At 32.2% G+C, this 106,414-nt stretch overlaps 8 protein-coding genes across 9 annotated transcripts; 4 read left to right on the forward strand and 4 right to left on the reverse strand.

The window, feature by feature from the left end:
* Window positions 1-1,399: 1,399 nt before the first annotated feature.
* Window positions 1,400-12,467, reverse strand: Pcd (pterin-4a-carbinolamine dehydratase). Its single transcript, XM_080171695.1, has 6 exons — window positions 12,428-12,467; window positions 7,721-7,847; window positions 7,050-7,116; window positions 6,713-6,797; window positions 2,356-2,416; window positions 1,400-1,928 (listed from the first exon to the last, which is right to left on the reverse strand). Exons 1-6 carry the CDS (start codon window positions 12,457-12,459, stop codon window positions 1,836-1,838), a joined length of 465 nt encoding a protein of 154 aa, XP_080027821.1. The 5' UTR covers window positions 12,460-12,467; the 3' UTR covers window positions 1,400-1,835.
* Window positions 12,468-12,500: 33 nt separating this feature from the next.
* On the reverse strand, window positions 12,501-35,480 carry LOC145328115 (transmembrane protein 198). Its single transcript, XM_080171693.1, has 11 exons — window positions 35,284-35,480; window positions 34,290-34,430; window positions 33,554-33,616; window positions 33,072-33,110; window positions 32,758-32,885; window positions 32,154-32,228; window positions 31,697-31,771; window positions 31,183-31,249; window positions 30,279-30,340; window positions 29,780-29,854; window positions 12,501-16,356 (listed from the first exon to the last, which is right to left on the reverse strand). Exons 1-11 carry the CDS (start codon window positions 35,459-35,461, stop codon window positions 16,291-16,293), a joined length of 969 nt encoding a protein of 322 aa, XP_080027819.1. The 5' UTR covers window positions 35,462-35,480; the 3' UTR covers window positions 12,501-16,290.
* LOC145328112 (uncharacterized) lies at window positions 16,377-21,023 on the forward strand. Its single transcript, XM_080171689.1, has 4 exons — window positions 16,377-17,355; window positions 17,546-17,717; window positions 17,953-18,192; window positions 19,468-21,023. Exons 1-4 carry the CDS (start codon window positions 17,341-17,343, stop codon window positions 20,901-20,903), a joined length of 1,863 nt encoding a protein of 620 aa, XP_080027815.1. The 5' UTR covers window positions 16,377-17,340; the 3' UTR covers window positions 20,904-21,023.
* On the forward strand, window positions 21,277-24,087 carry LOC145328116 (uncharacterized). The gene is made up of 8 exons (XM_080171694.1): window positions 21,277-21,669; window positions 21,858-21,923; window positions 22,436-22,598; window positions 22,837-22,957; window positions 23,052-23,151; window positions 23,354-23,430; window positions 23,665-23,780; window positions 23,974-24,087. The coding sequence occupies exons 1-8, from the start codon at window positions 21,496-21,498 to the stop codon at window positions 24,054-24,056; spliced, it is 900 nt and encodes a 299-aa protein (XP_080027820.1). The 5' UTR covers window positions 21,277-21,495; the 3' UTR covers window positions 24,057-24,087.
* On the forward strand, window positions 24,057-28,429 carry LOC145328113 (uncharacterized). The gene is made up of 10 exons (XM_080171690.1): window positions 24,057-24,354; window positions 24,569-25,142; window positions 25,261-25,354; window positions 25,434-25,600; window positions 26,657-26,817; window positions 26,939-27,047; window positions 27,164-27,296; window positions 27,411-27,510; window positions 27,604-27,680; window positions 28,264-28,429. Exons 1-10 carry the CDS (start codon window positions 24,204-24,206, stop codon window positions 28,288-28,290), a joined length of 1,593 nt encoding a protein of 530 aa, XP_080027816.1. The 5' UTR covers window positions 24,057-24,203; the 3' UTR covers window positions 28,291-28,429.
* A 94-nt stretch (window positions 35,481-35,574) lies between the features above and the next one.
* Window positions 35,575-41,429, reverse strand: LOC145328114 (fructose-bisphosphate aldolase-like). The gene is made up of 5 exons (XM_080171692.1): window positions 41,333-41,429; window positions 38,623-38,755; window positions 37,592-37,773; window positions 36,867-36,971; window positions 35,575-36,540 (listed from the first exon to the last, which is right to left on the reverse strand). The coding sequence occupies exons 1-5, from the start codon at window positions 41,405-41,407 to the stop codon at window positions 35,944-35,946; spliced, it is 1,092 nt and encodes a 363-aa protein (XP_080027818.1). The 5' UTR covers window positions 41,408-41,429; the 3' UTR covers window positions 35,575-35,943.
* Window positions 41,430-50,452: 9,023 nt separating this feature from the next.
* Window positions 50,453-76,871, forward strand: LOC145328118 (T-complex protein 11-like protein 1). 2 transcript variants are annotated; one of them, XR_013882339.1, is made up of 20 exons: window positions 50,453-50,586; window positions 55,308-55,439; window positions 55,819-56,010; window positions 56,373-56,436; window positions 57,314-57,379; window positions 57,804-57,901; window positions 58,363-58,434; window positions 58,915-58,986; window positions 59,219-59,312; window positions 59,922-60,008; window positions 60,311-60,369; window positions 60,696-60,800; window positions 61,308-61,397; window positions 63,952-64,032; window positions 73,100-73,228; window positions 73,569-73,622; window positions 74,260-74,343; window positions 74,660-74,767; window positions 75,076-75,333; window positions 75,479-76,871. XR_013882339.1 is itself a non-coding variant. In XM_080171696.1 (19 exons), exons 1-19 carry the CDS (start codon window positions 50,515-50,517, stop codon window positions 75,220-75,222), a joined length of 1,806 nt encoding a protein of 601 aa, XP_080027822.1. In that variant the 5' UTR covers window positions 50,453-50,514; the 3' UTR covers window positions 75,223-76,871. The 2 variants fall into 2 exon arrangements, 1 of the variants encoding a protein (XP_080027822.1); XM_080171696.1 differs by having other exon boundaries at window positions 75,076-76,871.
* Window positions 76,872-93,615: 16,744 nt separating this feature from the next.
* Window positions 93,616-94,912, reverse strand: LOC145327712 (uncharacterized). Its single transcript, XM_080171268.1, has one exon. The coding sequence runs from the start codon at window positions 94,792-94,794 to the stop codon at window positions 93,997-93,999; it is 798 nt and encodes a 265-aa protein (XP_080027394.1). The 5' UTR covers window positions 94,795-94,912; the 3' UTR covers window positions 93,616-93,996.
* Window positions 94,913-106,414: the final 11,502 nt, after the last annotated feature.

Here is a 106,414-nt window from a genome sequence, read left to right on the forward strand (position 1 = left end):
AGTAAAAAGCTTTAAGTGTCCCTCCCCCAAAGAAAATAGCAAAAACCATCACAGGACTATTAGGTATATTCCATGAAGAGTAGAGCACAATAGGTTCAGTGGTTACTGAGATATTAAGCTTCTGATATACAGACGGACAAGCAGACAGACAGACATCACTCTACTTTGCATTATAGATAATATACTATTTTTGTAATACTTTTTGTACAAATACAAACAAATATACAAATACTTTTATACTTATATTTGATTCTTATTCTTTAAAAACTGAAGATACCAAAAAATAAGACTTCTTAATCCTACACTGTGCACCATATGATATCTTGGAAAATTTACCCAAGTATATAAAGAATTTGAAAAAAATTATCGTAAAATCTATTAAAGGGGTAGTAGCATGAAATGCATTTAAACTTGAATTTAGTCAACTACATATCTCTTTCTGTTCAATAGTTTAACTATATCTATAGGACATATATTTCAAATCCATAAATTTAAACTGTAAGTTCTAATAACATATATGCATAATTTACATACATATTTTTGTTCTATGAAAATTGAAGATATTATTGAATTTATTTAAATAATACACCTATTGTTTTTGCAAAAATTTTCGTACAAAACATACAAATTACTTTTCTGCTAATATTTGATTCTTATTATTTTTAAAAAAACGTAAAACGTACAAAAATACAAATTTCAAAATACGTTACGTACACATATCAAAATAACGTCCAGAACGTACACAGATTCGATGCGTAACGTACAAAACGTACAAAACGTACACTCTGGCCAGTCTGTAGGTTGTACATGGAATACATTTATTGGTCACTTCGTTCATTCAGTAAGAGGGTAGGGGAAGGGGTAAAGGGAGTGGATGGGGGGGGGAGTGTATCGTTACATTAGCCCACTGCAATTTTCACTTTATTAGAAAACATGAAAATGTGGTATAAGATCCAAGTAATAATACATTCATTAAATTTGCTGTCAATAAATTATGAATATTGTGTAAAATGATTTGAAATCTAGATAGTTTGAACAGTAATTATTTCTTTGGTCATATTCCTCATAGCGTGACCGCACCATATAAACCCCCCCCCCCCCTATATATTTTGGAAATTAAGCAAAAAAGATGAAATATCAGAGATAAGACAATTGCTGATAAAATAATGTAATCCCCAATGATGATACACATAATTACCCCTTCTGTAGATTAAAATTACTGGTTAAAACGTTTGAACACTCAACTTAATGAAGAAACCAATTGAAATTCACTAAAGTCCTCAAAGTTGTTTAGTCAACGAATAAGAAAACGTTATTATAAAACTTTGGGGACTAGTGTAATAAGAAGCCCTTTGTCCTTTTTCTGTGAAATATATTGTCAAATTCAATAAGGAAAATTTTTATTTACTTATATCTTTATTCAAAATTTTACCAATCACAAATGTAAGTAGGAAAGATCTATCATATAAAATTACAAAATGTATTTTTAAGATTATGTAAATACTGATAAATACCTATATGAGTTTAATATATACATTGTTTTTAGAAAACTTTACTTATATAAGTTCTAAAAGTAGTTAATTATCGCATCGTATTATAGACAGCTTTCAAATGATATTACAAAAAAATTATAAGATTTTTATTTAAATGTTCGTGGAAAACTGTCTGTAATACGATGCTATACACATGATTTTTCCGTAAGGCTAAAAAACGGGTTTAATCCATCGGATAATATTCGGTTACAAAGCCATACTGAAATCGAAATTAATTGTAATATTGTTAGTCTTCTTATCAATACAGAGTTACTCTATAATGAGTGAGGACATTGTGCATATTTAAAATTTGGAAACAGATTCAATGAAGTTGGCCAGCTTGACATCTTTGGTACTGAGACCCCCGCAGTCATGGGTGGCCAGAGTTATCTGCACCTGAAAATAGATATTGCATCGTATTATAGATAACTTTCACGGATAGGCCGAAGGCCCCGGCTACAAAAACTGGTATTAATTTTACAACTTTAATTTCATTATTCGTAGAAAATAGTCTTAAATACGATGTGATACATGACTTTTCAATATGGCTGTCTAATCTAGCGGATATTAATTGGTCTCAAAACCACTCTATGATTCACTTTGCCTGTTCGTCCGTAACGCTACAGAGGAAATGTGATTTTCTCGGCTGCTATTTGAGAAAGACAGCTAAAATTTTTGGTGTGGTGATGATTAACTGTATCAATGAGCATCTAGGATTTAATTTACTTGGTCCGTCAGTCTGTCGATCAAGCTTTAAAAGATACAAATATTGATATTTTCATCAAGTTTTCGTGGATTTTTAAAATGAATTCTATTGTCTTACCTTATTATAGACATTAAACCATTCAGGGTGATGATTCATCTGTTCAGCTTTTAAAGCTATCCTGAAAAGCATTCAAAATGATATGACTAAAAAGGCTAATTATGTCCAAAAGAAGTGTTGCATTTCATATATATACAGTAAAGTATCAACAGAAAGAACTATGCCATCTGCAGACACTTAAAATTTTAAAATTTATCAGAAACCTCATTAATTCGCCTAAAAAATTGTGCAAGAAGGTGCTTAACATCTTTTGATCTTGTTAGTTGATATTCCCCCCCCCCCCCCTAAGTAAAGATAGGTATTTTCAATAAATCACTGAATACAACGGGTTGAAAATTTTATTTATTCCAAACACTAGATACAACAAGCAATAATTAACCCTTTACCCTATTATCTCTTCCCCTCCTACTGGATGAACGAACTGACCAATAAATGAGGTTCATTATATCAACCTAAATTAACGACAAATTTTACCCTACAAATTTATATATGTATTTTAAATATATTACCTTACCATTCTCATTTTACAGTGATTGACGGACTGTCGTACTTACAGACATATCTTAGTTATGGAGTAGCAATTGATATAGGATATACAGACTGGCCAGTCAATTTTGAAAATAAAAAACGTACATAACGTACACAAAAAAATACGTTACGTACATAAAAAAAAAAAACGTACAAAAAACGTACATAATAAAAACACATAATGTATATTTTCTTCTAGTTATCTATATTAATACATTAATATCTATATGTTGTGTACTAAAGGTATGTTTAGTGAGATGTTAAGTAAATAAACAATAGGTACACTCTTATTATAATTTTAATAATAAAAGTTAGTATAATACAGAATTTAAGGTGTAACACTTACTACTACCCTAACAAACTTAAACTGATTTTCTAAATCATTTTTGAATTATAATAAAATTTATAGATTATCTAATATTTCCATCTGAAAAAAATAACAAATGAATTTTCAAACATGTTATTACAAAAACAAGTGTAGCTAAACGATTTTGTCCAAAGTAATGTACTAAAATTTTCTGACAAGAAGTGATAAGCTCTAGTTAGAATTTTAAGAAAGATCGAAAAATTAACGAAAATTAAATAAATAATATCATATTACAGAACTTTGATGAGATTACACAAGGATGTTATTACAAAAAACAGTATAGCAAAAAGATTTTTCCAAAGTAATTTACTAAAATTTTCATTCTAATGTCCTCTTCGTCATCTGACATGTTTAGGTAGAGGTTAAAGGGAGTGTGAACGTAAATATTTCTCATCTGATTATCAAATCTTAACATTTTCTAAGCACATTTCATTACACTGATCAACCAAAAACGTCCTATTAACAAAAATATCCAGGAATAATGCCTTGATTTTATGGTATTTTGGGAGGGAAAAAGGAAAAAAACAGGGAAAATCTGAACGTTTTTGTTTCTTATACTGTTTGTAGGGATATTTAACTTCTCATATATAGTTGAAACAATTTACTTACTGTTAAGGATTTATTTTATGATATAAAATTGCCAATAAGTTTTTTTATAACGTAGTAATTAGGTAATAAAGACCTAATTTAAATTTGTATTATTGACAAAAAAATACCTCACTGTCTACAAAGGGTTGAATCTCATAGGTTATTTAAAATAATATTATCCTCTTTTATTGTGTTGGACAATAAATAACCCACTTTGGAGAATTAGTTTACACTTTTATCAGACTGTTTATAAAGAAATATTGCGTCTTCATTATTCACAAAGAAGTTGTATCAACTTTTTTGCTTTTTATTTAAGATAGCTAGCCGGTCCTTTCAGTAAGTAGTAGATGTAAAATTTTTCATAGAATTCAGATATGCAATCGGTTTTTTTGTAGACCTCTTATTTTTTAAGTAATTTAAGTTTTTTTTAAAAATAATTAAGTCGGTTTTAAGGTACTAAAACGCAACAAAATAAAAGAAGAAAATAGCCAGTATAAACAAAAATAGTAAGATCTTTAATTTGACACCTTACTTTTAAAATTCTGTTGAGTAATTATTGAAAAAATCTATTTTTTTAACCTCGGTTTAATAAAAACTTTAGACCTAAATATTTTCTCAAACAGACATAAAAAACATGGGTTCATATATACCTTTAGAATCAGAAAAATATTACGAATCTATTCTAAGCAAAATTGAAAAAGTTTTATAAAACTATAATAAAAAAAATAAGTTTATTTTAAGAATCATAATTTTCGGCTTTAAAGGGTTAGCTTGAACCAAACCTGAACAAAACCTAAACAAAAGACAATGCAATGTAGCAGATATTTTTTAAACACAAGAAACAATAATGTATTTTTAACTGCATTGTTTTGAAGTTTATAAACAGACTGATGCATATTTGTTCATAATTTTTCATTCTTTACATGTTCTTTAATATCACTATATTTATTGTAGTATCTATTGTATATATTGTATGAACGTTCTCCTTTTTTTCTGGCAATTCTATAGGTTAATTTTATAGATTAAGCTTCCCGATTCGTCAATTTTTGCGATTTGTGATTGGCTAGTTTAGTAGTTAAAATTCTTAAAATAACTTTTTTATTTTTTCTATTTTTTATTACAATTTTTTAAAACTTTTTCAATTTTGCTTACAATGGATTCATATTATTTTTCTCATTCTAATGGTATATATGAACCCATATTTTTTATGTCTGTATGAGAAAATATTTAGGTTTAATGTTTTGATTAAACCGAGGTTAAAAAAATAGATTTTTTCAACAATTACTCAACAGAATTTTAAAAGTAAGGTGTCAAATTAAAGATCTTACTATTTTTGTTTATACTGGCTATTTTCTTCTTTTATTTTGTTGCGTTTTAGTACCTTAAAACCGACTTAATTATTTTTAAAAAAAACTTAAATTACTTAAAAAATAAGAGGTCTACAAAAAAACCGATTGCATATCTGAATTCTATGAAAAATTTTACATCTACTACTTACTGAAAGGACCGGCTAGCTATCTTAAATAAAAAGCAAAAAAGTTGATACAACTTCTTTGTAATTAAAGGTGGGCGAGAGATGGGCCATCTAAAGTTAATTGGATACTAATAAAAAACCTGTTTCTAGTTTTGTTATTGTATTTGTTTTTCAATAAAAAAATATTGCTTATTTTATCAATTTCTAAGTAACTATACATTGGTTTAAAGCAAGGATTATGTTTAAAGTCAGCTTAACCATTAAGAAAAATCAAGAACTCTGTGAAAAAGTTTAATTTTAGCTATAATGGGAGATAAAAGCAATTTAATGCACATTTTATATAATACGGAAAATTTCTTCCTTTCCCTGTACCTTATAAAAATCGTCGGAAAAAGCCGTTTTATAAGCAAACAAAAGCGCGTTTTGCTTTATCTGTGAGATATTATGAATGAGATAATGTTAAGATTTGATATTAAGATGAGAAAAATTTACGTTCACAGTCCCTTGAAAATTAAAGTCTGAAAATGCATCTCCAAGTTTCAAATCTAAATAAGAGTAAAAAATTAAATACATAGAGCGTGAAACTAAAAATAACCATTTTAAGATATATTTAAATAATACTTTGAAAATACACTCATTAATCTAAATGTTTAAAAAGAAGTAAGTTTTTTCTTCTGCCCATTAAGATCTCACTAACTACTTCATAGGTCAAAGTCTTCATTGTAGGAAAGCTTCAAATACACTGCAGCATGATGAGTTTTAAGGCCTTGAAATGGTTCAAAGCTGTTTTTTCTGATATCTTTTCCTGAACTGAACACCGTATGATATCTCGGAATATTTACCTAGGAATATAAAGAATTTTGAAAAGAAATAATGTAAAATCCATAAATTTAAACTATAAGTTATAGTAACATATGTATATGCATAATTTACCTACATATTTTTGTTCTATGAAAATTTAAGATAATATTGAATTTATTTAATATAATACACCTATAGTTTTTGTTAAAATTTTCGTACAAAACATACAAATTACTTTTCTGCTAATATTTGATTTTTATTATTTTTAAAAAAACATAAAACGTACAAAAATACAAATTTCAAAATACGTTACGTACACATATCAAAATAACGTCCAGAACGTACACAGATTCGATGCGTAACGTACAAAACGTACACTCTGGCCAGTCTGGATATACGTGGATATATTGACAGGGGGAAAATTGTCGTCAATTTAGCTTGCTAATAAGGACCGAATTTAGAATTCAGTTCGTTCTTCCAGTAGGAGGTGGATGGTGGGTATCGTTATTTTAGCTAGCTGCAAGAATCATCGTAAGAAAGTACATGAATATCTGGTGCAACATCCAAGTTTTAATATATCGATTGGAGACAAAACCTACCTTGACATAAATCCCCAGGACTCGGAGAAATCTTTGAAGAGGAATTCTTTATAAATTGCATCTCTATCATCAACCATACTCCAACCTAGAAGTAGTCAGGAATTAGTCAGGGATTTTAAGGGATAAGACAATGAAATATAAAATAATCTAAATCCCCAAAATGATGATGAAAAATATCCTTTGTATATTAAAATGGTTGAAAAATTTTGCCACAACTAGTTTGATCTAATGAACCCAGAGTTTTTAAGGCAACTAAAGAGAGAACAACTAAACTTTGTATACATTCCAATGTTCCCTCCCTCCCTGGTATGCTATTTTAAGCGTTTATTATGCATACCTTTATCCATGAGAGGGGTAAGAAGTTCACTTCTCTCTGTAGAGCTTAATTTTACAACTGCCATCTTCTAAAATAAATATTATTATTATCCAGGTGGGATATTTTGCAGGGAAACCAAATTGATTGTACAATACATCCCCAATGATGATACACAAAATAAACCCTTCTGTTAATTAAAATTAGTGGTTGAAACGTTTAAACACTCAACATAAAAAAACAACCAATCTAAATTCACTTAAGTCCCCAAAGTTGTTAGTCCATGGAACAATAAAACGTTATTATAAAACTTTGTTAACAAATAGTAACATATTACCTACACAAGATTATTTTTATTAGACAAAGTCAGTTGAATCAATAAATAATCATTGAACTTGTATGGAAATCTGGGGGCTATTAGAAAGCTATATTGTACAGGAGAACCATATCAGTTCAGTTAAGATTCTTTAAAACATACAGACAGTTAGACACACACACACAAGATATCCTGTTACCATATCGGTTCGGTGGTTAGCGAGATCTATTTAGATCATTAGGACACACAGACATACATACACAACACACACACACACACACAGACATACATACACAACACACACACACACACACACACACAACACAACACACACACAGAGATAGCCTGATACTTTTACATAAGTAAAATAAAGACTCACTTTAGCTCTGTACCAACTACTTGTTGCTACTAATCTTTTAGTTATTTCCGCTGGCGGATAATTGTGCAGAATTAATGTTGTTGGAGGCTGTATTGATATTAGAGGCCGTCCTCGTACGAGTAATAATCTTAACATATACATATAAGTATTAAATTGGTTATTTCATAGGAATAGCAGCGGTTACGCCCCTAGATTAAGTCTAGTATTCACTTTTAATTGATTTTTTTACAAAGAAAATGTTTAAAATACAGAGGGGACGATGAACTGTTTATTACACAAGTCCCCAAACGTTTTCTTATTCGTTGCCTTAATAACTTTGGGGACTAAGTGAATTTTGATTGTTTTTTTTAAAATTGAGTGTTGAAATGTTTAAACCAATAATTGTAATCTGCAGAAGAGGTAATTTTGTGTATCATCATTGAAGATATAGACCAATTTCTAATTCCTGATAAAATATCTCTTTCGGAAGGTGCATTTTTCTTGTAAGGATAAAGGTATCCTCTCCCAATATTATGATAAAGTAGGTTCAATGTAAAGAAGAACCATATCAGTGAAATGATTATCTAGATCTTAAGCTACACACAGACAGACAGTCTCCTGGTACTTTTATATAAGGATAATAATAAGGAAATATTTTTTTCTGTAAAGATCGAATGAACGATTAATTGATCTTTTAACGTTTTCAAGCCATCAAAGCAATGAAAAATGGTTAGTTTGTATACAGATGTCCAATCTAGGGATCTAAAGAGATAAGACAATGGCCGATAAATTGGTGTACATCCCCATTAATTATACACAAAATAACCTCTTTTCTGTATATTACAAGGGGGGGGGGGAAGTTCTGACACATTTGCGTAAACCTGGTGTATAGGCTTTATCTTTGGACTGAGAGGATAGGTTATTAGGGATAAAATCATTCTTATATGATGAACTTCCCCCAGATTTAAGATTTTTTGGATAGGCCTCCAGGTTCCGGAGCTCCAGGCCTCCAGGTGGTCTCTCTACAGGTAGAAATGAAAAAAAAAATTTTTTTTAAGAGTTAGATGTCAGCTTGTGAGACAAAATATGTATGTTTTATCTTCAAATATGTGAATAACAATCAAAAAGAAGCATATTTTGTTTTATAAGTTAACCTGTAACTCTTCAAAAAAAAATTTTATTTTTAATTTTTACCTGTACAGAGACCACCTGGCGGCCTGGAGCTCCGGAACCTGGTGGCCTATCCAAAAAATCTTAAATCTGGGGGAAGTTCATCATATAAGAATGATTTTATCCCTAATAACCTATCCTCTCAGTCCAAAGATAAAGCCTATACACCAGGTTTACGCAAATGTGTCAGAACTTCCCCCCCCCCCTTAGTGGTTAATAAAAATTCAGTAGAAGTCCCCAAAGATGTTTTTTTTATGTAACACAATTCTTGCAGAATGGGCTGTTTAATACGATGGTCAACAACGTTTTCTTATTCGTTGGCTTAACAACTTTGAGGACTTTGTTGGATCCATAAGATGAGTGTTAAAATCACTAATTTTATATACAGTAGGGGTAATTTTGTGCATCATCATTACAGATGTACATCAATTTATCGACCATTGTCTTATCCCTTTAGATCTCTACAACTCTTGAGTCTTGATTGATGTACGTCTGACTGTACATCATCAAAAAGTATGACTTATTGAGGGCATTCGTCACGTCGCTGTTCGCGACGTTCCTTTGAATCGACATGTGATGAAATAAATTTTAATTTCCGAATGAGGTTTTACATTTACTTTGTTGTTAGGCTTAGTTTAGAAATAATGATAATCTAAATTTTCTCACACTTTCGTAAAATTAATCTCACAAAAAGGCCGAAATTTGGAGGAAATGTTTGATCTTATAAAATCTTCTTTTCTTATATAAAACAAAAAATATTACATAAATTGTGCCCCTGACAACCGTAATCTTCTTATAATTGATTAATTCTCAAAAACAATGAATACAAAACATAATTTTTAAAGTTTTTATAAAACGTCAGACTTTTACAAAAAGCTTAATTTGTCTGACCTTGGTACCACTCTGATGTTTGTATAGTCTGACGTTTGTCCAGTCTGACGTTTGTCTCTCTGACGTTTGTCGCTCTGACGTTTGTCGCTCTGACGTTTGTCGCTCTGACGTTTGTCTCTCTGACGTTTGTCGCTCTGACGTTTGTCCTAGTACCATGACGTTTGTCTCTCTGACGTTTGTCCTAGTACCATATTTAATAGTAGTAAATATTGAGATAGGATCAGGATACCGTGTACACATTCGGAAACTAAAATTCTGTTCATCTGTACACAGTTTCCCAATTATTTGGTGCTGCACATGTACCACATGTACTAGATTTTTTTAATTACCTCTTGGGGAAAAGAAATGCTTCCTTTTAAAAATTTTTCTTAAAAAGATAAATTGAACTACCTTAAGCACTAAAAGTCGGTCTAAAACTGAAACACCTTTAAATGTAAATTAAGGTTGTGTTACGAAAATAAAAAAGTTATTTATCGTGTCGTATTACAACTTTCCGCGGATATCAAAATGAAAAATTATAAGATTAAAACTAGTTTTGTTGCTCTTGAGGTACCAAAGGAAGGCATTAATTTTTAAATTTTTATTTCTTTTTTTGTTGTCAATTCATATAAAGGGGGGGGGCGAAAGTGACACTTTTTGAAACCAAAAATAAAAGTCAACAAAGGAACTTAACTAAAAAAAGAGTTACAGGTCTGAGATTTTGCATGGGAGTTGCTTTATAGGGGTACAATATGGAACTGTGAAGAAACGGCGGCGCAACCGCCGAAAACCGCCGAAATTTTGTTTGCCTTTTCTCGGCGGTTTTCGGCGGTTGCGCCGCCGTTTCTTCACAGTTCCATATTGCACCCCTATAAAGCAACTGCCATGCAAAATCTCTGTTTCGGTATGTTTTTCTTGTATTCCCTGGCAAGTTCGAACCCATTAATCCCTGTTTCCTTACACCAAATTTCCTAGAGAATGAGTGTGTTACGCGGCATTCCTAACTATCTCCGCGCGGCGCGTGGCTTGTAAACGGACAAAAGAAACGCGCACTTTTCCTTTGATTAGTCCCACATGAGGAGCTAAGTGAATAAAAATAATGTATTGCTTTAATATACATGTGCTCTGATGTGTGGAATATCTCAAATAAGCCTTCCTGCTTAGTTTGACATCATATGTGGTAAGAATTTATCTTTCATTCTTGAAATTAAGTGTAAAATGGTATGATTTTATGAAGAAATTTTAAAACATTAATTTTTCAATAAATAGACCATTTAACTGCTAACTTTTGACATACGAATATTTTCCTTAATTTTATTGATCATTTGAATCTAAAATTATCAATTTCTGATGCGATTTAATATGTTTCGTGCCAATTTAAAGTTTTTTAGAAATTTTATATTTTTAATTAAATTGAAATCACGCAACCTCGATCTTACAAAAATAATAAACCATTAATTTTATGTAATTAATTTTTATATTTTTGTTTTAGACTTACTGTTTTCATGGTAATAAATACACATTTGTAAACTTCACATGTTGCGTCATTCGGAGGGCTTGAGATTAAGATTTCGAGAACGGCTAGGATTGCGTTCCGAAACAATCTCAGACCTGTAACTCTTTTTTTAGTTGAGTTCCTTTGACTTTTAGTTTTGGTTTCAAAAAGTGTCACTTTCGCCCCCCCCCCCCCCTTTATATGCATTTTGTAAATACTGTTTAAACCCCATTAATTGTATTTAATCTAAAAAAAATATCATATGATTATGTATCACATCTCTTATGATTTCTGTTTGTGCCTCCTTTTAGAACATATCCAAAGAAGTCATAGAAAACAAGAATATCCAAACTTTATTTATTTTAATTTTTTTTTTTTGGGGGGGGGGAGGGGTTAAGGTACAAAATCTCAAAAGGGGGGGGGGAATAAATAAATTCTTTTTTCATTTGAAAACAACAAGGGCTTTTAACCATTGCGCAAGGCTTATGACTGAAGCTTCCAAATTTTTGTGCGATTTTTTTTCTATCTATTTATTATTGATAATTCGTAACACCACTATTGTTTAAATTATCTGGTTTGACGAGATCTACTTTACTTCAGGCTAATTTAGAGAAAATCTTGAATTTCTTCACACTTGGAATTTTAATACGCTATAGCGGCTGCGCCTCTCGTCTTACATGGACTTCAGGATTATAAGGAAGGGGGAGGGGGGAATGTCTCTTTAAATGAATATATTCTTACTTGTATCTTAAACAAGACTTTCATGAGTGAAACTCGCAGCGAAGCTTTTCTATAATCAGGGTCGGTTCGTTCGTAACGGTAAGCTTTTAAGCTTATTGTAGAAATGTTAGAATTGTCCATTCAATGGACAATTCTAACATGTCTACAATATCCATTCATTTCCAACTTTGCATGATGATCACTTTAAGAGTTAGGTACAATTTAGGAAGCGCAGCAGCAACTCTAAACTTGTTACCAAAATGTCTGAACCTCCATTTAAAACATGCTGATTTTGAAATGATAATTCTTAGGATAAAGTGCAAAATTATGAGCGAAACAACCATTTTATACAAGTTTGTTAAGACTTACAAATTAATCTTTTTAAGTTCGTTTGTCCTTCATTCTGATTTTAGAGCTTCACTTTTATGGACGTTGACATCATTGTTTGAATGATTAACAATGATCGCACCTACCTTAATGGCAATGATCTTATATTTGTCAACATTTTAATAATTTTCTGAAATTAATGAAATAAAGAAAAACAAATTCAAAATGAAGCTTTTATTAAAGAACTTATATTGTAATAATACAACATATAATACAAATAAAAAGCTTATAATCAAGATATACTTTATTCATTTTATGACTATTACTAAAATGTAATTTTTTATGTTTTGACTTTATAGAATATACAGTATTTTTGTGTATAATGGGCAGTTTTTGGGCTAATGTGACTTTATTGTCAGGGATGTAAAGGGATAAGACAATGGCTGATTAATTGATGTGCAACCCCAATGTTGATACACAAAATTACCTCTCTGGAGATTACAATTAGTGGTCGAAATGTTCCGATACTTAACTTAATCAACCAACAAAATAATTTCCCAAAAACCTCCAAAATTTGTAGGCAAAACGAATAAGAAAACGTTAATTTAAAACTTCTGGGTCTAGTGTAATAAACAGTCCATTGTCCCCTCTCCCCTGCTTTATTTTACAACTTTTTTGGTACATATCGAAAGGGTACAAATACCCAATATATTTTTACAAAAAAAATGGGATATAAAAAACTTTTAAAGGAAGTATAAAGCTAGTATACAAAAATGTACAAATAATGAAAGATTTAGGGATAATGAATAATTCTGATTGGATATAGTCCCTTTGGTGGCAACGCACCTTAAGGGGCGATTCTTCGTATTTTTATTAGTAGCTTTTCTCCTATTTCTAGCCTCTCCGGGGGGATATAACCCTGCGAGGCCAATTGCCTAACCCTGTGTGACAATCACCTAACCCAATATAACCCATAAAAAGCCATTTTAAAAATACGACGAATTGAGCCTTAAGGGGTGTTGCCACGAAAGGGACTATTCCCTTTTGATTTTTCCAGTTCACGGTAAAATGTTTCCAATAACAATATTTTAAAGGCTGCAAGCTTCAATGAAAAAAACCGTACCAAAGTATTTTTTACGCATTTATGTGCGCTACGAAATAAACGTGCATTATTGAGTAATGACTATTCCAGATAATTTGTTGGCCTTCTTTTGTCGGTTAAAATTTTGTGCTAGAATAATATACAATTTACAACTTATTTTTGCAGAGAATTTGAACATATCCAGAAACATTTTACAGTGAACTGCAACTAGATTCAATATTAATAATTTTAAAGTTTTCATGATTTTTTATGGACTAGAAATTTATTTTTAATTGAAAGTTTTTTATCATGATTTTAGGAATTAATATAAACATTTTAGGTTCTTGTTGATTTTAGGCAGTGACAAAAAATTGCTCTTGATATTTATTTTGGTAAATCACATATAATAGGTTTAGGTATACTTATTTTCCAGTATGGCCATATTGAAAAATCATGTATTGTATCGTATTACAGACAATTTTCTACGAATAATAAAAAAATTATAGTTTTAAGCCTAGGCCTTCGAACCCTTGGGCACAACAAAATAGGAATTAATCTTATAATTTACAATTTTACTATCCACTGAAAGCTGTCTATAATACAATGCGATAAATAACTATACAATTTAAAATGTACATTGTACAGATTGGTATAACTGGGCAATTCAATGAAATTTCTTTAAAAATTGTGCCTTTTAAAATATTATTTGAGAATGGTTATTAATTTGAGCATAATAAAAGCTAAAAATTCATAAAAATAAATCTAATAGGAATTAGGAATATTTTAAAAAGAAAATAAATGTGACAAAAATTGGTCCTAAATCTCAAGGCTCGACAGACATGTATAAGTCGTCAAGTAGACAAGGGGAAAAAAGATATTTATTTCACTGAAATTTCGTATATTTTGTATTAGTTGCTAATGCATAGCTGTCGAGCCGTACTAAAAATCCTTTTAGATTATATGACAATCATATTGATATACCCTGAAAAGCAAATACTTTATATATAAAAAGATAGGACACGTCAAGTTCATAGAGATATTTATCCTAACGAGAAACGATATTGCCTCAACAATTTTATATCTGAAAAGCAATTTTCTGCATAAACTATACATATTTTTTTATCCATATTGTTAAATTGAAGTTTAAAGGCTAGTTTTCTCTTCAAGTGTTTTCGCAATCCTTTTCCAGTATGGCTTTGAAACCGATTAATATCAGCTGGATTGGAACCGGTCATCAGCCATACTACAATTATGTATAGCATCGCATTATAGACAATTTTCCACAAATATCAAAAAAGAAATTAGCTTCGTTGGCCGGGTCCTTCGACCACTAGAGACTAACAAAATTATCTTACATTTATATTTTTTCATCTTGATATCCGCGGAAAGCTGTTTATTACAATGCGATAAAAAACTTTAAACTTGTCCTACAATCTTTATGTTATAATAGTTCACCAAACAATAACTATACAAAACACATACAACAAAAAACTTTTTTAAATACATTTTTTAATCGCGTTTTTTTTTACATATATCATAGTAATATTCTCATTTAAAAAGTAATGAGCTTAAAAAAATAATAAAAAACTTAAATAAATGACAAATAAAATTTGATTCTAATATCTAACAAAACATTACATGCAATGAGATCCAATGGGAGTATTTTACTAGAATTCGGTTTTTGGATCATGAAAAGAAAACGAAGTAGCGGGTTTCGTCGTATTTTCGCTGTAGTTTTTGATCGGTAAATGTTAATGATTGCTCCGCAGGGTTCAAGCTAGAAAAATGGAAAAGCTACTGTGAAAATAAGACGAAAGCTGCTACTTCGTTTTCTTTCCATGATCCCCGTTTTTATTCTAAAGGAATGGTTCCAAAAGTGAAATTATCTAACATTTTATTGAAATAAAAGGACTCTTATAGATGTTTTCTTTTTAGAAATATTGATTTAATTAAATTAAATATAACTATTGATATGACTTTTTATAAAAATTCTTACAATAATAGGTATTAACTTATTTAATATTTATATAGTATTTAATTTTATTTGATGACTTTTTGTAGTTTATAGACTTTGGGCTTTATGACTAATGAGTTTATCAAATAAAATAAGGGTTATTTCTTTTGAAAGATATTTTACAAAATATGATCAAAATTATATTCTTTAAAACTAAATAAAACTATATAGCGGATTTTTCAAATAACTTAAATTGTTATAAGAAAAGAAAGAATATTCGAAATATAGTTTTTTTTATAATGTTGTAAAACTTTTTCATTTATGGCATCGTATTACAGAGACAATTTTCCACGAATATTAAAATAAAAATAATGAGCACGATCCTTCGGCCCCTCGGAAATAACAAAACTAGTTTTAATGTAATAATTTTCCATTTTAATAAGCACAGAAAGCGGTCTATAATACGAAAGATAAATAACTAGGTATTAGTTATATGTATATAGAAATGATCATTTTTTGATATAATTTTGAATATTTTTTTAGTGATGATTTGATTATTTGTAGGAAGTATCGTCTAATCGTTGAACATATTTACTTGAGATGGGCCGATTTACCTGATTTGTCAAATTATTCATTTGCTTCATTCAAGAAAACTATCCTAACATAAAAGGATGTTTATGTGTGTGTTTGTCTGTACCGAAGGATCTCGCTAACCGCTGAACTGATAAGATTCTCCTTTACAACTTAGCTTACATTAAGTCATCGGAAGGTTTAAAAGAATTTAAAACCTTCATAAGAGAATTCGTCCCTAGAAAAAATTACTCCCTTTTTTACCATTTCTTTTACAAACTAAATATGAAAGTGGAGAGGGTTGATCCACCCCTCTATGACCTAAAAATTCCATGAACAATGTAAAGCTCAATTAAAATCGGTTAGGTGTTTATTGAAATCTTAAAGAATAAACACATAAAAACTTAACTACTTAAATAAGCAAATGAAATATTTTCCTGTGAGATTACGTCACCATGGCACATTCGTACCTTAAATTAAACAAAATAAAAGGGGATTATCCACGAACAAGAGCACGTGATTCTAAGTACCTTCCAGCATTGATCCCAAGTATTTTCTTTCAGAATATAATAGGTCACCATTAATCATTAATATATTGACAAAAAAATTTAGGTTTCACCATGTTTTTTTTAGGTTTTTTAATTGATTTTGAAAACTTATATTAATGTGATATATGTGGTAAATCTTTTATTCAAAAACTTGACTTGTACAGACGCATACTTAGACTATGCTTTGAGTATAAATGACTTTCAATTTATATTAGTTTATAATATATATGTTTTACTTTTATGTACAAGAAATTGATATTAGTAACATATACTTTACTTATTGTATTTAGGTATTTGGTTGTATTTGCACATATAATTTATTTTCTTGTATTTATGTTGGTATTATATTATGAAACTTGTGTGTTATTATCTTCACACAAATATTGTGGTCTCAATTATTTAGTAATGGGCTGAAAATGGCATAAAATCTCAACTGTTTACATCAAACAATCCATATTTATCTTGATTACTTATTTCAGGTTTAACCTTAGAATATTAATAATACTTTGTATAGGCTTGACTCCGGACAATTTTGGTGCCAAAAAAGAAGCTTACTTAATAAGGATTTGTATATGAGGAATAGGATTATCCTAGTATAAAAGTAACAGGATCTAAGGAACAGGATTAACCTTAAATAAAAATAACAGGAACTCTGTGTGTGTGTGTCTGTACTGAATCTTTCTAACCACTGAACCGATATGGTTCTGCTGTACAATGTAGTTTCTCATAAGTACTGGAGATGGTTTACAACTATTTTGGGGGTAAGTACCAACTCCCCCAAGATAAAAAGCCCTTAGAATTACCATCCTCCCTCACCCACAAAAAAAAATAGTTTCTTTAAACAAAAATAATTACCTACTACATTAATTCTTTTCCAATTTATTTCAGAATGTGGGATGAATCAAAATGAGTAAAGACAAGGTATGAATATGCAGTGGGGTGATTCAAGCTAGCTAAGTTTGAAAAAAATCTTTAAATTATAAAATAAATGTCCATGTCATATTCCTCATGCGTTAGAAAATAGCATGAATCATTCTATTGTTTGATACCTTTTTTGTACTTTGTAACGCTTATGTGACAATATTAATTTCATTTTATTTTATTCATCTAGGCACAGAAGTTGGTCGGAAGAGAAAGGGCAAAGCAAGGAAGATTTGCCAAAGTACTGCCATATGTTGTTGGTCATTGTGAAGATTGTGGCAAGAGTTTTCGAGCTAGCTCTCAAGAGTCTTTAAATAAAAACTTGTTGCGTCACAGAAGAATTCATTGCCAACCTATAAAAGGTAATTAATAAGCTTTTTGTTAACTTTGGTGCTTTCACACAAAGTACCCTCTCAAGGAGCAATGATACCCATCCCCCTTATATTTAGAATAAATTGAGAATAATGGTGGGAGAAGTTTTCTTTTTTTTATTACTTTTGTTCAGGGTAAGTTTAATTAGAGTTTTTATTGGCTACTGTGTAGCACTAGTAAGGCATAGTAAAAAACAATTTAATTTTAAAAATTTGTTTAATTTAGATGCAGCGGAGATAATCTACAGTAATGTTGACAGTTCAGAAAACAGCAATTTTCATGATAGTGGCTTCCTTTCTTCGACACCATTATCTCCACATGAACATCAAACAAGGGCTCGGCAAAGAACAAATGGATTTACTGATAACACTACGTATCTAACATTGCCATCAGTTGAAGATCAGAATGCAATAAGTGATGCAATTAAGATTTTGCCATTTGAAAATAAAGTTGTGCTGTTGCAAGGTAAGAAAAGTTTAACATATATTAAGACCGTAAACTTGTGTTGTATGTGATAACTTTTTTCGTGTGAAAGTTACTGAATGGATCACCTCTTCGATATTAATACAATTAAAGTCCTGTGATTTATTGTTGGGATACCTTATTCTATTGTGTTACCTTTAGAAAGTATCATATTTAGATTAATTAAACATGCGTAGACCATTCTCTTGTGATGCATGTGTGAATTTTTTTTCTTAAAGTAGTTACTTGATAAATCACAAGTTTAATAATAATATCACTAAAATCCAATTTAAAAAAAAAGTATTTGTTAAATATTTATCCATTATGTTAATTGTAGATAGTATCATATTATGATATTTTTATGTATATTTCAAGTTTATTTCTTTGGAATGTTAATTAATGAATCACATTTTCGTTTATTTTATACTAAAAGTCTATTTTCGTAGGTAAACCTTTTTCATTTTTTCTAGAATTATGACATACATTTCAATAAAATGGTCTACACTTAATAACAAAAAAATATGAAACTCTTTACAGTATCGCAATTAATATAGATTATCATACTTATGTCAATGATACCTAGTATTTTTCAACAAATAAATTATTGAATAAAAAATTATCACATGAATCACAAGAGAATGGTCTACTCGAGTAACACAAGAAAAATGTTTTCAACATACTTCATTAGAAAATGAACTTGACATATTATTGTCATTATAAATGCGATTCAACCAGAAAAAGAAATATCACGTACATCACAAGAAAATTTTTTAGACTCTATGGATATTTATTTACAGGAAAAGGACTTAAATGAAAGTATTATTCCACCTGTGATTCATCAAGTAACTATTTGAAGATGAAAAAATTATCACATGCATCACAAGAGAAAGGTCTTGACTTAATAAATAAATGTTATTCTCTATTAGTAACACAATAAATACAGGTGTTTTACCAATATGATACTTTCTAAAGGTAACACATAGATTAATATATCAAGCGTACACCTTTCTCTTGTAATGTGTATTATAATTATCTTTCTTTGAAAAGTTGCATAATGAATCACATTTTTAATAATACCATATGTAAAGTATATTTTCTTCGAAAGTATTTCTTTGATATAACAAGGTTAGATCCTTCTCTTGTGATGTATGTCATAATTTATATCCTTGGAATGTTACTTGACAAATCACATTTCCAATAGCAATATTATATTTAGAGCCCTTTTTCTTATATAGTATGTGTTAAATTATTTGATTTACTTATTTTCTTTTATTTCAGTTCTTAATTTGGCAATTCCTGGAATCTATCCACCATTCTTGCTGAAGGCAAGTAAACATTTTTCAAATGATATGAAAAAATGTGGAGTAAAGGCAGCAGAGTTTTTCAGTAAAATCAATGAGAGACAAATCAAAGTACCATTACACTTCATTATACATGATGCTAATAAGAATTTTATTTTATCGCATACAACTAACATTGAATATTACTGTTTAAACCAATACCAGAAAGAAATTAATGAAACGTATATTGTTGTAAAGAAATTAAATCCTGATTCAAATGAAGTAAGAGAATTGTCTGTATCTGGAGATGATATTATCGAAAGCATTATTGAAACAGTACACAATGACATGAATATCAGCAATACCAATATTGAATGCAGCAACAGCAATTTTGGTATGAACTGTAACAGTGAAAGTAATGAAAGCAGAGAAGGTGACATTAGCAGTGAGGATGAATCTGATGATGGTGATGATGGATTGGACGTAAGAAGAGATGACAATTTTTGTAATGAAAGAGAAAGTTACAATGCTAGTAATGAAAGAGAAAGTAACAATGTTAGTTTTGAAAGAAGAGAAAGTAGAAATGATGTTAATGAAAGAAGAGAAAGTGTCAGTTGTAGTAATGACAGCAATCTGAATGAAGATGATAGCGAAAGCCTTGAAAGTAACAATGTTAGTTTTGAAAGAAGAGAAAGTAGAAATTATGTTAATGAAAGAAGAGAAAGTAGAAATGATGTTAATGAAAGAAGAGAAAGTAGAAATGATGTTAATGAAAGAAGAGAAAGTGTCAGTGATAGTAATGACAGCAATCTGAATGAAGATGATAGTGAAAGCCTTGAAAGTGATTTGGATACAACAAGTAGTGATGATGATAATGTAGATGAAAATGATGATGATGATGATGATGATGATGATGATGATGATGATGATGATGATGATGATAATGATAATAATGATGATGATGATGATGATAATGGTGGTGGTGTTGTACAAACACGATTAACTCAACATGAAAATCGAATAATAAACAAATACCTGCTACCAGAAATTTACACTGACAAGGAAACAAGAATTCAAACTGGAATGAATAAGGAAACTTTCCAAAAGTTTTGTAAAAAAAGAAAGAAAAGATGTATTAAGCGATGTAGATTATCATACACATCACAAATTCTTATGTACATACAAAGATTTCGCAAAGCTAAACCATACTATGATTTATCAGTAGACTTTTGTTTGGGTTACCAAAGTTGTTTCAATGTTATCGAAAATTTAACTTTCAATGAAGTGAAAAATGCCAACAATATTCCTTTCTTCATACATACTGAAAACTTAAATGATGCAGTAGACAAAACACTGGAGCAACTTTCTAAAGAATGTCCACCCCTAATGAAAAACCTGGCAAAAGAATTTGTGGATCCACTAAAAAAGAATTGACAAATGGTTTTTGCCTGCATTGATGCAACTTACTTGTATTTTTCAAGATCATCGAATCCCATGCTGCAAAAAATCACTTATTGCAAATATAAGGCAGGAATATAAAAGAATTTTGCATTGTTTTTTTAACTTTTTAATCATTAAGAAAAATATTTTTTTATTTATTAACTAATTCTGATGCAATGCTAAAGATCTTTCATTTTCTACTTATAGGGCCAGAATGTAGTGAAAGTAACTGCAATAACAACAGTCACAGGAATGATATTTTATGTATACGATAGGATTGACAAAAAAGTAAAATGTATAAATTCATTTTAAAGCATAAAAATTTTCACTAACTTAATTTATGTTGTCTAGCAATATGTTGACTTTGTTTTTATTTATCTCCCAACAAATGAAACGTACATTCCACAATTTTTATGGATGTATAGTTTTAGTGTAGGTCTTAGGTCTCCCTCCTACCCCCTCTTATGTAAAGTAAATATAGTCCATTGTATAATAATTTTAAAATATTCTTCATTTAACAGGGAAATTCATAGCAATACTCCCACTATCCTCATCAATTTCGCCTAAAAGTGGAGATTCAAACCTTATGTCATCACTGATTACCTCAGAGAATGCTGACGAGAATGCTGACAAGAGTGATGAAGAAAGTGACGAGTCTGAAGAAATTGCAAAAATTAACCTGAAGAAACTTCTCTCCGGAAATGACAAACATTTCGTTGGCTTAATTGCAGATGCAGGATATGATCAAAAGGATCCATGGGTAAGTTTTTTTATTCTCCAGAGATGGGACAATGGATAAACCAATATACCTCACGATTTTTTTAAGCATAGGTAATTACCATGTATGTAGCTTTAATTAATTTGTTGAAAAGTTTTGTCTGTTAAACGTTTAAAAGTTTTCATCAAGAGTACATTAAGGTATTTTTTTTATCTAAACTAATTATTTAGGATGAAAATATGATTATGTTATCATCAGTTTGTCAAGAAGTTGGAGCTGTGTTTATGTCAACAAAAGTAAGTTATTTATGCTATTTCTATCAAAGTGCCTAGTCGAGCATATTCATATATTCATAAGTTTTGTCCATTTCAACTTAAAATTCTCTATGTGCTTAATGATTCTTGTACTAATGATACTAATGCCTATTGATTATGAAATGATATTAATTAATGATGTTATTATGCTCTAATAATTGGAATAATAATTGATAGGATTTATTTTTTGCTTGTTTTTTTTCTAGCAAAGCATATTTTTCTGTGTAATGATTCCATTGTCTTGTGATATATGCGGTAATACTTTGCATGGTGTAATTTCATTTCCCATCCTTTGTTCGTAAAATGTTGAGTCAAAAAAGAGTTAATATTGGTAAGAATCATGTGTGAATGTATCCCCCTAAGCTTCATTTCATTTGAATCATGGAAAGTCATTCTCATGTGATTTATGCATGCAGTGTAGTGTCAATCCAGTACTTGTGTTAATGTGTCTGGGCCATAATTCCTTCTTTTAACCGTTTTTTACTCTTTTTAAGGCTGGAAATAGAATACTGAGGAGGGATAATATCAGCCATAAGATTTCAGTAATTGATGCAGATGATCTTGATGAAGAGGAAAAAGAATATTGCATTACGCGATACAATACAATTGTAAAGTTAGTGAGACTTTGCCGACATGGTAATGAACAAGGCCATGGAGGTAAATAATATTTTTATCAGATGTTCAAAGCTCAAATCTTTTTATGATAATTCACTGTTTTACTATGATGTGTCAAACTCTCATCTTACTAAATTACTTACCTACATGTATAAATAAAATGATTTTGTTATCTTAAACTTGAATTTATTATTTTTAATGATATTATATTTTATTTAAAAACTTTTGTAAAATTTTTTAAATATAAACTTTTCATTACTTAAGAATGGATCTCATTTAGGATTGAAAGGAATATTTAAGCATCTCAGAAGATATAAAATTCCCATCCAATCGCTTACACCTATTCGGAAAGAAACCCTAGAAAAATATGGAATACCAGTAACTTTTACAGGTACACCAAGGTATGTAAAAGTATTTTTCAAATTACCTTTTTTCATCGCCAAATTAAACCAATATTACAGAAAGATTATAATTAATAGTTAATTTATTTCTCAGGATATTCTTTGAGGTTATTGCAATTATCAATATATATAATGGAATTCACCCTGGATTTTCAATTATGTACTTGAACGAAGACCAACAAACAAGATTAAGTGTAAGATTTTAGAATTATTATCTGTAATACAAAGTACAACGATGTCTCACTTAATCACGATAAATGCTAAACCAAAAAAATATTTACTTGTGGGTTGAACATCCCCTCAAAAAAGAAAGAATGTGAGAACTCTTAAATGAACTGTAAGTGAAAGAAAATTATCGGTCTTTAGTTTATATGTATAATATATATATTTTTTAAGGAAAAGTTGTTGAAGAGAATAAATGTGGAGTCTCCTTTTGATCATGACTTAGGATGGAATGGTGAAGTTCGCTCAAGGTATTCTTTATCATATTATGAGAAGGGATCTTAAGGGATAAGACAATGGATGTAAAATGTATATAATCAACATTAGAATACCCAAAAATTATCCCTTCTGTATATTAAAATTATTTTTGGAAAATATTTTCGTAATCTTATTTTCAGACATTGATAAAGGCCATTTTCTTGTGATATATGTAGTAAATCTTTTAGGTTACCTGTAGATTGGAAATAACTTTTTTTTAATCTTAGGCGTAAATTGCAATGGGAAAAGATTAGCCTTCAGGACCTTCCACAAGCTTATTTTCTCGGAGTTCCTCAAATTGATAGAAATAATATTCACCCGAGAATATATGATCTCTTCATAGGTTATTGGATTGTAAATAATTACTTAATTGAAAATGGGATAGTCTTCAGAAAAATAAAAACAGAAGTCATTGATATTACAATAACTAACTTATTTTCAAAGTGAAAATAAACAATATGTTTAATATTTATTTACTAAAATTCTATTATTGGTTCCAGATTTTTTTATTATAACTTTAACAATCCAATTTGAAGGTCCAGACATACTGAAACGAGCCATTAAACTTTATTCTTATGAGATACGTCTCCAGAACAAAGCAGAAAATTTTCCTAATTAGGCTGCTTATAATGAACACCTTCAAACGGCTGAGCTGAAAAAAGATTTATTCTTCAAAGATTTTGCTGACCCTCCTGATAATTGGAACTCCGAACTGTTTGGAACATTCAAACCAGTGCGAATTATAAAAACTATTGTCCCTCCCTCAATGAAGTCGGCCGAGGGAACAAGTAAACCCAATTATCGCACAGCATATATTGCTGTGTCAAATGAAGTATCTGACCGGCTTCAACTTGATGGAGAACTAGGCAAGATCAATGATTGGGGGTGTACGTGCAGCTATAAAGCTGGCAGTTTAGGTAATCTTGTTTTATTGAAGTCAATATACTTAATAATATTTTTTATTTTAAACAGTCTAAAGGTATTTTTAATTTTTTATTACCAATAATATTTCCACAAAAGCATCACAATTATAAAAAATTGTAAGCTTTTGGGTGAGTTGTCACTGTTTTATTTTAATAGACTTTTTATAAATACAAAATACATATCTTTTAACGTAGCATTTAATTTAAGGAGTCTGCAGTCACATAGCATTGCTATTGTTAATTTTGACCTGCATTGATTATACAAGAGAGAAGATAGCTGCTGATCCAAGACTATTATCCCACCATCCAAATGGTCATATTCCTCCATACACACTATTTTCAAACACAAAAGAAAGAGAAGAGAGTTATTCAATGCCAAACATTGGTCCTAAAAGACGCATATACGATTTTAGGTATCCAGCATCTGATATTTCTACTGAAGAACCATCTGATAATTTTACTGATGAAGAAAGTTTACCATCAAATACCCCTGTGGAAGGCAACATGTCGATTGAAGATGAAACTATTCTTGAAAATGTATTAAGTCCAACCAGTACAATTTATAGTTATACCACAACCAGTGATGAAAGTGATGAAGATGAACGATTAAATACATTGAGAAACATTCAAGATAACATAAATACTCCTTCTCTTGATACTTCCATCGAAATTGAAAGGATAGAAAGAAGCAGTCCAAAAACTCCTGCAAATGACTCAGCTACAACTGTATATAGAATGAAAACACTTGCTAGTCCAAGAGTACTAAAACTTTTGAAGAACAGGTACATTAAAAAGTTTTTTATTCCACTCATAAAAGTATTGAAGTAGTGAGAAGATAAAAAAATGTTGTACAAACTGTAAATTTATTAGGTTTTTAATTTATATGAAAATTATGTTTAGGAAAATTTTAACACAATCCAACTGCACAATCAACCTCTTCCCGACACCATCACAGGACCCATCACCTTTTCAAAAAGCGGGAATGTTGAATGAGGTAAAGCTCTAACTGAGATTATTTTCTTTTTTGGTTTTTATTACATACCTACCTAATTATTAAATCAAACTTATCTTAGACTTTGACATTATGTCCATTGGAGACCCTACTAAATCAATTTCATCATATGGGGATGAAAACTTTCCTTCCAAATGTTGGCTTTGCCAATCACATCACTGAAGTTTTATTACTCTACCTCAAAAATATGCCATCCTCAGAGCCGTTCTCTGTGTTACTTTTAGCCAAGTAAGTGAGATATATTATAAATGCTTATTATTTTTTTTATGTTTATAAATTAATATAAAACTTGAAAACTTTTTAGTCTATTATAAGCATGTTTATTTTTCAGCTATGTTAATATTTATTTGCTGAATGTTCTTTTACTTCTCTTCTTCTGATAATATTATTGTTTTTTTGAGTATGATGTCATTCTGGTGTGATTTATGTGGTCAAAGATTATGAAATCTTTCATCCTATCCTTTACTCCAGTAGAATTTGTGAGTTACTGTTGTGTCCAATGATGTGTGAGTAGTTTTGAATGTTCCCAAAAGATTCATAAAGCTTGTGTGACCGGAGATCATTCTCTTGTGATATATGTTGAAAATCTGTCACATGTATGTGTTTCTTATCTGCACATAAACAGTCTTTAAAGCTCATCCCAGTAGTTCACTCTTGAACGGGTGGTGTGCTATTTCAGTGTTGGTTCTAAGCATAAATAGATCATGTATCGCATGTATGTGTTTATATGCACACAAAAAGATTATTTGGCTCTAAGGTATTCTGCTATCATGGTCTTGAAAATTAAGGTCTTATTTTGGAAGCCATGATTTTAACCTTATATTAATGCAATTTAAGTGTTTTTGAGTATGAGGTCATTCTCGTATGATTTTTGTGGTCTAAGATTATGAAATCTTTAATCCTATCCTTTACTCCAGTAGAATTTGTGAGTTACTGTTGTGTGTCCAATGATGTGTGAGTAGTTTTGAATGTTCCCCAAAGATTCATGAAGCTTGTGTGACTGGAGACCATTCTCTTGTGATATATGTTGAAAATCTGTCACATGTATGTGTTTCTTATCTGCACATAAACAGTCTTTAAAGCTCTTCCCAGTAGTTCACTCTTGAACGGGTGGTGTGCTATTTCAGTGTTGGTTATAAGAATAAATAGATCAGGGTCAATGGGGTTAATTTTGAACATTAAAGTCTCAGTACTGATTTCTTTGAACTAGATCTTGTCAGCCTGCCGAGACAATTATACTTTCATCTTCATCTTTTTAATATTTTAAGCTAATATACTGTTTAGGTGCATTATTGAATTCCAAGAATCAGACTTATCTATTGAGCATCAAAGTGATGTGACTGAATGGCTGTATGTCTTATTAAGAGGAATGGTACAATTTAGAAGAAACACATTCACAGAATGTTTTGTAGAGACATCTTGCAATTCTTGTGGAGTTAAACTAAGTAAGTAACTTTCATATTATAACATCCTTATAATTTCTCTGTTAAATCACAATGTTTTTCTCTCAGCATAATAATCTTAAATTCTTTCATAGTGTTATTTTGACGGACGTGTATGTTTTAGATGAGTTTGGCCAGGGCGTAGTCCACCCCAAAATTATTTTCTTAGAACTTGGTGATGAAGTGTTGAATATTGGTGAAAGTATTACCGAGTACTTGCATCAAAACTTAAGGTAATTAACCATGGATTTTCATAGAACAAGTAAATACATAAGACAACTTTTTTGCAGAAGCATTAACTTTTCGTTTATCTGTATAATTTATCAATTGCAGCTATTTATTTTTTCAGATCTCGGTGTTACCTGTGTAACAGGATTACTCCAGGCAGAATAGTGCACAAGATTGGAGCCTTTACTTTAATTGCAATTCCACGGACACACCACAGTGGAAAGAAACTGCTCAATGAACTGGCAAATATGGAGGTTATATTTTAGAATTTCTCTATTTAAGTAAAAAATTTTCTATGTCCTTGGCAATATATATCTTTTTTATTTTAATTTTTCTTGGCACTAAAATGATTTTCATTTTCTTAACAGGATGAGAACTTGAGGTTTATAGGTGATTTGGTAGGGGCAATCTGCCACAAAGGGCCTCACCATGACAATGGGCATTATGTGTCATACGTTAAGGCAGAAGGTAATATTTTGTTATATAACTTTTTAACATATAGTCAAGTTAATTAGGTTGTATTTTTAACAATAAATATTGTGTAATTTCTCTGAATTTTAGGATGGCACAGACAAGATTTTCTAGCGAATACTTGTGAAAGGACAGAAAAAATAGACCAATTAAATGATCAAATTCAGGTTATCTTTTTATTATCAATTTGAAATAGAAATATCATATTATGAATTATCAATCTATTACTAAGTACAGTTATAAGGGGGGGGGGGGCCAAAGTGACACTTATTGAAACCAAAACTAAAAGTCAAAGGAACTCAACTAAAAAAAGAGTTACAGGTCTGAGATTTTGCATGGCAGTTGCTTTATAGGGGTACAATATGGAACTGTGAAGAAACGGCGGCGCAACCGCCAAAACCGCCGAGAAAAGGCAAAAAAAATTTCGGCGGGAAACAGCAGTTTTCGGCGGTTGCGCCGCCGTTTCTTCACAGTTCCATATTGTACCCCTATAAAGCAACTGCCATGCAAAATCTCAGACCTGTAACTCTTTTTTTAGTTGAGTTCCTTTGTTGACTTTTAGTTTTGGTTTCAAAAAGTGTCACTTTCGCCCCCCCCCCCCTTTGAATGTTGCACGAATGCTTCATTTTAAGTTTAAGGCAGCAAAAAGACTAGGTATATTTTATTTTAGCGCGTACTATACTGTTTTTATTTCAAATTAAAAAAATAAATAGGTATTGACAAATACTTTTAACATTATTTTAATTACAGTTGTTAATATACAAGAAAATTTCTTGAGGCTTAGAGTCATGAAGAATGAGATGTTCATCATAAGCAGCCAAATAAGACAATTAAATATTTTCTATTGTTGTTTTGTAGATTTTTGTTAAGTTTATATTTCATTAATTTTTTGAAAATAAGATAAATATTGAGGTTATTCTGTTTACTTAATTTCATATAATATTTGTAATCTCAAAAACATATCATTTACTCGTCTAGAATTCCTGTACTTTTGGTTAACAGAAAAATGGACAACAGTTTGAAAATGTTCATGGGCAAGCTAAAGGCTAAGTATTTATTAACATAAATGGATTGATGTAAACGTCGGATGTTTTCTTAGAATTTTATAAAATTATATAATCTTTAAGCCGGTAAGTAAACATTAAATACTGTATTTAGTCTGTCAAATACAATTTTGTAAAGTTAGTTAGTTTTATTTATTTGTGTGTATGGTGGGTGTCGAATTTTATGGTTAGTGTGTTTCTTGTAAAAGTTTATCGTTTCAGACAAAACACGAAATATGGTTTTAAAATGGTAGTGTCTAAACAATTTTGTATAGTATGGAAGTTTCATATATTGTATTTCATTTGTGGTGTAGGTCTAATCGTATGGTTCAAGTGTGTTTTTTTAGTATATGACTTATTGTTTCAGATAGAGACGTAAAATGGTTTTAAAATGATATCATTAAATATTCATTTTTACTCGCACGATGTAAATCACGGACCCATTTTTTCCTTAATTTTGCGATTAACAAATAATGCGAATTAAGGGGAATTCTGTTTTTTTTTTTTATTCATGTGATATATGTAGCTAATTCTTTTTAAAAAATGGATATTTGATGATACATATGCGAATACTCGTGTTATATATGTTGTAAATGAAGCAACATTAGTGTTAATTTAAACATACATATGAGAAATAATTAATGTACTTTTGACTTTTTTTAATTTTTAGCATTTGACAACATGGACAATTAAAGACACCTCGAACTCAACAAAATGTTTGAGTGAATTTTTAAAAAAAATAAAGGACATTTTTTAACTTTTCTTCAAATTGAAGTGGTTAAACCTCAATTTTTTCGTCAATATATTCATCATTAATGGTGACCTATTATATTCTGAAAGAAAATACTTAGGATCGACACTGGAAGGTACTTAGAATCACGTGCTCTCGTTCGTGGATAATCCCCTTTTAAGTTATTTTTTAATGGCATAGCATTGAGAAAATATGCTTACAACTTTTCCGCCAATTGAAAATACGATTTTTGCCTTTCTTCTGTGCATTTAGTTGTTATACCAGAATTGACACACAAAAAGAGAAAAAAAAACGACAAAAAAATCGCTGTAAAACCGAAATATTACTTATGCATATTTATGAGGTTATGTGTAAATTAAAATCCTTATCATTTAGAACCAAATATAGACAAGCATTAAAAAAGTAAACAAACTCTTGTAGTTTAGCGTTGCTACTTAAAACATTTATAATTTTAGAGAACTTAAAATAATACCTGATATAGATATCTGTATTTGCTTTGTTTTCTCTCCTCCTTAGATTCATTTAGCTCAGTTTTAGTATATTTTACCTACATAAAAATCATTTATCGTCATTTAATGATGGATATGTCAAGCGCGTGACATTCATAGTAAGAGTATATAGAATGCTCTTTCTGACCAAAAAATGCATTGTACATTTATGGACTGGAAAATGACCGACAAGAAAAAAAACAGTCCAGCTTATACTTGATAAAATTCATGAGTGTTTAAAATTTGTCTATTACGATATTTAGAATGACTGGAAAGTGAAACACAGGGTCGTTTTTTACGAGATGCACATTAGCTCTTGTTTTAAAGATTTTTTTGTACTTGACGTGTAAGCTTTTTGTGTGGGGAATGGAAGAAAGCAAGGGGGGAGGGGATAAAAAATCACCCACATTTTTTTGGTTGGGGGATGTCTATTTTAAGAAGTTTTTTTAGGTTCTTAAGGATTTTTATGTTGGAAACTCTTACCTGGGGCAAACTTTCTTGGTGGTGTCTACCCCGCCCCGTGCAACAACTTTGTATTAGGAATCCTAGAAAATAAATAGTTAGTGATGCCTTTGGAACCAGGGAGTAAGGGAGGGGACAATGAGCAATTAATTCAATTTAGAGTTCTAACTCAATATCTTCAAAACCAGATATATCTGGAAAATTCCAAAAATTTAGATATTGCAATCTTTATTAGATTTGTATAATAAGAAAATATTAAACACGGATAGAAAAGTATTTAACATTAGGTTATCCTGTCTTATTTATATTGATTATAATGGATAGTTACAGAAGTATCACAGTAGAATTTCTGGTTTATCCGACCCATTCTCAGAAGAAAACTATGTTGTTTAAAATTCAAAATAAACTTGTTTTGAATTTTTTTCTTCAAATTGTCTGCTAGTATTTGTATTGGTTAGTTCTGTAAGAGTCGTCTGCTTTGGAATAGTTGTTTTAGCGGCATTCTTTGCGATTGTACCCAAACTCTTTGAAATTTGGCAAAATAATAAAAGTTGCATGTGGTATGGTACCAAAAGTCCAAGACTGCTAGAAATATGAATTTTAGATCCATTGTCCCCTCCCTTCCTTGTAACGGTTTATATCTGACAATGTCTGTCTGGGATCTAAAGCGTTAAGACCATGACCAATAAATTGATGTATATCCCCAATGATAATACACAATATTATCCCCTTTTGTAGATTACAATTAGTGGTTGAAACTTTTGATCACTCAACTTAATGAGCCAGAACCAATCAAATTCAATAAAAAAAACAAAGTTGTTAAACCAACGAATAAAAAAACTTTAATATAAAACTTTGGGGACTATGATAATAAACAGCCCATTGTCCCCTTTCTCTCTGGATGTTTGTAATGAAATATATTTACCTAGAATAAATAAAAGAGGGAAAATGCTGAAGACCAGCCAAGAAATCCAACACTGGGGCAAACTCTCCTGAAAAGAATAACATTTTATTTATAAAATAAAGAAAACGAAAAATATGTATATAAAACACAATAGGTAATTTTTTGTAGAATATTACCCTCTATTCTGACCAATAGTATATAATAAACAAACTATCAAGAAAAGATACACCTCCTTCCCCTGTTCTTAATTCATTACTATTAGCTCACAAAATACAAGCGACTACAACTCCCCAAACCCCAGTCCTTCAATCTTATGTACTGGGACCCTTTTATAGAAAAGATAAACTTTTAAATACTGTTTGTATCAGATAGTTATATATCGAATTTTTAAATTGAAGTTTTTCTATTTTGATATTTGAGGAAAATTATCTGTAGTAATACGATACTATATATGATTTTTCAGTATTAACGGTTCTAATCCAGTGTATATTAATCGGTTTCGAAGCCATACTTGAAAATATTTTTTTTTTCTTACCAGTGAGTTGACATCTTTCTCTATCAGTCTGTCCACCTTGACGTGGTCCCATATCCATTGCAGGATTTCTGACTCCTATAAAATAAACAAGGATCACAACATCCATATTCCATAATTAGTAAAGCACAAAATCATGTAATGGACAGACGGACAAAGTGAGTTATAGAACAGATTTTCAGTTGTCATAACAAAGAAAAGAAAGAAAAGAGAATATTATATGCAAAAACTCAAAGAAAATCATGAAACCTTTAATATATAAGATTTATGTCTTTTGAAGCATGGCCGATATATAGACGTACTAAACAATGCATAGATTAGATGCGCATGTGTCATATGAATCTTCACTAAACTTTTAGCTGTCTACCTTCAAAAGCAGTCAAGAAAATCACGGAAAATTATTCTTAAGCGTCAAGTCTGTCCGAGTTCAAACTAGACATGTTGAAATGTAAATATTTACCTGTAAAAAGAAATCTACAGCTACCATGACAATACAAGCTCCATACAAACTTGATCCAAATATTGTTAAGGATTTCTAAAACAAAAATAATACTTAGCATTTGTAAATATTACCTTTTCCTGTATGGCATCAAAACCGATTAATATCCGCTTGTTCTTAATTAGCCATGCTGAAAAATCACGTATAGCATCATATTACAGACAATTTACACGATTATTAAAATAAAAATCTTAAAATTTGGTTTTGTTGGCCCGGCCCTTCAACTCCTCTCGGGGCTAATACAACATGCTTTAATGTTAAAATTTTTCATTTTTATATCCGCGGAAAACTGTCTATATTACGATACGATAATAACTATTATTGTTTCAGTAGCAAAGCTACTTTATAATTCGAAATGTCCCTTCGTTAACCAGAAAAGGGTCATTGGAAGACTTTGATTTTTATTTGGTTTTAAAAACTAGGTACCAACCTAGTATAGCTGTGTCCAAAATTTTTCTTCAATAATTGTAATCAACAGAAGGGGTTATTATGTTTATCATACTAAGGAGTATATACAGGTTAATCTATCAACTATTATCTTATCCCCTTATCTCCCTGACTATACCTGGAAGTAAAGGTTGAGAAGTGCCATGACTAGGCCAGACACAAGTAATATACCCAGGGTGGCCCAGGCACTCGGGGGAACATAGTACAGCTCCATCCCGCACAGGCCTATCAGTCCTCCAAGTAGTCCTACAATTATCACAAGAATTAGTCCATGTGGAAATTTTGGTATTTGTAAAGTAACCAGGATGACAACATCCATAAATAAGAAGATTAACAACTCAGAAATGGATAAAAATTCTGTACCAATCTAACCAACAATTACTTTAATACAGGTTTATTATAACAATAATTCCAAACAAAAATTTTTTTTACCTGTATGGAATCCGAGCATGAACAAACCAACATATTGAACTGAAAATAAATACAAATATCAAAATCAAAAATACACAAAATGCCAGGGGTGTATATTTTATTCATTCTATCCCCCCTCCCACATAACTTTTTTGCACCAAGGATGGGGGGAAAATGGAAGAAATGTTTTCAGTTTTCTTATTTTTTTACATTCAACCCCCAACCCCCCACAAACATACATTTTTTATTCCCCCCCCCCCCCCCATTTAGCACTGTCAATCATACAGAATATACACCCCTGTAAAATGGTTTATTGAATTAATATCCAATTTTACTCAGAATTTATTTAGACTATTCTACCAAAGTACCTACCTACCTATTTAATTTAATATTTAATCAAAAAAAACTTTGAATTATACCTACCTAAATACTTAAACAAAACATTTTGAATATTTTACAATAGGTAAATATTAAAATTAATATCTAAATAATAAAATACTAACCTAACATAGTTATTAAACCAAAGAGTATTCCAGCAGATACGGCAATGCTTGCGTTAGCATACTCTACAAAATAGAACTTTCTTAATAGAGTAGGTATTTGGTTGTTGGTTTGTCCTTATTTCAGGAAATATCTTTAAAAACAGAATGTATTGTTGAAAAAGTGTACCTATTATTAGTTTTAGGAATTGCCTAAAAAAGGATATAACAATGCTTTCAAAAAGCCTAGCAAGCATAACCCCCCCTCCCCCACACTCCGATTTCTGAAAGATATTGAAAATAATGAAATAGCTTATCCCCTAAGATTGCCTTAGCCTTATAACAATAACATATATTGTTATTTGGTAATTTGATGAAATTTCATGTTTAAAAAATTAAACAGTAGGTATCTGTTGAGTTAAGATAAATAAATTATAGAAATTAAATTTAACTAAATCGACCAAATGAACAAAATATTATCAGGACAAAATACAGACAACTATGCCAGCTTAGCTTAGGGCTCTAATGGGATAAGACACTAGTCGATATAGATTGATGTACATCCTAAATGATAATACAAAAAATTACCCCTTCTGTAGATTACAATTAGTGGTTGAAAGGTTTGGACACTCAACTTAATTCACTTAAAGTCCCCATAGCTGTTAACTCGACGAATAAGAAAACGTTATTATTAAAATTTTGGGACTAGTGTAATAAACAGCCCAACGTCCCCTCCCTCCCAAAGTACCAAGATCCATACCTGGTAGCACGTTTTCTTCTGCACAGATGAGATAGACCACGATAGAACCAAATATAAATCCATACAGGAACATGATCATCTTGAAACATCTGTACCCAAGAAACGTGCACACAATACCAAACAGAAAGTACAGGCTACAAACTGAAATTATAACATAAATAATCAATATACCTAAAAATTATTTAATAAGAACATAAGATGCAAAAAAGTTTTTAAAAATATTTTACAGATAGACGTAAGTAGTTGTTGTATAAGTATACTTTAGGCTCTTTCTACATACGTATTATACCTACATGTAGGGTTGGCAATCCGGATCCGGAATCCGCCAAATTTTGGGGCCAATTTTGGAATCCGAATCCGGAATCCGTTTTTTAATAGCGGATTCCGGATTCTTAATTGGTAGGCTAAAATTAGCGCCTTGAGTTTTTTTTTTATTGCTTTCACTACCTACATGTTAAAGGAATTTCATGAAATGTTTAAATCGGTATGACAATTGTAATCAAAGTATTGACATATTTCTTGCTATAAAAGAACTTTTAGCTGTCTAAGAGGTTTGTAGTTAAAAAGGTACAAAACCCCGTTTTTTACGAGAACAATATACACCTAAATCCACATTCACTTTCTATCTACCTTTTCCTATTCCGAAAAAATGTTTTTATCTATGTCATGGCACTGTGCGTATATGTAACATAAATACGTAGGTATATTATTTTGCTTAGGTATGCAAAAATTTTCGTCTATATACATTGACAAACTAGGACAAACAATTTTCTCTTAAAGCGCAGCTATGAAAATTATAGAAAATGCATAGACGTCCAGGGGAGAAGGGCAGTAAAGGGGTGTTAACCCTCCGCAAACTTTAAAACACATAACTTTAACGCCAGAAAAATATAAAAATGTTAACATGTGACAAAGTAGGGGTTATTATACTCTCTGATTAACTTGATATGATCCTCACAGTAGTCCACAACTCATAATATATAAAACTATTAACCTGTGACATAGTAGGGGTTATCATATTCCCTAATCAACTTGATATGATCTTCACAATAGTCCACAAACTCATAATCTGTCTGATTCTCCAAGCCACTGCTGGTATTCGAACTAGAACCATCCATTCCGTCGTCGGACAGAGTGAAATTCTCGTCGAGTGTGTAGTTGCTACTCGTCATTATGACGTCCTTGTTTTATTTAACAAAACAGGACAATTAATTATATATTTACAAAAGTACAAAAAATACGATATTTTTAGCACTACATCAGTTTTGAGCTACATTTTGTGCAATCTGAAATTTTGCAAAAATTAGCATTTCATTTTTTTTCTTCTTTTCTATTTCTATCAGAAAATTTATGTTGCAAATCTAGAAATATTAATAAATATCTGTATTTATTCAAAAATCAAAATTTTTTCAATCACAGAACTAATTGTTGTAATAATAAGTTAATTGCATTTGTTTTTTTGATTCGTTACATAAAACCAGTTACATTAACAAGTACTACAAGCGACTAAGCAGCTAAATTTTAAAAATGGCCTTTGTACAATCAGCTGAAGGAAGCTCATTTTGTCAGAAATTTGGGTTTGTTGATAATCTTTTAAAAATATTTTTGTAGGTACGGCCGTTGTTTTGATGAAACACTTCTACAAATTCACCCTTTACTTGGCCCAGCTATCACCAAGAACATTTTCACCATTGAGATTCTTGAAGGAGACGTGAGCTCTCTTGATCATGGACTCCTCGGCAGCCCTGATCCAAACCCTGGGGTCATAATACTTCTTATTAGGCTTGTCTTCACCGTCGGGGTTACCCACCTGTCCCTGCAGGTATCCCTCGTTCTTCTTGTAGAAATTCTTGATGCCCTCCCAGTAGGCCCACTGGGTGTCGGTGTCGATATTCATCTTGATGACGCCATTCTCAACCGCTTCGCGGATTTCCGCCTCTGTGCTGCCGCTGCCGCCGTGCATGACAAGGAAGGCGGGCTTGTCGCCCGACTTTGTCTTCTCCTGGATGTACTTCTGGTGGTTGCCCAGCAGGTGGGGGGACAGCACAACGTTACCGGCCTTATACACTCCGTGGACATTGCCAAAAGCGGCAGCAATTGAGAACATGGGCCCGATTGCGGACAGGGCTTTGTACACCTTGTACACCTGTTCTGATGTGGTGTACAGTTCCTCAGCCTTGACTGCAGAGTTGTCCACACCATCCTCCTCGCCACCAGTGATACCAATCTCCATCTCAAGCCAAAGGTTCACCTGAAGAGTAAACATTAAATGTTAATTTTAAATCATCTCTTTTTATTTATAAACCAACTGATGATTTTTTTGAAATAAAAAATGAAACACTGTGTAATGTGTATTTATCTTATATAAACTCAGGTGTTTATCACTCTAAGTAAATATCTTATATGAAAATTAGCGGCTACTTATTCGTAGGGGTAGGGAAGAGAAGAAACATAGCCAAAAGCATCCCAGAACCTATTTGATTATTCCATAAAATGGAGAACCCAACTTCATACTACTTTATTAGATACAAGAATGGAATGGAATGGACATACTACAATAAAACGAAAATTACCTACCTTGGTCATACGCTGGAAATATTTGACACAGGTAGAGATATTCTCCTCATCATATTCCTCGGACAGATCCAACATGTGGGAGGAGAACAGGGGCTCACCATTGGCCTACTCGTCACAGACATCAGGATTAGTAAAAAAAATATAAGTGTTTTCCTTTTCACAGACATCTATTTGTGTCCATGCGACATATAAACATTCAATTCGGAAATAAATAATACCTACATTTTTCAATTCATAAGTAGCTAAACAAAAAATATCAAAATAAATCACATAACAAACACAGAAAAATCAAGTAAGCATATATTAGAGGCTCTAAAATTGGAGGAATAGTCTTTCAAATTTCATTATAACCATTTACCTTTATCCACAAATAAACAATCCGTAATACATTTGGAAATTGTGTTCTATTCTTAAAATCAATTCTAAATATTTTTGAAATATTCAATAAGTAGCTACTTATACTGTAAAACCTAAAAAAATAAGTTTTCATACTTTAACTTTTACCGATTTCTTATTTTTTCCCCCAGTGTGACTTCCAAACTAATTAATATCCGCTGGATTATAACCGGTTTTGAACCATACAGAAAAATCATATAGGTAGAGTATCGTATTACAGACAATTTTTCAGTCCCCTCGGGGCTAACAAAACTGGTTTATTCACATGAATATCTATAATGCGATGCGATAAATAACTAAGACACATTTAATAATCCTGCGAGTCCTGCCTTGAAGTATTCTTCATCAGCCTCGAGCATACCGTCGAACCATGGGAGCAGCTTCTTGGCACAGTGGTCAGAGTGAAGGACGACAGGCACATTGTAATGCTTGGCCATCAGACGGACATGCTGGGCGCCGGCAATAGAGCCCAGGATGGCAGCCTTCTCATTTGTGTTCTTGATGCCCTTGCCTGCAAAAATACTAATGTCAGATATAAAAAAAATGGAGTTTTATAATTTGCTTAATCTTATTCGTTACCTAAAAAACTTTAGGTACTTTTACTGAATTAGTTAGTTCAAAACTATCCAAACGCTTCAATCAATAATTTTTATCTTCAGAGCATAATCTTGTTTAAGATAATTGGGTATGTATATCATTCCATCGTCCATTGTCTTATCCCTTTAGATCCTTGGTCCAAAAATGAGTAATATATACCTAAGTAACTAAAAAACTCTAAGAACTGCTGTCATGTCAGAAATATAGCATACAATACATTATCAGATAAACAATGGTTATAAAATTAAAGGTTAGTTGTCTGATGGCGTTTCTATAATATTTGTCTAGGGATGTCTTTGGAATTAGCTGCCTGTCTCATTTTATCTACATTTAGTTTTTCTATCTACCAGGGAGGGAGGGGACATTGAGCTGTTTATTTCCAGCTCATACCAATAACGAAATTAATTCGGAAGAAAATCACGAAACCTATACGTGTTTTTCAGCTGTCGTTGGGGGGCAACACATCGTAAAATTGACGACCTCTCCATTTGCCCCCGAAATATTATTTTAGATTTATTTTGCTTGTTGGTTATACCTTATTCCTGGTTTATTTCACTAGTACCCAAAGTCTTACACTTACGTTTTCTTTTTCGTTGGCTAAAAACCTTAATGACTTTTATTGAATTTTGATTAGTTTGTTCATTTAGTTGAGTGTCCAAACGTTTTAACTACCAATTGCAATCTACATAAGGGATAATTTTGTGTTTTATCATTGGGGATATCGGCCATTGTCTTATCCCTTAAGATCTCTGCTTATCCATACCTGCAAGGAAGGCAGCACCGCCATTGGAGAACTGGATAATGACGGGTGAGTTGATGTCGCGTGCGGCCTGGAGCACGGCGTTAATGGTGGAGGTAGATGTGCAGTTGAACGCGGGCAGGGCAACTTTGTTGTCCTTGTTACATACAATAATAATAGAATAGAATTTTTAAAAGATATTTAATAAGTTTTTCTACCCCAATTGCAATGGATATAGAATGGTTAGATATATTGACAGGGGATAAAATGAACATTAATTTAGCTTCCTAATATGGATTACATTTATTGGTCAGTTCGTCCATCCAGAAGGAGGAAAGGGGATGGGATAGGGGGTGGACGGGGGGTATCTTTATTTTAGAGTATCGCCTTATAAGAGTACACGAAAATCTGGTGCAACATCCAGTTACAATATTTCAAATCTAGGTAGAAAGCACTTGGAATTGATGTTGTAATCCAAGTAAAATGTAAGTCTATCAGTAATATAAAAGAAAATATAGCTAATAAATTGGAGCGAAAAAAAACCTATTGGTAGTCTAATCTGTTATTTATTAAGCACTAAAAAGGCAATATTTAATTACGGCAATTATTTTTTATTTTGAGGGGAGTAAAAGTAGAGGTTTCCAAACATAGGCGTCCAAGGGGGGGGGGGGGGGTAATGGGCCATTTGGCACCCCCAAAATTTTTTGAACAATACCCCCCCCCAAAAAAAAATTACCCCTACCTTGGGGGTGCCGTAGGCACCCCCAACGATTTTGGGGGGGGGGGGTAATTACCCCCCACAAAATAAATGTTCTTTAAAAAAAAATTTTTGGGGGGGTATTTACCCCCCCCAAATTGAATGTTCTTAAAAAAAAAATTTTACTGAAAATTTTTTTTTGGGGGGGGGGATCTATGATGTAATTGTAAAGCACTGAAGATTCCATAAAATAGATACCTAACTAAATTAAATATTTCATTAAATAATGAAAAAGAATTTCTATAGGCGATTTCTTTTGGGAGGATGTCAGGGTGTCTCAAAACTAGTTATAAAACTTACCAGGACCTATAAGACGCTTCACTTTAAAGTATAATCATATTGGTTCATATTATCAAAATACCAAAATCAGATTCCGTAGGAATCGCATATGACCTATTCTTAGGATTTTTTATATCCATTCTCAAAAATAAAAATCAGATTCCGTAGGAATCGAAACCAACCATTACACCTTGTTCACTTAAGTACACGATATGATTATTATTAGGGTATTCTTGTCCTTTTTTGGACTTTTCTTTGGTTTTTTTTTGGATTTTTTGGATTGGACCAAGTGTTATCGCGAAATTTGCCGTTATCCTGTAATTATTGGTGTGGAGATGTCCTTAAAACCCGGACAAAACTCCACTCTATAATGAAAATAATTTGATATAAAGGAAACTGTCTATTTGGAGCTGAAAAGGGATCTCAACGGGAATAGCGACTCCTTATGGAGGTTTTGGTTCCTTAATTGTTCCGAATTCACGCTTGGAGAAGTTGCAACTGATAGTAGGAGGATGTCTGAAATACACAGCAAGATATTGTTTCATTGTTAAGATTATTATTTATTTGCACATATAACATTGTATCGGCTTGGCAAGCGTCAAAGTACACCAGTGGCTCCACAACCCTTAAAGGGTTATGCCAACTATCTGGTACAATGTTGCATGGAATTTTTATTGTAAAATATTGTCTCCATTCAATTTAAACTGGCCTGGTAACTAGGTGGAGATGAAGTTCGGCCAATTCCATGCTAGGTACTTAATAATTGTTATTATGTATATTATTATCTAACCTGCACCAAACACAACAAACCAGATGAATCAAACAAATCAAGCATAGTAACATAATTTATAATATATATCTAATAAAATATGTTGTACCTTTGAGGAAAATAAATCTTATCTTATCTTAAATCTTATCTTGGTTAGTGAGTTAATTATTGTATTTTTATGTTCTAAAGAATGAGATACTACTATATATTTGAATAGTAGTGGCGCCCTTAGCATCTAAGAACTCGTGTTTTCTAAAGGGTAAAAAGGGAGGAGAAAAATAGCCTAAAACCACTCAAAGGATTGACCTATAATAGTGTGGAACCATCATGGGATCTATGTGAAGCTTTCCTAAAAAGGAGAACTCAGTATTAAAAGTAATGAAATCTGAAGCTATAGTCAAATAAACCTTACTTACTACTTTATGTTATAGGATAGTACTTATTAACTTAATAGATTAGGTAGGTGCTTTTTTTAATTTTTACATAATTAAATTACCCCCCCCAAAAATTTTACCCCCGGGGTAAATTAGTTTGGGGGGGTAATTACCCCAACAGATTTGGGGGGAGTATTTACCCCCCCCCCCCCCCCAACAGACTTTAGGGGGGGTAATTACCCCCCCCAATCAAATTTTACCCCCGGGGTAAAAATTTTGGGGGGGGTAAAAAAAAATTTCGACGTGCTTCGCGCGCCATTTTACCCCCCCCAAACACGAATTACCCCCCCCCCCCTAAAATTTTTTACCCCCCCCCAAAAAAAAGCTTGGACGCCCCTGTTTCCAAAGATTTAAAGGGATAATCTAATGTATCTTATAAAATTTTGAGGGTGGTATTATGAGGGGTTTCAAATTTTGAGGGGGGGGGGGGGGGGGTAAACACCCCTTCACCCCCATATTAAACGTTTAACTTATTCTATTTAAATTATTGTCTGCCTTGCAGTAGTTCATAAGCTTCAAGAGATTTTCTCCGGTGACAACACCAGCAGGCACGATTCCTTGCAGACCCATATTTTAAAATCTGAAAGTAAAAGATTTTATACCTTGATCGTGATTAGCCTAAGTTAAAGTAGTCTGCTTGCTGTCGGGTTTAAACCGCATAATATTAGTGACCCTTTACATGGTAGGTACTTAATGCTGCTATTAAAAGAGTCAAATGCCTTGTTTTTTTTTATAATCTGTTGATTTTACATGTTGAGTCCGTAACCATTCGTCCTACTTAATGCTGCTATGTCTGGCACAGGACACCAACTGTAAAAGTTAAGGAATGTCTTAGCCTGCAAATAGGCGTAACTCATTACCATATAAAGTTAGGACTCTCTGGCAAAGATTGTGCAACCAAGGGTTGGTTGTCCATTGGATATTTCCTAATGTAATGAACTATGTATATTTTTTAAAATTTTATAGATTTTTTGAGAAAGGATAAGTATAATTCTGTATCGACAAAAATTTTAAACTTTTATTAAATCTTTGATTTCTCCATATATCATGCATAATATTCATTACTACAAAGTACATATTGCCTTTTTATGTGTTTAATAAGAAACATTAGTCATAATTAAATGGTAAAATTTAAATACCTCACCACCTTTCCCCTTTTTTATTATGCAAAATCACCCCCCCCCCTCATTCCTTACCTCCACTTGAGGAAAAAAATCATCTTTGTTTTTTAATAAACAGTATAAAACTTATGCTCATTAAAGCATCATGTCTTTTTATTTATAACCAACTGAAGATTGTTTTTTAACATGAAACACCGTGTATTGGACTTATCAAATAAAAATAACATGTTTAATTAAACTGTGTTGATCACTCTATGTTATAAGCTCTATTAAGTGATTAAATATCGAGCACTCTAGTTATTCTTGTGATCATTTATACACATTGCTCCTCATAATTTTGGGTAGAGCTCTCTTATCAACAAGAAACTTTTCAAACACAGTAACAACAATGGCCATGGACAGGATCATCCTTGATTATTCTTTAAAGAATATACCTGTTCCCTCAAGGTTTAAGTACGAGAAGGAAGTAGCTTTTAGACTGCAGAACTTTGCCAAAAATCTTTCTTTTAACCACTGGGCCAGATGCACAAACCAAACAAATATACATAAACCTTCTTTTGGCCTTAAATCAAACTGTGCTATTCCATTGTATAAGGAGGCCTTTGAATTAAAACCATTCAAAGAAGACCTTGTCAAGTTAATTTCAAACATAAAATATCGTCCACAAACAAATGAGTTTCAAAAACGCCTCAAAAATGACTGCAATATAATAAGAAACTCACCCGACATAATAGTTAGTGCAGACAAAACAGCTAATTTATACAAGATGAATTTAGCCCAGTATAAGAACCAACTTCTGGACAACATAACTAAGGATTACAAGAAAGTAAATATAAATGAGGTGAACAACACTAACTTAGAGGCAACAACTTTAGCCAATAAATTTGATGTGGCTAAAAAAGCTGAAATTCTTTCAGACACTTCAAGCTTTATTACAATCAAAGACCATAAAGAAGACTTTCCTGGTCGGATCAAATGCAGACTTATTAATCCTTCAAAAACTGAGATTGGAAAAATAAGCAAACACATCCTGGCAAAAGTCAATAAAGAAATTAAAGCCAAAACCGGTTCAAACCAATGGTCTAGCACAAAAGAGGCTCTAAATTGGTTTAAAGAACTAAACAACAAACAAAGCCTTACATTCTTTCAATTTGATATTGAATCATTTTATCCAAGTATTTCAAAAGAAACCCTTTTAAAAGCAATTAATTTTGCTAAACAACACACCTGTATCAACCAAGATGAAATAGATATCATCATGCATTCTAGACAAACATTCTTATTTTCTGATGGTGAAGCATGGGTTAAAAAGAAGGGCGAAAAATTTGATGTTGCTATGGGCAGTTATGATTCAGCAGAGGTTGCTGAACTTGTTGGCCTTTTCCTTCTCAATGGCCTAGAAAACTTCATACCCCAAAAATATATTGGTCTATACAGGGATGATGGACTAGCTGTGACAAATTTGAGTGGCCCAGGCGCCGAAAGTTTGAAGAAAAAAGTCACCCAACATTTTAAATCACTTGGTTTTCAAATAACCACAAACATATGCATCAAAGTTGTGAATTTTTTAGACACAACTTTAAACCTTAACAATGGAACACACAAACCATTCAGGAAAGAAACAAATCCTCCATGTTACATTAATACAAAGTCATGTCACCCTGCTAATGTAATCAAACAACTTCCCAATATGATAGAAAACAGAATTTCTGAGCTATCAAGTAATCAAACGATTTTTGAATCAGAGAGAGCCAAGTATGAAAAAGCTTTAAAAGCCTCAGGTTACAAGCATACTTTAACATACAAACAACAACAAAATCGAAACACTTTGCCAAAGAACAGAAAAAGGAAAGTAATTTGGTTCAATCCTCCATACAACTCTGCAGTAAAAACTAACATTGCTAAGGAGTTCTTAAAGCTAGTTGACAAACACTTCCCTAAAAACTCACCACTCCATAAATACTACAACAGAAACACATTGAAAGTTTCATATTCAACAATGGCTAACATGGGAAGTATAATCCAAAGCCATAACAAAAAACTACTGGGTGAATCAAACCTACCTACAGAAAAGGGTTGCAACTGTAGAAATCCACAAGATTGCCCCCTGGATGGAAAATGCCTTACAGAAAGTTTGGTGTATAAAGCCCTTGTCACAGATGAAACAAATCAAACTAAATACCAATATATAGGGCTGTCATCTGGACCTTTTAAAAACAGATACTACAAACACTTGCACTCATTTAGACACAACAACAATGGTACTAAGCTTTCTGACTGCATTTCAAAGCTTAAAGAACAGAACAAGCCACACAGCCTAAAATGGTCAATAAAAGCCCTTGCAACGACTTACAACCAAAACTTCAAGAAATGCCAATTATGCCTGACAGAATGCATTTCCATTGCCCATGCTTCAAAATCAACCACAACATCACTCAACATGAGAAATGAAGTCCTCAACCACTGCATACATCGGAAAAAGTACTTACTGGACCAAACTTAACCTTGTATGGCCATATTATAGCAATTTTTTTATATATATCATGCATAATATTCATTACTACAAAGTACATATTGCCTTTTTATGTGTTTAATAAGAAACATTAGTCATAATTAAATGGTAAAATTTAAATACCTCACCACCTTTCCCCTTTTTTATTATGCAAAATCACCCCCCCCCCTCATTCCTTACCTCCACTTGAGGAAAAAAATCATCTTTGTTTTTTAATAAACAGTATAAAACTTATGCTCATTAAAGCATCATGTCTTTTTATTTATAACCAACTGAAGATTGTTTTTTAACATGAAACACCGTGTATTGGACTTATCAAATAAAAATAACATGTTTAATTAAACTGTGTTGATCACTCTATGTAATTATTAATAAGATAAGAAACACTATCTTCAAAGTACCTCACCCTTTTCTTATCACTAACTGTTCTACAAAAATTCTGCAACAAATTCTACTCTTGTGACTTTCAGACTAATAGATATAGGATATAAGTGGATATATTGACATAGTGGAATTGGATATAGTTCGTTAATCGTTTATTTGAGGAGAGGGGATGGTAAGGCGTATCGTTATTTTGGCCCACTGCGAGTTTCGTTTCATAAGAGAACATGAAATTAAAAGTCTGGTGTAACATCCTATTAATAACATATCCATTGTTAAACTCTTTAGAAATGCCAAAACTCACGTCACCCGATGTTTTGTTTCACAGTTATATAAGAATTAGGAGAAAAATACAGACATTTTTAAAATGGCGAATTGTCTGGCGCCTATTTTATACAAATATCTTTTAAACATAATTAGATATGAATAGATATTTTACCTAAATAATTCATTAAATCATTGTAAAAAAATATGAAAGATCTAAACCAAGTTTTATCATGTATCAAAATAAACAAATGACTCATGCAACTACAAATTAAACAGGGGTCTTCAGATTATAATCTTTTTTTATGATTGAAAAGCCTTAGAAATATGCTTGGCTGATTTAATGCTATTTTCTTGACCACAGAAGCCTTCTCCTAATAGCTAGTGACGCAGCAGAAATAATATCACTAAAAGTACAAGATTAAATAACCCCATAAAGTCACGTTTTAAACTTGTGATTTTTGAGCAGATGATTTATTACTGAAAAATATATATATTCAAATATAATGAAAATATCACTTTTTAGCAGCCGAAAAATATCATTCTTCTCATGTAGCAATATTGATAATCGGACAGACAAACAAATTGTGGCTTCGCTACTAAAAATCAATTACAATTAAATATATATAACATTACAAATTAAACCGTTTTAACCCTTTTTTCTGCAAAAGGCTTTTGCATATAAAAACTTAAATAAATCAATTCAAGGACAAATCTATATAGAAGAAATTGTATTTTCAAGGCACTCTCTCACACACAGACAGTCAGACAGACAGACTATTATTTTAATAAGTTAAATTTCAATTTATAACAATGGGCTTTCTCTCCCACCCTCCACTCTTGTGAAGAAACTAAAATTAAATGGAGGAAGTGGGGGAAATATCCTTACAAGGGAAGGAAATAAAGGAGAAATCTTGCCAATTTCAAGGGTTAACATAAACTTTAAAACAAAATAAACAAAAAATATGAAGTATTCTGATCTAAAACTAGTTTTAAAACAATAAAGTGTAATGAAAATAATGACCTAATTTGTTTATATTTATCCCGGCCTTTGTTTTGGTTGATCAGCTGATTTCATAATTTTCCATTGAAAAAAACGACATTTAAAACAACCTTATATCTAATTATTTTTTTTCTTTGCCACTAGCCTCTAGAAAAGGGTTGAGTAGGTTAGAAATGGCCTAAAACCATCCCTAGAATTTATAAGGATTCCCTGAAAAGGATAAATAATTAATATCTGATTTTTTGAGATTATTAGCTACAGAAAAAATCCAACTCTTGAATTTAAAATTAAAGTACTACCAAATTGGCTTATAAATAGCCAAAACATAAGGATTATAAAGAATATAATTAACTTTAATTTTTAAGAGAAGAAAATCAACGCAGTGTCCTAACCCTGCGGGGCTATACCAACGCTCTTATCCATATAATATGGCTTTGGATTGATTCAACCTGGACTTTTCACCCCCAAAATTTGAAGTGAAAAAATATATATTCTATGCTATTTTTTATGATCAAGGAAGATTAAGTACAAATATTTTTTGTATTAGTTGAAAAAGTAGTTTATTTCATTGTCTTTTATAGGTAGAAAACTTACATAAAAGAAAGGGATATAATATCTAGAGAAAAAAGGTCTGCTCATATGATAACGCCATACAAACACACACACACACACACACACATTGAAAACATAAACAAACAGACAAAACAAAAACCTCGAAAATGACAAGCGAAGCCAAAATAACTTTCTATCAACATAAAGCGTTCTGTTTATTTCAGTTTTATTCTAATTTCATATCATAAAACAACCTTTTTGATGTATTCTAGCTTATTCGAAAAAAGCGACGTAAATAAACTAGGAAAAAGTGATAAAAAGTACTTCATGTTTTCTTAACACAAAGAACTAGTTTTTTTTCTTCCATTGTTGCAAAAAAGATTTGGGTAGGCCTTTTTTTCCCTGTTAAAAATGTTATTTAAAAATTATTTTTCAGTGCATATGCGCTACATTTTTAATAAAATTATCTTAAATTTTAATCATTTTAGTATTAAAATTGCTAAAATTTACAGGGTATATATTTTTCTCTCCTCTCTCTCGAAGCGTCTAGAAAGTTCCTACTTTGTTCAAGGACAGGGGGAAGTCTCCTGAACAAAATAACCATTATTATCAAGATTTATCTGAAAAACAACTAAGCTAAACGGGGATATATTAATGGTAGATGAAATTATATGTAATCAATCGTGTTCAAAGTGCATCTGTATTTTATCTATTTGCGCTGCTGTGGTTTAATATATGGATGAAAGGCTTCGAACCCCCCGATTAATATCCGCTGGATTAGAACCGGTTCTCAGTAATAGTGAAATGTGCAGCATCGTATTATTACAGACAATTTACCACGACTATTAAAATAATAATAAAATTACCAGTCTATCCGCGGAAAGCTAGCTGTCAATGATGCGATAAATAACTATTATTTCTTTGTTTAGATCATTTTATTTAAACAACTTCTGTTCTCTAAATTTTTTACCAATACTTTTCCATGATCAATGTTCGCTGTGTTTTGGCTTGGTTCAGAGAGTGTTAGCGAACTCTATGCCCCCTATTTCCCCTTTACAACCAACCACCCCACCCCCCTTGTCTTAACAACCACTATAGTGTACCATTCCCCTGAAGCTTAATACCCCCTTCCCATAGTTTCAAAACCCCGTTTTCATAAAATAAATTGACATCGGTTAGCAGCTTAGACACAAGTTAAGGGTGCTGTTAAGTGTTTCATAGACCAAACTGAAGTAAATTTAACTGATCATGATAACCGATGTGTGACGTCATAACATAAGTTAAAGCTAAACCAATGTTCACATCAGTTAAGACTTAACCGAAGGTGATAAAAACAGCTTAACCAAAGCCAGCTGTCGAAATTCGTACGGGGCATTTGTACTTCAGAAGAAAAAAATAAAAACAAATACGAAATGGGGTGGCTTTAATTTTGTAAATTAGCAAACAGCTACGATGATTTTGTAGATTTAAAAATAAAATTTTTTTAAGGAAGAAAATTTTTTTTCTCACATTACAAACCATACCATAACAAAGCTATCCAATAAATATAATTAATTCTAAGCAATAAAAATTACTTATTAAAAGACTGCGGTCGCGCCCAGCCCCCTGCCCCCACACAAAAAAAAATAAATTTTGAAAAATTCAGCATTTGCCTATTTTGAAGATCTTAATTGACAAGGGATTTTAAAAAAAATTTTTATCATACTAATATTATATGTATTTAACCTAAATTAAAAATTTCTTCTTTTTACTTTTTCTTCATTTTCTATGCTCTTTGCATCTTTTCATTACTTATACCATTAATAAAATAAACACCAAGATGTATTAGGTTTTTTTATAAGACGACATTTGTCACAAATAGGCCTTTTATGCTAAATTAAATGAATTTTAGTACGGCAACCCTGCCTTTCATCGGTTAACTGCGACAGCTTATAACCTATGTTAAAACTGACGCATTTTCCACATCAGTTTATTTATGAAACCATTGTAAAACTTTTGCGTACTTTATGATTGGTAACTGAACTGAGAACAGTAACCTAACCACACTTATTTTAGATCAGTTAGCTGCTTGTTTAAGAAAACGGGCTAAAGTTGCTTATTGCGTATTAGGCCAATATTTTTAACCTAAATTTTAAAGTAAATTACTTAATTTTAATACATGTAATTTTTGAAATAACAAAACTTGAAAAGACATGTATTTAAGTAAAAAATAGATGCTTATATTTTTTATTTTAAGATAAATTTGAGTTAAAAATTTCGGGTTGATATCGCTAAGCAGAGATGCTTGGTTTTGTCGTAATAAGCTTCATAGCAGTATAGTAGTGTTAGAACTATTACGAGTTAAACTTCAAGCTAGTGAAAGATAAGCGTTGTTTTATAGCAAGTCTTTATTTGCTTTTTAGTATTTTATGTTGTGTTTATAGTAAATATTTTATTATAAATGTTTAAAGTTATTTTTTATGAAACATTTGTATTAAACAAAACGTACAAATATTCGTTTTGCTATATAGAAATAAAATGTTTTTTTTTAAACAAAAGTACATCTTATTTTTATAATGATTTTGGTATAAATGTATTTTTATTAATTATTGCAAATGTTTGCTTCATTAAAGTATATAGGTATCTTTTGCTTATATTTCATTTTTTTTTATAGATAAAAAACGTAGTGGTTTATGGTTCAATAAATTGAATGGATATACTATTACATGGATGTTATATGATTATGTTCTCTTTTAAAGTGAAACTCGCAGCGGGCTAAAATAAAGATATCCTCGCCTTTAAGCTATCCCCTCCCCTCCCACTAGATGAACCAACGAACCAATAAATGAGTTCCATGTTAGCAAAATAAATTGGCTACATTTTTCCCCTGTCATAATATCCACGTATATTCTACAATTACACCCACTATAAATTGTGATATGTTCTGTTTTTATCTAGCTTTCTAATTTTACTAAGATCTAAGTCATGAAAACAATATCTATCTATATTTTTATTAAGATATCGATTACATTTCGGAAAACTATATTGATTATACAAAATGCTTAGATAACATTTTATGCTTTTATGTAAGTGTATTAATTTTAGGTATTGATTTAATAATGCTATTTTTGGCTTTACAAAGCTTTTTGTTTTGTACGTAAAAAGGGTCAAATTCAACCCTATTCCCACAAAGAACTTAAAATCTGTTTATTCTGTGACTTTTTAAGCATTAAATGTATTTTTAGATTCTTAAGAAGTGTAAGAGACGTACAAGAACTTAATTTGGCGGCGTTTTTGTTTTGAAATATTGAGGTTACCTATCAACTTATTTATAAAACACTTTTTTGTCCTCTATTTCAGTTTATTTCAAACCCTTTTCGTGTACAATGCCTTGATTAACCTTTTTAATAGCGCAACTATTTTATAAATAGAATATGTCCGTATGTTTCTTTCTAGGTAGTTTTTCTTGGCAGTGTATAATGTATACCTATACAATTAATTGTATTGATTATGAATACTTTTATCATTCTAATATCACTACATTTGACATTTTTTGTGTGCTTTATAATAAAAAAATTTTTACCTTTTTTTTATCTATTATTGTCTAATTTAACAATGGATTTAGGATTTGCGTGGAAAAATTGACATTTATATATATATAAATATATAACACATCATATATTGGTCAGTTTTTTTATCCAATGTGGGAGGGAATGGGGTAGATCGTTATTTTAGCCAGCTACACGTTTCACTTTATTAGAGTACATGTTAATCTGCTGTAAGATCCAGGTAATAGTAAATTCATTAATTTAACTGTTTTTGCAAAATGTTTCTTTTTTTCAGATAAATTTAGAACAAAGAAAAGATGAGGAAAGGATTTTTGTTGTCTCCTGCGCCTAAGAAGGAGACAAAGCCCGAAGAGAAACAAGATAAAAAGGTTGGAATTTTAATTTTTGGGAACTTTTTGTTCCTATTTGCTTTCGGTACTAATTTTTATTCACCTTTAAACAAGAGTAGATTGGTCTGTATTGAAAGATCTGAATTTATCATGGAGGGAGGGGACATTGGACTGTAAATTACACTTGTACCCAAAGTTTTATAACCGTGTTTTCTAATTCGTTATCTTAGGAACTTTATGTTCTTTTATTGAATTTTGATAGCTGGTTCAAAGCTAGTAGTTTCTAAACTTATAACCAATAATTTAATCTTTAGGGTAATTATTTAATCATCATTGGGGATTTAAATCAATTTACCATCCATTGTCTTATCCCTGATGATCTAACATAAAACGTAAAGTAGTAAAGGTGGTTAGTATGAAGCTTAAGATCTTTGAAGTGGCTGTTCCGAAATGGTTTAACTATTTAGGAAAGATTAACAATTTTATTGGAGTGGTTTTATGCTAATTTCGTGAACTCCCCTGGTTCGCCCCTCTAGGAGCAACTATTCAATAATTTTCAGACAATAATTTATCAAAGAAGAGGGGTTTAACATTAAATCTAACCTTCCAGTTAATGAACTTGGGAGAACACTATATTAAATAGCTGAACTCTTGAGATGATATTAATGGAATGGCCCCTTTAAATGTTTTAATGAATACCATATTAAATACGTCTCATATTGTCTTATGCGTATCATGAAAGTATAATTTTGAATAAATTAAAACTTATCCTGTCTTTGTTTCACAATTATAACGTAGTTCCACCCACAATTCAAATTGTTTAACCCTTCACCCACGAACAAAGGGAAAAGAAAATAGTCAAATTAATTTGTTGTAAATATTTGAAAATTATAACGCATTGTTTATTCAACAACAAAAGTGCCTAAAACCTCATCAACTTTATAATCAACTAGTTGCTTCGACCCTAGTCTCTTAGGGTAGGGCGGTAGAAGTTAGAGAAAAGGCCTTAAACCACCTCAAGACATCTATAAAATTTCCCTGAAGATAACAACTAACTCGGACAAGCATTTTCTAAGATCTTACACTCAAAATAAAATAAAAATCTTACTACTTTATATTATAGAACACGTTTTTTCCGGTATAGTTTCTGATTCCTTTACCACAACCTTATATCCACCCACTCATATATAGCAGACCAAAAGGTCCATAACTTAATACCATTAAAATAAGATTTATCTAATAACCATATGATTATTACTTTAATTTCATTTGTATTAGTTAAAAAGATTAGTTTTGGCTTTATGTATGTTAATATAATGCTGTAGTAGATATCAACAAATACATTCATAGCCCAAACGGCCATGTGTGAAACAAAACCAGGACATTGGGCTGTTAATTACACTAGTCCCCAAAGTTTTATGATAAAGTTTTCTTATTCGTTGGCTCAAGAACTTTGGGGAGTTTTAATGAATTTTGATTGTTAGGTAAATTAAGTTAAGTGAACAAACGTTTTAAAAAATCTATTTTTTTTTTTGGAGGGGGGGTGGATGAATTTTTCATTTTTTTTTTTGGGGGGGGGGGGGGGGTTGTGGGTGTCCCACCCCCAAGAGTAGAGCCCAATCGGTTCACTGGTTACTGAGATCTTAAGCTTCAGACAGACAGACATCGTACTACTTTGTATTATAGATTATGTTAGGGTCCCATTTTCGTTTTACGGTTACACAATTTTTCATGAAGAAGATTGCAAGAGAAAATTCTGAACCGTTTTCTTTCTTTCATGGTTTCTGAATATGTGTGTAGGTGTTTTGTATTGCCAAATTTATATTGTTGCTAGGCCTAACTAAGAGGAAAAAATCCACAATGTTAATTGCATAAAAACGGCGTTTTCTATTGCAAAAAAATCCATCAATTGCAAATTAATGTTTGAGTTATTGATCCATTTAGCTTTTAAGTAGGCAGTTATTTATTGGGTAGCTTTTTAAACCCGGATTATATCAAGCTTAATTTATTTATGGGGTGGATGGGGAGTATCGTTATATTAGCCCGCTGTGAGTTTTACTTTACTAGAGTACATAAAAATCTGGTGAAAGTCAAGTAAAAATAAATAGATTCTGAAAGGAAATGATTTGTACCTACTTGGTATATTTGAATGAAATAAAACAGATACACTTACAAAAAATAGAAATTGGATAGGGTAAATGAAAAGAATTTAACCTATAAATGTAAATAAATCGACATTTAAAGATAAAAAACACTGAGAAAAAAATAGATCGAAGAAGGCAGACAAAGATTTAAATTTATGGCAAAATAAACGTCTTAACTGGAATATTTTATATACGTTGTATTTAGTGTATTATGTAGATATATTTCCTAGCGTTTTTCCTCAAGTGCCTAGTCGAGCACAGAAACCCCCATCTTTTTGAAAATTGCTACATAATCCGAGGCGAAACTTTACTACTAGCAACCTATATCTACCATGTAAAGTTAATACACAACGACTATAGTGTGATGTTTATATCATAACAGCACAAAGATTAAAATCTTCTATTTTTTCCCAAGGATAACAAAGAAGCAAGTGTTTTATAGTTTGACTCTGAATATTGTCATATACCCTAATTTCCCAGGGAGGGAGGGTTATTACACTAGTCCCCAAAGTCTTACAATAACGTTTTCTCATTCGTTAGCTTCAAAACCTTGGTGACTATTATTGAATTTTGATTGGTTGGTCCAAACGTTTCAACTACTTCAGAAATGGGTAATTTTGTGTATCATCAAAGGGGATGTACATCAATTTATTGGCCATTGTCTTATCCCTGTAGATCTCTGGAATATTGTCATATGCTCTAATATCCTGTCATGAAATTCATAGCTTTAGCCAGAGATAAAGGTATAAATAAATTTCGCTCAAATTCACATAGTCGGTTTAAGTCTATTTTTTGTTTTGACTAATACAGATATCAAAAATCATAATGATATCCTTTATAAAAGTAACAGGATGTCTATGAGTTTTTCTACCTGTCTTGTTTGTACCGATGATATCGCTTGCCGCTGAACCGATATGGTTCTCCTTATCAATGAATATGTAGCTTTTCATATGTCCTGGTATTATTTTTAGGGAGGGTACTACCATAATCCCAAGAGAAATCTACCTTAGAAAAAAATAGCCCCCTCAATAAATATCTTTTTTAAAACTAAAATTAATAATGGCGAGGTCGAAGGGGCGTAAATAGAATATATAAAAAAAATCTTGTTTTGTTACCTATCAGAAAATTCTTTTATAAGATATCAAACCCACAGTCTTAAACAGAGCTATCTTACTCATTATAACTTAACCCTTACATAAGACAGGTGTCCCATACTAAGCTTTCCGAAGAGTTTACCTTACAAAACTATTTTTATTTATGTCTTTATGTAACTGAAAAAAATCTCTTTGTAAATCTGAATACAGGGCAATAAATTCACACAATGAAATATAAACAGCAAGAAGTGAAGGGACATTGGTCTGTTTATTACACGTGCACCAGTCCCCAATTTTAGCGTTTCGGAGCCGTTTGATTTTGGTGCGGCTCCAGCTCCGCGGAGCCGTATCTAAAAATACGGCTCCAGCTCCAGCTCCGGCTCCGACCTAAAATCAAGAAAAACTCGACATATTTTTTTCCCCATAAAAAAATATTTTTCATTGTTGACTTTTGAAGGTTTTAAAAGTTCAATTTTTGATAAAAATGGACTTGAAAAACTTAAAAAGGGCATTTGCACATGACATAACAGAGTTACCAAATTATAATTTGTAATAAAAAATCTCTTTATTTATCTATTCCGGAGCCGGAGCCGTTTTTAACGAAAATTACGGCTCCGGCTCCAGTAAAATATGGCGGCTCCACAGCTCCCGGCTCCGAAACACTGCCCAATTTGTTTACTTAATAATTTTGGGGACTTTTATTGAAGTTTAATTTGTTGATTCAAAAAGTGGAGTGTCTTAACGTTTAACCTTTCATTTTTAATCTACAGAATATCATCAATGGGGAATGGGATGTACATAAATTATAGGCAATTGTCTTATTCTTTTAGATCCCTGGCCCTTTTAGTCTTGAAAAACAACCCAATTTTTATTGTTTTGCTCAATTTTTTTCTTATTTGACGCGTGATGCTTTTTGTTTGTCATTGTCAAAATATTTTGTTTTTGTTGGAAGATTATTTTGTGAATGACATGGACGATAATATTGAGAAATACCAGGGATCTAAAGGGATACGACAATGGCTGATAGATTGATGTATATTCCCAAGGATGATTCACAAAAATACGTATCCCTTCTGTAAATTACAATTTGGACATACAACTTAATGAACAAACCAATCAAAAATTCAATTAAAGTCCTCAAAGTTATTACAAATAAGAAAATGTTGTTAAAAAAAAACTTTGAGGACTTGTGCAATAAGCAGAAAAATAGATTCTCCCTCCCTGAAGAAATATGTACATATCAACAAGATGATCTATAACTAGGGCATAGCCGTTTGGTGGAAGCATGAATAATGTAATTAATTGAATGATTTTACAATTCATTAGTATTCTTTTAAAAGAGATCAGAAAAATAGCCTAAAACCAATACCAAGACAATCAATTCAGACTAGCATTTTCCGAAATCTATAGCTTCAGACAAATTAATCATTACTAGGTAATTTACATTATGAGATTAACAAACCTTTTTTTTTGTTTATGTAGAAATCTTAAACGATTTAACTAAGTATTTTTTTGTATCTAGGAAAATTCATCAGAACCCGAAGTAACAAATAAAAAAGAGGTCCCAGTTGTCGACATCTCCAAGGGGGCCAGTCAAGAAGAAAAACAAAATTTACAGTCAGAAACAAAAACTCCTGGTGATGCTAGTAATAATACAGGAAATTATTGACATCAAGAATTAGTTAAAAGCTACATTCCTAGTTACCTAGGTATTTATTTATTGGAGGAATGTAGATGAATGGGTAGGTAACTAATATATGTTTTTTTGATTATTTGTTGAGGAAATTATTATACCTAATGATATTATGTTTTAATGGTAGTTCGGGAGGAGTTTGCACTTGAAAAATTAACCAAATCTACTAATTTGCAGTTTTGATTAAAATCTATTGAGTTATTTATCAAAATACATTATTCTGTTATAAAATAAAATTCAATAAATAGGTATCAAGTTTTGATCTACGCTAAAATTATGGGTAAAAGGTTCCATCTTTTTCGTCCTTTTACATATTCTTTCAAAATGTCAATTTTGAACCACAGAAGCTGTAAGTGATGCTTCCCTAGGTGCTATACCCAAAACTCCCGCCAAAACTGCTCCCGCATCCCCACCCAGGGGCTTTGTCAGCTATTCAATTCCCAACACCCCGCCAAGAACATCCCCGACACCCGATTCACCCACCAAAACAGCTGATCAAGGTCTTTCACCCAACAAGCCTAACAAGAAGAGAAGGAAAGATAATATAAATAAAAAATCAGCATGTTTTAAATGGACGTACGAACTTTCTCATAAGCATTATAGAGTTCCTACGCTTCCTAATCGTACCTAACTGTTAAAAGAATCATTTTCAAAGATTGAAATCGATTAGTCAATTCTAACATGTCTGAATTAACGAAAAGTGCTAACTGATACGGACGGACCCTAATTATAGAAAATATTCCGTCTTAAAATCATAGAAAAGCTTCGCTTTAAAAAAACTTACCTAGACTTCAAAGCTTTGAATATTTATGACATATATACCTATCTAAAAAAGTGTCTCTTTTATTATCTTGTAAAATCTGTTTTTATAAAATATTATCTTCGACATATAACAGACGTACTCGTTCCAGAAACCCCTCTCTTTCCCCTTCTCCTGGCCGTGGATTTGTTGTCCCAGGCAATTAAACTTATCAGTATTCCATATTTTTAAATGTTAAAAATATTTTTTATCTATACCTAATACAAAGTAGAACGATGTCTGTCTGTTTGTTTGTTTGTAGCGAAGGATCTCGCTAACCGCTATACCGATCGGGTTCTCATTTACAGGGTAGCTTCTCATATGTCCCGGGAAGGTTTATAACTATTTTCTTCGGGGGTGGGACACCCCCAACCCCCCCAAAAAATAAAAAAAAATTCACTCCCCCCAAAAATGTTTTTTTTCTTTTTAAAACTAAAATTAAGATAGTGGGGTCGACTACCCCCTCCCCAAAAAAAATATTCCCCCCCCCCCTCCCAAAGAAATTTTTTTTTAGATTTTTTCTTTAAAATCTAAATTACGAAAAATTTATTTGAAAAACCTCTTGGGGCACAGCCCCTAGAGGCTAGGGGCGAAGCCGCTAGTTTATTAATATAAAAGTAAGAGGATGTCTATATGTGTGTACGGAAGGATCTAGCTAACAGTTGAACCGATATGGTTTTATTTTGAATTGTAGTTTCTTATAGGTCCTGGGATTGTTTATAACCATTTTTTGGTAGGGTAACATTACCCTCCCAGGAGGAAGCGCCCCTAGTAAATACATACTTTTAATTTTTAAAATTAGGATTGGAAATTGGGAGAGCATCGACTTCCTTCCCTCCCGCACCCCAAGTACCAAAAGGCCTCTAGTGGCGTAGCCGATCGTTTAATGACTTATTAAATACAATGCAGTCTTCATATTTTAACATCTAGTTTACACTGTCTAAATGAACTAAATCAGCTATTTATTAAGGAGAGTAATTCACCTCCCTTAATCCCTGGCAGTTTGGAATACTGATAAAGTTCTTTTGGTCCACAGGTTTCACAGGACATGGTGGAGCTAACACCAAGATGACAGTGGCTGAACTTATGGATGCTTCAAAGGGTAAGGATAAAATCTATTTTTTTCTGCCAAAATACAAAATATCTCTAAAAAAAATAGTATTTCTTTCCTTTTTTGTACAATTTCTTGTTTTCAGAGTACCTATGTAAATAATGGACGAAGTAAAGGATTTTAATCAGTGGCGTTGTTTGTACTTTGTTTTACCCATACAATCAAACTAAAAAGAATTAAATACCGCAACAGTTTAAAGGAAAATTATTGTCATAAAAGTTCAAAGGATTTTTTTTGTATACAAGAAATGGCTAGGTTTTCTTTTAAATATCATTTTCTTTCTTCTTATTTTTAACTTCATGGGTTGGGCATTAGAGAGCCTAAAAATGACTGTTTTTAAAATATTTTATACCTAACGGTTTAATAATGTTGCATAATTAAATTGCTTTCAGCTAGTTTACTATTCTATGTTCAGGTATCACAAACATGGCTCTGGCACACGAGATTGCTGTAGACAAAGATTTCCAGCTGACCAAACTGGAGCCTTCTAACCCAATGGAGACCACTATAAAGGTTAGTTTTAGTTTTTTTTTTTTTTTGAGTTATTTTCAGAGATAGGACGATAATTTGATCTCCTCTTAAAATATTAAAGGAATTTATTAGCAACCTTCTCTTTCTCAATGCAAAAAATGTATAAGTATAGATGGAAAAATCAGATAACTTACTGGCCCTAGTGTAGGGGACCCTTTTCGTCTGCTAGCAAATTTCGTTTTTTTATTTTGTTGGGACTCTACTGTGCTTATATTTCCGACGCTATTAGCTGATTTTAAAGACCTAATTACCCCGTGGGTAGTGTTACATATAGCTCTTCTATTCTTCAATTTCAATGTAAAATTCCACTTTCCTCTCTTCTTCCCTTTAAAGAACAATAATATGCTCACCAGAAAAGCATAATTCTGCCGTCGCGCTTCATACCATGGTTATTAAGTTGTGCTACTAAAATAAACATTCAACTATATAATTTATGTCTTTAGGCCATGATGCAGAAGGCTTTCTGGGATTTGCTGAGTGATGAATTAGCTAAAGTGCCTCCTTGCTATAACCAGGTAAAGTTTTAGCTAGGCTTAGAACTTTCACTAAGGGTTAAGCACACTTGTGTTCCCTATAAGTAAAAATATAAAAAAAAATCATTTAAAAACCTATTAGGTACATTTAAATATTTATTTTAAAGAAAATCATTTAGAAACAAACATAAAACATTAAGACATAACATAAGTATATTAGATAGATAAACATGAAACATAAAGCAAGGAACAAATAAAAAGCATTGTATATTTTATTTTAATATTTATAAAATCAAAGCAAGAAAAAATACACTAGGTATTTTTGCAATATGACCATGACCAACAATAAAGGGTAGGTAATTCTAACCTAGAATAAAAATAATCAATAATGAATAAATAAATACAAGGGTAGTAAATACATCAATTTTTAATTATTCTTCTTTTCACTGAAAAAGAAACTTCGGTAAAAAATATGTAGGTATTAAATTTTTGAATGGGAATTTCAATATTGTATGTTTTTAGGCTTTGCAGCTTTTCTCAGAGGTCAAGACTCTTCTTATTTCAAACCTGCTGCCACAGCATGGAAAACTAAAGGTAAGGCATTTTTTGTTGAGTATGGACCTCATTTATTGGTCTGTTCGTTCATTAAGAAGGAGAAGATGGTGTGGGGTAAAGGGGTGGATGGGGGTATCGTTATTTTAGCCAGCTGCAAGTATTACTTTATCAGAGTACCTGGAAATCTGGTGCAACATCCAAGTAATAATATATCGATCGTTGTATTTCATCTTGAGAATAAAACATTAACATTATTTACTTTATTTAATAGGAACAAATTGAAGGAACTTTGGACTTGGTGCTGATTAAACAACAGATTGACGCGGGAACCCTGGAATTTGAAAAGTATGCTGGTTATGTTTTAGGTATGTGTTTTATTTTAAAACATGAATATCCATTGTCCTTGTAATAAATGTATAAGTATAGAAGAATAACCCAAACAACTAACTGGTCCAAGTGGTGGAGATATCTTTCGTCTGCTAGCAAATTGCCTTCTGTTCTTTTGTAGGAACTCGGCTGTGTTTATATTTCCGACACTATCAGCTGATTTCAAAACCCAAAAACCCAACAAAATCGGGACAGGGTCCCCGCCATATGGGCAGATTTATATATATCTCATGCCCCCTCTTACTTTAATATTCATGTTCCAATGTGATTATTTCGGCTTCTTTTCAAGATAGACGGCTAAGATTTGTGTAAATATAACAATGTGCATTCCGTATATTATTATATTATCATTTAATTGGTCCGTCGGTCTGTTAGCCTTCTACAGAAAACATATAAATACACATTACACATATCTTTAAATCACTTTGTACATATTTATTTTTACAATCCATATTTTTTTTCTAACTTCGCTAGTTGTGGATGTTGTCATCCTTGTTTTTGATTTGTCAATATCATAGACCAAAATAATATTTATTAGGTACATTATAAATCTTTATGGCTTTTAGTAAAGAAGTTATATATTTCAGGTGTTATGGGAAGTCTGTGTGCCCCTGCCAGGGATGAAAAAATTGCAGAATTGAAAGCCACAACAAAAATTGTTCCACTGTTTAAAGGTAAAGAATTGTGCTTATCTCTGTATAACGTAACAGGATGTATGTTTGTATGTGTGTAGCAAAGGATCTCGCTAACCGCTAAACCGATATGGTTCACCTTTAAAAGGAAGGTTTATATTTAGTTTAGGGGAGGGTACCCCAACCCCTAAGAGAACTCCTCTCTTGCTTTCTCAAGTGCACCTAGAGGGAAAAAAATATGAGAAAGGGCTGAAACGTTAGGTAGACGGTAAGGTTACGTTAAAATTCAAAATTCAGGTACTGCTAATTAAATATTCTCTATGATAAGAAATATTTTTTTGCAGGAATTTTAGACACACTGGAGCTGATGAAAATTGACATGGCCAACTTCACAATTCAACAGGTAAGGTGGATACTGGATAGAATGCGCAGGAGATTGGACTGTAGGAAAAACCTGGCACCCAATATTTCTTATTAGTTTGCTGATAAAAACTTTAGGCACTTCTGTTGCATTATGGTGGTTCCAAACTAGATGTGTCTCAATTTTTTAATGAATAATTTTAACCAAAAGAGGAAAAATTTGCTTATCATCATTGGGTCTACCATATACTCAATGTAACCTAACCATAAAATAAAACACCAATTAATGAAATCTTTAAATCGCATTTCATGTAGATTTTCTACTAGTGAAGTTAACCACCAACGTCTGTATGTCCTTTTATATTTCAGGCCCGACCATTGATCGTATCCAAGGGAGTTGAGTATGAGAAGAAAAAGTTTCAAGAATTCTTGGACACTGTGGATGATGGTTTAATCTCTACCAGAGAATGGCTGGTAAGTGGTATTTTTCTACATTGCACTGGTGGTTGCGCCCCTATTAAAATAGCATAATACCGGCTATTTCTGGAAGAACGAACTCATTAAAAAATTAAATCCATGTTTGCCTGCTAAATTGACAAAAAAAATATCTCAAGTCAATATAAACACGTATAATGTATATCCTAAATCCATTGCTACTTTATACTCAAATGGTGGCGGTTGCTCCCCTCTCATCTAGTAACCCTGTCTAGGGATGCTAAGGCTTGAGTATTAGATTAAAACTTGAGCATTAAATTTGGGTGGGATTTTTTGAGTAAAGCTATTTCCAGTATGTATGGCTTCGAAACCAATTAATATCCGCTGGATTAGAACCAATTTTCAGTCATATACTGAAAAATCATGTTCTGTTAGCTCTGGCCTTCTAGTTTTAATCTTATAGTTTTTTTATTTTAATATCCGCGGAAAGCTGTATATAATACAATGCGATATTCTTTTGTAAAATCTTACCTTGTACGTTATTAGGTACGTCATGCCCCAACCCAAGAAGAAATTGATGACCCCAAATACAAGAAACTTTTGGGAGCCAGAGTTCTTAATGAAGCTTTTGTAGAGGTGAATATTTGCAGCGCAGCTAACCTTTAATTAACTAACAAATTCGTCAAGGAAATGAAGAAAGTGTTGAACCAATTGACAAAATAGATATTAACTAGGTCAGGTTGGGTTAAATTGGGTTCACAAAGTTACGTTTGTTATCTCAAAGCAGTGGTAAAGCTATCTCAAGGATTAGGTCCCCCCGCAGTTCGAGGCGTGTTTTTCAAGGGAACTTTTTTCCCAACATTACAAAGGCAGATTTTTCTACTTTAGAATATGAGGCAAATTAATTTTTACTTAAATAAACTACCTATACCCGTATTTTTATTTTAAGTGTGTACTCCGCAGGGAAGAGGGGACATTGGGCTGTTTATTACACTAGTCCCCAATGTTTTATAATAACGTTTTCAAATTCGTTGGCTTAACAATTTTGGGGACTTTAATTGAATTATCATTGATTGATTCATTTAGTTAAGTGTCCAAACGTTTTAACCACTAGTTATAATCTACAGAAGGGGTAATTTTATGTATTACCTTTGGGAATGTACACCAATTTATCGGCCATTGTCTTATCCCTTTAAATACTTGTTATGTTATGCATAATTCAAGTACTGTACCATTTCTTACTTCTTTATTTTAATCACAAAAAGTAATGCGTAGGTTTGATATAGATCAGGGATACGGGGTTAGATAAATGGAAGATAAATTAATTTTTTCCTCAAATCCTTTAAGAAAAAATAGTAGGAATTGATTCCTAATTGGTGTACGTTATTATGTCTGTTGAATTGCTATGTCTTTGGCATACTTAATTAAATTTAGTTAGGGGATCATCCAAAACAACGCCCACCCATCAAAATTAATACTAAACTTATTTAGCTTTTGTAGAGAGCATTAACTATGTAAAAGGTTTAACTTTTAAATATCAAAAATGAATGAGACTTGTTCGCTTATGGATTTGTTGTACTGCATGTCCATCGATTTTCTGCACAGAACCTTAAGAGGTTATGCAGCAAAAATATTGTTGTATGTGCAATCATTTTGAACATTTTTGTGCAAAAAACAGAGAGAGAATGGACATTTGGCTGTTTATTAGACTAGACCCCAAAGTTTTTATAAAACGTTTTTTTATTCGTTTGCTCAACAACTTTGGGGACTTTAAGTGAATTTTGATTGGTTGGTTCATTATGTTGAGTGTCCAAACGTTTCAACAACGAATTGTAATATACAGAAGGGTTTTAATTTTGTGTAGGTATCATCATTGGAGATGTACGTCAATTTATAAGCCATTCTATCATCCCTTTAAAAAGCAAAAAGCACAGATTCATACAGGACTCAAGAAGCTTGATACCTACTTTAAATATTTGGTATAGAAACATTGATTTTTGCAGTATAATATATTTCTAAATTATTTGCAAATTTTAAAAACTAGCGTTTTGCGAATTTTATTAAACACTCAAATGATTTGCACTGCGTCAAAATTTGCAATTATATAAATACTTAACCGATTTTATTTTGCATATAAAAACAGTTTTTCTATAAACTGATAATCAATTTGTGTATTATTTAAATTTGTAAGTTTGCTTTAAAGCAAAGCTCAAGTGTACTAGCTATTTTGGATGTCTAAAGTAACACACACTCTTAAACATTAGCGTGTCATTCGAACATAAAAGCATTGGAATACTGTATGTCTCATAAGATCCCACAAAGTATTAGTACAATTAACTTCTACCTTTTACTTTTTTTATTTTGGTTCATTTTTTTTATATCGAAGCAATACATAATAAACATAATTACGGTGATATTGTATTAGGGGAATTGTAGGTGTCAATTTTGGTTGCTAATAAAGTCCTTAAATATATTGGTCAATACGTTTTTCCATGGTCAGGGAGAAGGTATCGTTATATTAACCAGTTGTGAGATACATTTTATCAGGGTATGCGAGAACCTGTCACAATATCCACGTATTATTTATCCATTATTGCAATGCATTTCTATTAAATATCGGCTTGACCTAAAAGTTTTCTTTGTTCTAACCTTCAAGGAATAATAAAGGTCTTTGTTTAGAGAAACAGGGAAAGGATAATTGAATGCAAATTATTCTTCTTTCTAATTGATCAAGGATTACAACACCCATTAAAGCGACGCTCTGAAACCGTACAACAAACATTAACATTTTAAGAGTGTCTTAACTGAATAAGCAAGATTGTAATTCAATTTGTTGCAAAACTGCTTAAAAACAGGATACCTACTGTTTAAGGATAGATTTTTATTATCTTTATTATGGTGATGACTCGCATATAATATTGTACCTTGTTGTCCTTGGAATCATTATTCCAAAAAATCAGATGAATGGATAACTTATCATATTTATAAAAAGTTGTTGTAAAAAAAGTTGAAAATTTAGTATGTTCTAAATTTACGTACGGACGTTCTGGTAACTATTATAGAGTTATTACGCTTTCTTAATCAACAATTCTAACATGCATTAGTTAACGATAAGAGCTATTCTTTTCGGACGGATCGACAGCTTTGCTTTAAAAAAATTAATAGCTTATTGTAGAATATATTTATTTAGATTTTGGAATGGGATGATTACTACCCTCTGCCCGAGACTTTGACTATGGATGCTAAAAGAATTGTTGGCCTTAGAGATCAGGTTGGTTCGATTTTATTATTTTTGTTAAATTTACCTAAAGTAGTAGCGCAGCTATGGAGTCACTTAAACACCAGCACATAAAATGACATGTTCACATTAGTCTAAAACATAACATAATTTTCATATTATTGCACCCACATATAAATATTAAAAACCCCAGTAATCTGCAATAAACAAAAGCCAAATTAATAACCAAATAGAATCTTATTTACATGAACATGAATAAACAATATATCTTAAAATAAGCAACATAAATAGCTTGGTATCATAATAAACTATGCTTGGTAGGGAAGAGTTCTCCTAGTCCAGTCGCCCTCTTGCCTCCAGACTGGTTTGTTAAGTATCCTGCTTGTTATCCAATCCTATAAATAATCATACAATTATTTATCACAACACTAATATCAATTTCTCTTCTTTTAGTGTTTTACGTTTGTTATATTAAACCATGACCCTTGTTATCTAAATGCTAATTAAACTTGTTATCTTAAGATTGTTGGTAACTTACTGCTTAACCCTTGTTATCTAATTTACTAAATTAATTTTTGTTATCTTATTACATACCTAGTCATCTTTCTTAGGGTATTTTCTGGTGACCTTGAGCTTCTTAGGCTTATCTATCTCCTCCCCATAGACTTCACATAGATACTCGTATTCTTGTGTGATCTCTTCACATCTGTCAAGTATCCTTTCATAGCTGATCTCCATCTTCTTGTAGTCAGCTGTCAGCTTATCAATTTCAGCTTGCTTATCCTCTGCCTTGCTACGCCAATGTTTCACAGCTGCTTTCTCTTTCACGATTTGAGCTTCTTTGATTGCAGACTCTTTCTTATAGGCCTTTATTTTCTCGTTTGCGACAGTCAGCATGTGTTCACTCTCTCTTACTTTATCTCTGGCTAGTTTTAAGAGTTTTGTGGCCATCTTGTTATCATCCTTAGTCTTATCTTCCCTCTCATATGAATCTTTTCTTGTTGTTTTTCTTTCCTCTTTCTCACAACTCGTCTTTGGAACTGATTCCGGCCTTTCATCTTCAAAAACTTCATCATCCTCCTCTTCAATCAACTCAATCACTTCTCTATCTTGTCCCTTGTCAACAATTTCCTCCTCCATGTCATCGTCCCATACAGGCCTCTCATCTGACCTGCTGAGCATAAGGTTATGCGCCTCCAGAGCACCCTCTCTGCTGCTTAGAGACCATAGAGGTCCCTGATCTTTAAAAATACGCCAATGGCGCCAGCCAGGAAGCCTGTCATCAGTGCACGTCAACCTTAGTCTTGAGTGATTTGTGGATTGAGTTCTTCTTTGTAAGATACCTTTATACTCCAAAACTTGACGAAAAAACCCGTTGTTTCTATATTCATCCATAGTAGCCAGAGATGGTGGACATACTACCTTAGGAGGTCTACTTTTGAGTGTAAGGGCATTGTCAGCAAATACCGTTTCAAACGCCTTCCTAATGTATCTAAATAGGTGCTCCATGCCTTCGTGACTTAAAGTCCTTCCCGTAGCAACTCCTAGTTGAAACTCTTGCCAGTTTTGAGGCTTAATTTCCATTGTTTCATCAGGCATTTGGCGCATGACACTACGATGAAGATTTACCCTTGGCATTTGCAATTTCTCATTCAAGAGCTGACATTCTTTGTTAAATAATCCTACCAGCTTCCAATACTCTTCTTGCGTTGGTAGAAACAGCGCCGTTCCGAAGACTAGGCGATTTTGTGTTTGGTCTTTGGCCACTTCATAAATCTCATGAAGACATTTGATGAGTATTTGTATATCAGTATTCCCGAGAAATTTCTGGAATCCAGCCACCAAGATGTTTTTCGGTGTTTTCTGCTGCACAACAGCCTCTTTGATGACCGCGACCGTTGTCTTCAGGTCATAATTGGCCAAGCTTATCCAGCGGATTCCCTCTCTCTCTTCATTGAGGATTTCTTCCTTTATTTTAAAACTCGCAAAGACGATGTCGACAATCTTGGTATCAAATTTCGAATTAACTGGTGCCATGTTGGTCTGAAAATTGTTATTACATCCATTATTTCATTTGTTATCTACTCTTAACATTTTTACTAAGGACTAATATTTTGTTAACTAAGTATGTGGCAGATAATTCACAAAGAAAATGATACTTTTTGTTATCGTACATGGGAAGTCACTAATGAATTCATGAGGTTTGAAAAATACATGAAATATTTAAATATCTTGATATCTAACTTCATAGTTTTTGGCTTTACAAAAATAAATTAGAGAAAAAAATATGTGCAATACTTGTTATCGTACTTTGGAGATTAAAATCAACACAAAAAAAAATAAAACTGTTCAAAAAAAAATATAAACTACTAATGATTTCACTTTTCTTGAATTAATTCGATTTGTTAAAAAAACTGTTGTATGATATATTTCCAACAAAGAAATTTTTTAAAAAACTTATTTCTAGAAAGATTGTTCACTCAACCACAACGTTGGAATTCCCCGCGCATGAGATGCCGCGTTGTGTTTTTTATCGTGATTTGTTGAAGTTGCCAACTCTTTAACCTTTGTGTGACCAATTTGTGCTTTTTATCCCAGCCGCGGTTTTTACGAATTTTTTCGTTTTCAGTGTTTATAATTATTTCGATTTCCTTCTTTCACAATTATATAAGTTTATTTTTACAGTATGGTTTTAATTTTTGTTATTTTTTTAACTGTTTTTGTGTATTTTTGTTTGATTTTTCATTGGTTTTTGTTATTTTTTCTTTGATTTTTATCTTCTTTTTCTTTGTACATTAGGTTTTCTATTTACATATACTTGACTGATTTTTGTTATCTTAATTGACAATCTTTTCAAGTAGCTCCCTTGGAATTCTGCCATTTTCTAGCACTTCAAGCATAGGTAGCTTGTTAACATTGCGTTTTGTTAGAATGTCAGCGAGCATGTTCTTTCCTTCAACCCACTTGATTTCACTGACTCTTCCATCTTCTACCATATCTTTGATCATTGCTATATCAGCTCTCAACATCCTTTCTGATACCTCTGATTCAGAGTAAACAGCCACCCTCGCAGAGTTGTTATCTGTGATGGCTTTAATTGTCAGATCAGCTTCACCGCTTGTTATCTGCTTTAGCATCTCCTTGATAGCTAGTGCAGCATCTAGTCCATTGTATAAACTCAGCGTTTCAGCTCCAAGTGTACTGTTCACCTTTCTCTTTATCTTGCCGCTTTTCCACTCAATTGGAGCACAGTTTCCAGTTTTTGTGTTCACTAATAGTAGAAAGTAACCTCCACAGCTGTCTGTGTTGTTATTTAGATTTCTAAATGCTGCGTCAGTAAAAATCCATACTTGACAATCTGAAAAGTTGCCAATGTCTGATGTTGTCACTTTAACTTCCAACTTCTTCAATTTGTTAGCTACTTTCTTTGCTTGAATCAGGTCCTCCACTACTCCTCCCTTGAACTTTGTGGATAACTCAATAGTTTCGAAACTTAGATCAGGTCTTGTGCTTCTTTGAGCCCAGTTGACAATTCCTGTTAGTTGTCTTAGCAATGTGAGCTCTTCCTGATTCATCTCTCTCTTTTTATCCTTCAGCTCCTTTAAGTCTAGACTTGGTATCTTCACATTCTTAACGTACTTATCCTGATCTACTTTGATACAGTTGTCACCTTGCTGTATTCTGATTCCTGTGTACAGAAAGTCTCTTGATTCAGATTTTCCTACTTTCAACATGGCAAGTACTTGTGGCATTATGTGTTTGACAAAGTGTGGATCACCTGCATGTAAAAAGTCATCCACATGCAGCGCAACAAAACCTATGAGTTTGTTATCTTTAATCAAGAAAAACACACCTTTGTCACAAAAAGCTTTTTGAAAACCTAGATCCATTAACTTTTTATGTACCTTAAAGTACCACTGCCTACTTGCATCTTTCAAGCCGTATAAACAGGTATTCAGTTTCATCAACTGATTTGGTAATTCTGCTTCTTTTGGTGGTTTTATAAACACATCCCTCTCTAGTCGATTTCCTTGTAAAAATGCTGATGATATATCTGTTGTGCTGATATCCCAGTTGTATTTTACTGCCAGAGCTAATAAAAGCCTTACAGAGTGCTTCTGTACTGTTGGGCTGTCTGTCGGAAAATCACCTTCTTCTTGGAATCCCCTGGCTGTCAGTCTAGCTCTAATTTCGTCTCCCTTTTCTGTTAATACCCAGGTTGTTGTAATCCTGTCTTGCCCATCATCATTTACTACATCATATGTATTGAATGCTTTTAGCTTATCCAGCTCTACTAATTTTGCTGCTAAGGCAGCTGGAGAGTTTCGTTGCTCTCTTGACAACATTACTGCTAAAATAGATTCATGTACTATAAGGGCAAATACTTCTTCTTCATTTTCCATTCTGATTTTGTTATCTTTGGTTTGGTTGACTTCTATTGTTTTGCCATTATCTAACTTAAGTATCAGATGTACTTCTTCATCCTCTTCTTGAGTTTTGTTGTATCTTACTTCTCTTTTAGACATCTCATCATGGAAGACCTGTCCATTGTCTAATTGGATATTATACCATCCAGCATGTTTGCCTCCTACTTTACCACCATGCCCAAGAACAATTCCTTTCTCCCACTTTCCATTCTCAAGGATCTCTATTCTATCGTTCTTTTTAAGCACAGCTGCTGCATTTGTTAATGATCCATCTTCATTGAATTCTGGTTCTGGTCTCTGATGATTTTTCTTCCTTTTCCGTCCTGCTTCTTGAGAAACTCTTGCATTTGTTGTTGTTGGTGTGTTTGCTACTTCATCCTCTGTATCAGCTCCTGGAATCACATTCTCATTTTCTTCTTCTGTGACTTCATTTGTGTTGGTTTCATTGTTATCATCCATTTTTAAACTTGTCCAATCAGGTTCTTGATAGTCTTCTACTTCTTTCCCTGGTTTCAATGTTTTGCAGGTTGTCTTGGCATCATTCTCTTTGTTATCAACCTTTGTTTCATCAGTTTCTTCAGCGTTCTCTTTGCTGATAATGTCTTTTGCCAGTTGCTGTCCTGCTTTTACTAATCTGTTGGCACTGACTCGGTAGTAAATTGAACCAATTCTTATGAAAATTACTTTGCTATCTTGAAAAACTACTTTAGCCGGACCTCTCCACTTCTCTTCTCCTTCTTTCTTAAAGTAAACTATGTCACCTTTCTCATAAATGGTGTCAGCTACTCTTATCTTGGCTTTGAGAGCTCTCTTGATCCGTTCACATCTTTCGTTTTGAGTGTACTTCACTCTGGCTGCGTGTATAGCTTCAAGAGTTTCTAAAAGAGTCTTACTCTTTTCCGGTTCTTCCCATGCTGCTGGTGGATCCTCTAAGATGTTTGGTAGCTTTATCTGCCTTCCGAAAACTAGTTGGTATGGTGAGAAACCTCTGACTGTTGACATGGAGTTGACTGCTGAAACCGCCCAGGCAAGTGCAACCTCTAAGCTCATGCTGGGAAAATCTCTCTTAACTGCGTGTGTCACACTATCTGTTGAGTAATGGGCCTTCTCCACTGTTCCGTTTTGCCAACCGGCATTGGCACCTGTTGTCATGTGTATTACATCTAACGCACTGCACACTTCCCTCATATCCTCATTACAAAATTCCGTACCATTATCAGTTATTATCCTACTGACTTTTCCAAAGATTGGCAACCACTTGAGCGTGAAAGCTTTTACTATTTCCGCTGGTTCTTTGCTTCTTATCACTGTAGCAACTTGGTATCTTGAGTAAATATCGATCATGTATAGTATATAAATGTTTTTGTTCTTATCCCATACCTTTAGATCCATTCCAAGCACTTCTCCAAAATCACTCGCCATTGGTGGGGCTACCGCAGGTCTTGGAGGTGTTTTCATTCTCATCACACATCCTTCACAAGCATCCATTATCTTATCTATCATAGCAGAGAACTTATCTTGCCATTTTCCTGCATCTTTCAGAATTGTCACAAACTGCTTTTTATTCCGATGACCGAATTGTTTGTGGATTTTTAGCAGTGATTTCATCTGAACTTTCTCGTTATCTTCATCTAGTTCAGCAATGTTTACTTGTTCTATTTGTTCTTTGTTATGTAGTAAATCGACTGTGTAATGACCTGCTGCGGTTGTTGTTAGAATGAGAGGTTTGCCATTAATGTAACCTTTGTCATTCTTCATGTCAAGTGCAATTCCTAGATCTTTCATGTCACTTTTTGATAGAAGTAGAGGTATGTCTGAACTAATGACATCTATCCTTATTTGATTATCTTCACCGCCAATGCGTACAGGTAAGTTGTACATTGCCGTTGCTTTCAGTTTGCCTTGATTTCCAAAAATGAACTGTTTATTACTTGTCATTGGGCCTTCAACTTTGTTTTTCATCTCTTTTGGTAGTGATTGCAAGTAAATGCGTAACCATTTTTCTCCACACACACTGGAAGTACAGCAGGTATCTAGAGCTCCTTTGTTTAAGGCTTCTGCTGTAAATGCGTTTAGATCATCAATGTTGTCTGTGCAATATATAGAACAAAGATTACATTCTTCTTGACTTTCTCCTGCGCTTTCGCTGTCTGACAGTATTGGTATCAGCACTCTCTCTTCTTCCTTTGTTGTTTCATTGACAACAAATGCTGTTTTGAAATTTTTGAAATTTCCAGAACTCTGAATTGCATCAGGACAATCTATTACCATGTGTGTAGTAGCTTTGCAAGCATTGCATTGCAATGGTTTTCCGTCTTTTCCTAGCGGATTTCTCTTTTTAGTGCGATAAAACGTTTTGTTTTCATAACGGGATGGCTTTGTTGAGTTATTTTTATTGTTATCTTGTTTTTGGTATCGGTTTTCTGATTTTTGGTATCGCTTATCCCTCTTTGGCGGCTTCCATCCCCTTGAAAGGTATATTTCGTCGTGATTTGAAATGTCGTCTTTGTTGGCGGAGTTAGTAAGGAAAGCTTCATTATTTTTGGTTTTATTATCTATTGTTCCAAAAATCTCGCGCATTTTTTGCTTTACGGTTTGGTATCGTTTATTGTCTTCGGCTTGAATGTCGGCTACGGTTCTTATGAGCATAAATTCGGTTTCCGTCAATTTTGCTGTAATCATAAGATCCATTGCTAAAACTCTATCATTTGGGTTGTTAATTTTTAATTGTTTAGCCTTTTGTAGCATTTTATCATATTCGATAATATATTCTGGGATTGTTTGTCCATTTTTGCGTTCTATTACCTTTATTTTTGCGTACGTTGTGTATATTTCTTCATCTGTATTTTTCCAGAATCTTTCTTCCATAAACTTAATAATTAATTCCACCCCTTCAGCATTGTTAATAAGTGTGGTTGGCTTGACCTCTTTGTATAGATCTTCTCTTAGCGTCGCACCGAACCTCGATGATTCTTTGGGTATTTCTTGAGCTAGGGCAAAACCTTGTTTTTCTATCGGTAAATCTGTTGTGGCAGACCAAGCACGAATGCATTCTATCCACATCGCTACGTCGCTAAAATCTTCAATATAAGGGATTGGTATGTTGTTTCTTACAGGAAAGTCATTTTTTGATCTCTCCCCTTTTTGTTCCGATTGTTTCGGGTTTGTTATCTTATCTGTTTTATCCCCCACTTCCATTTTTAAACTTACTGGGGTCTTTGTTATCTTTTTGTTATCTATATATAGTTATGACTCGGTTTCGGTTTTTGTTAACAGTGTTTAATCTCAGGACCTCAATCCTTGTTGTTTTATTGTTATCTATATATAGTTATGACTCGGTTTCGGTTTTTGTTAACAGTATTTAATCTCAGAACCTCAATCCTTGTTATATTATTGTTATCTATATATAGTTATGACTCGGTTTCGGTTTTTGTTAAACGTTTTGTTAATCTCAGGACCTCAATCCTTGTTATCAGAAAAGAACATTCAGGACCTCAATCCTTGTTATCTAAAGAATATAATCAGGACCTCAATCCTTGTTATATACAATCAGGACCTCAATCCTTGTTATCAAAAAATTATAATCAGGACCTCAATCCTTGTTATCTAAAATCAGGACCTCAATCCTCGCTCTCTAAAATCAGGACCTCAATCCTTGTTATCAAAAAAAAAACATTCGGACCTCAATCCTTGTTATACAAATCAGGACCTCAATCCTTGTTATCAAAAAAATAAAATCAGGACCTCAATCCTTGTTATCTCAAGTCAGGACCTCAATCCTTGTTATCTAAATTCAACACTGGACCTCAATCCTAGTTGTCTTTTAGTTATGGCACAGCTTGTGTCTTTTGTTGTCTAAAATGTTTACTAATGTTTGTTATCTTACTAGCGAGCCTCAACCCGTTAGAATAAAAAAACACTTTTGCTTATCACTTTTTGTGGATTTTTGTTATGTTATGTGATTTTATGTCATAGTTTTTATGTGCTCCGTAGATCGTTACATTTTGTTCATGCTACCATTGTTAAATTTACCTAAAGTAGTAGCGCAGCTATGGAGTCACTTAAACACCAGCACATAAAATGACATGTTCACATTAGTCTAAAACATAACATAATTTTCATATTATTGCACCCACATATAAATATTAAAAACCCCAGTAATCTGCAATAAACAAAAGCCAAATTAATAACCAAATAGAATCTTATTTACATGAACATGAATAAACAATATATCTTAAAATAAGCAACATAAATAGCTTGGTATCATAATAAACTATGCTTGGTAGGGAAGAGTTCTCCTAGTCCAGTCGCCCTCTTGCCTCCAGACTGGTTTGTTAAGTATCCTGCTTGTTATCCAATCCTATAAATAATCATACAATTATTTATCACAACAATTTTCGATAGATTTTAAACTGAAAAAGGAACAAAAATAGGGGAGGTATTTTTTTCTAGGGACGATTTGTCTTGTTAGGGTGGAGGTACGCTCCCCCTAAATAGTTATAAACCTTTTCTTGACATATAAAAAGCTTCACTGAGCATCAAATCGGTTTAGAATCGGATCCTTTTTTATTGTCACCCTTACAGACTTACATCCTGTTACTTTTACATAAGGATACATTTAGCCAATATGTAATGTGTCCTACCCTTTGATTAACCAAATTTTTTTCATCCAGGTTGAAAGAACTTCTGTGAGCACTGCAGCTATCCTGGTGTCCTTCAGCCTGATCAACCAGTACTGCGTGCCACAGGACAGCCAGAAGCTGAAGGAGAAAATCAAGAAGGACATTGATATCCTTCTCCAGGTATGTCCCTTTACCGTTTATCATACTGATCAAATAGTTTCCTTCCTATTGCTACTATTAGAAGCTACAGGTTCTAGTACAATAAAAAAATGTACTTATTGGAATTTGTTCTAGAATAGATTGTCTAGAAAACTGTTATGCATTAAAGGATAAAATAGCTAAGTATTAATAATGATGTAGAAAATATTTTTAGGTTTGATCCCTTGAAGAATGAAAGTTTATAAAAATAGAACATTTGTTTAAAGCTTTTTTCTTTGCTTACTAAACAATTTTTAAAAAATGTCTTTTAGGTTTTGTATAAATTTTGTAGTAGGTATTAAAAATGGTTTTCTTTGTTAAGGACTTTTATGAGGATAGTGATCTACTCATCTTACTGCCCAATGTTGGTCTTCAGGTAATGATTATTTTAAAGGAAGCCTACAAAAAATACTCTTTAAATATTGTAAAAATCTACTCAGTTACAGGCAACCTAACCCTGCTGAAAATAAGCTTTCAATTTTGCTTCTATGCTGATTTACTTTGTAAACTTTTATATCATGAGGCGTGGAAAACTTTTAAAATTGTCATATACTTATATGTCATTTAAAATACTTGAGGCTTCAAATTTTGGGTATTGGGTCTGCTTGTGGCAATCTTTCAGCAGTTATAGCGGTGTATGTCGTGCAGGCTTCCTTTAAGTAACTTTAATTTCAGTATAGGTACCTATAAATAAACACGGGATTGGAACCCTTTAATACATTGGTTATTATATTAGTTAGGTCAGATTAGGTTGGGTTTAAGTTGAAACTCATAAATCCTGCAATTTTAAGTTAACAATATGTAAGGCTCCTTTTTTAAAAAAAATTTTCTGAAAGCAATTTCTTTTAGAAGGGTGGAGTTAACCCCAAAAATAGTAAGCCATAACCTTTACTGTAAATGAGAACCATATTGGTTCAGCTGTTTGAGCTGTACACACAGAAAGACAGACATACATCCTGTTTCTTTTATGTAAGAGTTAAAAAAATATAGGTAATTATATAACTTTTGTTTAGATTGTGAAGAACGTGAATGAATATTTGGAGAGTAAGTCCAAGCCTGCTTTACCCAAAGAGACTGCAGATGCCCTTTGCCAGCAGGTAATTACCTTTTTTCCAGTATGGCTTCCAAATCGATTATTTTCCGCGGGATTATAACCATTTATCGAATTGTATAATAGTTATTTTTGGCCAGAATTGTTTAACCCGCTACTACGTTTTCTTTTCATGATCCAACCAACCGATGAAAATTGAAAAACTAAGTTAATTTGGCTTTACAACTTAGGGTACCAGTGTAATTTTTTGTCAAATGTCCCCTCCTTCCCTTAGAATCAGTAGGTAAGGCTGTATATGAATGTAACTCACCCCTGATTCCTTAAACAATATGGTCAACACTAACTTAGTATTTTAATATTAGATTGAAGGATTAGAAGATCCTAACCAGAGAATCCGCGATATTGTGCAGAAGCGTATCTTGGAGTTTAACAAACAAATCATCTCTGGAGGTTTCAAACAAGGCATGCAGGTATGTGTACACATTATCAGGGATCTAAAGGGATAAGACAATTGCGGATAAATTGATTTACATCCCCAATGATGATACACAAAATTAGCAGATACCCGTGTAACCGACCTTTTTCTGATAATGTCCTGTTTTTTTTTCTCAAATTTGATTTTTTTTTGTTAATTTAAAACGTCGCTATAATGCTTTTAAATGATATCAACCAAAAAAAACTTTGGTTCATACTTTTTAGGTCACCAAAAAACTCTTTGCTCAAATATTGTAGATATTTAGTTCTTTAATTGCAAATGATAATTTTTTATTTGTTTCAGGTGCCACCTGGCCTGACCCTGTGCCAGCAGGACCTGGCCAACATTGCTGGAGCCTTTGTCCGCCTGGTCAACTATAACAAACAAGTGTTTGGGGACCACTACAATACTATCATTGAGAACCACTGCCTCTTCAGACCAGAAGCTTAAATTTTGTATACAGATATATAATCTTTTCCAGTATGTCTTCGAAACCGATAATAAAATATCCTCTGGATTAGAACTATTTCTTAGTCATACTGAAAAATCATGTATAGCATTGTATTACATACAGTTTTCCAAGAATAATAAAATTAAATTAAATCATAAAATCAATACCAGTTTTGAGAGCCCGGGCCTTCGACCCCTCGGGGCTAACAACACTGGTTTTAATTTTAAATTAATTTATTTTGGTATTCGCGGAAAGCTTTCTATAATACGATGCTATAAATAACTATACCATTCGCATTGATGCTTAATAATGTTCCTGAAGTATATAAAGAATATTGTATCAAGCTAGTAAAGTAATGGATGTATTAGTACTTGGATCTTGCACCAGATTTTCATGTTCTTTAGTAAAGGTGAAACTTGCAGCGGGCTAAAATTACAATTACCCCCTTCAACCTTCTTAACCCTTCCCTTCTCCTCCTAATGGCTTAAAGAACTGACCAATAAAAGAGTTCTATATTAGTATGCTAAATTTACAATTTTTCCCCTGTCATAATATCCACGTATATTCTACATCCATCATATCTGCCATTAAGATATACCTATTTGCTTTTGTATAAATCTAGCAATACCACAGTATTGATAAAACTAAAGGAACTGCCTATCTTTTTGTGTAATAAATAATAAGTTTAATTTAAGGTTTTTTATATAGCAACATTTTAGTTTGATTATAAAACTTTCTTTAAATCAAACTATTTACCTAGATAAAAAAAATCTTCAAATTAAAAAATATCATTGATTTTTGTAAAATAAAATAATGTATATTTTCAATTTTGCATCAAGGCAACTATCCTATCCTTTAATGTTAAAAGATTTAGTTTATTTTTTGTATGAAACCTTCGCTTTATATTGTACTTGTTTATGTGTAGTCCTTACATAAGTCTTGTAATTTTTAAAAAATAAGAGTAAACTGTTAAATTTTTAGATATTTTTGCGAAAAACTTTTGAAACCTAAATTTATAATTTGCTTTAAATTCATTCAGTGAAAAATTCTTAAAACTAAATTTGTAGTTAGAAAAGCTTTAATATACTAAATTAAAATTTTTTAGCTTTTTATATAAATTTTGTGTCAACTCTTAGTCTCACCAAAGTATTTTTTAACATGCACTAAAAAAACTTATTTTTGATCTCTTAAATTTTTTTTTGTAGTCATAAAAAATCAATCAGTTTAACAAAGAAAAAATCTTCAAAATGCCAATAATGTAACTTGCTTAGAAATAATGTGTTATTCATAATAGAATTAAATAAAAGTCTGGAGGTTTGCCTATTAACCATTTAGGCATACCTAGCTTTTATATGGTTTCACCTATCTCAAACGTTCAAGAGGTGGGAAAATTGTTTCCCCTCAAAACTTCGAAACCCCTCATTGAATTCCCCTTAAGATTCTAAAAATTACATTAGATTACCCCCTTCTAACCTTCGAAACCCCCTAATTTTACCCCCTTACAAAATAAAAAGCTTGGACGTCCTTGCATCCTATTATTATTATTATTATATAGTTTTATTTTGTGATTTCTGTATAATCGTGTGATCTGTACATTTTGTTATGTAAAATTTTTCAGAATTAGAAATACAATTTAGAAAATTTTAAATATTATTTTGATTTATAGCACAGCTACTATATAGTACACGCCCCTAGAGGCCTCTTCTTCGGGTCCTTGTGTTGATTGGTTGGGATCGGACCTACTATTAGCTACATTTTTAGGAACTTTATCGGTCCAGCTTTTAGCCAGTTCATTAGGTACATAAAGACATCCTGTCGCCTTTTAAAAAGGATGATTCTTTTTCCTGATAAAAATAATTACATTCGTAATAGAATGAATTTGATATGTGTCGCTTAAAGTTGCTAAATTAAAATTTGGTGGCTTTAGGTGGCTGCAAGTTCTAGATACTCCATGCAAGACGCCATGTTGCCGTTATTGCGATTGCAGCTTCTGCTTCAAAAATCTGTCTGGCTAAGAGGTGTTTGAGACGATCGAGATTCATGGTGGTTGATTTTAATTTTGGCGGCTACCTCCGATGTAGACTTGGGCTGAGTTTTTGGAAATCTACATTTCCGCAGTCTACTATTTTGGCATCTAGAATAAAATTTGTCACGCAACCTCTTAAGGCATTAAAATTCACTAAACCTCTTTCTTATCACAAGAGTAAGGACTAACTCGAGTAACTTTTGAATAAAAATCTATGTCTAAGGTTTATATCATATTTTTTTCGATTTTCCTGTGTTTTATTTCTATTTACCTGAAGAAGCAAAGCAAAGCTTCCCTGATAAACGTAATCAAACCTAAATCTATTTTATACCTGTTAATTAGAAACAATAGTCCTTTCTGTATTTTTTAATATTTTTATAATTATATCTTAAAGTAATTCACTAGAGTAAATTACATTGCTTTTGGATAATATTTCACTTTGAATTGTAAAGTTTGTTCATATGTGCACAATATAATATTAAAAATACAAAGGGCAATACCTGTCAAATGTCCACCGAAATATATTTTATGAAAAAATAACTAAGAAGTATCAAAGACTTTTTCACTCAGTGAATTTATCATTTCCATAGCCCCTTTTATTGATATAAAGAAATATCTATGTAATTCTTTTTTTTAAACATAACTCCTAAGCTAGCTAAATTTTTTTTTATAGGAATTGGTCCATTATCTACACATATTTCAAATTTTTATTGATACTAAAGAACATATACTTAAGTAATTTATTTTATATAGATTTGCGGCTTACATATAATGCATCCAATAAAATAAGCCGCAGTCACCAAGTTTGTATTTAGCCAATGAATATAAGGTAAACGTGGATATATTGACAGGGAAAAGATTTTCTACAAAATAGCTAGCTATATTGGACCTCTTTTATTTTCCAGTTCGTTCATCCAGTAGGAGGGAAGGGATGTTGTAAAGGGAATGGATGGGAAGTATCTTTGATTTAGCCAGATGCGAGCATCACTTACCAGAGAACATGAAAATCTGGTTCAACATCCAAGTAATGATATATCGATTTGTGGAATTGAAGGTGAAAAGAAAAATGTAAGTAAATTATTCACGAAACCTCTCCACATATTAATATCGCCAAATTTGACTGCCAAATGATTTATCAAACAATTTTAACTTTTAATTGGTAAAATAAAATATAAACAAGGCTGAAAAATTCAAAGGTAGTGATGTATAGAAAAAATCTAAATAGTAGGAAAAACTGGCCAAAATTTGATAGATTAGATGCCTTGTAGAAAGACATAGAGTTTAAATCTAAGGTTTGTTTGAATATCCAAAATAAGATTGACATATTAGAAAAATGGGTATAGTCCCTTTCGTACCTTATGGGGCGATTCTTCTTATTTTTCACAGTAGCTTTTCTCCTATTTCTAGCCCCTGCAGGGGGCTCTAACCCTGCGGGGCCAATTACCTGACCCTGTAGGGCAATCACCTAACCCAATATAACCTGAAATAACCTATAAAAAGCCATTTTAAAAGTACGACAAATCGCCCCATATGGGGCGATGTTACGAAAGGGACTATTTCCGAAAAATTACTGCATTTAACTTTTTTAAAAGGTTACTTAAAAGAAGAAGCTAGTAAAAGTGGCTGACACAGATTATGACGTCAAAAAAATTAACCAATGAGAAGCCACTATAATTATTACCATTGGTCAATTACAGTGTACACTGGCCTCTCATTGGTTAATTTTTTTTGACGTCATGATCTGAGTCAGCCACTTTTACTAGCTTCTTATAAGAAGCTTGCACATTTATTTGCCTTTTGAATATTTCTTCAATATTTCTTCTACCAAAGGGAGTTGCCTCCCCTCTGCCCGCATGCCCCTGGTTAGGTATAGTTATTTCCAGTATGGCTTCAAAACCGATTAAAATCCGTTGGATTAGAACTGGTTCTCAACCATACTGAAAATTAATGTATAGCATCGTTTTACAAACAAATATTTCTCTAATGTTAAAATTAAAAATCATATGTTTAACACCAGTTTTGTTAGCATGTGGCTTTATTCCCTGGAGTCTAAGAAAACTGGGTTTTATCTAAAAATTTTTTTTTAAAAATTCATAAATCCGCGGAAACATGTCTATAATACAATGCGATAAATAACTATTCTTATTTTATTTATGACTTTTAAAAAACAAATATTAAACTGAATAGGGGAGATAAAAATATATTTAAGTATCCTCCCTAATTGTTGAAAATATAAAACAAGGATGACAACATCCTTAAAAAGCGATGCACAAAAATCAGGAATGGTTAAAGTGGACAATAGAGCAGATTAACCAAAATGTTCACTAAACCTTTTTAAAAAAATATATATACATTTGTCTTTTGAAGCATGACCGCGCGACAGACAAACGGACGAAGAAAATTTTATACTGGATGCTCATTGGAACAGGAAATCACCACTTAAAATTTTAGCAGTCTATTCTAAATAGCAAGTTTTCCCCATAGAATTACGGACGGACGGACAGACAAAGTGAATAATAGAGTAGCTTTGGTCCTTAAAAGATTAGAAATCACTCTCACTCTTCTTTTTCTCTCCCCTCCTTCCTGTCAAAAGGACATTCTCAGCCTTAAAAAATCTAACAAAACATTATTTCTAAAGCTGAGATAGATGCATTAAGTTTTAAAATTCATTCTTTAAAATCATTGGAACTGATAGAAATCCTCAACAGCATCGTAATACAGACAATTTTCCACAAATATAAATCATAAAATTAATACCAGTTTTGTTAGGTTATAAACTTATAAATATCCACACGGAAAGCTGTCTATAATACGATCCGACAAATATCTGTAAACAACCCAAAAAACCTAACGTTACGTTTTTTGATATGTGGTAAGACTATATTTTTGTAACAGGATAACGAACACAGTAATAGTGTAACAAAAAAAAATTAGCCAATGAGAGGCCGTTATTGACCAATGGTAAAATTTATAGTGGCCTCTCATTGGCTAATTTTTTTGTTACGACATAATCAGTCAGACACTATTACTGTGTTCCAGGATAACCTAAAACTTCAATATTTTATATTCGTTGTGTGTCCTTTAACGGGTATCTGTAGAATTATAAGCATAGGAAATAGTTTTCTGAAAATTAAAGTATAGCAGATCAGGAGACAAGTTAGAATAAAATTGTATTTATGCTAAATATGTATGTTAAAAAAGGTAAGGGGGTAGTTGCATGAAGTTTGATTGCAAGCGGAAGTTAAAAGAACACCATCTAACATATATAATTTTGTATAACAATAAATAGCTATTAATTTTGCATTACCAAAATAGCCATCATGCTGTTTTTGTGAAAAACAGGACAGCCATTTATGTGGCAAATATCCAAAAAATATGAATTTCAAGTCTTGATATTTTTGAAACTACCTGGTAGAAAATTTAAATTCTTACTAATATATGTCCTATAGATGTAGTTTAAACTATTAAACTGAAAAAGATAAGCAGATCACTAAATTTAAGTTTAAATGCACTTCGTGCAACTACCTCTTTGCTATCATAAGAAAAAAAACACTTGAGACTTTCTAGAAGAACTGTATTATAAAGTACTGTTCTTTTTTAAAATTAAAAATGCAAATATTTTCTTTTCAGAATATTTGTTCCTACTGCTGATAGAAGATATAAAATCTAAAGAACCAAATAAATACATAGAGCAATGGAATTTCCGGACTTCTATCTCACAAATGGATTTATTATTACATGGATCTTACACCACATTATCATGTACTCTAACAAACTGAAACTTGTAGCTGGCTAATCATAATCCCCCATCCACCCACTTTACACAATCTCCTCTTCTCCTAGTGGGTTAACGAACTGACCAATAGGTGATGTCCATGTTAGTAACCTAATTGAAGACAATTTTCCCCTGTAATAATATCCACGTATATTTTATATCCATTATCTAGCTCAGTCAGATCTCAAGTAATCTTGACCTCTGTTTTTGACAATATTTCCTACATTTTCATTGGTCAATCCATTTACATCAATCCTTTTTGGCCAATGAGAAGATTGAAATTTTGTAGTAGTTATTTTCTTGAAATTTGATGGTAAAGTTCATGTTTTGAAATTAGCCTCGGGCTTATATGCCCTTTTTAAAAGCAAAGCTTTGCTTTTCTATAATAAGGTTGGTCCGTCCGTACGTCTGGAACAATTAGCTCATTTCTTTTATCTATGCAGGTTAGAATTGTCCATCAATTTCATTTAGGAAGCACAGCAACTCTGTAATTGTTACCAGAAAATCTAATATCTAAAACATTCTGATTTTTTGACAACAACTTTTTGTATAATAATCCTGTTCATCTGTTTTTTTAATTATGATTCCTAAGACAACAAGGTCCTATATTATAAGCGAAGAATCTCTATAATAAACTCCTGAAACTGAAAGTATGTCCTTTTACTGCATCCTGTATTTACGTTATTTTGTAAAAACTTTTTATACAGTCTTGTTTAGACTCAACAATTAATGTTCTGACACTCTGAAAGAGTTATTGTTCGTTTGTCCTTCCTTCTTATTTTATAGCTTTGCATTTATGGATGTTGTTATCCTTGTTTTAAGATATAATATATGGACATTTGAAGCCACTTCTTTCGAGCCCCTCTCAATTCCTAATCATTTTGATTTCAGGTGTCATTTTTTATGTTGCCGCTGACGGTTACCGCCATTTCACCGCCAAAGATGGCCGTTTTTGTATGTTTATCCCAAGGTCTTTTTAATGGGGGGGGGGGTTTTAGTACAATTAAAATGGTCATTTTTTTGTTGTTGTATATTTGCCTCCATAATGAAATAGGGGTCAACTTTCTTTTCTATTTGCCGCCAATGGCAGGCGCTTATTTACCGCCGAATTTCGATTAAAGACCGCCGTTTTAATAAAAAAAAAGTGCAGGGAGCGAGGGGACATTGTAATTACACTAGTACCCAAATTTATCAAAGATATTTACTTATTCGATGGCTTAAAAACTTTGGGTGCTTGTATAATTTTTAATTAGTTGTTATGATCCACATAAGAAGTAATTTTGTCTATCGTCATTGGGGTCGTACAATTTATCGCCCATTGCCTTATGATCTCTGATAAAATGCTTAATTTTCTGAATTTTCTAAACTTTGTTTGCTTAATTTGTTAGTTTTATTTCGATTGTTAAAACTGTATTGCCTTTTCTCTAATTAAAGTTTAAAATAAATACATTAAAGTTTAATTTTAGTGTCTTGCATTAAGTGGCTGTTAATAATTTGTATTGTGTTATCTTAGGTTAAAAAGGATGAACATTTGGCATCAATTGATTTTTTATTACTTGGATTTTAAACCAGATTTTCATGTATTCAATAAAGCTTATAAATGGCTAAAATAACGATATTAGTTTACCCCATCCCCTCCCCTTCTACTACGTGAACGAACTGACCAATAATTGAATTCCATGTTAGCAACCAATTAACGAAAATTTTTCATCTGTCATAATATTCACGTATTCAAGCAATTCTTTTCAAATATGTTTAAAAATTCTCTTTTTATAAATTTTTGTACGATTTCTTTTTTTTTTTTGGGGGGGGGGGGATCTAGAACTATTGTAAGAACGGGTTTTCCCGAATGGACCAGAATCAGATAAATTTCTGCTGGATATGAACTAGTCTATGTTTATAAAGAAAGGTTATGTATCTTATATTATACATTTTTTTTATTAAATAAACTTTTTAACCAGGCCTTCAGCCTTTAGAGCCAATAGAACAGTAATTAATCTTCTATTTTTTATTTAATATTTACGGAAAATTGTATATTACAATAACTTTTCCCTCATAGTTTAGAGCCGGTTTAACTAAATTTTGATTTTCATGGTTTTTCAGCATGGACAAAAACTGGTTTTATTCCAACAAATTTATTTATCGGTTTCAAAGCCTTACTAGAAAAACGATGAAAGTTGGAGAAAATTGTATTTTTTTAACATAGTGAAATTAAACTTAGGCAAGAATGATTTGGGGATCTTTTCCAAATCTGAAATAGTTATAGAGTAGCTGTGCCCTAAATAATAATTAAGGTGCAAGAATCATTAAGATTTCCACCCTTAACAGAGTCATAAATACCACTAATAATCACAAATAATCGTTTAGACTTTTATTATTTTATGACTTGTTATGATACAAATATTATTTTTTAAAGCAAGGCTTTTCTGCATATGGAGGTTGATTGTACGTCCTTACTGATGACTGACGTTCTTAAATGTTAGTATAGTTATGCAGTGTCTTCGCAGCCTTTAATGGTATCTAAAGACTTTAAAAATTGTTTCTACACTGCTGCTATGTCAGGTGCGCGATAAAACTATTTAGAATAGAGAAAAGGCCTTTGGCCTAGAACAGGCGCAACTTATTGAATGGCACAGCTAGGACTTCTAGACAATGGTCGTGCAATCAAAGGGTTGGTTGTCTGAAAGACGTATGAAGATATAACCGTGCATATCATTAAGTAAGGTTTGGTTCAGAGATATACTAATTAAGACCTTGTGGTATATTCAAAGACTATACGAGACTAGCCTTACATTGATATAAAGGAATATATAAAACTTAGAAAACCCTAACTCTAAGTTTATGGGATTTCGCCCATTGTCATTTAAATTCACTAATTTTATCACTCAATTCAAAATATTTTTGCTGAATAAAAGTATACTGCTATTTGTTCATATATAATCCTGTTTACTTGTTATTGCTACACTGCTCATGGACTTGATTATCTTTGCGTTTTTGTAAGCGGCGAAATATGAAATATATAAAGATTACTATCAAACAATTTTGAAAATGTATATTTCAAAACAGTAAATTTATGAGAAAACAACTAATTTGACTCCAATTTATCCGCCAACATTATAACGACAAAAAGCATTGTTTCTGTTTAATTTCCAGCAAAAAAATATTTATATCACAAGTTGAAATAGAAATAAAACAGGTAATAGTTATTTATCGCATCTCTTTATATTCAGATATTGAAATGAAAAATGCGTCCCCTTGGGGCTAACAATCTTGTGTATTAATTTTATGATTTTTATATTATTATTCGCGGAAAATTGTCTGTAATACGATGCTATACGTGATTTTTCAGTATGGCTGAATTTAATTTAATAATAAGCGTAGCAATCTCATAATTAGGCTAAAATGGACTGTTTGTCCGTATTGTAGGAGCACTCTGCGACTTTGCGACCTATGGTTTCGTGTGTGTTTATTTCTTACCTAATCTTAATTGGTCAAAAACATTATAGTTTCAAAAGTTGGGGAGTTTAACGAAAAATAGACAAATGTACCAGTAGACAATAAATGTACAAGTACAGATGGATAATAGCTTTTGATTTCTTTTTTTTCAGGGACTCGGCTGTGTTTATATTTCCTACGCTATTAACTGATTTCAAAGACCAAACACAAAATCGGGACAGGGTCTTTCTTTTACTTTAATGTTTGTCCATACTATTTTATATTCAGCTTCCCAATTATATCCAATATGATTTTGGGTCAGATACACTGTGAGATATTTCTTGAGATATAGATGAGATAGGGGAGAGATTTGAGATTTCTATCTTGATTTCTCATCTTATGAAACATTATGGATATTATTCAATTTGAATCTGTCTACTGATTTTGTCCTGGGGGGATTTAATAAAAGTCACCAAAGTTTCACAGTTAACAAATGAGAAAAACTGTTTTAACACTTTGGATACCAGTGTAATTTACAGTCCAAGGTCCTTCCTCCCAGCATACATCTAATAAACAAATAATTAAACCAGTTTTTTAGCCCGTGCCTTCGGCACCTCGGGGCTAAAAAAGCTGGTTTTAATATTATAATTGTAAATTCTATATCCGCGGAAAGCGGTTTATAATACGATGAAAGAAATAACTATTAAAAGCTTAAAGATTACAAAAAATCTAAAACTTTAGTTTATTTATAACTAGCGGCTACGCCCTTACACCTCTGAGGGCACTTAAACCTTTATCGTTTCCAATTTGAGTTTAAAAAAAGAAAAAGTATATTTAAATTTTTTTCGAGAGGGGCTTATTTTAGAATCAATTTCTCTGTGGTACACTTCTTAAAACCTATAAGAAGCTACATTGTAAAGAGAACCATATCGGTACAGTGGTTAGCGGAATTCATCGTGTTACTTTTATATTAGAATTAAAGTCAAAGTTTGTTACCTTTAAGGGTAAGCTAAAGAGTTGCCTTGCTGAATAAGTTGTGGAAATCGCCAAGATCTTGTAGATTTACCAAATAAGGTTTAAATACATTTGTTATGCAAAAGAGGGGATATCTAATCTAAAAAACAAAATAAATATTTTTAAGTATATATAATAATATTACATATTAGGCCAAATACTAGAAAATTTCCACATAGATATAAAATAAATATGTAAGACTTAGAAAACCCTAAAACGTAGGCTAGTCTGATTGTTTTTATGGTATTTGGTCCCTAGTGTATCAACGTGTGTTTCAGAGATAACTACAGATACTAAAAAAAATAATGAAACGTGAAAATCTGGTGTAACAACCGAGGAATAATATATACATTGATATAGGTTAATTATTTTTCTTTGGATGCAATATCCCTGTTTTTGGGATATATGCATGTTTATTGAAAAGATGGATGAAAGATAAGATAGTACAGCACAGAGTCTCATTACAATGGATATAGGACATACGTGGATATATTGACAGGGCAAAATTTCTCTTCAATAAAGCTTGTCAATATGGACCTTATTTATTGGTCAGGTCGTTCATACAGTAGGAGTGAGGGTAACGGGGTAGATGGAGGGTATCGTCGTGCTAACCAGCTGCCATTGACATTATCAGAGTAAATGAAAATCTGGTGCAACATCCAAGTAATAATATATCGATTCTCCTTACTCTTCAGTGCATAGATCACAAGATCACACACGGTAGGGGTTCCACTGGCAACTCCCCCCCCCCCCGTCAAAATGGATCCCCGTGTGGTTAAGCCCTAAGGCGAGGACATATTAACAGGTTTACTAGTTCTATTAAATTTAACCCTTATTGATGGTTTGAATTGCATAACATTTTATCAATTTTAAATTCAAAGTTTTAAAAAGGTGATTTCCGGCATAGACAAACTGATTAGTTAAATGATTGAAATAAGTCAAGTTTTGTGCGCTCTAAGGCTAAAAACAAATGTGATCTACAACCTTTTTTCTGTGAACTTTCTTGAATCTTTTACCTGGATTTTAAAATGTCCCATAGAATCATTAGTTATCATAATCGGTTCACATTAAGTACCTTTTAAAACCATTAAGAAAAAAGCACTCAATTTTGATCATTTTTATATCTCAATCATTACCACTTTTATATTATAACATTTATTCGACAATTATTTCATTAGAATATTGGCATATCGATAATTTGTCAACTATTACCGCTCCCCTCAAATAGGCTTTTATTGATCTGTTACTGTAGTTAATTCTGACAAAAAATATGTTTAAAAATAAAGTAACTTATAAATGTAATCAGTTTGCAAATAATTAAGGCAACATAATTTATCTGCAAGTGCCATAGCACTGTTCTTAGATTTGACCTAAAAAAAACAATGATCCTGGATTATTGAAAGAGTTAAAAGAATGAGTCAATAACAGCATTGATTTTGTCCATCTAGAAGTTGTTCATGTAAACCAACACATAAAAAACATCAAAATAAGTAGCGAAGCTACTTTATAATTTAGGATATTAGTCAAGTAATCTGTCAATATGAAATCTAAGTATCAAACACCAGCCAACTATATATCTAGCATGTACCAACCAATCAAAGTTTGTTTGACTGAAACTGCTATTTTTACTTTTTACAAAATATTTTTGTTTTTTTGGACTCAACAACTTTACTTTTATGATTATCACTGAATTGATATTATTCTTTTTCTACTTTGCTAATTCTACAACTTAGTTGGTTGTTTTGTTCTGGCACCCCATAGGGCTTACTCATACCATGGGGGTCCGTCTACTCCCTAGTCTGCGAGAACATGTTCATACATGTTTCCACCAACCATGTGGACAAAGGTTCACAAATTAAAGGGCTTAGGACTCCTGAAAAATATAATTGTGGGGACATTTTATTAGATTTATTGACCTTTCCCCCCCTCTCTCATTTCAAAAAGCTTGAAAACTGCCAGTACCAATAACACTGCAAATTGTACATTTAACCGTTCTACAGATCTTAATTAACAGACTGACTAGCAATCTTCAGCATAAAAGCAAAAACAAACAGTTTGAGTCTTAAACTTTTTAATTAGAATTATTGAGTAGCCCTTGTTTATACGACCTTTATCTAAAAGTGTTTACTATCTTAGGTAGGTATTACAACATTGTAATATAGACAGCTTTCCGCAGATATTAAAATAAAAAGTTATAAGATTAAAACCGAAGGCCAAGGCAAGCGAAACTGATCTTGATTTTATGATTTCTATTTTATTATTCGTGGAAAATAGTCTGTAATACAATATTTTACGTCTCTATTATGACGAGGTGAGGTAAATTCAAACACATTCATGACAGCTATCAACAAATTTGCGCAAACCCCCCATACGTTATATTCCTGTGAAAAAATATAATCTGTTGGATATTTGTATATATTGAAATTTTCAAGCAAAGATCTTGATTGATACGATAATTATTCGTGGCATACCTACTCTACAAGTCCTTCTTGTCTGTAGGTCTTCAATAGTGTCCTAAAATGGTCCTTACCAGTGGCGTACACATCGATTAACCAGGGGTAAAAAAGGTAAAGGCTGGTCTTTCCAATTTCAATGTTAAAGTTAAAAAGTCAAGTAAATAGTGTCAATGGATTTATTATTACTTAATTTAATAATTTGATGACAATTTTTCTCCTGTCATAATATTCACGTATATTCTAAATCCATTATAGTGCCTTATAAATCATTACATTATTTAATTTGTTTAAAAACGTGGCAACTACTGGACAAATTCGTGCTTGTTTAATAATATTTAGTCAGAAAATGAAGTAAAAACTTTCTAGAGATGGCTATCAAGTTAGAGGTAATAATTACTACACATAAATATGAACCCGTGCAGGCAGGGAGGGAGGGGACAATGGGCTGTTTATTACACTAGTCCCCAAAGTTTTCATATTCGTTGGCTCAACAACTTTGGAGACTTTTATGAATTTTGATTAGTTGGACCAAACAGTTGAGTGTCCAAGGGGGGGGGAAGTTCTGACACTTTTGCGTAAACAGTGATTATAGGCTTTGTCTTTGGAGTGAGAGGATAGGTTATTTGACAAAAAAGTTTCCTTTTGGGATGTAGTTTTCCTATTTTAAAAAAAATTTTGGATTCGGCCTCCAGGTTCCGGTACTCCAGGCCTCCAGGTGGATTCTGGACAGGTAACAAAAAAAATTTCAAGTTAGAACAAAACTTATTTAACAAAAGTTGCTACTTTATGGATGGTATGAACAAATTTGAAGAAAATTTTGAAATCGGGCTCCAGTTTCAGGTACTGCAGGCCTCCAGGTGGATCCTGGACAGGTAAAAATTGAAAATTTTTACTTTAAAAGTTAGAACAAAACTTATTTAACAAAAGTGGCTTCTTTATAGATGGTATAAACTAATTTGAAGAAAATTTTGGAATCGGGCTCCAGGTTCAGGTTCTGCAGGTCTCCAGGTGGATCCTGGACAGGTAAAAATTGAAAATTTTTAGTTTAAAAGTTAAAACAAAACTTATTTAACAAAAGTAGCTTCTTTAATGATGGTATTAACTAATTTAAGAAAATTTTGAAATCGGGCTCCAGGTTCAGGTATTGCAGGCCTCCAGGTGGATCCTGGACAGGTAAAAATTGAAAATTTTTAGTTTAAAAGTTGGAACAAAACTTATTTAACAAAAAATGCTTCTTTATGGATGGTAGGAACTAATTTGAAAAAAATTTTGAAATCGGGCTCCAGGTCCAGGTACTGCAGGCCTCCAGGTGGATCCTGGACAGGTAAAAACTGAAAATTTTTTCTATTAAAGTTATAACAAAACTTATTTAACAAAAGTTGATACTTCATGGATGGTATTAACTAATTTGAAGAAAATTTTGAAATCAGGCTCCAGGTTCAGGTACTGCACGCCTCCAGGTGGATCCTGGACAGGTAAAAACTGAAAAAAAATTCTATTAAAGTTAGAACAAAACTTATTTAACAAAAATTGATACTTAATGGATGGTATTAACTAATCTAAAGAAAATTTTGAAATTGGGCTCCAGGTTCAGGTACTGCAGGCCTCCAGGTAGATCTTGGACAGGTAAAAATTGAATTGTTTTACTTTAAAAGTTAAAACAAAACTTATTTAACAAAAGTAGCTTCTTTATAGATGGTATTAACTAATTTAAAGAAAATTTTGAAATCGGGCTCCAGGTATAGGTACTGCAGGCCTCCAGGTAGATCCTGGACAGGTAAAAATTGAAATTTTTTACTTTAAAAGTTAGAACAAAACTTGATTTCGTCTTTTTCTTCAAATTAGGTTATACTAGCTAAAAATTAACAACTTTTGTTAAATAAATTTTGTCTTAAATTAAATAGTAAATAATTTCCTACCATCCATAAAGAAACCACTTTTGTTAAATAAGTTTTGTTCTAACTTTTAAAGTAAAAAATTTCAATTTTTACCTGTCCAGGATCCACCTGGAGGCCTGCAGTACCTGAACCTGGAGCCCGATTTCAAAATTTTCTTCAAATTAGTTAATACCATCTATAAAGAAGCTACTTTTGTTAAATAAGTTTTGTTCTAACTTTTAAACTAAAAATTTTTAATTTTTACCTGTCCAGGATCCACCTGGAGACCTGCAGAACCTGAACCTGGAGCCCGATTTCAAAATTTTCTTCAAATTAGTTAATACCATCTATAAAGAAGCTACTTTTGTTAAATAAGTTTTGTTCTAACTTTTAAAGTAGAATTTTCAATTTTTACCCGTCCAGGATCCACTTGGAGGCCTGCAGTACCTATACCTGGAGCCCAATTTCAATTTTTTTTAAAAATTAGTTAATACCATCCATAAAGTATCAACTTTTGTTAAATAAGTTTTGTTCTAACTTTAAATAGAAAAAAATTTCAGTTTTTAACCTGTCCAGGGACCATCTGGAGGCCTGCAGTACCTTGACCTGGAGCCCGATTTTAAAATTTTCTTCAAATTAGTTCCTACCATCCATACAGAAGCCACTTTTGTTTAATAAGTTTTGTTCTAACTTTTAAAGTAAAAAAATTCAATTTTTACCTGTCCAGGATCTACCTGGAGGCCTGCAGTACCTGAACCTGGAGCCCGATTTCAAAATTTTCTTCAAATTAGTTAATACCATCTTTAAAGAAGCTACTTTTGTTAAATAAGTTTTGTTTTAAATTTTAAAGTAAAAATTTTCAGTTTTTACCTGTCCAGGATCCACCTGGAGGCCTGCAGTACCTGAACCTGGAGCCCGATTTCAAAATTTTCTTCAAATTAGTTAATACCATCTATAAAAAAGCTACTTATGTTAAATAAGTTTTGTTTTAACTTTTAAACTAAAAATTTTCAATTTTTACCTGTCCAGGATCCACCTGGAGGCCTGCAGTACCTGAACCTAGAGCCCGATTTCAAAATTTTCTTCAAATTAGTTAATACCATCTATAAAGAAGCCACTTTTGTTAAATAAGTTTTGTTCTAACTTTTAAAGTAAAAATTTTCAATTTTTACCTGTCCAGGATCCACCTGGAGGCCTGCAGTACCTGAACCTGGAGCCCGATTTCAAAATTTTCTTCAAATTAGTTCATACCATCCATAAAGTATCAACTTTTGTTAAATAAGTTTTGTTCTAACTTTAAATAGAAAAAAATTTCAGTTTTTAACCTGTCCAGGGACCATCTGGAGGCCTGCAGTACCTTGACCTGGAGCCCGATTTTAAAATTTTCTTCAAATTAGTTCCTACCATCCATACAGAAGCCACTTTTGTTAAATAAGTTTTGTTCTAACTTTTAAAGTAAAAAAATTCAATTTTTACCTGTCCAGGATCTACCTGGAGGCCTGCAGTACCTGAACCTGGAGCCCGATTTCAAAATTTTCTTCAAATTAGTTAATACCATCTTTAAAGAAGCTACTTTTGTTAAATAAGTTTTGTTTTAAATTTTAAAGTAAAAATTTTCAGTTTTTACCTGTCCAGGATCCACCTGGAGGCCTGCAGTACCTGAACCTGGAGCCCGATTTCAAAATTTTCTTCAAATTAGTTAATACCATCTATAAAAAAGCTACTTATGTTAAATAAGTTTTGTTTTAACTTTTAAACTAAAAATTTTCAATTTTTACCTGTCCAGGATCCATCTGGAGGCCTGCAGTACCTTGACCTGGAGCCCGATTTTAAAATTTTCTTCAAATTAGTTCCTACCATCCATACAGAAGCCACTTTTGTTAAATAAGTTTTGTTCTAACTTTTAAAGTAAAAAAATTCAATTTTTACCTGTCCAGGATCTACCTGGAGGCCTGCAGTACCTGAACCTGGAGCCCGATTTCAAAATTTTCTTCAAATTAGTTAATACCATCTATAAAGAAGCCACTTTTGTTAAATAAGTTTTGTTCTAACTTTTGAAGTAAAAATTTTCAATTTTTACCTGTCCAGGATCCACCTGGAGGCCTGCAGTACCTGAACCTGGAGCCCGATTTCAAAATTTTCTTCAAATTAGTTCATACCATCCATAAAGTAGCAACTTTTGTTAAATAAGTTTTGTTCTAACTTGAAATTTTTTTGTTACCTGTCCAGAATCCACCTGGAGGCCTGGAGTACCGGAACCTGGAGGCCGAATCCAAATTTTTTTTAAAAATAGGAAAACTACATCCCAAAAGGAAACTTTTTTGTCAAATAACCTATCCTCTCACTCCAAAGACAAAGCCTATAATCACTGTTTACGCAAAAGTGTCAGAACTTCCCCCCCCCCTTGTTTCAACCACTTATTGTAATCTACAGAAGGGGTAGTTTTGTGTATAATTATTAAGGATGTTCATCAATTCATTGGCCATTTTCTTATCCCTTTAGAGCCATGGTACCAGTGATATTAAGGGATAAGACAATGGAAGATAAATTGATATGCATCCCATATGATGATAATAAAAAATATCTTTTTTATTAAGAACCTAGTAATAGTGTCTAACTTTTTATTTTTGTGACGTAACAAAAATCGAAGGATGAGAGGGGAGATGAGAAAGGAAACCCTTAAAAAAGAGATGGATTTTTGAAACGTCACAAAGATAAAAAGTTAGACACTATTACTAAGTTCAAAAGTTTTAAACAAAAAAATTTGATTCATTATTGATAATGGTACCCAAACCATCTAATTATCTAATGTGTTTGTATAATCTTGGGTGCTAGAATAAATTACAATGCAATGTCCCCTTCATCCCTGTGATGTACCACCATACCAAACATAATTGCATAATTCGCAAAAATGACAATTTTTTTTGTTTCATTGAAATTCAACATGTTGTTCAACTGCTGTTGGAAATTTTAACAAAAACAATAATTAGTATTGGGCTTTTGTTGTTGATTTTTTTCTCCCAAAAATTCTATAAATATATAGCTTACACAACAAATAACTTAAGATCTCAATAACTGTTTGATCGTTATGGATCTCCTTTACATTGAAGCCTCCCAAATGTCTCGGAGAGTTTATTTTACATATTTTTAGTAAGGATAACTTCACCCTCCCGAAAAAATTATCCCAATATTGTTCTAATGTTTGCTGAAGATTTATGTATGAATTGAGTAATTATTTATTTCACTCATGGAAGGTGTTTTAAACCGCCCTCTAAATAGATAAAGATACACAAGATAGTTACAAAGCTTCCTTGAAAGTGGTAAATAAGAGTTGAATTAGTTTGTCGTTCTTTTTGCATCATTTAGATTTTTAATTATTATTTCTGCGCTACTTACATATTATATCTGTCATAATTTTCTTTCTTTATCTGTTTTCGAAGGAAAAAAGCCTAAAACCATACCAATCCTTAGATTTGTGAAACGCATCCTTAAAATGAAGAAAGAATATAATCGCTTGAAGGGTTACTGAGATCTTAACTAACAAACAAATAACCATAGCAGTTTCATGCTAGGTTTATTATTACTTGGATCTTACACCTGATTTTCATGTACTATATAAAAGTAAACCTTATAGCGGCTAACTAACACTGATAAAATTTTATTCCTGTATTAGAGTTTCTCGTTTCTTTTTACACCTTTATGCTTTTAGTTTTATCATTTCTGAGCTACTTTTTAAGATAATATTCGCTTCGCTACTAATGAATATTATATCCTTGTAAAAAAATGTAATCTAACAAAAAGCATTGTTTAATGTTTAAGATTCAAAAATATATTTCTATTTCTAAACATATATAAAAAGAGTTACAAAAATACATTTGACAATTATTTAAGACAAAGCAGACAAGATTTTATTTTTAATAATTCATAGATATACATTATACATAATAATAACTAATAATTTTTTATACTTTTTAATAACAATTTAAAATGGAAGATCATATGTCTTGGAATAAGAAATGACAAGATCTGACAAGAGCACAGAGAAATTATTTTCGTTTCGGAGGGAAAGTGTTCAATTGGTAACTTTTATTAGCACCAAAAATATCTGCAAAAAATTCCGCAAAATTCATTTGAAAAAATCTGTAAAAATATTATTTACAGAAAATTCACGAAACCTTGTAGATTTTTTGTCAGCATAATATAGATTCTGATATGTTTTGAACAAGTGTAACGGCAGATGAGGGGTATGGCGGCAGGGCCGGGGCCCGGAGGCGGGCACAGCGGGGCGGCAGCGGCGGCGGAATGGCGGTTGTCTCATCCTCTTCTTCGTCAAACGGATCTACCATGGAGTAGACCTCGGCGTAATCTGCAGTTGCAGAAGAAACAGATAGTGACCGGTTTCTGGATCCAGTGCTTGAGATAGACACTGAGCTTGCGTTGGAAACTGATCTTGCTACACCACGTGATGTTGATGATGATGTGAATGTAGAACTGCGTGGTCTGTAGTACACCATGCTGAATTCAGAATCCGCATTTTTTGTGGCCTTTTCCCCGTGGGACTTGGCAATTCTGTGCAGTATAGATCCAGACGTGCGGCTGCTGGACGAGGCTGTACTGCTGGCGGATCCAAGTCTTGGCCGCGACTGACATCCAACTGGAGTACCACCAGTGGCACTTGATGAAGATCCTACACGGGATCTGGACCGGGCTGACAGAAAACCAGAGTCTGTGCTGCAGACACTCGAATGGCTGGACAGGCGGCTGCGAAAACTTGAGCTGGACAGAACAGAACCGGCTGAATCCGGCCCGACCGGCACCTGCAGCCGGGTGTTATCTACACTACTGGCCGTTTCTGTGGTATTACTAGAGTCTGTGGAAGCTGTGCTAACTGTGCTACGACGTCGCTTCATCCGCAAGGAGACTCGGAGCTTTGACACACGGAAACTAAGTTCTTGTAAATCCTGGCTAGGATTGTCTAAACTTTCCATTTTAACTTTTTGTAATGTTTGTATTCTGTATAAGTTTATAACTTAAATTCACTGCAAGCCTAAAGCATTAAAGGCTTATGATGTTCGACAACAATGCTACACGGTGGCGATTTCTAAACTACTGCCTAAACTTCTTCTCAAGTATAATGAGCAACTCTGTGAAATCTCATCAAATCAAAAACCCCATCCCCTAATTTCTCCCACCCTTATAATGATTACGGGGCAAGTGGACAGTGCACGACACGGCCTAGGCACACGTCACAAGGTCCATCGTCCACGCGAGAATTCATCTCTCACGCCACAGCCACGGTCAATAACATCAAATTACCCGCCTGTCCGTGTTTCGCGCGATAAAAGCCGGTTGAACTGAACCGTGCGGACAATGCCGCTAAAATCTTCTGCCCCTACTACGCACAGCCAATGGGAGGGGAGATAGGCCATATGTAACGACCAATAGGAATGTTTCCCGCGGAAAATCATTTAATAAAGCCCTTAGGAAGGGAAGATTCAGGAGAGGGTGGGGGATAGGTTTGAACACAAGCCACCTGTTATTGTTGTCCTATATTGGAAATAAGAGAAAAGGGAAAAAAGAAGGGGGGAAATACAAAGTAGGGAGGGGGGAGGGTGTAATGTTCATATCAAAGTTAAAATTAAGGGGAGAAAAAGTGCCTTAGGTCATTTCTTGACAAGGATTAAACATCAAATTGGGGGAAATTGGTGGTATAACACACAAACAGACCTTAAAACACACATACACACACACACATACGTCCACAATCACACACACACAATTGGGAAGAGGGTAGATTTTATAATTGCTGCACATCTACTTGGCCAAATAATGGATGTAGAAAATAATGGATATTATTACAGGGTAAAAATTGTCGTCAATTTAGGTTACAAACATGGTCTTCTCTTATTGGTCAGTAAGTTCATCCAGTAGTTGGGGAGTTGATGGATGGGGGAAGGATCGTTATTTTAGCCAGCTTCAAGTTTGACTTTATTAGAGTACATGATAATCTGGTGTAGGATCCAAGTAATAATAAATCCATTGGCCAAATAGAAGATAATGGGATAAAGGGGGTGGGGAGAGACATGGAAAAGGGGAAAAAGGAAAAAAAAGAGAGAGAAATAATGAGTAAATAAAGAGAGGGTATGGAAAATGAAATCAGGTGGAAAGATAATTTTGATTAATAAATAACAGAATAGAAATATAAAATTGGTAAATTATGTTAATTTTATTTTTATTTAAAAATTTAAAATAGCTATATATCTTATTAAAGACTGTTGTTAAAAGTAAAACAAATATCCTAATATATAAAACTAGCGGCTATGCCCCCTAGAGGCATCTAGGGGTACTTGAGGAGGGGAGAGTCGAATTTGATAACCCAATTTATTATTTTAGATTTTAAAAGAAAAAGTAAAACAATTTTTTTTTTGGGGGGGGGGAGGTGCTCCACCCCTTATTTTTAATTTTAGTTAAAAAAAATTAAATGGGGGGGGGGGATTTTTCTAGAGGCGATTTCTCTTGGGAGGGTGGTGGTACCCTCCCCCAAAATAGTTATAAACCTTCCCAGGACCTATTAGAAGCTATCCTGTTAAGGAGAACCCGATCTGTTCAGCGGTTAGCGAGATCCTTCGCACAAACAAACAGAAAAACAGACAGACAAACACACATCCTGTTACTTTATTATAAGGATAGTAAAGCTTAAGATCTCAATAACTTATATATTAAATCGGTTGAGTTGTCTATCTTTTTTAGGTAAGCTTTACATAGCTCCAGTAATGTTTTTAATCTAGCTTATTTTAGGATTAAGTCTTTGAATGGTTGTAAGCTTCTATATAGAGAAATTAGCAAAATAGTCTTTTTTCTTAGTAAGGTTTTGAAACATTGTTAAATAAAAAGAAATAATTTAAAGCAATATTTAAGGAGGTGGGTGGGATTGACTTCCCAAAATTATCATTGAAGCCCTTCCCCAACCATTCAAAATCCTGTGAACGCGTCTGAATTAAGCTACTCTATATTACATTACTCAATGACCTATACACGAATTTGGCTTAAGTTACATTTTACATAAACTGTGTTTAAATATTTACACAAAAGGACCTAAAATTACCAGAACAAATAATATGACCATTCACAATTGGAATCCCCTAAACATTAATATTTTTGAGAATGTGCAAAATTATTCTAAGGATATAGCATACATGGATATATTGACAGAAGAAAATTTGTCTTTGATTTAGTTATCTAATATGAACCTCATTTGTTGGTCAGCTCGTTCTTCCAGCATGAGGGGAGGGGAGTGGTATAAGGGGCGGATCTGGGGTATCGTTATTTTAGCCAGCTGTGAGTATCTCTTTATTAGAGTGATTAAAAATCTGGTGAAGCATCTAATTAATTATATATCGAATATTATGTTACTTAGATATTTGCGGAATAATTTATTTGCGGATTCGAATAAACATAATTCAATATTGTCAAACCACCCTTATCTCTCTCTCTCTCCCTTTATCTCTCTCCCTCTCTCTCTCTCTCTTTCCCCCCCTCTCTCTCTCATTCTCTCTCTCTCTCTCTTTCTCTCTCTCTCGCTCTCCCCTCCCTTAACACATAATATAATTAGATTAACATAATGTTTAACGGAAAAAACTGTTATTGTCAAATAATCAACAAGAACGAATCAGTCCACAAGTAGTGCAACAATAACAAGATACCGATATTTTAAAATATTAAATGCAGTAAAATAGAGAAATGGATAAATTGTTACTTGTTACAACAGATTTTTACGTACTCTAATAAAGTGAAACTTACAGCAGGCTAAAATAATGATACCCTCCATCCACCTCCTTTATCCCCTCCCAACCTTATATTCGATGAACTGACCAATAAATTAGTTTTTTTGTTAGTAACCTAAATTGACGACAATTTTCCCCTATATTCTACGTCCATTATGCAGTAAAAAAGAGAATTTTCGAAAAAAATGTATGTTGAATAAATTACTATACACATTACACTTTCAATTGCTAATTTTCCGAAACTTCGGCAATAAAAAAGTAAGTAATAATCATTTTGCAAACAACTGTAGAAGAACAGCCAAACGGAAATGCATGAAATTGACAGACGTACACACACAGCCTTCTTATAGAGTTGCTTCCCTACTAACAATTGAGCATTGAAAGATTAAGAAAACAAGCATTATTATGTATTATAATCAATATATTATTACTTGGATGTTACACCAGATTTTCATGTAGTTTTTTAAAGTGAAACTCGTAGCTGACTAAATCATCAATAAATACATCCCTTTAACTTCACCCCCCTCCATCCTACTGGATTAACGAACTGTCTAATAAATGAAGTCCATAATTGACTACAAATATTTTCCCCTGTCAATATATCCACGTATTCTATATCCATTAGGATTCTGTATTATTCTTTTCTTTCTGTGCGCACACGTGTGTTATTTGTGTGTGTGTCTGTGTGTGTTTGTGTGGGTATGTGTGTTTCTGTGTATGTCTGTGTGTGAGTGAGATTTTTTATGTGGGTATTTCTTTTCAAATGTGGGTTATATACAGTGGCGTGTACAGTGTTTCATCAAGGGTGGGGGAAGGGGGTCATTGATGTGATAAAAAAGGGGAAAGACAGGGGAACTTAATTTTAATTATCAGGGGAGTGTTGAAAACCCTGTACATCCCCCATCTGCAAGCTTATGGTTTTATGAATGTAAAATTATCTGATCCTAGAAAAACACTGTAAAGAGTTGAACGCGAAAAAGAGAGATAGATATATAGATAAATATAAGAAAGAGAGAAAGATATAGAATGAGAGATATAAAGGGAGAAAAAGAGAGAAAGATGGAGAGAAAGTGATAGAAATAGAGAAAGAGAGAGAGAAAGAAAGAGAGAAAGAGAGAGTGAGAGAGGGGGGGGGGAAGGAGAGATAAAGGGTGAACATAGTAAATAAATGTTAAATTATAAAAATAGAGAGAAAAGATAAAATAAATTATACAAAGAAAGAGATAATAGAGAGAAAAAACAATGAGATTGAAATATTGTTCTAGACATATCACATAAACAAACGCACAACTTAATACTTTAATATTTGTTATATTTACCAACCTGTAATCTATAATCTCTAAATACAAGTATTGATTTTTTTTAAACAAGGATAAAAACGTCGACAGGGAACAAAACCAATAAATATGAAGCAATAAATCTACCGTACAGACAAACGTATGGACTAGGGATATCAAAGGATAAGACAATATAAAGATGAATTGATTGACAACCAATGGTGGATAAGTTTAGACACTTCTTGTATGTTCTATTCAATCAAGTTTTAATATAAAAGTATTCATATTCATAAAAATTTGGAGAACAGTATAATTTATATAAAATGTAGATTCTAAACATCTATTATCAATAGCATCTGTGAAAATAGCATTTTTACCTTTTAATATGCAACAAAGGCTAATGGACAAACAGACGGACACATGGACATTTAAAACTATAGAGTTGATTTGCTACTAATCAGAATTAGGTCAAATCCGAGTATTTTGTATTTTGTGAATAAGAATTCGATATAATATTACTTGGATGTTGCACCACATTTTTGTGTATTCCAATGAAGTGATGCTCGCAGTTTGCTAAAATAACGATTCCTCCCTCCCACCCTTTATACCCCTCCCCTGCTACTGGATGAACAAACTGATCAATAAAGAGGTCCATAAGCAAGATAAATTAGCGATAAATTTTCCCCGTCATTTTATCCACTGATATCCTATATCCATTGAACAAGAATTTGTGAATTCACAAGTAAACATGACACCGTAGTGTTCTTGCAATACTGCATAAACACAACTATAGCGTGCAGTGCATCCGCTGCAAATTGGGCTTGATCATGGATAGGACAAAAGATAACAAGTTAATATTCATACGTATTCCAAGATTGTAATAAACAAAATTTGAGGAAAAGTTTGGAGAATATTACTTTGTACTGAAAAAACCCTTGCCTCCATTTTTTGACCTAACCAATGCCAGAAAGAGTTTATAAGAATCATTTATATTCTAAGTTCCTTCTGTATCATAGTAAAAATTATTTTTTTTGTAGTTTGCCAACTTTTGGTAAATATATAAATTTTGGTCTTTTGCAAGTTTAAGGCTGTTTTTAAAAAATTTTGCGTGGCTTTGCAGGAAATCCTGTTTTGTTGAATATATTGATTTGTATAGAGATCAATACTTCTTTTGTATTTATGTATGCGTGTTATGCAGGCTTAAAATTATATAATAGGTAGGCAATAACCCTTTTAAATAATTTAGACCCCTCTTTTTTCAATTTATAAAAAAAATTATTACTTGAGAATTATCTTTGATCTACATTGTTTTTTTTTAAAGAGAAAGAATTATTGATGAAAAGGTTTTAATATGTAATAGATAAGCAATTGATATATAGGCTCGCTACGGCGGCGGATAGAGAAAATATTATTAACTGCAGCTACTTCAAGGCTAATACATTAAATAAGCGTCATTACCCTTAATAAATTTACATTTACTAGTAGATGTGCCCCTAGTCTTTAGGGGCGAGGACAGGGGAGGTAAGAAAAATAGCCTAAAACCACCTCAAGACATGTATAAAGCTTCCCTAAAATGTACAATCTATTCAAACCTGTATCTTCAGAGATATTTTTAAAGACGATATAAACCAGTAAATTTACATGCTGATGTTTGACCAATCAAGCTTAAAGCTTAATAGACGACATAAATCTTTAATTGTTTGTCGATGTTTTGTAAAAATTTACCACCTTTAAGTAATGCTTTGTAGATGACTTCAATCTTTGAAATTTTATGTCGATGTTTTGTCAGTCATGAACACTTATATTTAACGTTAAGTAGACGACATAATTTTTAAAAAATTGTATGTCGAAAATTTTGCTATGGATTACTATGTATGGTTATCCCTTCCAGCCTAGAAATCATGTTTGGCTTGCTCCCCCGACCTTCTATATTTATAAAGGAATAATGATAGATATTCCAAAAATTAATTATTCATGGAAATCTTCACAAAAAATCAGACATCTACTTTTATTTATAGCTAAGAGAATCATGTTTTCTTTTGGGTCTATGAAATGTGGATCAAGCCATTTATGAGATATTGAAGGACACACATAACTTTCTACAGAATAATCTATTTGTTTTTCATAATAAATTTCCCTGTTCACAGAGTTGATTATATTATATTGGTTTCAACATAATAAAGTGTCCATTATATTGTGTAATTAGAAGCACAAACTTCTTGAGCAGAGATAGATAGATAGATGGATCTATAGATAATAGATAGATAGATAGATAGATAAATAAAGTGTCCATTATATTGTGTAATTAGAAGCACAAACTTCTTGGGGCAGAGGGGCTCGAATCATAGGCTGGTCAGTTTTTTCTTTAAATTTATATCTAATTTTGCCTATGCCTATATCACTTATATACTATTTTGTCGACATGTAAATCGATTTTGTCAATATTAGTTATTTATCGCATCGTATTATAAACAGCTCTCCGCGGAAATAAAAAAAAAACACTAAAACAGCTTTGTTAGCCCCGAGGAATTGAAGGCCTGGGTTAACAAAACTGGTATTCAACTTATGATTTTTATTTTAATGTTCGTTGAAATTGTCTGTAATACGATGCTATACAAGATATTTCAGTATGGCTGAGAACCTGTTCTTATCCAGCGGATATCAGTTTCGAATCCATAAGTTTACCTCCCTATTTTGACTCTGAAGAAGGTCATCATAGATATATACAGGGATCTAAATGGATAAGACAATGGACCAAAAATTTACATTCAGAATTGTTGGTTTAATAGTTTGGACATCGTTGATTCATCTTTCCAATTGAATTTTTAAAATGTCATTATTATTAGTTATTTTTAAAGCATGTATTGGAATGTTTTTTTTTTAAATTTTTGACCGGTTGGTTTATTAAGTTGAATTTCCACACGCTCCAACCACTAATTATTACAAAGGGGTAATTTTGTGTATGATCATAGGGGATGTATACCATTTTATCAGCCATTGTCTTGTCCCTTTAGATCCCTGTATATATATATCCCCAAGGTATAACTATAACCAAGGGTGACTAGATCATCACCCATAACAAATCCATGGTTCTCAACTTGCAAATTATTTCGATGCTAATTTTTAACATTGTTATAAAAAAAATTTCAACTACTGTTAGAAACTAATATCTACCATACAGCACTATTCTAATAATGAAATTAGGCCATTGGGTTTGTAACCTTGTTCTGCTATTTGTTGGCTCAAAAAATTGATATTATACATATAAAAATCTTAATTGGGGTTTACAAGCTAATATTTCCAAATTTATCTAAATGAGGGTACGAATAATTTTGTTTCTCATAAATTGGAGGGAAAGTAAGTACCTTATTTATTTTCTTTTCCCTTAGAATATCTTCATTTGGCACAATTGATACTATAAAATAAAGTTTTTTTTGGCAGTAACAATTGTAAATCTCATTGAATTGTCTTTCATTTTTAAAGTCTTATGTCATGACGTGGTTATGCACTACTAACTCCCAGACCAGACAACTGCATTTTGAAGATTTAAGTGTCCAGTTTAGTAAGATTTTCAAAACCGCCAAACGGTTGAATAAATAATTTTTATTAATCTTTGTTATAATTATAATTTGACGACCATGAAACAACAATAGATATATCAGTAGGTTATATTAGGGGTTTCTTAAGATAAGGAATAGAGACACATAAAGGCAAAAAGAGAAGAAGGTCAATGACAGATCTTAAGGGATAAGAAAATGGAAGATACATTGAAATACATACCCATAAAAGATAATCAAAATCATCTAATTGTAGATTGATATTAATGGTTGAAAAATTTGGACACTGTTAGTATGGAACTAAAATTCAATATAATTACCTAAAGTTTTTGGGCCAACGAATAGATAACATGGTTATTAAACTTTGGGTACCAGTGTATTTTACAGCCCAATGTCTCCTATCTCTCTGGGTCAAATGACATGCACTCCAAATTATATAAACTGGTTTGTATTTTGATTGCTTGAATAAACTTTGAAAGTCTTAAAGTCATTGCTTTGCCTTTAATTAGGGAAGATTATTTGGCACCCATATTTAAATCAAGAAACATACCATAATTGAAATGTAATAGAATTGCCTAAAATCTGTCTCATTTCTAAGAGGTTATCTATAAATGTATATAGGTAGGTTATTAATTCTAGATATGTACATACAGATTACAGCATGGTCGGGTAACAATTTACAAAAATAATATTTTTAGGTTAAAAAAGAAAAGTTATACTTTTTATACTCCATGATACCCCAGCTTAGTTCATAAAATAAAATTTTAAAAGGAATATACCAAAAAAAAGAGCTGAAAAAAGTCATAACTTGCTAATTAATTTATGAATTGATATTTATTACTGAGCCATTGATTTAAAAACAAAAACAAAAATAGTACCAAAAAATCTTAATTTCAATGCATGTCAGTGATAAAAAGTTCTTAAACAAAATTCTTGAAAAATGTATTACTATAATGTTACCCAGCCACAAATCTTTTTAAAAATTGTGTTAAATTATCAACATAAGTTAATACTGAACCAAGAAAACTCATATATAATAACAATAGTGAGGTTGATTTCTAACATATCAGTAGTTGTTACTGATCCAAGAAAACTCATATATAATAACAATAGTGAGGTTGATTTCTAACATATCAGAAGTTGTTACTGATCCAAGAAAACTCATATATAAGAACAATAGTAGGTTGATTTCTAACATATCAGAAGTTGTTACTGAGCCAAGAAAACTCATATATAAGAACAATAGTAAGGTTGATTTCTAACCTCATCTTATTAAAATAATGAGGGAGGGGGTGGGGCTACAAATTCCCATACATAAATCCTGAATCCTAATTTATCAAGATGCAGGAAGGGAAGGGACATTGGGCTGTTTATTACACTTGTCCCCAATGTTTTATGATAACATTTTCTTATTGGTTGCTTTATCAACTTTGGGAACGTTTACTGAATTTTGATTTCTTGGTTCAATAATTTGAGTGTCCAAAAGTTTCAACCACTAATAGTAATCTAAAGAAGGGTTAATTTTGTGCATCATCATTAGGGGAGTACATCAATTTATCGCCCATTGTCTTATCCATTTAAATTCCTGCAGAATTATTCTTGTTATATTTGTAGCCCCCCATTCTAACTAACAACACAAGTAATATACAGAAATGGTACCAAAGTAATAAAAATTAATCATAAGCAGTATATCTCAGTTCATAAGGGCACATAGAATATAATAGAACGTGGCACACGCGCAACATGTTGAAAATGCCCCGTACTCTTGTTTTTTAGACACGTGGCATTAGCAAAGGTTTTCCAATCAAATGGTTGGTTATCTGTATGATGAATGAATCTATAAGTATAGCTTTATAACCCAGACAACTACATGGCCCAAGTGGTGGGGACCCTTCTCGTCTGCTAGATAATTGCTTTCTGCTTGTTTGTAGCGACTTTGTTGTGTTTCCGACATTATTGGCTGAAAATCAAAGACCCAATTGAACGTCGGCACAGGGTCCCCAACAGGTGAGTAGAGTTACATATAGCTCGTAGTACCCGTCTATTCTGTTACTTATTATAGATAATAATTAAAGCAGAATAAGCTACCTGTCTGTTCATCTATAATAAGGGGCAACAAATAGATCTACAACTTTATGGCCGTGTAATCATCATTAAACATTATAAAGAGATACTAAGTGTCTTTACTTTATATTATGTGCTAAGTAGTTGGATGTATGTTTATAATATAATATACAGGGAAGTTTTTGATTGGGTATTAAAGTAAAAAAATATAGGGGAAAGGGGTTCATTAACTGTATGTCCCCACCCCGTGGACCCTGTGACGACTTTTGATTGGGCCTGTGAAATATTAACACAGCAAAGTCGCTACTAAAGAGCATAAAATAATTTGCTAGCAGACGAAAAATGTCCAAAACACTGGATCCAGGTAGAAATCTGGATTAAATATCTATACTTATACATTTATTAATTTATTGTTTTTGGTGGTTTTAAGTAAGCCATGTATATTTTAATATCGCCCCAAATACCCCTCCCCCCACCCCATGAATTGAATCACTCTAATCCTAAAGGTCCCAACGGGATAAAAACCTTGCAAAACTCTTATACTTTACCTAACACATAGCGATTCTAGAGCAAGAAACTTTAACTTTCAGCAATCAACAAACGAAAACTTCAGTCCTATGTAATTTTGGGTCCAGAATCATAATCTGTTAAAACTAAAATCCTATGTCTTCCTATTTGCAATAAAATCGCATTAAAATTGCAACAAATATTTGCGATACCTTATTTTCATCTTATAAGAAACAATAATCCATTTTGCTAAAATAAAAATTAAAGTTAACCATTTATTAAATACTTTCATATCTTTAAATTTGCAAAAAAAGATATATTTTTGCAGAATAATGCCATTTATGTCAGCGATATAAAAAGTCTCCTTAAAAACAGATTGTTAGAAAAAAAAGTAAATGTAAGTATTATAATATGTTTTTTCTGGAGTCATTTAATAAATTTATACAGTAAAAACCAGAATTGTGCAACTTATTTCAATGAAAAGCCAAAAAACGTAATTTGCAAAAAAATTGCAACCCCTAAATCACCTAGAAAAATAAACTTTTAACCAAACTAAAGTAATATGTTTTAAAAAACATTAAAAAATATTAATCTTTTATAAAAGAAAGTTTGTTAGAAAAGTTCTAATCAAATAGAACAGGGCCAAATTAATTTTTCAAAATGTAAACAAACACTTAACTTTGAATATTTCTATACTTTTTCTAAAACTTAAAAATCAAATCGTACTTAAAATCAATGTTTTGTTTGTTAAATCTTCTTGTGGCGAGATTTTTAAATGTTATTTTTTCATATGTATTGAATAATCATAAAAAAAAGAAAAAAAATTGCATTAAGCCGATTCAAATATATTAAATATTTCCTTATAAAGGCAGCAAAATAAAAAAAGGTGTTAAATAAAAATTATTTATTTTTATTTCTTAAGCTGTATAACTTTTAAAAAAATTTTAAAACATGATTTTTGCTAAAATAGATATTTTTTCATTAAAAGGAAATATTGTTTATCAAATCAGCTGTTATCAAAGAATATATCGTTTTCTTATGTTGGGCTACGAATAGTAATTTCAAGGGATCGACAGCCGCGCACAAGCCTAAAATTCCGCAGGTGTGCAAAATAAGATTTTAATTGTCTGTTAAGAAACAAGTTTAGATTTTCAGCTTAATTTTAAAGATATAATATGACGATTTAACTGAGGCTTACCCGCGGCTGTTGAACCCTGTTAATTTAAATTAAAAACTATATATCTTTAACAGTCTTTAACCCTCAAAAGTAGAACCCCTTTCCGCATCTTAACCAGTTGTACTTAGCAGCTCCGCCGCAGATGGTGGTTGGCGGGAAAACTTTTTCATGAAATTTTTTTCATGAAGCTTTAGTTTAAAATTTTTAGTTTCCAGCCTAAAATATAAGAAGTAGGATGTCCT

Source organism: Acartia tonsa, chromosome 9, assembly GCF_053477335.1.
Source record: "Acartia tonsa isolate MP-2025a chromosome 9, ASM5347733v1, whole genome shotgun sequence".
Lineage (NCBI taxonomy): Eukaryota > Metazoa > Arthropoda > Copepoda > Calanoida > Acartiidae > Acartia > Acartia tonsa.

Excerpts from the sequence above, each read along its gene's own strand:
- LOC145328116 (XM_080171694.1), top strand. The coding sequence starts at position 21,496 with ATGTCATCACTGATTACCTCAGAGAATGCTGACGAGAATGCTGACAAG. Across the intron at positions 21,924-22,435 it reads CTGTGTTTATGTCAACAAAA|GCTGGAAATAGAATACTGAG; the intron begins GTAAGTTATTTA and ends ACTCTTTTTAAG. Across the intron at positions 23,781-23,973 it reads AATATATGATCTCTTCATAG|GTCCAGACATACTGAAACGA; the intron begins GTTATTGGATTG and ends TCCAATTTGAAG.
- LOC145328115 (XM_080171693.1), bottom strand. The coding sequence starts at position 35,461 with ATGACGAGTAGCAACTACACACTCGACGAGAATTTCACTCTGTCCGAC. Across the intron at positions 32,229-32,757 it reads TTCTCAACCTTTACTTCCAG|AAATCCTTAACAATATTTGG; the intron begins GTATAGTCAGGG and ends TTTTTGTTTTAG. Across the intron at positions 31,250-31,696 it reads AGAAAGATGTCAACTCACTG|GAGAGTTTGCCCCAGTGTTG; the intron begins GTAAGAAAAAAA and ends TATTCTTTTCAG.
- LOC145328114 (XM_080171692.1), bottom strand. The coding sequence starts at position 41,407 with ATGGGTCTGCAAGGAATCGTGCCTGCTGGTGTTGTCACCGGAGAAAAT. Across the intron at positions 38,756-41,332 it reads AGCTTATGAACTACTGCAAG|GACAACAAAGTTGCCCTGCC; the intron begins GCAGACAATAAT and ends GTATGTAACAAG. Across the intron at positions 36,541-36,866 it reads ATTTCCAGCGTATGACCAAG|GTGAACCTTTGGCTTGAGAT; the intron begins GTAGGTAATTTT and ends TTTACTCTTCAG.
- LOC145327712 (XM_080171268.1), bottom strand. The coding sequence starts at position 94,794 with ATGGAAAGTTTAGACAATCCTAGCCAGGATTTACAAGAACTTAGTTTC.
- LOC145328112 (XM_080171689.1), top strand. Across the intron at positions 17,718-17,952 it reads TCATTGCCAACCTATAAAAG|ATGCAGCGGAGATAATCTAC; the intron begins GTAATTAATAAG and ends TGTTTAATTTAG. Across the intron at positions 18,193-19,467 it reads TAAAGTTGTGCTGTTGCAAG|TTCTTAATTTGGCAATTCCT; the intron begins GTAAGAAAAGTT and ends CTTTTATTTCAG.
- LOC145328113 (XM_080171690.1), top strand. The coding sequence starts at position 24,204 with ATGAAGTCGGCCGAGGGAACAAGTAAACCCAATTATCGCACAGCATAT. Across the intron at positions 25,143-25,260 it reads CTAAAACTTTTGAAGAACAG|GAAAATTTTAACACAATCCA; the intron begins GTACATTAAAAA and ends AATTATGTTTAG. Across the intron at positions 25,355-25,433 it reads AAGCGGGAATGTTGAATGAG|ACTTTGACATTATGTCCATT; the intron begins GTAAAGCTCTAA and ends AACTTATCTTAG.
- Pcd (XM_080171695.1), bottom strand. The coding sequence starts at position 12,459 with ATGTTGACAAATATAAGATCATTGCCATTAAG. Across the intron at positions 7,848-12,427 it reads ATAAGATCATTGCCATTAAG|ATTATTACTCGTACGAGGAC; the intron begins GTAGGTGCGATC and ends GTATATGTTAAG. Across the intron at positions 1,929-2,355 it reads GGTTTAATGTCTATAATAAG|GTGCAGATAACTCTGGCCAC; the intron begins GTAAGACAATAG and ends ATCTATTTTCAG.
- LOC145328118 (XM_080171696.1), top strand. The coding sequence starts at position 50,515 with ATGAGGAAAGGATTTTTGTTGTCTCCTGCGCCTAAGAAGGAGACAAAG. Across the intron at positions 56,011-56,372 it reads ACAAGCCTAACAAGAAGAGA|AGACGTACTCGTTCCAGAAA; the intron begins AGGAAAGATAAT and ends TCGACATATAAC. Across the intron at positions 59,313-59,921 it reads GTATGCTGGTTATGTTTTAG|GTGTTATGGGAAGTCTGTGT; the intron begins GTATGTGTTTTA and ends TATATATTTCAG.